At 40.5% G+C, this 131,999-nt stretch overlaps 9 protein-coding genes across 10 annotated transcripts; 5 read left to right on the plus strand and 4 right to left on the minus strand.

Annotated features, from left to right (window-relative positions):
• Window positions 1–3,870: 3,870 nt before the first annotated feature.
• On the minus strand, window positions 3,871–32,821 carry LOC145440478 (uncharacterized). 2 transcript variants are annotated; one of them, XM_080318092.1, is made up of 15 exons: window positions 32,583–32,821; window positions 31,745–31,906; window positions 28,685–29,385; window positions 27,784–28,326; window positions 24,923–25,114; window positions 21,344–21,448; window positions 20,930–21,124; window positions 20,018–20,141; window positions 14,445–14,564; window positions 13,299–13,394; window positions 11,928–12,207; window positions 7,360–7,480; window positions 7,224–7,293; window positions 4,934–5,105; window positions 3,871–4,334 (listed from the first exon to the last, which is right to left on the minus strand). In XM_080318092.1, the coding sequence occupies exons 1-15, from the start codon at window positions 32,611–32,613 to the stop codon at window positions 3,932–3,934; spliced, it is 3,315 nt and encodes a 1,104-aa protein (XP_080174218.1). In that variant the 5' UTR covers window positions 32,614–32,821; the 3' UTR covers window positions 3,871–3,931. The 2 variants fall into 2 exon arrangements, with proteins under 2 accessions (XP_080174218.1, XP_080174217.1); XM_080318091.1 differs by having other exon boundaries at window positions 13,299–13,424; window positions 32,583–32,820.
• A 3,856-nt stretch (window positions 32,822–36,677) lies between these two features.
• On the minus strand, window positions 36,678–39,506 carry LOC145441845 (beta-1,4-glucuronyltransferase 1-like). The gene is made up of 4 exons (XM_080319797.1): window positions 38,601–39,506; window positions 37,964–38,120; window positions 37,509–37,649; window positions 36,678–37,156 (listed from the first exon to the last, which is right to left on the minus strand). The coding sequence occupies exons 1-4, from the start codon at window positions 39,464–39,466 to the stop codon at window positions 37,037–37,039; spliced, it is 1,284 nt and encodes a 427-aa protein (XP_080175923.1). The 5' UTR covers window positions 39,467–39,506; the 3' UTR covers window positions 36,678–37,036.
• Window positions 39,507–41,220: 1,714 nt separating this feature from the next.
• On the plus strand, window positions 41,221–46,631 carry LOC145441846 (uncharacterized). Its single transcript, XM_080319798.1, has one exon. It carries the CDS (start codon window positions 41,341–41,343, stop codon window positions 45,097–45,099), a length of 3,759 nt encoding a protein of 1,252 aa, XP_080175924.1. The 5' UTR covers window positions 41,221–41,340; the 3' UTR covers window positions 45,100–46,631.
• Window positions 46,442–53,859, plus strand: LOC145441847 (methionine aminopeptidase-like). The gene is made up of 3 exons (XM_080319799.1): window positions 46,442–46,675; window positions 46,733–46,885; window positions 47,686–53,859. The coding sequence occupies exons 1-3, from the start codon at window positions 46,442–46,444 to the stop codon at window positions 48,334–48,336; spliced, it is 1,038 nt and encodes a 345-aa protein (XP_080175925.1). The 3' UTR covers window positions 48,337–53,859.
• A 10,575-nt stretch (window positions 53,860–64,434) lies between these two features.
• On the plus strand, window positions 64,435–65,777 carry LOC145440506 (mitochondrial inner membrane protease subunit 2-like). Its single transcript, XM_080318130.1, has one exon. The coding sequence runs from the start codon at window positions 64,943–64,945 to the stop codon at window positions 65,477–65,479; it is 537 nt and encodes a 178-aa protein (XP_080174256.1). The 5' UTR covers window positions 64,435–64,942; the 3' UTR covers window positions 65,480–65,777.
• A 1,333-nt stretch (window positions 65,778–67,110) lies between these two features.
• Window positions 67,111–74,458, minus strand: LOC145440490 (arrestin domain-containing protein 2-like). Its single transcript, XM_080318108.1, has 8 exons — window positions 73,971–74,458; window positions 73,779–73,889; window positions 73,534–73,617; window positions 71,622–71,755; window positions 71,403–71,548; window positions 70,565–70,823; window positions 68,885–69,104; window positions 67,111–67,972 (listed from the first exon to the last, which is right to left on the minus strand). Exons 1-8 carry the CDS (start codon window positions 74,086–74,088, stop codon window positions 67,758–67,760), a joined length of 1,287 nt encoding a protein of 428 aa, XP_080174234.1. The 5' UTR covers window positions 74,089–74,458; the 3' UTR covers window positions 67,111–67,757.
• Window positions 74,459–75,958: 1,500 nt separating this feature from the next.
• LOC145440487 (meiosis-specific with OB domain-containing protein-like) lies at window positions 75,959–78,880 on the plus strand. Its single transcript, XM_080318105.1, has 2 exons — window positions 75,959–76,131; window positions 76,858–78,880. The coding sequence occupies exon 2, from the start codon at window positions 76,873–76,875 to the stop codon at window positions 78,283–78,285; it is 1,413 nt and encodes a 470-aa protein (XP_080174231.1). The 5' UTR covers window positions 75,959–76,131; window positions 76,858–76,872; the 3' UTR covers window positions 78,286–78,880.
• On the minus strand, window positions 78,410–86,924 carry LOC145440485 (sec1 family domain-containing protein 1-like). The gene is made up of 19 exons (XM_080318103.1): window positions 86,727–86,924; window positions 86,446–86,605; window positions 85,787–85,877; window positions 85,634–85,729; window positions 85,185–85,299; window positions 84,376–84,484; window positions 83,752–83,995; window positions 82,883–83,110; window positions 82,030–82,100; window positions 81,589–81,670; window positions 81,149–81,245; window positions 80,923–81,082; window positions 80,787–80,855; window positions 80,542–80,617; window positions 80,419–80,472; window positions 80,161–80,244; window positions 79,974–80,039; window positions 78,886–78,954; window positions 78,410–78,660 (listed from the first exon to the last, which is right to left on the minus strand). The coding sequence occupies exons 1-19, from the start codon at window positions 86,755–86,757 to the stop codon at window positions 78,631–78,633; spliced, it is 1,932 nt and encodes a 643-aa protein (XP_080174229.1). The 5' UTR covers window positions 86,758–86,924; the 3' UTR covers window positions 78,410–78,630.
• Window positions 86,925–109,845: 22,921 nt separating this feature from the next.
• LOC145440482 (uncharacterized) lies at window positions 109,846–118,885 on the plus strand. The gene is made up of 2 exons (XM_080318098.1): window positions 109,846–111,666; window positions 116,764–118,885. The coding sequence occupies exons 1-2, from the start codon at window positions 110,488–110,490 to the stop codon at window positions 118,285–118,287; spliced, it is 2,703 nt and encodes a 900-aa protein (XP_080174224.1). The 5' UTR covers window positions 109,846–110,487; the 3' UTR covers window positions 118,288–118,885.
• The last annotated feature ends 13,114 nt before the right edge of the window (window positions 118,886–131,999 follow it).

A 131,999-nucleotide genomic window follows, 5' to 3' on the forward strand; every position in this document is an offset into this window, starting at 1 on the left:
CATCCATAGCTACGTTAAATTGTGCTATGTGGTGGATCCTTGCATAAGCTAAATTGTCGTTGCTTGTGTCCTTTATGCTGTGTTCGACTGCAATACCTATAACCCCTAATTGTGGTATGTGATAGCTACACTTACATAGCCTGCGTTGTCGTTGTTTGGTCAGTGGTGCCACTCCTAGTGTTTTTACACTAGATCTTGGCCTAGTACATTTTCCTTCAAAATTCGGCAAATAGTGTTTTTTACTGAACAAATGAGCTTCGAATAATTTATACCGGTACTTGAAGAGATAGTAATCACTATCCGTGTAAACTTGCCCATTTAGCAAAATAGCGACCAGTCCTACATGTATTGTAAAATATGGAATTGCAACGGCTATTGGTGTGCACATAAAATGCCATCTATGCCCGCTGTTGTTACGTGCGTACGTGTTAGTGCAGTGGTTCCCAACCGGGGAGGAATTCCCCCCTTGGGGGGAATTTTGCAATTTTTAGGGAGGAATTCCACTTTAGAATTGTAACGGATTTCCCAAATTGTTCATGTTCGAACTGTCATAGTCAACCAGCTATATCCGAACGTATGCTCCTTATGGCTGTTTTTGTTTGCTGAAAGTATGTTCAAATGCTATCTAAAATCTCTTTTTCATATACAAATCCCCCCAACCCTTTTCTTTCTTTCTAACTAGTTCAGATGTGCTGTAGTTCGCAAGACAATTTTGTAGGCCAGCGACGGCTTCTCAATCAAATATATCCTAAGCGAGTAAATGTCGTGCCGAATCTATCACAACAATGCCTCTAGTGAAAGTATTTATCTTTATTTTCAAGTCAACATTTTCAGACAGTGACTAAATATTCCAACGTCATCAATTCAAGTCGAAGAGATCGCTAGCCTTGCTTTATTTTTAGTGAACAGCTACCCGATCGAAAAAAGACATGGTAAACTTGGTGCAATGTTGCCGAAACGTAATGGGTGTCCTAAATTTCAATGCGCTCCAGCATGGAATCTGATCACGTGTATGTTATATATCAGGGCTGTAACCCAGTCATGAGGCTCCGAGTCACAAGTCAATCTCACTTTCATAGTTTTGACTCGAGTCAAGTCGAGTCATTTTCAATTCACCAGCGAGTCAAGTCCGAGTCCAATTCACCGAGCAGACGGTCTAGTCCGAGTCATGGTATTATGACTCGAGTACGAGTCCAAGTCCCACTCAAGTCAACACTGTTTGGTGATATTGAATGATTTGGATTTATGACGTACTAATTTACCTCCCTTTGAGCAGTTTCTTGTCACATTGTCAAGTACCAGGATCAATAGACGATATTCCAACAGGGTGGTCACTTTATTGTTCTTCGAAATTACAATGAAATGTCGGTCTTGGTCGTTTTATAGTCTTGAGTCATATGGCTTGGTTCGAGTCATGCACAATGACTCGAGTCCAAGTCGAGTCAATACCAAGATTGTCTCGAATCGAGTCGTTTCCGTATTTTGAGAAAATGACTCGAGTCAAGTCTAGGTATCAGAAAATGGGGACTCGAGTCAAACTAGAGTCTGGTCAACCCTTCTACATATGAAAGTACCACTATTGCTGGCCAAATGCATACGCAAACTTGAGAAAAAAATCGCGATACCAGTAAATTTATGGATACTGATTTTTCACAGCAGTTACATTAGCGATTGGTGCACGGTAAGCCGAAAACACAAATGGAAGTGTGGGGGTCTGTTGAGCCAAGCCTTCCAGAATTTGTGTGATTGGGACCAAGACCATGGTTTTTGAAGTTCTACAAAGTGTTATTAGAGCACTGCTAGAAACAAACACTCGATACCGCCCGTCTTATTCTCTCAGTCAACAGGTGTTTGCGCGGTAAAAATGACCATTTTTATTCATCGGGCAGATTTATCCTAAGGGGGGAATTTTGGCTAAAATTTCGGCCAAGGGAGGCACTAGATGAAAAAGGTTGGGAACCACTGTGTTAGTGTGTGTGCTTGTATGTTGGAGGGGGCGTGCCTCACCACTCACCAGTCATGAACCTCACCGCACGTCACTGTAGGACACTATGGTGATACTTTCAAAGATTAAGCCTTGTATATCTGAACTGGTATCTGAAAGGGGAACGGCATACGACACACTGATTTTCAATAAACATTGATTGATAGTTTTGATGATACACAGTTCAATTTGTGCGACAGTAATCTATAGTGGTATATTATAGGCCTATGTGTATTGTGATAGATTTTTGTTTTCGAGACTCAGCCAAAATTTGGTGTTCCGCGAAGGCTTGCAGATTGGCATAAGCTTTACGCAGGTTACTAAAGGATAAAAACCACTGTTATATGCCAAGTAGGCTTGATTTACGTGCATCCCATACTCGGCATGGCGACTATTATTCACTTCGTTCATGTCTCGAGGCTTCGAAGCACCAATGCATTGCGGAAAGATTCACGTCATCAAATGTACATTGTACATGTATTCGCTCGAATTAGGTTGAAGTGGCCAACACAGCGATGACTAGCTAGGGCAAGTGTCGCGGTCGTGGCCTATAGGCCTACTGCCGTCTCGGAATGATGACAGCATTAGGTTTTTGTTATTTATTAAGCAAAAAGATTTGGTTCTTATCGCGTGACGGCCTTTTGCACCACGGTCAATAACATTATACAGTAATAATGACGAATAGCGAAATAAAAAACATATTCAATCGACATACATGCCCACTGCCCAGTCGTGCATTGTGCAAGTGTGCATATGTATACAGATATACAGAGGGTTAAATATTACCCAAGAAACTACGGTAGTTTAGCTACGTTATAGATACAACTGATACGCCAACAAGTCATCTACCTGGTAGCATATATTCGATGCAACTCATACCATTATTCTGCCCTTTATGCATCTATATATGCATATCATATCGAGATATTCAGGAAGTTAAAATAAATCCAATGGACGCTATTTTATATGCTAACAAATGACAACAACTCTGGCTAATTTTATCACATAATTTTTCGAATATTACGCTCTAGTAACGTAGCGAACATGGATCACGTGCTTACTCATCGAAGCGGCGAAACGGAACCCATCCTAAATGACAAGGAATGAAAAGTTTCAATTTCTCCAAAACTCTTTCACAGCAGTAGCAGCAACTTCAGTATCAAAATACTCAGCACAAGTCTAGGAGTTACTGTAGTATACTATTGACTAAAAATACACCGCCATCATCTCATCAGGTTCATCAACGACAAATAATAATCAGCAATTTCTATACTTGATAACTTATGATGTCCTAATTCGTAAGATAGTTGCTAGACTTGTACTATGATATTTCGAGGCCGACAATGATTGAAATATTGTCGAGTAAGGAGTGAGTGTAGAGACAGAGTATAAAGTTCAAAGTATAACTATGATGCATATGATCTCGATGTTGCCGGTGAATGCTAATGGAAATCACGAAGTTGAAGACAATCGAGTTGTATGAGGATGAATAATTCCGTTAACACAGGATCACAGACTCTTTTGATGCTTATGGTTCTTTACCATTGCGGATTTCTCATTTCCATAGCTCGGAATCCAAAGATGCAATAGGTAGCATAAATATATTCCTTGTATCTGTATTTTTTATCGGCTTCATTCTTCCAGATTTACTCTGTCTATGCTTGTCTGTTTTAACTTGTTTCGATATTCGACGTCGTATATCGTCGCGGAACATTGAATTTTGTGATCATGTAATCACGTTTTCTCCTTTTTTGCTGAAAACCAATGTGAGCGCATAGCCGTAAACTCGACAGAGTTTCGAACGGATCTATTGTCGAAGACCTCTTATGCGAATTTTATGAAACAGACTATAAGTGTAACATTGTGAAATGAAAAACGCTGTAAGATCCGACAAGCAAGCTATTTTTTATTTCATATTATTCGAGTTAGAGTTTGAGGAGACAGACGCTAAACGATTTCAAGCGCCTGCTGCATGACATGCCAGGAATACGGACGCTTTTCCGATTTCAATTGGATTTCATATGGATATTTCCAAACGTTCTCTTGTCCACCCAGGGCCGGTGCTTTCTCGTCGTGGTCCGATTCGCCTTCGTCGCTTTTCTTCTCAGCCGAATACGGACTAGAAAGACAGCGACGACTGGCTGACAAAGCGGATATGTCTCTTGTGAAGGCGATGGCGTGCCGGATACTGAAGTCCAGATTTACAGTGTAACTTTGAAATTTCAAAATTTTCGAGGCCGTGAAATGCTCTTTCTCAAGGAGCTGTAGGTAACTGAAGAACAAGTCAGGATCACCGTCCAGGCTACGGAGCCAGGCTTCGCCTTCTACGCACTCTTTCTTCACTTTGTTCCTAAATAAATAGCTATTTATTTATCAATCGCTAGAAACTGCTGTGTTGACCCTATCAAAATATTCATGATAAAAAAGAGGCGGTCAACCGATAACTATATGGTAGGTGGCTTATTGCCCACTAATATTCATTGCACTGTTCTATACTAAGGGATAATAAGTAATGATATTCGATGTATTTGAAATCAGGTCCATCTGATAACATAAATACCTGCATACCATTACAAAAATACACATTATTTATATGGGCCCTTTAAAGGTATATTATTGACAACCCTTGTCACCCCAATTAGCAGACTGTTTCGGCTGTATACCCTGGACGTAAAACTGGCGGTCTTGGTAGTACAGTATTAAATGGTGGGAAATAGCCACGGGTTTACAATAGGCTTCCATCTGTCATTGCAGAATATATGGTAAGTGTATGTAGCTAAGTATATAGTTGCTAATTCTATCCTCCTCAGCTATTCCTATATATTCCAAGTTACAGGAAGCGGGAACCAAAGCGTAAATATGCTCATATAGTTTTCTTGTACGGTCGCAGCCAATTAGTAACAGCTGGCAGACAACCATCGTCGAACTTGTAATGAGATTTCGACTTACTCGTATATTTCGAGTATTGTCCAGGTTTCCGGTATCTCTTCTGAACGCAGCCCCGCGTTATACCTTTGTTCCGCGTCATCAATCACTTGCAATATGTAACTGGAGCGGTAAGGCCATTGGTCAGTCAGGATTACCCACATGACTAAATTTTTAGCAAGCTCTGCAGTACGGTCTGAAAAAGGATTTCACTCGTCCAACTAACTTTTCAGTCATTCATACATGCATGCGATATTCTTTGGTCATTTCATAACACCGAAATGACGCGGCAATATGATTTCATAGGCCAATCCCGCAGACTTGGATAACTAGAAAATTTTCAGCTTTTCTGAATTAGATTAGAATTAGAATTAGAGCTACACACTTTTTTTCAAGTTAGATTAGAATTAGAATTAGAGTGACACATAGCTTTTTCCAAATTAGATTAGAATTAGAATTAGAGCTACACAGTTTTTTCCAAATTAAATTAGAATTAGAATTACTGAATTCGCAAAAAACTTGGAAATTGAATGAAATTGTGAATGGTAAATGAATACAACAAAAATCAGCTCATATCAAATCACAGTGCATTCCCATAACCATGAGAATGGTTAACGTCTGTGCACCAAGCTTGGCTCGTTTTTACTATACCAGGGGTCACCGCGATCGCGGCCGGCGATCTCATTTGAGATTTTGGAAATACGCGAAATAAGTCGTTTTGAAATGCTAAAATTGATTTCAGTTTCAAATTATCATTATTATATTTTTTATTCACAGTAAGAAACTGGTCAATACACACATAATCCGGGGAGCAACCTGCACCCAAAGGAAAATGGCGAGATTGGAATAAATTTTTTAAAATTTCAGTAATGCTGTCAAATTGTTATTCCTATGCAATACATGGAGTCTAAGTCAGATTACAGAATTGCAGTAGATGAAGAATTGGCAAGGGTTACAGAGCAGAGGTAGAGATGATTGAAAATGAAGAATCGAAATTACAGAAATGATGCTGTGATTCACTAGTATAATTTTAGTCCAGTGGTGCATTCAACGCCTTCCGAAGAATATGCACAGTGCCCAATAACGTGATCTTTTGGATCATGTCGAATCGAACGTTACCCGGAATCTGTCGGATATGTGTCATGAGTTTTTTGCTTACTTTGCTTATTATTATTATTATTGTCGTTGTTTTAAAATAAGGTATTCGCCTGTGCCCACTGCCCAACAGCACTATTCCACACCAGCTGAAACGGCTTCGGCGATGGCAACAGCATTCCATCGATAGTGAGTCATCTGATATCAATAAGTATAAGAATATAGCCATGACGTGCAATGGCTCGGACACTTCCAAGACACAGACGCTTAGAAAACGGCATATAGGACGTCCGCACTAGACCAATCCTAAGGATGAGACAGTCTTTCAGCTCGTAACATGTCTGGCTATCCCCAATATCGATTCATTAGTCGTTGGAAAGCGTTGTCGGGTATCGTGAGCGTGACGTTTATGATCATTATATTTCTTGTTGTAATTGTACTAGTTTGATAAAATACTACTTCTTTTGTGGTAACCATGAAGATAGCCCATGTCAGTCAGAGCGGCGTTGAACTAACGTAGAGTTTTTAAAACTTTAATGTTGTTCGCAGATACAAGCTACTATGCTAGCAGGCTAAAATTCGTGACAATAACTACTATGACTGCACGGTGTAAGTAAGGCGATGGCGGCTTGGCAATTGATCTCCCTGCGTGAGAGGATTATTCTTGTTAACTCACTGCAAAATGCCTCGGACAAAGAACATTTCACAAATTAGATTCGAATTAGAATTAGAGCATATGGAAACATTTCACAAATTAGATTAGAATTAGATTACTGACATTTCGCTCTAATTTAGTGAAATTAGAATTATCTAGTTGTCCAAGCCTGCAATCCAGTACATCGACACTAGGACTAGGATTCGTATTATTCATGCAATGCAATATGACACTGCTACACGGCATCTGCCCGCAATTCAGTATATGGGACTCTGGTATTCAATGATACAGCTCATTGTCATATATAAAACGCAGATGGTGGGTAGATGATTATACTTGGCGCTGACTTGGTGGTCCAAGTTTATTAGCATTAATAAGTGCATCAGCGATTCTGTGGGATTAGTGGGCTTCGGATGAACATAGGCATAGCTATAGAATATATGGTACTTGGATATTATTGATATCTACCCGGGTATGTTGCAATATTGAAAATATAATTGTCGACAGGATATTCAAATAAACAGTCAGCGTAAGATTGAGAGGTCAAGACATAAAATCCCTTACGTATCTCGTCTGCACAATCGGACTCGTTTCGCCCGTTGGAATGAGATTGGATGAAATGGCGTCGCCGTTGCTGAAAATTAATAAATATATATGAGTTCCCGGTGAAACGGTCCACAACAGGAATCGCGTGTCTTACTTTTTTCAAGAAGCTATTAATAAGACTCGCAGTCAGAGAAATAATATTGAAAAGTCGTTTAATGTTCCTGGCGTTTCCGTGAATGTGCTTGTGGAGGTCTTTGTTCTCGTATATGTAACTCCTGTTCAAGAGAATGGATGAATTGTACCGAATATACATTGTACAATGTACAATGTACTGTGTGCAGCTTAGAGCACTGCCTACTTTATACGGCTGTTGAGTACCGGTATACGATTACGGTCGAGTGACGCTACAGTCGCAGATTTGTCGTCGCTTCATAGCATGAAAAGGCAACGTAATTGCTAATCCCATAGTTGACGACCCGAGCGCTCAAATTTAATAAAGTTGATCTTATTTGAAAGCTACAGTCGCGCTGATTCTGAAAATATACATTAAATTTTCATCAAGGTAATGGAACCACCCGAGATAGCCTTGAAAGTCTGAAAATTGGCATTGTTCTAAACCAGTGGTTCTTAACCTTTTTTCCTCCAGCGCCCCCTTTCAAAAATTATCGTGCTCCAGCGCCCCCCAACCGCATATTGTAAAAATGTGATAAAGATAATGAGTAAGAGGGAGGGCCGTAACTGCACTTCGTCATCCCCCCTAAAAATGATTGCCTTGCGCACCCATAGCGTGATAAACCAAACTTCCGAGGGCTTCGCCCCCAAGAACCCCGTAGCGTGATTTCGATGGTCAGCAAAGTTTGTGTGCCATGGTCGCCCTAGGTAACAAAATTTTATATAATGCATGAATGAATAGGTGGTAATTACATATACAAGTCGCTATAAACTTTTTATCCTCTCAGCCCACGTAATCAGATTTACCAGTAGCGCTGATTGAGCTGTTGTATGGGAAGATGGAGGGCACGTAATTAATAATTAAACATATTCGGGCGTGCCCGTAGGTACAATTAATTCGTTACCAGGGCCGTGACAGCACTTCGTCAGCCCCCCCCCCCAAAACGTTGCCCCCCCCCCCCCCATCGGGTGATAAACCAAACTTCCAGGGGGCTTCGCCCCCAGACCCCCTTTCGGCTATCCACTATTTGCTGATACTAGTCATCTACATTGGGTGTCCGTCTGTTTTGGGGTATTCATGGTGTTTGTCGACTACTATGGTCATTTACACCAGGCCGATATTCTTGTTATTTTCCGTAACTGCCGACTTATAGCACCGCCCACCTCTAGGCTTTTTGTAAGACACCGCTGACGCGGATGAAGTGGCGAGGAGGAACCTAGGTAAACCTCCAACACTTAGATACCGGAATTCGGAAGTCGACCACGGTCGGACTCGAACCCGCACCCATTGGTGTTGCAGCCGCGGATTATACCACTGCGCTATCTTGCCACACTCACATTGGGTGTCCATTTCCTTAGCCAGGTATTCCCGCCTAGACGCGCGAAGCGCGAAAAATTGCAATAATTAATGATAGAATTGGTAAATATGATTGCATGTATATTGATATCAAATTTTATCCTCTTTCTGCTCACGTAAATAAATTTACCGGTAGAGCCGAGTGATGTGTGATTGAAAAGGTAGGACCCCTCAATAATAATTATACATCTTCGGGCTTATACCCGTTGGCAGGAAATCCCCATCATATTGTATACCCCAATCACGTTGTTCGTTTTGCCACGAAATCAGCTGTACTGTTTACCGAGCCAGTGCGAAGTGCGAAAACTTTCGATAATTCATGATAAAATCGGTCAGTAAGATCGGGAATTGCATATATATTGCTATTAATTTCTTGTCCTCTATGCTCACGTTACCAGATTTACCGGTAGAGCTGAGTGAGGTTCAATGTTCCGTCTAAGCTGCTCACGTGCGCAGTGCTGACATGGTATCTGTGCACAGAAAATATACGTTGCGTACAACTAATCCGAAGTTTTGACCCTTTTTTAGTCGTTACGCACTGTTGTCCAAGGGTCTGCGCAGTGAGTTTATTGAGTGTGCGCAGACTCATCAAAACGTAGAGCGAACATTGTTAGGTGTCTTGGAAAGTGTAGGGCCCGTAACTAATAATTGAACATATTCGGGCGGGCTAACCCGTTGGTATGACTTCGTTGCATGATGTTATTTCGTGACCTCCTGTCTGCTATATCAAAAAATATAGAATCGCGCAACAGGGATATCGCCCAACAAGAATATCTAGTTTTAGATATCCCTGTCGCCCAATCGTACTAAACTAAAAGACGAACACGATTTCAAATTGGTATTTCTTCACTGGCATATAATTTTTCCCTGCCGGATGGAATTCGTCTTCTGGGGTTCAGATTGCCAACACAGGAATATTTGGTGCCAGTCATTTAGGCGCCCATGGACAATTCAACCTATATGTCTTTTGTAGGCTATATATAACGAAGTTTTCGGTGTTCATTTTCCCTGAATACTCATTAAGGATATGTCCTACCACCACATCATCTACTGCAAAGCCATTTTTCTCCAGCGCCCCCCATACCGCCCCCCTGAGCCCAGCGCCCCCCATATCGCCCCCTGAGCATTTCCGCCCCCTTTCAAAATCGCCAGCGCCCCCTGGGGGGCGCTGGTGGTAAGGTTAAGAACCACTGTTCTAAACAATCGCAACGACAAAGCACAATGACCATAACAATAGTACTTGCGTCGTTGCGATTGTTCAGAACAATGCCAATTTTCAGACTATGAGGGGTATTTCGAGGAGGTTCCGTTTCCCTGATCAGATTTTGATGTATATTATCAGAATCAGCGCGACTGTAGCTTTCAAATAAGATCAACTTTATTAAATTTGAACACTCGGGTCGTCATCTATGGGATCAGCAATTATGTTGCCTTTTCATGCTATGAATGAAGCGACGACAAATCTGCGACTGTAGCATCACTCGACCGTGAATCACGTGTTGTGCATCTATCCATAGTTTAGTTATCTATAACAGTGGTTCTCAACCGCCGGTCCGCGGACCGGTGCCGGTCCGCGACGACATTCCTGTCGGTCCGCGAGGAATATTACAATTTTATACTTTAATTTCAAGATGCAATGTTGAAGGCTTGTCCTTTGATGAAATAAATAAAACATCTAATTTTAAACTGATTCAAAATTTTGCGAGGTAACATTAGGGCTAGAAACATGTTCGATTTGACTTAAACTCCAAGACGTTTCCTTTGACGACATGCGAGCGACAAATACAGAACAGACACGAGCTCACTCATCGCTAAGCAGCGCAGTTTGATCCTTGGTTTTCGATTCATTTATTTTGTGCAGGACCGTAACTGGGGCACCCCAAATGGCCCAATTGGAGAGGGCCGAGCTTGAGAAGGGCCCAAAATTATTTCGCAAATGAATATAAATCATAGCATTTTATTTGAAAGTTTTTCCAACATTTTTCAATTTCTTTTCGGGCTTTGCACGATTTAGTGTCCCTAAATGTCTTGCTTATTAGGTGCCCTTCTCCGAGAAATACGCATGATTTATAGGCATTTCGGCGTCAGCCATTGCCGCACCACGACGTATCCACACATAATGAAGTTTATGTTAACATATGGGACTCCGAAATTTGGGCCTAAAATTCGACCGCGAGAAAAGCGCTTCAGTCGTGAATGATCGAAAATTGTCGCCATTGTCGCGATATGCTACGTAAACTCTCTGCTTACGCTGAGTAGAATGGATGTGATCACAAGTACATATGAAAACATCCACCCAAGTGTAGGGTCTTGGGCGAAGCCCCCGGAAATTTTGCTTATCGCCCTGTCGGGGCCCCAAGATCAGCGTTTTTGGGGGTGGGCTGACGAAGTGCTTTTTCGGCCCGTATTTGCGGATGGCAAGTATAGCTGCTGCAATGTGTTTTCTTGCGGCACGCACTGTATTCGCAGTTGCCGGAGTAGCCTGCGTCTGGTGGCAGTGGGCAATGAGCAAGGTAGCACGACAAGGTGCTTGGTTCGACTCCGATACGCCTCTACTTGATATTGTCGGTCGGTATTGAGTTGGCGTGGCCGTTTAAACCCACGGCCTTTGGCGCGAAAGACTGTAAACGACTCTCAGCGCGGTAGCACGTTTATCTAGACAAGGCAATTTTACCTCGACTTGGCGGACTCACTACCATAAAATCACATGGATGCCATCATGAATATTATTAAATACGATCAAAACCCTCCAAATGTCACTCTCTAGCATCATATAATTGCCAAAAACGGTTGCATACTTTACATTTTGGCTTCATTTCAATTTTGACAGTTCACCGGTCCGCCAGACATTTTTTGAAATTTTACCGGTCCGCGAGGCGAAAAAGGTTGAGAACCACTGATCTATAACACCTAACACGATAGCCTTCATACACCTAATTACACTTATCTGTCTTGAATAACGAATCAAACATTAACACCTGAGACGGAAGATTTTTGCGTTTGCAAAAACTGATGATCTAAGATAGGAAGACTGCTATTGAAGATGGAAAAATGAACAATTTATGTATATATATAGCATGCGTAGGATTTGCCAGGATAAAGCTAATAAAGCTTCCAATTTTGACGTCACTTTCATTTTTGCATACTGTTTAATCGCTACCATCTAACTAAATCATAATTATAAGACTGCTGACCTGCATTCAAAGAGAAATTCTTTATGATCCAGTTCCGTTTTTTGTGGTTGATGACGTTCTTCCTCCATATTTCGATTGTTTTGTTGGCGCATTTCAGTCGTTGGAGACCAGCTTGAGTAGCTGACAGGAGTCATTTCGATATCTTCATGTCCAGTACAATTCTTAATAACCGAAGGCTTGTAACGCTGAGCCGATTTTGCTGAATCAGTGGAATCATATCTAATTCCCGTCAAGTTCCCGTTGGAATCTGTTTCTTCTCTAACCTTGTGAACATCTGCCTCTGAAATTAGTTTAGCAATTACAACAACAAAAAAGCATAGAGTACATGGAAGAATTAACATAAGTAGGAGAAAGGACTGACAAAAACACCTATGGCTCACATGCAGTAAATCACGTTGAAAATACTGTCGGTTAGTAGTGTATGATGAAAAAGGGGGATGAGTAACGAAATACTTCTACTTTTTCTAAGACTCAAGTAATTTTTTCTACTTTTAGTACTTATTCAAGTAAATCTTATTTTCCGGACCACCTACTTCGTAATATTTTGTGATTTCCTTACTTACTTTTCGCTATTTACAGTTTGTCAAGTAGAAGTATTATAGTGTTCAAATGAGAGAAACGACAGAGAGAGACTGAGGCGGAGAAATTTAGGGGCAGTTTCGTGGAGAATCAACAAGAATTCAATTTTCATAAAAGTTGAGTCCACAATTTCAGTCGACGTGGAGTGAAAAATATGTTTTAATGAAAGAAGCCTCTATTTCGCGGGAATAAAATTCACTGTAAATGATATGTTCCCGATCTACCATATCTTGATTAACGTGCTAATATCACAAGGAGTGCACTATTGTACTCCATCCTTAAGGACCTTATAATACCAGCAGTTCCCGAGTAAAATTATCGTTACTTACATCCCATGACGCTATCAAATTTATATAACTCCTCGGATATAGCAGCAGTTTCAAGCTCTTGACAGTCCATGAGATCGTGTTTATGACTGCCATTACAACTATACTTAGTTACGTGAGTAGATTTAAAGCCATTTAAAGCCATGGTTGCTTTTAAAATCACTACTTCTACTCGTAATTAACTAGATATTTTTTACATTGCTACTTTTACTTCTTCTTGAGTAGCGTTCCTGGCTACTGTGACCACCTCTGATGACGATACAGTTGCACGCAATCAAAGCCTTATTGATTAAGCACAGCAGTCTTTGTATCGCGTTTTGTCTTTCAAGACTTCGGTTGACATACATGAGGATGTTACGTTATAGCATGGCCTATCGTAAGCAATGTTTACACCGGCTGATATCCCGATCGACAACATCATCATCACATGCATACAATTACAGCTGAAAATTTATAATAAGCTCACGTGTTATTTGTAAACCATTTGCAGAAACAGGTGTGTTCGACTGGTCCATCTTGTATCTTCTAGATCCGTCGACTTGGACTTGGGGGAAAATCCCGTCTGTGGTTTTAGCACCGTTCGTGTTTAAGTCTGTTATGGGGTTTAGCAATTACATAAGAAGCAGAACATGCCATACTTGGAGAAATTAACTCATTGCGAAAAGTCTGACAAAAATGCGTTTAGCTCACACAGTATATATCTTTTTGTAAATGTGGACCTTCGTAGCTAAACATACCTTGAGCAGTTTCTGCATCAATCACCAAAATCTCACGATACTGTTCCTTTAAAGACTCCGAGTAAAAAAGGTCATCAGTAGGGCGATTTTTTTCATAAAAATGAAAGATTTTTACTTCAAAAATCAAATTTTTGACATTTTTTTACCTTAAAAAACGTAATTTCTACATAATTTTGTACTCAAGTATGTGTTTGGCACATAATGTTAGAATTGCACTACTTATATTCATTTCTGGTTGGAACTGTCTGTCCTTACGAAGTAGTTTGGCCTGGAAAAACTTTTTTGACTAAAAAACTGTCATATTTTTGCACAAAAAACTTTATTTTAGCGAAATCTTTTCCTATGAAGAATTCCAGTAGTTGCATCATGCATTATGGTAGAAATAATTAATATTAGTTGTAGTAGCCTACAACGGAAGACACTTTCCTACATTCTCGGACCGTAGAAAGTGTCTGTCCTTACTAAGTAGCTTCCCAAGAATATAGAAAGAACGTTCAACCGCAGCAGTTGTTGGCTGGCAACACTGAAGTTGTGCGTACACTGCTAGTGACACACCGTGTTGCTTCATCCTGACAACGTTGTCTACATCTCAATTTTTCACTATGCACTTCTAGATATAAGAATCAATGCTCACGCAGTCATGCTTCAGTTAGGATATTGCGGTACGTTGAACACAACACCATGTCAACCTATTTGTTTCATTTGATCGTTTATGATTCACAATGAACAGATCATTGGCCGTCCGTAACGGGTAGGCCTATAAACTAGACTACAAGATAAAAACTGTCACCTGATTACTGTTAGCGTTTGCATAAGGCACGTTTGTGCATGTGCATTGTGCAGTCAGTGCAAACCCCTCCAAATAATACGCTTACCTGTATCCTCAAAACCATCGTGAGAATCTTCGTCATCCAATTCCTTGGGTATGGTTTCCCTACCACCGTCGACATCTACTATTCCGGTTTCAGCTCTGCTGTTGCTGCCAGGTCTGGCGACTGTTGACGACAGAAAGAAGTTCACGGTCAGATGGCAACTGACCTTGCTCAAATAGCAATCTGGGATTTTTCAAGATTTAGGATGTTTGCAAATTTTTATTATTTTATTCTTTACTCGCAATAAAACTGGTAAATACACACATAATCAGGGAAGCAACCAGCTCCCAAACGAAAATGGCTAGATTGAAGTAAATTTTTAAAATTGCAGTAATGCAGTCAAATTGTTTTTACTGTGCAATCCATGAACAGGTCAGATTAAAGAATTGCGGTAGATGAAAAATTGACATGGGTTGCAGAGGTAGAAATGAAACGAAAAATCGAAATTACAGAAATCATGCCGTGATATATGCGCACAAGTGTAATTTTAGTCCAGTGGTGCATTCCAGGCCTTCCGAAGGATATGCACAGTGCTCAATACCGTGATAACTATAGGGCAAGTTTTTGCAACTTTTGCAACATTTTTACAGCTTCCGACAGCTTCCTATATACTCAAAATCTATGTACTATGATGTTTTAAGCTGTTCGGGGGGATTTTATATATATCAGTGGTTCCCAACGTGGGCGATATCGCCCCCCAGGGGGCGATTTGTCGGTCCAGGGGGGCGAAAATAGCCAAGGGGCGATAGGGGGGCGAAAACGGACGAAGGGGCGATAGGGGGGCGATGACGCGTTGAAATGGCTATATTGGCGTCCATGACCGTAACTGCCACACTCAAACCCCCAATTGGGATGGGGGCCCGAGCTCGAAGATAGCCCACAATTTTTTCGTGAATTAACATTGATAGAGTATTATTTTAGAAATTTAGGCAACTTTTTCAAAAAAAAATCCGCGCTGCGCGCCATTTCGTGGTCTCATTTTTCTTGCTTATTGGATAAAAATTAATTGCCAGAGCAGAAATACCAATTTGAAATCGTGTGCGTCTTTTAGTTTGGTACGTATGGGCGATTTGAATATCTTTTGACATAGCAGACAGGCCACGAAATGTCATTACGCAACGAAGTCATTATACCCACGGGTCCGCCCGAATATGTTCGATTATTATTTACGGGCCCTACATTTTCCAAGACACCTCACTCAGCTTTACCGGTAGATCTGAATACATGAGCAGAGAGAGGATAAAAATTGACAGCAATATATATGCAATTCCCGATCATATTGACCGATTCAATCATGAATGATGGAAATTTTTCGCGCTTTGCGCGAATTAGGCCGACTAACTAAAGAGTCCAACAATTTGTGCTGAGAAGTAGCGGTAAAGAGGTATCGGGGGAGTTTGGTCTGAAGGGTACAGAAGTTTGTTTTATTGCTCTATGGAGGGGGGTCAAGACCAACGTATTGGGGGGGGGCTGGCGAAGTGCTGTTACGGTCTTGTTGGAATAAAGTCGGAGAAATCACCTTTTTGTTAGTCAACTCACCAAAATTTAGCTGGAAAAGTGTAATTTCAAGGTCGAGCGAAAAACTTGACCTTTTTTCTTAGTCAACTCGCTGGTGATTTAAGTATGTATGCCCATTTTTCGGTTCCCAATATTTGGGGGGCGATTATCGGTGTGGAGTTTGAAAAGGGGGCGATGAGTCGAAAAAGGTTGGGAACCACTGAGCTATATGATGGGTTAGCTGCATCTCACTGTTATCTATGACACAATGGCTGGCAAGCAAGAAGTTCAAGTACCCCTCCCATCAAGCACGACCATGCCCGGACAATATGTAAATGGATCGCTTTATTAATTCCGTCATTTAAATTTGAAATGTTTGCCATTTCACGAACGCCCAGGCGAGACCGCCGAAAATTACATTGTCACTGGGTCACCTTCTTCAGGCTATTGATTATGTTAAAGTTGCCAAGAGTGAGTTTTTCTGTAATGCCGTGGGTCAAGTTTGCAGACCTAGGGGGTTTAGGGTGTGTTCGTCGACTTGTTTTACGGGGCGGGGTTATCGCTATGTTGTTTGGCTTTTTGGGGGAAATTATTCCCGCATTGCGTAATTATCTTGCTGTGTGCCGGTAAAAATGTAATTGTAATTTGGCGGTTACGTCAGACCGTTAAATGACGAAGCAACAAATTTGACAGCTCTGCAGGAACTAGGTTGCACAACGGAACCTTTCGAGTTCGAGTATCTCATACCCTAATAATTCAACTTTATTTTAACGAAATCTGGGCCTATGAAGACTTCCGGTAGTAACATCCCGCAATATGGTAGAAATAATCAAAATTTGATGTTGTACAACGAAAGATAGTTTCCTACATACTTTGGTAGAAGGTGTCTGTCCTTACTACGGAGCTTGCTAAGAATGGAGAAATTACGTTCAACAGCAGCAGTTGTTGGCTGGCAACACTGAAGTTGTGCGTACTGCGTATACACTGCTGGTGATTGGTGGCACACAGTGTCGCTTCAGTCTGACAATGTTGTCTTTCTCACAATTTTTCATCATGCGCTTCTTAATATAAGAACCAATGCCCACGCAGTCTTGCTTCAGTTAGGACAGTGGTTCCTAACCTTTTTTCCTCCAGCGCCCCCTTTCAAAAATTATCGTGCTCCAGCGCCCCCCAACCTCATATTGTAAGGAATGTAATAAAGACAATGAGTAAGAGGGAGGGCCGTAGCAGCACTTCGTCAACCCCCCTAAAAACGATTGCCTTGCACACCCATAGCGCGATAAAGCAAACTTTTGAGGGCTTCGTCCCCAAGAACTCCGTAGCGTGATTTCGATGGTTAGCAAAGTTTGTGTGGCCTGGTCGCCCTAGGTACCAAAATTTTCTATAATGCATGAATGAATAGGTGGTAATTGCATATAAGTCGCTATAAACTTTTTATCCTCTCAGCCCACGTAATCAGATTTACCAGTAGCGCTGAGTGAGCTGTCGTATTGGAAAATAAAGGACACGTAATCAATAATTAACATATTCGGGCGTGCCCGTAGGTACAATTAATTAGTTACCAGGGCCGTAACAGCACTTCGTCAGCCCCCTAAAAACGATTGCCTTGCGCACCCATAGCGTGATAAGCCAGACTTCTGTGGGCTTCGCCCCCAAGAACCACGTAACGTGATTTTGATGGTCAGCAAAGTTTGTGTGGCCTGGTCGCACTAGGTATCAAAATTTTTTATAATTCGTGAATGAATAGGTGGTAGTTACATATATAAGCCGCTATAAACTTTTTATCCACCCAGCCCACGAAATCAGATTTACCAGTAGCGCTGAGTAAGATGTTGTATGGCAAAATAAAGGGCACCCTATTATTAATTAAAGATAATCGGGCGTGCCCGTAGGTACAATTGATTCGTTACCAGGGACGTAACAGCACTTCGTCAGACCCCCCCCCCCAAAAAAAAAAAAAAAAAAAACGTTGGTCTTGGGCCCCCATCGGGTGATAAACCAAACTTCTGGGGGCTTCGCTATTTGCTGATAATAGTTATCTACATTGGGTATCCACTGTCCATTTACTGAGCCAGCTATTCTCATGTAGACGCGCGAAGCGCGGAAAGTTTCAATAATTAATGATTGAATTGGTCAATATAATCGGGAATTGCATGTATATTGATATCAATTTTTATGCTCTCTCTCTTCTCACGTTAACGGATTTACCGGTAGAGCTGAGTGATGTGTGATTGTAAAGGTAGGACCCCTCTATAATAATTACACGTCTTCGGGCGTACACCCGTTGGCAGGAACGAAACGGCACTTCGTCAGGCCCGCCGAAAAAACTTGGGTCTTGGGCTCCCATAGAGTGATAAACCCCAATCACGTTGTTCACTTTTGCCACGAAATCAGCTGTACTGTTTAGCGAGCCAGTTCGAAGTGCGAAAACTTTCAATAATTCATGATAAGATCGGTCACTAAGATCAGGAATTGCATAAATATTGCTATCAATTCCTTGACCTCTCTGCTCACGTTACCAGATTTACTGGTAGAGCTAAGTGAGGTGCAATGTTCCCACTAAGCTGCGCAAGTGCGCAGTGCTGACACGATCTCTGCCCACAGAATATTTACGTTGCGCACAACAAATCCGAAGTTATGACCTTTTTTTAGTCGTTACGCACTGTTGTCCAAGGGTCTGCGCAGTGAGTTGTTGTGTGTGCGCAGACTTATCAAAACGTAGAGCGAACATTTTGAGGTGTATTGGAAACTGTAGGGCCCGTAACTGATAATTAAACATATTCGGGCGGGCGAACCCGTTGGTATGACTTCGTTGCATGTTGTGATTTCGTGACCTCCTGTCTGCTACAGGCCTATCTAAAAATATAGAATCGCCCAACAGGAATATCTAATTTTAGATATCCCTGTCGCCCAATCGTACTAAACTAAAAGACGCACACGATTTCAAATTGGTATTTCTTCACTGGCATATAATTTTTCCCCGCCAGGTCGAATTCCTCTTCTGGGGTTCAGTTCAGATTGCCAAGACAGGCACATTCGGTGCCAGTCATTTAGACGCCCATGGGCAATTAAACCTCTATATGTCTTTTGTAGGCTATATATAACGAAGTTTTCGGTGTTAATTTGCTCTGAATACTCATTAAGGATATGTCCAACCACCACATCATCTTCTGCAAAGCCATTTTTCTCCAGCGCCCCCCATACCGCCCCCTGAGCCCAGCGCCCCCCATTTCGCCCCCTGAGCGTTTCCGCCCCCTTCAAATTTGCCAGCGCCCCTCGGGGGGCGCTGGAGGCAAGGTTAAGAACCACTGAGTTAGGATATTGCGGTACGTTGAGCATAACACCATGTCAACCTATCTGGTTCATTTGACCATGAGCAGACAATGGGCCGTTCCGTGTAAGCAGTGTCTAATAAAAGCCTATAGACGGGGGCCGTGCTACAAGTCGGCAGCTATTGAATATATGAAAATTGGCCTGGTGTAAATGACCATAGTATAGGGTTACCATGTTTTGGTGAGGCAAATTCCGGACACTCGTTAGCGCCCACTGACGGATTTTAAAATGAGGTATGACGCATTGTCTGTCAATATGACGTCACACTAGCAAAGCTTTGCCTAATGACCAGCGTTGAAGACGATAATGTTACGTCGGTGCATTTACATGGTTATGTGTTGTAAGTAACCAAGACTAAAACAACATTTTTCAGCCCACCCCCATCCAAATAAACACTGATCTTGAGCCCACCATATGGTAATCCATGTAACTTCTGGGGGGCTTACTGTATACATCTGGTTTCTATATGCATCTGGTCGTTAAATTTTGTGAAAGAAATATGTCTATAATATTGATTCTTCCATATATTACTATAAAATTTTGATCCTCTCTCCGCGCACATGAACATAGTTATCGGTAGAGCTGATGGAGGATTATGACTCCGAAAATGCAGGGAACGTGATTTGTGATGTTGACTTTTTTGACATGTAAAAAATAGCTCTAGTCATGACTTATCAATCCCGTCATATCCACTGTTCAGGCCTAGATGCTGATCCTAGAACTAAGATAGGTCACTTATCACTTACCACCGTTAGCCCTACCGGCATTGCCGGAATGTATCTGTTTTTCTACTTTCGTTCTATATGTGACGACACCATCCGCTTGGTCAATAAGTCCAGCTATGAAACGCTTCTTATTAGAATCGTTGATCTGCAACAAAATTTATGCTCCATTATTTTGCGCCCCGACCAGCTATATACCGGCGTTTCCTTCAATATATTATACAAGCTTTCTATCTGGTTTAATTAACAAATATATATGATATATATATTGGCTAATTATCGTTTCATTTCAAGTTAGCTTGCGAAATCTACGGATGACACGAACGTTCGGTTGACGTTCATATCCGCCTTGGTTCGGTATTCGTACCTTGATAATTCAGAGGTTCGCGTTTGTGAACAAGCCTTAGTGGGTTCGACCCTGTGCACATTTTGCCAAATAGCAGTATTATGCTAGGGTTACCATATTTTGGAAATCTCAAAAGAGTACACTTTTTCAGAATTCTCAGACTTTCAATACCATTTTACTCCATATTTAACTAAGTTTTTCAAAAAAAGAGGACAAATCCTCTTAAAAGACGACGTATGGTAACCCTATTATGCGAAATACCAATATGTTTATATAAGTGTTATTGCGCCGTCACTCACACGGGGCACACGAAAAGTCTTCAAGTTAATAAATGATACTGCAATGAATGCTGAGAACCTTCTATATTTCTGTTCACACGGACCAGAACCATCAGTGGCTCGTCCTATTGACAATCATTGATCAATGGATTGGGACAAGTTTCTACAACACGCTCAAGCGACTGTGCTGCGTATATTGCTTTACTGTCTAAGTGTCGTTATGCCACAGTTCTGCCAAGCCTATAAAAATTGGAAAAGAATGTCATGCTAATGCGCATCAGTAGGCTACTTCAGTGAAACTGAAATCCTCACCTCAGGCAAACATATCGGCAAATTGATGATCTTTTTCAGATACTCGTGGCCCGTTATGTGCGATTCTTTCATTACTTCACCCATACTTTCCTCGATGCATTTCACCACAACACGCGAATCGACTGCCACCAAGCAAATAAACGGCGCTGATATGTCACTGAGAAGGATATGCACTGCTTCCAATACAGATTGCACCTGCACAAAGTGTACATAAATCTTCATTACAGGCCGATTATAGTAAGAGCACTGAGAAAATGAATGGGTAGTTATAGGTATTTTAGGCCTATATTATAAACTCACACGAGCATCATTTGGATTGGATATGGATTTTTTTCTTAATTTACCTTGTTTTCTCCCGAATAAACTATGAGACTGATCGATTTCCGACTCGAAAACATGCTTATCACAGTATACCTGCTTCAACGGAATTCGATCCAGGTCGTCTATAGTGATTACTATTTTGTAATCCTTTTGATGAGTGAATCTGGCACATTGGATAAGTTTCGAAACGACTTCAATCTGGAATAGACAACACCATATGGTTAGGTTACGGGTACCATCGTACAAGTAGGCCTGGGCTACACATATGCTGATGGATATATCAGTTACGACTTCGGAACGCGCACATGCGAGTGATTTGTTTCCGTAGCTCCGAACTTGAGAATCGCTTGCCTGCGTCTAATGAAAATAAGTCGTGAAATGTGGAGCCTGCAGAGACCGTAACTTGTATACATAAAATCAAGTTTAAAAATATGGACGGATGAGTTATCTCCGACCAATAGAGTAATATAACCACCTATAGTTTAGTGGGGGTATTGATATAATGTATATCCAAACAATCGTTGCAGACTCGAATGTTACCAAGGTCCTTATCACAAAAAACCATGCATCAGAAGCGTAGGGACTATTATTATCAACTCGCAGCGCTCAAAATCGTTCGGAGAATATAGCCTTGCATAGCCATCATAGTTTTCGAATTTATGTATATTTTCGAAACTTATGTATAATCTGAATTATATTTATTTTTCGAAAGCAAGTTATTATAAAGTCTCGGAATTTAATCATCTAACGCAGTGCTTTTCAACCTGTGTGACGGTTCGCACTGGTGCGAATGAAAAAAATTGCAGTGCGAATGACGAAGGTGGTGCGAATAGTGCGAATGAAAAATCCGGATGAGTGCGAATGAAAATCGTAAATAATTGTTCATTTTTCTGACGCGGAATAATTCGAATAAAGCTAATAGGAAATTCAAGGGCAGTGTGACTGTTGTAGTTGAGACGCAATTGTAAATAAATGTTTACCTCGACGCACCACTAATCGCAGCTCTCACAAGCCGTATACGGCACTATAGTTAATTAATGTTTCGCACTATAATTATTACGTAATCAAAAGCCAGGTTTTGAAGTTGGTGTAGTTACAGACATACAGTGTATCAGCCCGTCTAAGCCAGCGACAGGCTGAAAAAATGACGCCAAATTGATTTTCTGCGTTCTTTCGCTAAACAATCATCATTTTCGTAATAACCGTTCGATTAGCGCGAGGCCCGAGGAGTAGTAAATACCATCATTACAGAGTCACATTTACAAGTTAATGTAACGCAAGTTTGACCCATTTAAGGGTTATTAAAGTATGGACCGCATGAGTATAATTTTGGGTCGACGCGTTGCAAAAGCTATCTGTTAATGTGTATGTAAAATTTCTTGAATTTACTGCAAAAAATCCTGCGATAGTTTTTACATATCCAAGGTCGTTCTGTTGGTTATACTGTAGTTAATAAGCGAGACACGCATAATTTATGGCTGGATCATCAGAATCAGCCGACCTTTGGTTTGATATAATGATAAGAATGTCCGAATGTTTTTTCTTGAAAACATGGACGAAGACCGTTGGGATGAACTAGTGTAGGTAGGGGTTTGCAACGAGCGAGTTCAGGCCTATGAGACTCATTCATTTCGAGACCAACCCCTTCTGCGTTTTGGGGAACATACCGCTTATAAAATGCGGTGCCGCTGATAAAATACGGGGCCAAAACCATCAGCGGCGACAAAACCTTGGCCAAAATTGACTGACGCTGGATGAACAAACCTTTCAATATGAAAATGCTCCGTTGTCGCCACGGAATAGTCCCGTTCTTGCTATCTGAGTAGACAGTAGTGCAAATGCCACACGCATAGGAATTTACTTAACCCAAATTTGAAATCGCATGCGGCAGACATATTTTATAGAGCTGCGTTGGATAGAATTGTGGTGTGCGCGTTCTGTATGCCATGTGTCCGTAAAATTGTAACATACTACTGTAAACTAAAAATGAATTCCTTTTCATGGGTAAGGCTCGGGTCGCGAGATGCCACAGAAATTCAAATTTTGGTGCTGGTAGTCCAAAATGCTGCTTTAAGGCTGTTAAACTGTAATGAATTTTCAAGTAAGATTGAGCTAAAGAGCCGAACAAACGGTATCCTGACGTTATTTAGTCTTCTCATATACTCGCGCGGCAGAAAATGGGAAATCGAAAACAAAAAACAGAACTCAAGTTGGAGCAACGTATTATAAGGTAGCGAGCTCTTATGTGCCTACTCTGCTTGATGGTATTTGACTTTATTTCCCAAGACATCAGGCACAAGCCTCAACATAAACATGTGGATTTTTCATCCTTTCGGCAAACTGGAGCTTCCGGGACCTTTGTATCATCTCTCAAAAACGATCTCTGCCAGCAAGCGTTTTTCACTCGCAGAAAATACGCTGTATTTTGGATAGGAGTGCAGAACAGTTCTTTAGACCTGGCCATCCAAGCACTATGGCATGCGCAATTGTACAATATCCAACAACTTGTTTGACTGAAATCGTATTATTAGTAAAATAGTTGAAATCAAATCGAGGTATAAGAGTTGCCTTTTTAATGAGACACTTCATGGCCTGAAAACTGTAGTAGCCAATTTGTTACACATCTTAACAGAATATTCTTATGTATCTTCATCTTCTTTCTATAGAGCAATTTTCGGTTGGCTTGTGCGAATGAAATTAATTTTTTTAAAAAGTGCGAATGAAGCTCAAAAAGGTTGAAAAGCACTGATCTAACGTATAATGAATGTTATTTATTTCTCGGAAGCAAGTTATTCAATACATATTGCTAAATACACATGGAAAATCAGTATTGAAATTCACAGAACATTAGAATATCTAGGCGTGGCAATGGACGTGATATGGGCGTGACAATTAGGGTGACGTGGCAATGGGCATCTTGTAGGCGTGGCAATTAGGATGACGTGGCGCTCTCTGATTGGTGGGGCACAAAATTGCTTAACAACACTAGCTGTAGTGTTGTTAAGTAATTTTGTGCCCCGCCAATCACAGAAGGCCACGTCGCCTTAATTGCCACGCCTACAGGACGCCCATTGCCACGTCACCCGCACCTGCCACGTCACCCTAATTGCCACGCCTATATGACGCCCATTGCCACGCTTAGATATTCTAATGTTTTGTGAATTTCAATACCGATTTTCCGTGTGTATTTAGCAATATGTATTGAATAACTTGCTTCTGAGAAATAACTTTATGTGTATTTAGGACAACTTGATAAGTGGCTATATTCGCCAGATAATATTATTATGTGTATTTGGACTCTGCATTTTAGCGGATAACATGTGCTCTCAGATAATACTCATCAACGTTGAACTATAGCCGCGGTTTTATGATGATTACGTTAGATGATTAAATTCCGAAACTTCATAATAACTTGATTTCTGGATATAAATAACATTCATACGTAAACGTAAATCAGACTTGTACAAACTAAACATTTAGCTGGTTGACGGTCAACTAACTAACGGTTTTTCAAGTAGTACTAGTTCTAGTTGCTGATTTTGAAAATTGAGTAGTTCTAGTTCCAGTAGCGCTTTTTGAAAATCCAGTAGTTTGTACAAGTCTGACGTGAATGGATACGTTTTTTATCGTATAATTGTATAGGGTTTGTAAACTCTTCATTCTCATATTCACCTCGTTTTTAACTTTACTCATAAATCCTAGTTGTTCCGCCATCTTAGTTTTGGTTCCATCCAGCGCGGCGTTAATTCGTCTCCTCTGAGAGTGACACATGGCCCAAACGAAATTCACCATGACAGAAGTCACTGCTGCTCCAGCTGGAAGCCAGAGCAAAACTTGCCCGTACAGCGGAACTTCCCGATAGGTCTGAAATGCCAAAATGATAATATGGACAAACGGCTTGGATATGTCGCGGCGAAATTAACTACCAAATGCTGTAGGTATCGCTGCAGTTTATTCCATGTTCTCTATTTGTTGGGGAATTGTGCCATGAAGTAGGCGTATCTCTAGCCCAGTGGATCTTATCTGGTGTTCCATGGAACTCACTAGGAACTGATATGGAACTCACTAGGGGTTTCTTGAGCCAGTCTCAGGCGCTACACCGGAGGTCAAGACACACACCCCACTCATACATATGATTTGATGATAATATATAGCAAGGGTAGGCAATTTTGTAGTAGCTCACTGGCCGCATTCAACATTTGAATCCATGATTTGAGTCTGTGAGCGACGATCTATTCATAAATTCGCTGATTGCACTTTTGGTTCAACTCCAGGACACACGATGCTGACAGCATCATAAACATACTATCTTCAAAAATACACTTCTACAATATAAATATTATAAATTAAAATACTTCTACAAATACAAAGAACGAATCCATCTAATTCTAACGCATTCGCGAATCAGTTTTTCCAAGTACGATACAAAAAGTAATAAACTTGCTCGTGTTTCCAATCTAAAATAACACTCGCGGTCCTAATTAAGTCATTAACGTTTCACTTTCTGTGATGTTTAGCACTTTGTCGCTTGCCTTTGATATTAGCTGCTTTACGTTTCATTCAGTGTGCATGGCTCTTCTCGACTTCGCCAAAGCTGAGGTGGGTGTATGGTTTCATAGACTACTCCCAGTCGTTTCGACACATTCCTATCTTTTCATTGTATCGCAGTTTCGTGGCGTTTTGAAATGATGAAAATATTGATAAACTGATAATGATACTGAAGCCTTTCAAAATGTATGGGCTTCTAGGTCGGGCTATATAGCGCCATCAATGAAAATAAATAAAAATACTATTGTAATAGGAGGGGTCACCAACACGCGGCGCGCGAGGTCATATTTTGCGGCCCGCGACCTGATTTGGATTTTTGAAGGAACGCTTATTAAAGCATTTTGGAATGCTGAAATATATTTCAGTTTAAAGATCGTGTTTTTGTTGTTCTCATGAGTCCAATAGCACTATTCCTCACTAGCTGATACGGCTTCGGCGATGGTAATATCATTCCATGGTGGAAGAATTTGCTGATACGAATGGGCATATTGCCTTGACGTGCAATGGCACACCACTGCCAAGACCGAGACGCTTTAAAAACGACTTCGGGCTCCCCAAAACAACAAGCTTTACGAGGAGATACCTCTCTAGCAAATACCGTGTCTAGCTAACACAATGTAATTAAAAAGAGGTTAGAAATATTCTTAATTTTTTTTCGCGCTATGCGCGGTTAGATACGAGTTGATTTTCGATTTTAATATAGAGGTGTCCTTTGTAATCTGAGCCCCACAGATCACAAAATGATGCGCCCCATCAAGAAATACCAATTTGTAATCGTTTTCTCCTCATCACGAAGGAAATTTGTTTCTACGTTTGGGCGAATCCAATATGTTTTCATCAAACCGCCGTTCCTGATGGGAGGTCAAGAAATAACAGCATGTAGCATAGGGGTCTACTTACTATTGGCCCAGCCAAAGATGCAGTACTTCCCCAAACTTTCGACGACACCCCCTGCATCAACTCTACCGGTGAATCTGATCACATGGGTCAATAAAGGATAAATATTTGATATTAATATGTGAAACTATACTAATAATAATGCCAAAATTCACTCATGAATATGAAAAAAATTTCGCGCTTGGCGCGACAACAAAACGAAACCCTTTGCCTGTTCATAGCATTGCTATACTCACGGTTTCGATGCGCGTAGTACGCCGATATGAGTAAATAGAGACTGACCTCTGACCAGTCGCCAATGATAGAGAGCACAACATCGTAGTGGCGTAGACTTATCAAAACGTGGTTGTTAAACTCCATTGCTTATTTTTATTGCAATATTGAAGTTATGCGGCCCGCTGCCTTCACGAATTTTGAAAAGTGGCCCTCGACCCATTTTGAGTTGGCGACCCTGCTATAACTTATCATTGTCATGTTAATATATATTAAGAAAAAGTATAATCAAGTACCCACAGTAATTTGATTTTAGTTAGCATTTTATAAATATTTTTACGTTTCTTGAGGCTTTCGCGGGTCACGCAATATGGTGGGTGTTGCGGGACGCAAGTGGCCTACGGGCCGTAGTTTGCCACCCCTGATCTAGAGTAATGTATTAGATGTGTATATAGTTCGATGTGTTTTTGGTAGATTTTCGCTTTTATAATTCAGCGAAAATTTGGGGTTCCGCGAGGGTTTGCAAATTAGCGTATGTTTGTTTGTTTGTTGTATTCAGATAATCGGCGCTTTTAACAACTTGGTCATTTGCGTCAATGTATGTGTGGTCTTTTTCTCTTCATCTTCATTCTCATCATGCCATCTTTCCAGAGTTCGGCTCTCTCTTTCCTCTGGGCTTTTCAAGTGTACAGCGGGATCGGCAACGAGGAGCCCAGATAAACCTCCGACTCCGAGCCGAGACTCGAACCAGCAACCATTGGTGTCGTGACTGCAGTGTTTAACCAACTGCGCCACTCGCTTTACCGTCAGCGCTCCGAGGCTTAGTGCTCTAGCCTAACCTAAACGGATCTACTAAAACTTTTTACAGTACTTACTCGGTACACATCCAATCCAAAATATTGTGCGATTGCATAAGCGATAAAGGGAGTCGCTACTGCACACAGAAAAATCAGTATCCACCATACCAAGCGAGGAAGGCATAGAATTTTCGTGGGGTATTTTAAAAAGTGGCAGCAAAATCGAGCGCAGGGAAGTCCCTTTGGCGGTGACGACCATAGGCCGAGTTCTCTGTCGTCGCTGTTGGATGAATCCTTCTTGCGTGAATCATTTTTTGGTATCAAGCGTCTCGTACTTTCTTGAGCGGATCCACTCAAGCCTGAATTCTCGTCTGACGGCTGGTCCTGGGAGATCGGCTTGTCCGTGCAGCATACTCCTTCTATTTCAAGGCATTCCTTTGCACGACGGCATTCCCCATCATTGCAGAATTCAATTTGCCACTTGTTCTTCGATAGTTTCTTACACAGTTTTATAGCCCCATATTGGCACACCATATCCATAACTTCGTTCTTCTGCCCCTCTAATTGAAGATATATTGTCCTAGAATACTTGTTGCGGATACTTGACTTTATCTGTTCGATCTAGAATGTTACGATCAAATAAGTTACAGGAAAAATTGAGAGTTTTTCTGTCGCAATGGCGAATGCTCAATAGGCTAAACTTAAAGTGAAAGCCGTTACATTGTGAGTGCTTTACTCGTTGATTAAAATTGGGCGATTTCAACGATTGTAAAACGATTTGTGGAAACGTAAAAAGTAACGGTCTCTGGTTCAAAAACTGTTTCGTATTAAAGTACTCCAGACTATACAAACAACAACACCTGGGTAAGTATAATGCATATAGAATATACATTCGTTTATTAATACGGTATTTCACTGCGAAAAATTGCTATGTACTCGGATAAACTATCATTGCGTCGCTGCTCTAGAACCTGGTTACCTTTAGCATTCGGAACAGTCGTGCCGTAATCATCCCAAATTCTTGTTCCACTGCGTCAGCGATTTTTGTGACTATTGCCGCCCACAAGGTATCGCTCCCAGCGTATTCCCAGGCTTTGAAATCGACAAATATATATTTCCGTGGGAGATTTGACGCCTCAGAAACCGACATCGCAAGCCTTTTGTCGCCGTGCTTAATGTGTTTAAGCACTGTCGCTGGAGATTCACCCGGATCTTCAACGATGTTAGTGTCAGTGTTTCGTAGAAGCAGTTTGGTGAAAGCCCCGTACGTTAACAACGCACAGCTACCGTAATAGCCCACAGACAGCCAACGCTTACCGAAACAGCCAACGAAAAATACCAGCACAAGCTCAATAGGTACCAGCACAAGTCCAAATATCCTTAATCGCTTCAAGATGAGTAGATTTTCCTCCTCTGGATTCACAGCAGGGGCATTTGGTGCGGTAACATTCGAGTTTTCCACTTTTTCAGGATCTGGTAACTTCATTCCTAGCCATTCCGTGATAAGCCATGGCTTTACAGCAAGCAAAACAGTCACGAACAGCATGGAGAAAATGAATAAAATTGTCAGTCCCCAGCATATAGCTCGGCATACATGTTTCCATCGAAATTCTCTTTCCATTTGGCCTTTCTTTTTCTTGTCATTGATTTCTTGTTGTTTTTGAAATCGCTTGAGGATATCTGAAACACATCATGTGGTTTGAAGTATGATCATATAATTTTATGGCACGCAGGATCGTCTATCAATTAGAGGTCGACCGATTATCGAAATGGCCGATTATCGAGGCCGATATTTAGAGCTTTCCCGATTATCGATATCGGCGTATGAAGGCCGATATTGCGGCCGATATTTTATATTTTAAAAAAATTCAAAACTATTGGAAAATTCAATGCTCCGTCTTCTCAATCTCAAGAAATCGACGACGTAAAGAGTTATATATGACAGATTTACACTTGCAGGACGAATTTAACTGGGTGAGCATGCAGAAAAACTATGCTTCCTGCATTACAATCTACCTTTTCTGTACTGATCTGCAATTCTGCATCATGTTTTGTTTTTTGGGTTATGCCAATTTTCAACGAATGTGCACAATTAAGCAATAATTCTTTTCAATATCAGCTTTCTCGTTTGTTGTTCAACTTTCTGTGGCATGAACAAGTGCCATCTTGCCTAATATGTAATATTTTTGGTGAAATTGTTCTTTGCTCCTGCCATAATAATATCGGCCTATGATATCGGTTATCGGCCTGTGAGTGTGCCGATATATCGGTATCGGTATCGGCCTGTAAAAATCAATATCGGTCGACCTCTACTATCAATGCGAGACGTCGCGTTCCCTCCGTAGCGGTGATTCCCCACCGCTTCTGAAAACAGGGAAAGAGAATTCTTTCAGACTAGCGTCAAACGCATGAATCAATGCCCGTCAGACAAGGATATCTTGAGTTCTGCTGGTCATAGACCTTTATAGATCGTCTCTGGGAAGATTACATTTCGACACAATTTTCCAAACACCAAATCAACGGCTCACAGTCAAGTATAAATTGCAATAACAGCGCATAATTTCCCACAAACTTGTGAATTAAGTGCTGGAATGTATGAAGTGCTATCACATAACGACATAATATTATGTTGTGGGAATGATATGCATTTTCAGGTTATTTCAATGCATAGAACTCGCCAATCCGAGTCTATCAATACTAAAGTAACCGATATAGAATATATAGAATTCTATATGCATGCTTTTGAATTAGATGGATGGTGACATCCAGAGGTAGGCTAGTTCCTTTTTTATATTGTCGTTAAAAGTATCTACTCGAGCGTTTTCATGCGGCTCCATACGTACTATGAAGTTTGAAATGCGGCTCCGACATCCAAAAAGGCTGGGAACCACTTATGGCTGCATTTAAAACGAAAATCAATTTAAAACAAACCTGCTAAAAACAAGGCCCTTGTTCAAAAAATGTTTTTTATTGTTGCTGTTTTTTGTTCGATTTTTAGTCCTAACGTAACGAATATTTAATTGGGACGTCATTGGATTAGCCTTGACACTTGAAAATGTAGGGTAAATATGGATCCTTCGACGAAAAGGACTGTGATAAACAGACTAAAAATATTTTTAACCAGGACTACATCGTTATGCAGCATTTTTACTGTCGTTGTTCATCATCATCAACACCCATTCCGTACCAATGATCTACATCTGCGTGCTAAAACTGTTGAACCGACGACGATTTCGAGGATTCCAGCCACCCCACGTCGCATACGTCGGCTATTATGGGTGCGTCCGTAGGCTCATACGGCATGGTTTTTCGGACGTATTTACACAACTATGGCATAATTATACAGCATTTGAAATACAATTTTGTTTTTTTACAAAATGGCATTTGTTTAATACACCGTTTAAAACATGTTTCAAACAAAGTGTTTTAAAACACCGTTTGTCTTAAATGCAACCCTAGAATCACTGCTCTATAGAGAGTCGTCAATAAGTCGGCCTGGACTTTATTCTTCAACAAAACACATCGACAGCTCTATCGCAAGACAATCTAATCATAAATAGCGTAGCAGCATCAGGCCTTCTTCGGCAAAAGTTTGCGCACATACAGCGCTGCTGGATTGTCGGTTAAAAGGCAGCCCACACCAAACGCTGATCTCCTTGAAATAGGCAGTTGGCGACAGGGTCGCGCACAATCAGCACCGATCATTATTGAGCATGGCCAATGTTCCCTCTAAGCTGCGCGCGTGCGCAAATGCGCAGTGCTGACAAGTCCGAAGTGGTGATCTTTTTTTAGTCGTTACGCACTGTTGTCCAAGGGTCTGCGCGGTAAGTTGGTGAGTGTGCGCAGACTCTGCATAAATTATAGGGAACATTGCGCACACGGCGATTGGCGGTGGATTAGTTTACTGATCCGTCATAATTTACGATATGATGTCAGCGAAAGTTCAACCACTGTATTTTTATCCACCGCGTCATTTCGCCCAGTAGTGGTGGTATTATTGTTGCGTCGAATAGTTGGTGACACAAATAGCAACTCTTACTTTCTATATGCCTTAGGAGAAATGACTTTCCGCTTCCCCATCTCCCGTAGAGACCGATTGTAATTGGCGTCTCGACATGATGGAGACTGTCCGCGATTGCGTCCGCAAACGTCGACTTTCCAAGATGATCAACCCCCGTGTCGTTGTCATTCAATAAAAACCCTTGGAAGCAAAGATACTGTGCAGTGTGCATTGACCATCATTTTTTATTTCTCTCTAGTGTTGAAATCACACATTGTTGAAGTCGAAATATTTTTGCGATTTGAATAGCACTCGATTCACCCTATAATTTGGGTGGCAATGGCAAGATCGAGTACCTGAATGATTCGATTCTGAATCTAGTATTAGGCATCGAGTCGAGTCGATTATAGCCGATTATCACTCACGTCTATGGCAGACAAATATGTATCGTTTGTTCGAACAGAAATTATTTGACAATATATATCAATCAAGCAATCATTTATTTGTCACACCAGCGAAAATCCGTTACGGACCAGGATGACGACGAGGGGCCGTAGTACACATCAGTCGCCACCAACAATATATATTTCATGTAACAATGCTGTAGTCATTCCCACCAACGTGCGTAGCTTTGTACTACATGTCTCGAGTGCCTGCGACACGGCCGATCGAGGTTGCAGCCTTCCACGAGGGAAATAGTATCGTGACTGTAATTCTCGTCGATGAAGTAACTCTTAGGTGACATGGAGCGTAAAATTTCAGTAGGCTACTCTAATCTCTAACTAATTGGCTGAAAACATCAGAATCAACACTCGAATCATTGCGTCCATTCATACCTATCTAATTAAATTTGTCTGTAATATCCGATCCCACTTACCCCGGGGGTCAATATCTTTGTGCGTTGTCATTGTCCTTCAGCTGTCTATTGTACGCCCTTTTCTTGCGACATAGCGAAACCCAGATCCACGTTGTCGTCGAATGAAGTAAAGTGAGTTAAAATAGCAAACTAAAACCAAAAGGCACAGGTAGTCACGAACAGATAGTAGGATAGCCATTGATTACAGGAGTAATTATGAATGGCGTCGGAACTGCACGCAAATAATCCTGAATGATCATATTGATCACGTGTCTGGTCGCTTCTGCGTGTCTTCTATATAATATCCCAGTGCTTTTCAACCTTTCTGAGCTTCATTCGCACTTTTTTTGTAAAAATAAATTTCATTCACACAAACTAACCGAAAATAGTTATACAAAAAGAAGATGAAAATACAACATTTATTTGTTCATATGTGCAACAAATTGGCTCTTAAAGCTATATCAAGTGTCTCATTAAAAAGGCTACTATTTTCGCTCGTTTTGATTTCATCTATTTCACTAAAACCCTTCTCATCCAAACAGGTTGTTGGGTTTTGTACAAGAACGTCTACTAGTGCTTGGATGGTACGGTCTTAAAATCTGTTCTGCACTCCCATCTAAAATGCAACGTATTTTTCGCGAGTGAAAAATGCTTCATGGAAGAAATCGATTTTGAGAGCTGACGAAAAGGTCTAGGAGGCTCCAGCATGTCGAAAGTGAAAAACCCACGTATTTGTGTTGAGGCTTTTGCCTAATGTCTTGGAAAATAACGTCCAAACGATCAAGGAGAGTATAAGCACATTAGAGCTCGCTACCTTATGATACGTTGCTCCTACTTTTTTTTCGATTTCCCATTTTCTGTCTCGCGAGTATGTGGGAAAAGCAAATAAACTCACTATACTGTGTGTTCTGCTCTTCAGCGCAATCTAACTTGATAATTCATACAGTTTAATAACGTAAAAGCAGATTTTTAGACTACGACCAAAATTTTTGTGTTTTGAGTTTTTGTGGCATCTCGCGACCCGAGCCGCACCCATGAAAAGGAATTCATTTTTAATATTTCAGTAGTATATGCTACGATTGTGCGGACATGTATGACATACAGAACGCGCACACCACAATTGTATCCAACACAGCTCTATAAAATATGTCTGACGCACGCGATTTCAAATTTTAAATTAGGGTGAATTAAATTCTTCTACGTGTCGCAGTTGTACTTCTGTCTGCTCAAGATTGCAAGAACGGGTCTATTCCGCGTGCTGACGATGGAGCGTGTCCATATTGAATGGCTTGGCCAGCCAGCATCGGTCATTTTTGGCAAGGTTTTTTCGGCGCTTATGTTTTTGCTTCGCATTTTATCAGCGGTTTGTTGGCCAAAACTTTACGTCTTCATGTGACCCGACGCAGAAGCGGTTGGCCTCCTCGAAATGAATGAGTCTCATAGACCTGAACTCGCTCGTTGCACATTGCTAGTCCCTACACTAGTTCATCCCAACAGCTTCGAACCTGTTTTCCAGAAAAACCAGTCGGACAAATCCTATCATGAATTGTTGTGATAAAGCCATATTTTCTGCGTGTCTCGCTGATTGGCTACAGTTCCCAACACTGTGACCTTGGATTTGTAAAATCGATCGCAGGATTTTTTGTAATAAATTCAACAAATATCACATACATATTAACAGCTAGCTTTGGCCCCGTGTCGACTCAAAATTAAACCCATTGCGGTCCATACTTTAATAAACCTTGATGGGGTAAAAATTTGCGTTACAGTAACTTGCAAATGTGAGTCTGTAATGATGGTATTTACTATTATCCGCGTGCCTCGCACTAATCGAACAGTTATTACGAAAGTATGATGATTGTTTAGCGAAAGAAAGCAGAAAGTCAATTTGACGTCATTTTCCCAGCCTCTCGCAGGCTCAGACGGGCTGATATACTGTATGTCTGCCGCTACCCAAGCTTCCAAACCAGGCTTTTGGTTTCGTAATAATTATAGGGCGAATATATTAATTCACACGGCTTGTGAGAGCTACGATTAGTGGTGCGTCGTAAGTTAAACAAGTTTTTAAATATGCGTCGCAACAACAAAAGTTACACTGCCATTGAATTTAAGTTTATTTGAATAATTCCAGGTCAGAAAAATTAACAATTATTATTCACGATTTTCATTCGCACTCATCCGGGATTTACAGTCACACCATTTGCACCACCTTCGTCATTCGCACTGCAATTCTTTCATTCGCACAGGTGCGAACCGTCACACAGGTTGAAAAGCACTGTAATATCCAAATAGTGGCAATGCGTTTAGTGACCAAAGTGCTCTTCAACCTTATTTGGAGTGGTAGGCTACACCTTTTAAAGTTGCAGCTCTGACTCATTCACCCTTTTCGGCGTTACCGTCAACGTGAGCATGAGCATCATCATCAATCGGGTTTATTAATATTTTCATCGTTTAAAAACATCACAAGACTGCGATACAATGTAAAGATAGGAAGGTGTCGAAACAACTTGGAGTAGCCTTTAAGATCAGTCACCCACCTTCGCCTAGGCGAAGTAAATAAGAGGCATGCACACTGAATGAAAAGTAATGCAGAGAATATATTCAGCATATATTCTCTGCATTACTTTTCATTCAGTGTGCATGCCTCTTATTTAAGACGCAAGCGACAAAATTAGGTGACATGTGGCGGAGGGCGAGGTCGATGTTAGGTCGTGGTCCGGTAATCCTGAAGACTGGCTAATATTGATGTGATGTGATGACTAAATAGAAAAAAGTCATCGCATCGGCCTGACTGCCGAATATCGGTTTGCTGGCTGCTAAATTTTCATTTGCCTACTAATAAAGCGCCTCGCTGGTCCCTGCCCACTACATTAGGGGTGTTTAAAAATGACTTTTTTCCCAAATTGTACTGGCTAAATTCTTAGGTTACTTAATTTAAGCCTACACACTAAATTTGATTCATTTCCAACCAGTAGCCGCATTGCTACAGGAAAAAAAATTCTCTTCATTATATAAAAATTAATAAAAAAAATTCTCAAAATTTTCTGTTCACCCCATCTTGCACACCAGTAAAACAACACTACTATAGACATCAAACACATATAGGAATGCTCACGCACAATTTATTTCTGCTTACGTTATTGAAACTGTGATTCAAATCAGCCTGCATATATACATACAGTGATATAGACCTCGCATCGACTATACGTATTAAAAGAACGCCTGACATATCGGGAATCGTTCTATCCTTGTCGTATCGGATGTTTTCGGCCTTGATATCCAATACTTTTATGAAAATACTTGATACACTTTCTTATACCGCATAATCATAACTGAAGTCCGGGCGGAGTTATTCACATATTATTTTGAAATATACATATGGTTCGGAATTATAAACCTGAGTACCGCCTTCGAAGCTGCGTTGGTCTTGGAGTTTAATAAAGAAAACTACAATGCGCCTTGAATTCACACCCGATAATTTGGATATGAAGACTATGAGAAAGCTCGCTACTGTAAGCCGGAAGCTTATGCCCGCTCTGGATGCCAACGTCAGGCACGAACAGAGGTATCAAAACAGCGTGACGGACGACACACCTGAATGACGAGAAATCAAAAGGTTCAATATCTTGAATAACGCTAGATGATGCTTTTATAACGGCCAGCTAAGGCAACATGATCCCCAACACAAGTCTGGATAGTTGATGTAGTAAAATGAACAATGTAGTGATTGAGTCGCTTACGCACCCATTCTCTGAGGGTGGATCGACAATTGCTCTGTATTATGATTGCGAGCTGATGTAAAGTTCTGTATTCATAGTGCATGCTTGGTCTAATAATACAACATTCAGAGGCCGGTAATGATACAAGTATGCCTATTGTGAATTAGGGAGATATCGGTACGTTCGAAATTAAAGTGAGTTGAAGTGAATATTGGCCTACATATTCCATCTCAACATCACGGTCGAATATAGAAAGGCAACCGCGGAAATACACTGGTTAGCGGGCTGAATTACTCTATCTATAAGTAAAGAGTCGTTTCGCCTAAATACCCCCGAATGCGGCTGCCTATATGAATGTAAGCCTCACGTTGTACGTGTGCATGCGCAATGTCCTCTATTGTGAATATTTCTATGGCTCGTGACACCATGGAACGATATATATTATTGCATATGTAACGCATGAAGCTAAATATGAGCTGTATCATAATGATCAATTGGCCTTTTTACTCAACCATAAGGAACATTGTTACATTCCTTGTGAATTCGCCCTTCAAGATGCCTGGCCGCGCGTCGGTCCCTTAGCAAGTGAGCACTGAGCACTGAGCATGAGCAATCTGAGCGTATGTGAAATGACCACGCGTGGCATATCATGTATAAAAATACTATGAACCAGTTTCTTTCGGCAATCGCCGGAATATTTTGAATTCCACGCTGGTATAACGATGCTATTTCAAACGACAAAATAACCGATCTGATTTATTTTCGTTGATCGAGACGAGGGAGAAACCTTGACTTGGCGTGACCGATTCGCACTCCATAATTTGCGCAAGACCGCGTCGACTCGGGGTACTTCCGTGATAGCTCCGGTATGAACTCCTGCAAACAAACAATTACAATTTTTCAAAAATAATTCAATCACACCACGATATCGATCAGTTTCGTGGACAATTGGACAATGGACATGTTGTTTGGTAGAGACGTGAAAATTAATAATTAGCCTAGGCCTATTGTTGTAGTGGAGGGTATACTGATATACTATTTCAGTTCACGCGCTTCTCAGCGTCACAAGTCGCTATCAATACTATTACAACAGGGAACAGTCCAATAGATTTAAAGATTTTCAGCTTTCCTGACTTGATACAGACAGTGTTGAATTTGTGTCACTCGCGACCTACTGATAAGCAAACCCTGCAACTATTTTATTGTTTATTGTATTTATTGAACTTACTTCCGTGTATATCCTGAGATTCTTTCTGTTTTCAAGATCTTTTGTTGAATGAAAAGTTTTTCGTCTCTTGAACCCATCGTGACAAACGAATGCGTTATTCAAAACATAGAAGCGGTAGCCGGCGACGTGAAGCTCGCAACACTGAAATAGGAGAAAATATTTCAGGAACTTTCATTAAAACTGATCTGATCCACTCTCCAAAGGTATACTGAAAACGCAGAATACTCCTGCGACCAAAAGTGTAGATGGGTGGGCTGTGAAATGGGATCTGCCTTGCTTATACTGCATACTGTATACATACACCATACATACAATCTATCTTGTGTAATCTAGATTATGGTATGACTGTGTGGCCTGCAGGCTACTCAGTTCAAAATACACTTTACAGACCCAACAGCATGCTTATTCATAGTACACTAGTTAATACTACATGCTTTATATTAAACCAGACTGACCTGACTGATGCGGTCAAATCCATACTGCTTGAAGCGTTCATCATAACGTACTACGCCACGTTCGCTGATGAAAAACGGTTCAAAAGATTGTTCCCAGGCAACTTCGTAAGCAACAGCTAATTCTTCACTTTCTGGAATCGATAACCATTCGCCGATACTGTGGAAAAAATCACACTAAAGAAAAGATGCCAAGAGGCTGTTGTCTAATTAGGCTATAATTAGAGCAAAATGTTAATAATTCTAATTTAATTTGATAATTGTTTCTACGCTAATCCAATTTCTGGGTTTCCTGAAATGATGCATGAGAACTGCACAGTGCGAAAGAGTCAAACTCAGTGTACAGACATTTGCCATTCCCATGCTTATGAGCGTGAACTCTGATTCGATATGGACGGTACTGCATTTTCGTTGCATTTCTTCTAATTCTTAATTTAATTCAATTTCAAGTTTTTACCAATTCAGTAATTCTAATTGTTGTAATATTCTTTGGAGAAAATATTAAGCTACAGGCCTATAGCTCTTATACAAATTTGGAAAACATGAAGTTTTCCAGTTGTCCAACACTAGTTAAAGCACCCTACCGCTCATGCTCACGTTTCATCGCCAAATAGGCCTACCCGGAATTCGGTCCACTTACTTTTCCGCTTCGTGGCATTTACGGCATGTCTCGGCATGAAAGGGTCTGACATAACTGCGTTTGAAATACTTGACGAGCTCGGACTTCTTGAGCGGAAGCTGTCGCGGATTTTCTGCTTTCGCTTCAAAAGCTGGGATGATATAAACGTTTCTTGCGCTACTCGGTAGGTTAGCAAAGTGACTTGAAGAGGTAAAGTTAAGAAAATTATCCCGAACGCCATCCGAAGGAAATGTATCCACATCCAATACAATAACATATTTCGTTTCGACCCATTCCAGCGCAATGTTTCTGAGTGTGTTATGTGGATACTCGATCCCATTCAATTCGTAGTTATTTCCACCATGGAATTCCCTCAATACTTTTATGGCGTTGGTACAGAAATTGTTATGTCCTCGAGTAGGATGCTGCAGCAGCTGTAAAGCGGTGAGTGAGGACGAGCGAGTTGGTGTATGATCAAACGGGTATACGAAATGGAAAGACACCTGATCGAATACATCAGGGAAGCATTTCTTCAACCAGTATGACCCTAGCAGGGCTTTGACGCAATCATCTCCTGGCGTTAATACTGCGACTGACACGGGTCCTCTCCATCTTCCTGCCATGTGTATCAAGTAGTGAAGATTGTTCACTGAGCACTGAGTCACTAAAGTTACATCTTCATACGACTCGTCGGCGTTCCGCCGGAACACGTTTTTCGCCACGATATATTCACTATTCCATTGGAAGCTGTCGTGCAGATATTTGTCTAATAGTTTACCTAATCTAGATTCAGATGCGCGCTCCGTTCCGTACCGCCAAACCGACGACCAGGAATTAATCAGCAAAGCCAAGATGACGCAAAAAGCGCTTGATGCAAATTTCCGCATAGCTCCATACCTTTCGCTGAATCTTGTTCACTGGCAAGGTAGCAATAAAACCTTTGCTCGAATATAATATTTAGCCTGAGGCTACATTCTTACGGTGAAGTAAAAGTTATTTCTGTGGACATGTGCTGTTTTCAAGAAAATTGATGTCATATAGGAGCTATTCATTTTTACAGTCACCATTTAGCTATAAAGATTACAACACCCGATAGTTTAAGCGGGAAGTGGGGAATTTAGAACCCACCGTTAAAGAGATTATTCAAGAGGAAGTATCTAAGCAAAAAGTTCAATCTCATTTTTTGATTTTGATAGGCTCCTCTGTATTATTTCGCGGGTCGAATATGTGACACCCCTGTCCTAAACGGAGGTGGGCAAAGTAGTTATTGTCGGTACTCAAGTAAAAGTATCGCTGTAAATGTCTACTCGAGTAGCAATAGCAGTAATATAGTAAAAGTAGCGATTGGTAAGTAAATAAAAAAGTACGTATACGTAGATTTGTCTAAACTGAAAACTGTCAAGTAGAAGTAGTCTAAAATCATAACCCCTTGAAGAAGTGCAAGTAGGAGTACTATCGTTACTGACCACCTCGCTTGTCCTACATAAAGTGATTAGGTACGTGGTCGAGGGTTGGGCGTATGGTTAGGTATGGCATAGGTAAGGATTTAGGATAGTTTATGATAGGGTTAAAGTTACGGGGTCAGACAGACTTGTGTTTCGGTTAAGGAAAAGTTCGTGGTATATATAAGATAGGGTTATGGGTCTGATTATGTTATTTCATGGGGTACCGCATGGGATTAACAGAAAACTAGGACGGTGGTGTGGTTAACTATGGGTATATAGTGGACTGCGATTGAGATTGCCGGACCACGATATGACATGTCGGTTTCGCTTACCAACGTATCCCACGACTTGCCAGCTCTATAATGCAACTTCATTATTATTCGCTTGTCCTTTCTAATTTTTCTTCTGTTACTTACTTTCATTAAATGCGCACGCTAATTATTTGCATGTTTTTATACTTTATTGATGTACATGAGCGTTTGATTGAAATACTATACCATGCCGTTTCGACACCTCCCAAATTTTCGTGCCATTGTAATCTTGTGGTGTTTTGAAATGATAAATTATTAATTAAACTGAACTGAACTGGATTTGATAGTAGATAACCGCCCAAGGTCAGAAAGCGAAGTACACCCTTTTAAAGACTGTGTAAAGGGTTATAAAAAATATGCTATTTTTCATCCTTTTCGCTCCCAAGAACAAGAAGCATCTTGTGATTTCTGAATAATTTCACAGAAAATACAAATAATATGCAGAAAAGATGTATAATCACCGAACCATGTCAAAAGTGCGTGGTTTCGTGAACGTTTCCAAAGTGAATGTATACAAATCGCAGTTTCGCTTTACCGAGTCAAGTCCTGTCAAGTAATTTATTAAGTAATAAGGAATTCGATGGATTACTGATTAGGACCGGGCTATAGTGAGGGTGATGTTTAGTTTACCACAGCCTGATTGGATTTCAGCATGGTAATCATATTTTCAGGTCGAGTCAAACTGGTGCTATTAGTTAACAAATAAATACGGAATATTGTTTTCAAGGCGGAAGGGAAAATGTACTAAAATAAACAATAGAACAGATTAGATATTCGAATTTTTACTCAGTGACTCAGTGAATTGGTCTGAAAGTTTTGTGTTGTGATTTATTTAACTTCCTTAGCCTAGTCAGTCCATTTCAAATACAGTCTTTACCCAAAGCTTTAATCAACGTTACGATGGGATTTGATAATGAAAGAGTTAGCATCTGTATAACTAGAGCTTAAATCATTGTTTTTCTTCTTATTTGACAGTAACTCGAGATACATGAAGTAGTGTACAAGATGGAGAAGTACACTAAAGTGAAAAATATTGGCGAGGGATCCTTCGGAAAGGCCGTTCTTGTAAAGAGGAAAGAAGACGGAGTTCATTATGTTATAAAAGAAATATCGATATCAAAAATGCAGGCAAAGGAGCGACAGGAAGCACGCAAAGAGGTATCTGTGCTCTCTAAAATGCAGCATCCGAACATTGTCCATTATGTGGAGTCATTCGAGGAAAACGGATGTCTTTACATTGTGATGGAATACTGCGAAGCTGGAGATTTGTACGCTCAAATTAATTCTCAAAAAGGGAGTCTGTTTTCTGAAACAACGGTTCTAGAATGGTTTGTCCAAATATGTCTCGCCTTGAAGCACGTTCACGATCGTAAGATCCTTCATAGGGATCTAAAAACATCCAATATATTCTTGACAAAATCAGGAGCCATCAAACTTGGAGATTTTGGAATAGCGCGTGTGCTCAATAATACTTGCGAATTGGCCAGGACTTGTATCGGCACTCCCTACTACTTGAGTCCGGAGATATGTGAAAATAAACCGTACAATAATAAAAGCGATATATGGTCTTTGGGGTGTGTTTTGTATGAAGTTCTCACCTTAAAGCATGCATTTGAAGCTGGAAACATGAAGAATCTTGTGGTGAAGATCATACGCGGCTCATATCCCCCTGTTTCGACACGATACTCTTACGAACTCCGTGGACTGGTGTCGCAGTTATTTCGCAGGAATCCGCGTGATAGACCATCTGTGAACTCTATCTTGCGACAGCCATTTATCAAGAAACATACGATCAAGTTTTTAACACCCGAGCAGCATGAAGAAGAATTTAGCCACACGGTTTTACACAGACACCGTAAACCAAAGCCCGCGTATTCTCGCCCATCATCTGCGGCATCACAAGTAAAACGAGATCAGAGATTGTCCCGCAGTCCGAATGACGCTCGTTCCAAACAAATGGCCGTTGCTTATGGTCGACCTGTTGGGCAACCTCGGCCGTCAAGTGCAGCCGCGCGATACCGTAAATTGGTTGAACAAAAAAAGAAAATGGCTTCCGAGCAGGAAAAAGAGAAAAAAATGAAAGCGAAAGTGGACGAATTAAAAAAAAGAAAAGAAGAACTTGAAAAAAAGAGAAAGGAAGATTTGGTAAAATTGCAAAACTTGCAAGCGGATAAAGCTCGTCAGCAGCAAATGAGACGAGACAGAGACCGTGCTTTGCAGATTAATTTAAAACGTTCCAGTGACTTATTCGAGAAAAAAGAACCTTCGAACCGCCAAGCGAAACAACCGCGACCTTCGTCAGCTCCCAGTCAACCTGCAGCACCCAAGTACGAAAAATACCATCAGTATCTCGCCAAATTGAGGGAGAGAGACGGTTATCAAGTTAAAGGAATCGCGGAAAATCCTCCTGCAAAAAACGAGGCTGTAAAAGAGGCTTGGAATGATAGAAATCAGGCTCAGCGGGCTGCGATGGAGGCTATCGGTCACAAAATTGATGCTAAAATGGCCGCTGATAAAGCGTTAGCTGCTGGTAGATACATCAGCAGAAATGGTGATGGAGACGGCAGAATTATTTTCGGCGACGTACGTCGGCCTGAGAACAAACAAAACCCGGCTTTTCCCGAACCGAAAGGCAGAAACAAAGACGAAGATGATTATTTGAAACGGTTACAACAAATCAGGATTCAAAATTTTAACGAAAGGAGAGCGGTACGAGAGAGACATCGCGGAAATCGCAATCATTCCGTGTTGGAACAGAAGAATGAACGCGACGTGGCGAAGGTCAAGGCGTTGCAGTGGCAGAGAGAAATGTGGAACGGAATCGACAATCATTCCGAAAATGAAGTGGATGTAAAAATGAACAGAGCACGGGTGCAAATCGCAGCTGAAGTGACAGTCGGACCTCCTCCTATTGGAATTACTCAAGCTCTGAACGCTATTGGTGCTCCTAAAGAGCCCAAGCCCACGAGTCCGATTCTGAATAGCGAAACACCCATGGAAAGTCCAGTTAAGCCAAAGCCGGAGGTTCGAAAAAATATTTTGAAACGCTTGAATGAGAAATTTTTGACGGAACAACCGGATGAACAACACCCTGTTGATAAGCCGGTAGTCCGTAACGCTTGGCAAGATATCAAAGAGAAACCCGACTCTTCAATTGAAAAAGCTGAATCTGGCAGAGGTAATATTGAAGCAAGACTAGCTGCGTTGCCATTGCAAAGAATGGAATCACAAGTGGATAAAGTTGACGAAACCGTTGAAGATGATTCAGTAAAAAAATGGGCTGTACCTAGCAATACCGTTGTAAACAAACTCAACTTACTTAGCTTGTGTGATCCGTCCTTGTCACTTGCAAATGTAGATGACAGTATAGATCTTGAAAAACCTGCCAATATCGTGATGCCGCAGATGAAAGAGGTGTCAAAGCCGAAATCTGCACAGCCACGGCCGCTACCAGTGATCGGATCGCCGAAAAAGTCTCAGATGAAACAGGAAGCGTTCGGCAAAAGTGGTGACTCACCTGCGTGTAACGATCAATCATCTACTCCACCGAAAAAAGGCACTGTCATAGTCGGAGATAAGTCTGCTTCGACCAGTAAAAGCACTCCAGAAATTGTGCCGGCCACATCGCCACCCAAGCCTGTCGGACTCGCGGCTAAATTCGCAAACCCGGTGGCTAAAAGCAAAGGAACGTTTGTAATCCGTAACGGAGACAGTCCTGACGATAATGCTAACAAGGAAAGTTTTAAGTTGGAATCGTCGCCTAGTAAAAACAACCAGGATCATGCAAGTCAACCCGTGGTTCAATCGAGTACTCAGTCTGAAAAGAGCACTTCAGACACTTCTGAGAAAGTTAGTGCATCTGATTTAATTCCGCCTGTGCCAAAAGTCGAGGAGTCTAGCGATACCACCGTGTCTAAAGAAAGTCTTGTTTCGGATGCCATGAAATCAAACTCAGTATCAAAGCCCGTTCAAAATACTGAAACTAGCTTACCTGCTTTGCATCGATCCGTATCACCAGAGTTGTCGCGATCGCTCGATCTCAGCGCGAAAAAAACTCCAAAAACCATGTACACCACCGCTAACGACGAGATGTTAATGAAACTAACTCTAGGCCACTTTGATTCCCCTAATCCAAATCTGCTAAGAAGCGTATCGGTGCCAGATTTGACCAAGATTCAGGACTCCAAGGACAAGGTAGCGCGTCCGGTGCAACGTAGAAATTCAGAAGTGCCCGAATTGGATCTGTTTTCTGATGATTCGGAGTCTTCCGATCGTAAAAGCGATACGAATGAACACAAGGGTGGTTCTGGTGAGCCAAAACACAGTCAGATGATCAGAGACGTCACGGAGGAACATAGTTCTGAAGATGATGACTCTACTTTCGAAGATGATGACACTGTGAGTCTAATGGAGAATCTAAAAAGTGCTCTTCTAAACAGCACCACGTCTACCGATGATGAAGAAGATGACGGTTGGGACTCGGACGTGTCTCAATCGGACACGAACACTTCTGACGTGTCCGATACGGAAAGCGTTTTCTCTCGAAACGAAGTGATTCGCGAAGAACTGGAACACGAGTTGGGCACAGAGGATTTTACGGAAGCGTACCGACTGATACAGGTGATGCACGAAGACGAAAACGAAGAGATTAGACATAGCGAAGAGAAGGTGAAGAAAGTCTTGGGGGAGAAATACGACGTGTTGTACGATAAGATATTCAAGTTGGTGCTGGCTGATGGCGCCTACTGTGAAGACAATAATTAGAGAGGGAATTCAGGAAATATCTCTTGGAAGATGTTTCGGTGTGTCGCTGGATACAAGGGTTCTTAACCTGTGGTTTATGGACCCCTCTCATGCTGAGGACTAGTATTAAAGGGGTCTGTGAAAGGTCAATGTTGAAATTACCACTATGAAACTACATTCCCCTTTGTAACATCTGTCCTTATTTTGATTTACGTCCTTATTTTGTGTTGCTTTCAACTCTCGCAACAGGTTATAGCAACGGAGATGGTCATTTTTTTAAGTCATCAGCTTCCCAAATTTAGCGGTTAGTGGGTCCACGCAACCAACCAAATAATTTAGGGGCCCGCACTAGAAAAATGGTGAAGAAACACTACTTGAACATATAACAGATTCAAATGTCTCGGTACAGATGGAAAAGGTTACGCCGTTGCATGCTTCAATAGGCTACATACATTTATATGACATATTTTGCCAGTTGGATATTATCGAAGATAAGACGCTTGAAACTCCAAATCTCGGAAATATGAGATTGTATCATACTTGATTGATTGTGTAAGGTTTTCTTTCCAGATTTTTGTTTCTTCTAAACTTTATTGAAAAATGTTCCGAACCAAGCTGGTCCTAAGAGCTGTCAATATCTGTGATCTTTGTAAATCATTCCATTGATTTTCGTGTGCACTGTACGTTTCGAAAAAATATGGTGGTTGGTTGTTTTCCGTAATTGTGTTGCTTGTGATGGGTCACAGTTAGTACCATGTGCTTGTAATTCAGTATCGTGCTTGGTTGCTGCAAGGAATGATGTCAGATACTATGGTATCCCTTTTGTTTACAAAGATAAAAAGGTTTTGTCATCTGTAGGTGTTCGATTTCATATTATTTGAAATGTATTTCTGTAGTGTCTTATTCATAAATGAATGTGCCATATATTTCTGGGAAATTTAATGACAACGACCAATCTTAAATCACACATTTGTTTGTCGTTCTTCAAGCAGTTTTTTTTTACCTTACGTTTGGTGTGCTTCGATTGGTTATGACCCGGTCACATCATATCACAGTACTTGGGTTTGTATATACACTATGGTTTATCTGTATACAGACCAGGAAATTGACCACGCTTATTTGCCGAAACCACATTCACCCGTACCAATGAAATAATTTATCCTGCGACCAGCAATACTTATTTTTCCCTTGTAAATCTGGATGATAGCGAGCTTTGTCTTGTCAGAATTTATCGTACGTATATCTATCATATGGCTGTATGTAATTTGCAGCCTCTCGTTACCTACTGTCTGTTCTTTATTCTCCACTTGTTGCACGAAGATTTCAGATGTCTGTATGTTAGTACGTACGTCTTACATGCACAATGCACATATACTGTACCAATAACTGTATTTCCACTCTTTTAGAGTTGTCATTGTATCATATTAGAATGTATAGTATAAATCCTACTTGTCAGCTTTGTAAGAGACGTCTGGTTGAAGTATACCTTCCCCAGATAAGTTCATTATTTTTCTACAATAAAAGATCAATTCGTCACATACGATCTTATCAAATTGTCCGTCCTGGCATTGTGTCAAAACGTAAGGAAGTCCCAGAGGTAGGAAGCAGATTGTTGTATTCATGTTTGGAGACTTGTGATTTCTTCAAATTTTAGCACATAGTGAAGCCTGGTTATGTTACCGGAAAGTTGCAAAAACAATCTTCAAGAAGTGCGATTGCGATTCACAGTGAGGATGTTATTGGGAGGATGCGAGCGTCGTGTAGCCTTGCTAGCTATATTCTGCAATTTGCCAAAGGATTGGTTGAGGTATGCAATCAACAGAACATAATTCAATTTGTATTTATGATACTCAACGTTTCGTTTTGGATCCAAGACACTGCCTCCGAGTTACAACTGATGTCAAGTCACTGCAGTTTTTGAGTCGTAGTTGATGAATTTGGCTAGGTTACGAAATTCAATAATTTGGATACAGTTGAAAATGTGAAAACATTATTGCCAGAAGCCATTTTCCTCAAAAAGTCACCGTATTCTAAGAGGAACTAAAAGATTTTTCATAAGTAGCTTGGTCCTATTCCACGCTACCTAGCTATGTGGTATCTACTTCATTATAAGTAGCGTTACCAAGATGCATCAAAACTACTTCAAGTGGGACTAAAATTGAAGGGTCGGTAAATTACCCACACAAGTAATTTCAAGAAGTAAATATTTGGTTGAGGGTTCGGACACTTGGCAATTAGTCTGGGGTGGTTGGTGATATGGCTGTTGATGTACAAAGTTCTTTTGAATTCTCCACTAGTTGGTGACGAGTGGCAGCGGGAAATATTCGGGTTTATTTCAATAAGAATAATCAAAATGACATTATAAATTGGTAGAATAATCTAAAATATAGTTAGTTGCCGTGATACAGGAGCTATTTCACACTATTCGAAATCCGGATGGTAAAAAGTATGTAGTATTTCCAAAGAATAATTGAAAGTAGTAGTCTGATAACAACCACTTGAGCGAGTAGTGCAAGATGTCAAAGCCTACTTCAGTACTCCAAAAAAGTAGAAATGGTTCGTTACTGACCACTCTGTATTCCCCTGGTTAATCTATCCCGTTAATAGCCAGGTATTTCTACTGACGAGATCGATAGCTGCATTCATGACGAGATCGTGCGATGCGGAGCTTATCCGTCGACACTTCTTTACAAAGGCTTCCCAAAGTCTTGCTGCACTTCCGTTAACAACGTTGTATGTCACGGGATACCGGATGACACAATACTGCAATGCGGTGACATAATCAACATTGACGTGACTGTGTACTATATGGGCTGTCACGGAGACACGTCCGATACATTTCCGGTCGGCGAAGTCGACGAGAAGGCCCAACACCTTATTTCTATAACGCAAAGTGCATTGTTGAAGGGTGTACTGGCTTGCAAACCTGGTGCCAGATTTACGGAGATTGCAAGCGCAATAGAACCGTACGCCGTCACAAATGGTTTCAAAATTTGTAGAAGATTTGTCGGTCACGGAATCGGTGAATCGTTTCATATGCCTCCGAACGTATACCATTCTTTTACCGTGCTGGGTGACAGACGAAAAATGGAACCCGGTATGATTTTTACAATTGAGCCGATTTTGATGGAAGGTAAAACTAATGTCGAAATTGCTACGGACGGTTGGACAGCCTTGTCGAAAGACAACCTCCTTTCAGCTCAGGCTGAGCACACTGTTCTTGTTACTGATACGGGCAGAGACATACTTACAAAATGAGACATCTGTAGGCGATCTGGGCATTCTTGATAAGACGGACTCGTTTGGTTCTGCGTATTATGTCTGGGACTGAGTGGTGAATAAGACATGCTTCTTGTCACAATGATAAGAGATTGGATGTACAATGTACATGGCGACGCCAGAATCCACACATGATTTTCTTCTTTCTCTGCTATAACAATTTGTAAATCTAAGGTAAATTTATGGAAATCATTTCGATATCATCTTATAACAGTACCGTATAGCAATCTTGTGCTTTGAACGGCTAAATCTATTGCTGAAACAACAAAACGGTGACTGGACTAATATTAGTGCAGAATATGTGTCACTCTGGGACCGGAAGCGCAGCTTATGTGTAGTTTATTTTGAGTGAGACGAAGGACGAGTGCAAACGGAGACCAGGGATATCTAGAGTTCTAGATATCCCTGACGGAGACGGTGTTTGTGCGTTGACTCTCGAGGCTGGCAGACTGTAATCGTAACTATAGCGGTTCCTAGTGTTATTTTCATTCCCTCAAGACACACAATGTACAATGCGATCTAGTGATGTAGGAGGGTGTCGAAACGACAAAGTAGGGTTTTATCAATCTAATATCGACCTCGGCCGGAAATAGGATGCAACAGTGTGCGGTCATGATCTGTCGGCTGCCTTTCTTCAGGGTTGTAATGACTCAACTCGAGTCACGATTTTCTGATGACTCGAGTCATTTTCTCAAAATACGGAGATGACTCGACTCGAGTCAATCTGTGTATTGACTCGACTTGGACTCGAGTCATTGCGCATGACTCGAACCAAGTCATATGACTCGAGACGCAGACGGCCAAGACCGACATTTCATTATAATTTCGACGAATAAGTAACCACCATATTGGGATTTCATCTATTGGTACTAGTACTTGAAAATTCGACCAGAAACTGCTAAAAGTGAGAAAATTATAGTATATTATAAATGCGAACCACTCAATATCACCAGACAGAGTTATAAAAAGAGGGTTTAAAAAGATTTTAAACTGGAAACTGAGCAGTCAACACATTGACTTAGACTCGGACTCGAGTCATAATACCATGACTCGGACTCGACCCTCTGCTCTATGACTTGGACTCGGGGGTGAGTTGAAAATGAATCGAGTCAAAACTATGAAAGTGAGATTGACTTTGTGACTTGGTTACAACCCTGCCTTTCTTTATACTCTTTCCTCACTATGTTCATTCGCTTCCTTGTATTTTCCATTCTCTGGTCCTTTCTATTGTAAAAACGCCGCCAGAACAGCAACGCACTGGAGCACGAGCCCATCAGATAAACCTTCATCCCTCTCTCCGCCGAGAGAGTGTTCTGTTCACTGTTCAATTTGCAGTGCATGCCTCCTCTTTACGTCGTCTAGGTGAAGGTGGGTGTCTGATTCCAAAGACTATTCCAAGTCGTTTCGCCACCTTCCTATCTTTTCATTGTATCAGAATCTTTGTGTTGTATTGAACAGATAAACATTGCTAATAAACCGAACCGAGTTGACTAGCATTTATGCAGGAGAAAATTACGCGGATTCGCTCCACTGCTTTATTCATACGTATTCGATTTCTACACTTGAACAGTAGGCCTATATTAATCTTGAAATGAACCCGAATATAATCGGCTGACACTGGTCAGCGCACTGAGCTATATGAACAGCGGTCAGCGGTATTCGTCGCTTTCGGAAGTCTACTGGGACAGAGTCCACGCTACACGGCGTTTAAAGGTGCCACACGGCATACGCGTCTGATCGGTGCCACTGCCGGGTTCCAAAGGCGAACTCCTCCAATTCCCCGAAGTCTGTGCAAGCCAGACCAGCACGGGAATCCAAACAGATATTACGCAGTTTACTACACCCGGAAAGACGAGTCAGACATGCCAGACCTCATAAGAAATCTGCCTTGGTCATGCCACAGCATGCAGATGTCCCTCAGCTATTCACTAGCAGATGTGCGCCTAAGTACCTTTTTAATTGCCACTTGTACATATTAGCAGACCAAGGGTATGTGGCTTACCACTTGAGTTGTGCTTAATACCGACACAGAGGTATTTTGTACAATTTTAGCTGGCCACACTTGTACATATTAGTGGCCAGGACTGCTGTTTGAAGTTAGATATCCTCCCTTGGTGGGCTGTTGTGCCACCAATGGGATATATTGTGTTATTTCTAGCATTTTTGGCAAGAAATTGTATTGATTTTGTGTGTGTTAGTGGTAGTTGTTGTGTCATTAGAAATGCTGTAGAAAACCTTGTCCATGCGTTATGCTTTTGTATAATGAATTTTAGGCCTAATTCCTTGTCAAATCGTTTGGATATTCTGTGTAATTTTGTTTAGTCACTACAAGGGTCGTTGAATATTTTGCCTAGACTCTTAAATGTGCCTATTCAAGTGCCTTCTATTAGGGACGGTGGAGATAGCCTACCTGATGTATGACCCTTTCCGTATTCTTATGGGACTCAACATTCTAATTTGATGTTGTGGTTTCATGGCTGTGTAATTGATGACTTTTCCACTTAATTTAACTAACTAAGTTTCCTTTTCAAATGAAGGGACAGTGCCGGCGATCCCTGTTATCGTCCAACCATGAAATATATATCTCGTATATTATAGTGCCGTACTCTGGCAACAGAGAGACAACCTGTCCTACAGTAAATTGCCTCTAGTATAAAACCCTGATTCGAAAGGATCAGCCGGACTCATTTGCTAAACCTACTGGTATCCAGAGGTGGTCAAAATAGTCAAGAAAGCTACCCAAGTAGAAGTAGAAGTAGTGACGAAAAGCACGAGTAGAAGTACTTTTTCCATAAGCAACTTAAAACTACTTGAAGTAGAAGTAGAATTGACCGACTTTAAATCTGCTCAAGTAAGTAAGTAGTTGTGAAAACGATCATAATTCGTTCGCATTGACTGTCAAAAGCTGCAAATGGAGCTACGCGAAAGGTGTAGAGAGCTTGATTCATATTGATGCATCCAAAGGAGGTGTCAATTTTCGCCAGAATGAGCAGTCGTCCAAATCATGGGATGTAAATGATACCATTGATATGTAAATGTGATACTAATTCTTTGTTTACTCAAACACCCCGTTTTAGAGAATATCATGGCATGGCGCCCTCCCCCATATTAGCCTATAATGCCCCTAGTTCAGTCGAAGAGCAATACGGAGAAGTTGTGTCGGATACGGCTTTAACACTTTGCGCGATTAGTATATGTTAATTAAAAATACGGCAGATCGTAAAAATGCCATATAGTGTACAGCTTTATTTTCGGCAAATATAAGGCATTACTACACTTGCTTTTATACTTCAACATGTATGTTTTCCAGACAAAAGAACCGAAACAACAATTAGAACTCGACGTTTAATACTCGTAATTGAAAGAAAAATACAAATACTACTTCTAAAAAGCGGAAAATGTATTTCATGTCTTTTGTCCAGAAAGTTTCAACGGTGGTCTGCTTAAACAGGTCTAACGTTAGAAAAAAAGTCAAACTCCACTTTTCCAGTTAAGACACGTCGTGGGCTGCTAGGTATAATAGGTTATTGCTAGATTGCGAAACGATAGTTTCAAATTTCAAACCCGGTGTGTAAATTATATTCAGCGATACTTTCGTTAATACATATAATATGACTTTTATTAAAATTAGATGTTTGTACTACGTAAAACAGCCCCGAAATTCCTTGAGCTATCTTTATTTTTGAGGGATTAAACTACTTCTACATGACAAACTGAAAATAGCGAAAAGTAAGTAAGTAGTTCACAAAATATTCCGAAGTAGATGTAGAAGTAGCGAAAAAAAGATCTACTTGAATAAGTACCAGAAGTAGAGGAAAACTACTTGAGTACTTCGAAAAAGTAGAAGTACTTCGTTACCGACCACCTCTGCTGGTATCAAAGTCTGAAATATATTCGTATGTCATGTGTAATATCGGCGTTTTAAGAAGATCTCACCAGGATACAGGATTCCAGGTTAAGTAGTCAGCCAGCTAAACCTATCATACTTTGGTTAGCTATACTTCTACACCCAGGACCAAATACCTTGAATCCTTGCAGTACCCAAGAAGTAGCTCTTGGTTGCAAAAAGGTTGGTGACCCCTTACCTACATGTAGTGTATTTCGCTCTTGGCTTTGTGTGATTGCGGGTCAAGCTCACAGCTGAGAGTCACTATTGCAACAAACTTGTGTAACAAAGCAAGTAAAATATTTGAGATTGTCAAGGTACATGTTTGTTTAGTGTTGATTTTTTTTATGCTGTCAGCGCCATGCATAGAGTGACCCGCAGTTGAAACGCAATAAATTTCAACCAACGGTGTTATAATGAAGTGAAAATTGTAATATATGAAAAAGGGTCACTGTGCAGAACCTACCAAGGTTCGTTTCTGAACGTGAACCTCTAAATTTCTGATGCTCTCACACAGAACGCGAACGTGAACTTGAACACGCGAACGTGAACCTCATGTTCACATAATCCCTAGTTGTGACTACATTGGTCATTCTATACACCGGGGTCACATGGCGTGGGGAGCCTATAGATAAACCTCCAACACACACGTACGAATTTAGGAGTCGACGTTGGTCGGGCGCGAACCGCAACCCATTGGTGTTGCAACTGTCGAACATACCACTGCTTTATCTCACCACACGTTTGGAAATGTAGGTATCGTAATATTGAATTACGGGGAGTGTTCGAATCTGGAAAAAGTGCACGGTGACTTTTGAGCATTACATCCTGTTATTGCCAACCACCTTTGAAGCTTTTTTGTCAAAAGACAAGAAATATAGTTGCCGCGTTTTAAACATTATATTGATATTTACTTTTAAACATGATAGAGTTACTTTTACATCGCTTAAGTTCTTTTGTGTTGCCTCTATTATCCTCTAAATTCCATGCAAATGTATTTCTTTCATAATCGTTTCCTTCGCGTGGCGTTGATGGTGTATTCGATACAATTTCGCCGTATCGCTCTTCGCCTTGACTACGGACCTTAATACGGGGAGGGGACCATGCCATGACATTTTCATCTGCCTGGGTAACCGCACAATGCGCTAATATAATATCCGATACAACTTCACCGTATCGCTCATCGCCTTGACTACGGCCCTTACTAATACGGGTAACGGCGGATTACCGGAAATGTTTCTGAAAGGTGGCACCGGGCATGAAAGGTCAAGAACCACTGTTCTATAGTTCAAAATAGCGAGTAGCAATATAGCTAGCGTCATGATAGCAAGTTACACGAAATATTCCAAGCTATATACCCATAACCTCACATATATATACAAGCCAGCCTGACCCTAACCCTAAATCTGATCCCTAACCACAACCCTAACCCGATATAACCTGGCATTATCCTTATCCGTAATCCAAAACAAGTCAAAGAAGAACTCGTAATTTTGAAGATTTTGCTATTATGACACTGGAAAATTTCTGCGGATGCCGACAAAGGTGTGTCCGAATGTCTACTATCGCCAAAAGTGATCCACTTCCGCTGGTAAGGCTAAATCCCCTTGTACCAATGACCCTCCTCCTCGCCCCCTCATCCGCGTCAGCGGTGTCTTACAAAAGCCTAGAGGTGGGCCTTGCTATAAGTCGGCAGTCACGGAAAATATAAAAGAATATCGGCCTGGTGTAAATGACCACAGTAGTCGACAAACACCATGAATAAAACAAACAAACCAATGACCCAATAAATGGCCGTCGATGCTATACGGACAGATGCAGACGTGGACCGATGGCTACATCTATGTAATCTTTTGTGATTCCGATTGCTTTTGAAAAGCGATATTACGATTACGATAACATGAAAAACTAATCAAGACAGCAATTTTCTTCCTTACACTTGGGCCTTGTGCAATGTGCATGTGCATATTCGACACACTCGGAGAAAGTAGCCTACAACAATTGAGATGAGGCTGAATAACGAAAAAACATATCAGCCTATGGTTTTTCCCAAAATTACACTTGGGGATTGTTGTTGCTCTTTAGGGAAGAAATTAACACCCATCGCCCGTGCACTAACAAGAAAAGTAAATTTACCTCGTGGTGACGCGTGCATTGTGACGCTTCATTCGCTTGTAATTTGCCGCCCTTATGTTTACCTAGATTGTACATCTTATAGTTGTATGTTACTTATCCAAATATGCCCGTTCAACCAACAGCCGTGTGTGATCAGCGGCGCACACGCCGAGTGAACCACTGAGAAAGTAGGTGGACTGTTAGGGGGACAACTATGGACGTTGTGAAAACAGGTTGCAATATGAACGAAAGACGAAAAAATGAGTTATTCTGTGACTTCGAAATTAAAACAGCTGAAAAATCATTTCCTGTGCACCGGGTAGTCCTTGACAGTTCCTCAGAGTATTTTCAGGGGTTGCTATCTAAAGGTATGAGAGAGTCGGAACAGGGATATTGCTTGGTGGATGACGATACGAACGCCGTCGAACAGTGCATTGAGTATATGTATACTGGAAAAGTGGACCTAAGATCGCACGGTGATGTGGAAAACATATTAGCGTTGTCGCACAGATGGCTTCTAATCGGAGCAGTCGATTTGTGTGCGGAATTTATGATGGAGAACCTTCAACCCGAAACCTGTGTGGACTGGATCAATCTCGCGACGCTGTACGAGCTGCACCCACTGGAATCAAAATGCCTTTCATATATTCAGAAGGATCTTCTTAACATCGGCAATTTACATAAACTTGGCACTGAAACGCTGAAAGCATTATTGCAGGGCTTAACAAACTCTTCCAAAAAAGCAAAAGTCATGTGGAATATCGTGAAAATTTGGATGACTCATCAAGACAAAGCATTTGTGAATAGCAAGTCTACCTGTGCATGTGCATTGATCCAGGAGTTTCCGGTCGAAACATTTTCTCAATCAGAATTCCAAAAAACTGTATTGACGGACGACCACGTGACATCATGCAGACAGTGTATTTGTCATGTCACCGAAAGGAAAAAGGCACATGCGTATAAAAATAGTGATATTCAACTGGATACTTGTCTCTCCATGAAGGATTTAGCCATCAAACACCGAGCGATGGGAATTGTACAATCTCTAAACAGATACATCATCAAAAACTTTTCGAAAATATCCGAAAGCGACGCATTCCGAAGGTTGGTTACAGGAGATCAACTTATGTACTATATCCAACGTATCGACCGACTTTGCACAATGTCCGAATTTCAACAGATCATCGAATGGATACGACAGTCTAAAGAAAGGGAATCATGCTTTCGAAATATATTTTCGCGTACAAGCTCTACTAGCAAATTCAAAGTCAGTTTGTCAACCATGAAACTACAAACACCTCGTCGTGTTCCAAACGTTTGGGCTATTAATTTGAGGAATTGCTGCTTCATCAGATACCTTGCAGGAAAATACGCGTGCACGAATATTGTGGCCGAAGTAGATAGATATATTTATGAGAATTTCGACACAATCGCGGATAACTCGGATATTGGATATCTAACTGAGGAGACAATGATGGGCTACGTCAGCCAAATCTCTGTCAGCAAATCTGACGGTGGTCTGCTAATCTGGAAAACCGTACAAGCATGGAGTGAAAATAGATTTGAAATGACCCAAAGTGACTTCGCTCGGGTATTTTGCTCTTTGCGTTTTCACGAATTTTCTGTGTTTTGTCTGCAGACCATCAGCCGATATCAGCTTGTGGCCGAGTCCGCCAAGTGTATGGCTAAACTTAATGAGATATTGTTCGGTAAGGTCGAAGATCTGCAAATCACAACCAGCGACCGATTACAACAATTTTTTGGGCATTCGCAAACGAAATTGGCCGAGTTAGAGGAATGGTATCATAACATGAAACGTAATATGAGCGAGTCTTCTAAAAAGCGGAATGCTACTGTTAAGAGCATGGAGGAGAAATGTACAGATTCCAGCCTTCAAATGACGGGAAGATTGGAGGTAATCGAGGAGAATAGCGAACAAAGATATGCAGAGATTAGACATGAGCTGAAATGCCTCAGTGATTTGACGGATCAGATTGATGTTAATGAGGATTTAATTGAAGAAGCAAATAAACAAATTTGCCGACTGCTGGATAACGATCTACGCTGCGATCTGAGATTGGAAGAAATGAACAAAGTCGTCAAAAGTGATCTTGACAAGATGGATGCTAAATTCGAAGAGTACAAAACCAAGTTGACGATGTGCAATAGGGAACTTAAAAAATCGAAAGAACTAATATCCGGACTTGATGACAGCACTCACGTGCAAATACAAGTCCTACGTAATGAACTGTACCAGGTCCGTAGTTGCATGTCCACATTACGGGATGATATTCAAACTGCTCACATGAGTCTTTATGATAATCAGAGCACATTACGGGAGGATATTCAAGCTATTCAGCAACAAGATAATAGATATAAAATAACATTGGGATTGGGGATCGGCCTAATCTGCCTTTATGCAATAATGTAACGTAAAAATTCCGATTTATCGAAAATTGCCGTCCACGTTTGTACATTATAACCGCCGTATAAGTCTGGCATATGGGATGTCGTACAGATTGGTTGTTGAAATTTCAATTTTACAAGACATCGAATTTCCTCATATTATCTCACAATTATCCGCGCAATTGATTACACTGGTCAACACATATTCATAGGCGGACAAAGCAATATTGGCCTGGGGGTTTTGAAGGGCACTGATTCCGAATATGACCTGATTTTTTCAAATTATTGGATCTGGTTTAGGAGATAACCCATAAGCAGCACCGTAACTGCCGCACCCCAAACCCCCCAATTGGGGGGGGCCGAGCTCGAAGGGGGCCCAAAATTATTTCGTGAATTAGCATAAATCATAGAGTATTTTTTGAAAATGTATGCAATTTTTTCATAAATTTTTCGCGCTGCGCGCGAATTCAAGTAGCCATGTATCTTTATTATTGGGTATTGGGCCATTACCGCGCCACGACCCACCAAGACATACAATCAAGTTTTAGGCCATATAACATGCGACTCCAAGAAGTGTGCCAGAACGATCGGCAGCGAGAAAACCTTGGCCGAAAGGGTCTATACCCTTATGCTGACCAAAGACTTCGTTATATATACAAAATACATATAGGTTTAATTGTCCCTAGCTGCCTAAATGACTGGCGCCGAATGTTCCTGTCTTTGCAATCTGAACCTCACAAGACAAATACCTTCCCGCTGGGAAAAATGTTATGCCAGTGAAGAAATACCAATTTGAAATCGTATGCGTCTCTTAGTTTAGAAGCCTACGTTTGGGCGATTCTATATTTTTTGATATAGCAGACTGGAAGTCACAAAATAACATCATGTAACGAAGTCATATAAACGGGTCCGCCCGCCCGAAGATGTTTAATTATTATTTACGGGCCCTCCCGTTTTCAAGACACTTCACTCAGCTCTATACCGGTAAATCTAATTACGTGAGTAGAGAGAACAATAAATTGATAGCATAATATATATGCAATCGCCGATCTGATTGACCGATTTTATCATAAATTATCGAAATTTTTCGTGCTTCGCGCTGGCTCACAATACAGTACAGTTTTAGTACACGATTTTTGGGGTCTGATGAGGTGCTGTTTCGTTCCTACCAACGGGTATACGCCCGAAGATGTTTAATTATTATTGAGTAGTCCTACCTTTTCAAACACACCTCACTCAGCTCTACCGGCAAATCTGATTACGTGAGCAGAGAGAAGATAAAAATTGATAACAATAAATATGCAATTCCCGATCATACTGACCGAATCAGTCATTAATTCTAGAAATTTACCGCGCTTCGCGCGCTTCGGCGACAAAAGCTGATTCACTATACAAACTCCCAACGGATATCATAACTAGTGGTAAACAGGGTATCGCCGTAGGGGGGTCTGGGGGGCGAAGCCCCCCAGAAGTTTGGTCTATAACCCTATGGGGGGCCCACGACCAAAGTTTTTTGGGGGGGCTGGCGAAGTGCTGTTACGGCCCTGCCCATATGGGGCTATTTTAAATAAATTCTCATATTTTCGCTGTATGGGCTAGATAGAAAAAACACGGTTCAGTCGTATTGTAAAGGTCTGAAATTAATTTTTTTATATATACACCGAATACTGTTTTAAATCAAAATAATAAACATCATTTTATTTAGGGGTATTCGATTTAACATCGTTATGGATATTCACGGATATTATGTACATAAATAAACTACAATCATATATATAAGTATCAACCCAAATGCTCAAATAACGTTGCATTGATGTAATCAGTTTTATGTCAACAACCTATTGTAAATTCAAAATAATCAGTTGGAATATAACATAGGGTTGCCATACGTCCGGAATTTCCCGGACATGTCCGGAAAACTGCGTCCGGGAGGAAATTCTAAAATATGCCTAAATGTCCGGAATTTTGAACGCTTGAAGTAGGCTCAAAAGTTTTTTGTAAATTAACATAAACAATATTATTTTCAAGTAGCTTTATGCTATTCGAAATTTTTCTTCGCGCTGCGCGCGAGGTAGTGCTACGTATGTATGTATGTATAGGGGAAAGGGGTGCTTCTCGGCTAACTGAAGCCTTTTGCACCATGCTTGTTCTGTTCATTAATACAACTATAAGTCTCTAGCGCTACGTATATTGATATTAGTATGGGCACCAGGCACCACCATCGCAAAAATGCAATAAAAAATAAATATAAATAACCATCATTTACTGAAATAAGTCTAATTGTAATCGCGATTATAAGCTAACGGTATATTCCTAGAGTTGGTTTGGCCGATTAGATGCTTCAGTCACAGACAGTGGTTCACAATCTTGGAGTCGTTTTCCTTTATCTGGGGATCGCGATGATGTTAGACGTAATCAGCTTCCTAGGCCGTGAATTAGTTTGGGCAAGCTGAATTTTTTTAGTAATCAACTTTTCACGTTTTGAGGTCGCGACCATAAAAGGTAGGAAATCATCAAATGTGCAACCTGCTGGTGAATTTATAGTAGCCTAATATATGGAAAAATCAATATCATTGACAAAATTTATTCATAAAATTTAACAACCAGATGCATATACTAAGTGCCCATGAAGTTACATCGATTGCCCTATATGGTGCAGCCAAGATCAGTGCTTTTTTGGGCGGAAGGGGGCTGAAAAATGTTGTTTCGGACCTGATTAAAGCACACAACCAGATAGCAGCACCGACCTAACAGTAGCCTATAGCAGGGCTGTCAAACACAATACAATCCCGGCAGGCCAGACACGGCCCGCCAGACGATTTCATCCGGCCCATCAAGAAATCTATTGCAGACCCTAGCAAGTATAGCAATCACCAGGGCTCACATTACAGATGGCCCAATTATTGACCTATGTTCCACTCGATTCCAAGTGTATACCATACAGTCGATGGACAATGCTTTGCTACTGTGACGTCATATTGACAGACATTGTGTTACACCTCATTTTACAATCCGCTAGTGGGCGCTAAAGAGTGTCCGGAATTTGCTTCACAAAAATATGGTAACCCTAATGTAACATAAATAATTTTTCCTAAACCAAAATATTGCTTGTACGATTTTCCCTTTTAAGCAATATAGGGCAGTCTCTCGAAAGGTTCAATCTATAGTCTGCCACAATATGTTCCTCTCATCTGCCCTTATATATCTCTTTTGTTGCTTTGATGTCTTGGTGGAACCTTTCCCGTTGCTCTGCACTCTAATCGCCAAAATGATCAGGAAATATATCAAGATGACTGAGCAGGAATTGAGATAGCGAAGTGGTGTGCGTCGCCGCTATGTAGGCGGCCCTGGTTCAAGTCCCGCCGTCGGAGGTTATTCTGGGCTCCTCGACCCACATGTCGCTATTCTTACGGCGACAGAAAAAAGCCCAGTAAAAAGTCCCAATAAAGAACGAAAAAGAGCAAGAAATAGCGACGAAGAAAGCTTAACATCGAAGAAGACTGTGACGTCGGGCACTAGGCCCTGAGGTGGATGCTAGTCTAAAAGACCACAAATGGTCGTTCGGCATCCTCCTATCTGTTCATTATATCGCATTGTGTGTCTTGTAGATCGCATTGTACACTGTGTCTTGTGTGTATGTCTAGTCTTGGACAGATGAAAATAAAATCAGACGAATATTGAATATTGAAATTTAGTGTTCGTGATTGCTCGAAGTTTTCCCTATGCAGATATCAATCTTCGGACCGATACTGTTTGTAGTTGGATGCTTTGTGATCTTCCAAAAAGTTTTATTTAGGCTACTACATCTTAAAAGGAATTCCAAGCAGTGAGTTCATTTCTAAATATCAAATTAGAATCTTTCATCCATATTCGAATCTGAGGTCCATCAAAGTTACCAGCATTAAGTTTGAAAGCTTCTCGTTTGATATGGATACTAGGTATACCCACTTTGTTGGCTCAGTAGAAGATTGTCCATTGTTGTGTCACAATGTCACAATACCAAACTCCGCTACAATGCAATTTCGAGGCTTTTTTGGGGAGGGGGAGGGGGGTATCCAGGGCCAGGAGCAGGATAAAATTTATATTTTCGCAATCAGTACAGCGATAAATTTCGATTGATACCAGTTTTATTAAACTGGTACATATTTTTTCGGATATGAGACCAGAAAATTCGCTCAAAAACTACTCCAAAAACCTGAAACTATAGGCCTACTCATCAAACTTCATCATCACATCACTTCCGGAAGTTACCATGCGGTGTAAAATCCGCTATTACGTCACATTACCTGTTTATGGTGGTGAAACATGGGTCGTTGATTCGGGTTACCATATTTTGGAATCGGGAAAGGAGGACACTTTTTCAAAATTTTCAGACTTACAATACTGGAGAAAAATCCGGGAAAAATGGTAAATTTTCGACGGCACTGTGGTTGTTTGACTAAAAAAAATGTAAACTTTCCGGCTCAACTCCAGAAATGCAGTTTTTCTTTCACTCTGTACGTTGGTTCACTAAAAAAAGGTCGTCACTTTCGTTCGAACCACGGATTTCCAATTTAACGTCATTTATGCCCATTTTCACTCCGTTCTGGCCACTCAGCTCTAAAAGCGGTAAAGGAGCACGAATTGCCAAAAGGGAGGACATTTAGGCGTCCTCTCAGAGGTCATTTTCAAAAACCTGAAAAAGGAGGTCAAATCCTCCTAAAAGAGGACGTATGGTGACCTTACAGTTCAGGATTTGTGACTAAAAATTCTAATCTGGATTTAGGCTTGAAAGCGACCTTCTGTAGTATTACTCGAACTAGGACAGAAAGAGAGATGAAATAAAAATGACTCGAGTTGAGTCGGGTCAAACTTTACATTCAGAGAAGTACTTGTGACTAGGTTCCATACCAATACCGAGAATGCCATTACCGAGAATGGACGTTACCGAGAATAGACAACCCCGAGAATGGTCATAACCGAGAATGGACAATGCCAAAAATCTAACTTACTGGGACGGACGCTGTCGAGAAATTTATACCCAAGAATTGACAGCGAATGTGGCAACGCCGTGATGCACATTGCACATGATCTCTTCATATGCATAACACGCCTTCATTGCATACATTGCATCCTCGGTAATGTCCCACTTTTATCAACTCTGCTCGAGCGATAATGAATATGGCTCACATTCATAATATCGTAATTTTCCTCAGTCTCAACAGTTTTTGACCCTATTTTCCAAGTATCAGGACTGATACACGAAATTCCAATAGTGTGGTGACTTTACTATTGTTCGAAGTCAATGTAATGTCATCATGTTAGTTGAAAAAAAAGTCTGCTTATTGCCGTTTGTCACTAGCTTACAGTAAATATTTGCACAGAAGAACAGATCACGGTCGCAGCTAAATTTGAACTAAAACTTGAGGGTCCATGGCGACAAAAGGGTTGACAACCACTGGACTACGGAGCTTGCCGATACCAGAAGTCTCTTGTTACTCTGTCTGCAGAGTTCCGTTCCCAACCGTTGTTGCCGAAATCTCGAATAGAGAACCTATACCAAATGTTCCCTCAAATTTTTCACGAGTCTCAGCGCCACAGCAACTCACTGCGCGGTCCCTTGGCCAACAGTGAGTAACGACGAAAAAAGGTCACGACTTTAACTGGACTGCCGAATTACCCACTTTTCTCGTTAATTTTGTGGTGTTGACTAAAAAAACGTCATCACTTCGGCTTTTATTGCGCGCTACACATTTTTCTGTGCGTGCAGACTTTAGAACAGTGGTTCCGAACTTTTTCCGACTCATCGCCCCCTTATCAATCTCGAAGCAAATTCTCACCCCCCCCCCTCATATTCAGGGTTGTAGCCAAGTCACATAGCTCCGAGTCACAAGTCAATCTAACTTTTATAGTTTTGACTCGAGTCAAGTCGAGTCATTTTCACTTCACCACCGAGTCAGGTCCGAGTCCAAGTCATCGAGCAGAGGGTCGAGTCCGAGTCATGGTATTATGACTCGAGTCCGAGTCACGGTGTTAACCGCTCAGTTTCCAGTCAAAAGTCTTGTTAAACCCCCTTTTTATAACTCTGTTTGATGATATAGAATACTTCGCATTTATAATATACTAATTTTCCTCAATTTTGGCAGTTTCTGGTCGCATTTTCAAGTAGGCTACCTGTACCAAGACGAAATCCCAAGAGTGTATAGTTACTTTACTTCTCTTAAAAAATTACAATGAAATGTCGGTCTTGGCTGTCTGAGTCAGTCAGTCAGGTTTATTAATATTTTCATCGTTTCAAAACATCACAAGACTGCGATACAATGAAAAGATAGGAGGGTGTCGAAACAACTTGGAGTAGCCATTAAGATCAGACACCCACCTTAGCCTAGGCGAAGTAAATAAGAGGCATGCACACTGAATGAAAAGTAATGCAGAGAAATATAAGACGCAAGCGACAAAATGGGGTGGCATGTGGCGGAGGGCGAGGTCGATGTTAGGTCGTGGTCCGGTAATCCTGAAGACTGGCTAGTGTTGCACAATGACTCGAGTCAATACACAATCGACGGATTGTGCTACTGGTATTGGCCAAAACCTGTACAGTATGCACACATTTCACCTGCAAAAGAGGTCTCGATACAAAACTTTTCACTACGTTAACGCCAGTTCCTGAAGAAAGATTGCTGGCGAACCGTTAGTTTACATCGATTTCGTACCGCTGGTGAAGCATGACTCGCGACGCGCTCAAACGCAGAACTCACTGGAGTTTCCAATCATTGTATATATATCATTGGTTCGGACTGAGTTGACACTCGGACAGCGTGTCTGGGGCGTGTTCGGCCATTCAAACATGGTGTCTGGGTTGTGTTCGGACTGAGTTGACACTCGGATATCGTGTCTGGGGCGTGTTCGGTCTGTGTTGCCATTCAGACATGGTGTCTTGGGCGTGTTAGTCCTGTGTTGACACTCGGACATCATGTCTGGGGTGTGTTCGGCCTGTGCTGCCAATCGGACATCGTGTCTGGGGCGTGTTCGGCCATTCAAACATGGTGTCTGGGTTGTGTTCGGACTGAGTTGACACTCGGATATCGTGTCTGCGGCGTGTTCGGTCTGTGTTGCCATTCAGACATGGTGTCTTGGGCGTGTTAGGCCTGTCTTGACACTCGGACATCGTGTCTGGGGTGTGTTCGCCCTTTGCTGCCAATCGGACATCGTGTCTGGGGCGTGTTCGGACATTATGTCTGGGGTGTGTTAGGAATGTGTTGACACTAGGACATCGTGTCTGGGGCGTGTTCGGACATCATGTCTGAGGTGTGTTCGGCATGTGCTGCCATTAGGACATGGTGTCTGAGATGGGTTTGGCCTGTGTTGTCATTCAGACATGGTGTCTGGGGCGTGTTCGGACATCATGTCTGGGATGTGTTCGGACTGTGTTACCACTCGGAAATCGTGCCTGGTACAGGAACTGACCTTTTAGTGAATATAGCGACTATCCTTATTTCAAACAAGACTATCCTTATTTCTAACATGACTATCCTCATTTCAAACATGAGACTGAGCTCATTTCAAACAAATCTGGCCTTATTTCAAACAAATCGAGCCAACCCTCCTCAACTCCTCAGCTCCAAGCTGATGTTTTTATCTTTTTAATCTCAATGCAGACGGTTGAAGTGTTGTTATCTCGGTGCAGTCTTTTGCTACGTGCGAAACGTATATTGAATAATGGCGGCGTTGAATGCGTAGCGTAGACTTATTTCGGGCGAGATTCAGCGCTTATCGATAGTTCTGACCCACAGGAACCAATAGTAGAAAGAACCGGAACTTGTAAAAGGAGGCAGAGATAGAAAACGGTGCAATAATAAGAATTTACCCGAACAGGGAACAGGACCATACAGCATACACAAATTGGACATATTTATGCTCTGGAAGCCTATATAATCTATGCATATCTATCTATCTTGGTCATATTGCGACTTGTATAATCGACAGCAAAACTATAGTATCTATCATAAAATTTCGATTTTAAACCTAAAATTGTTAGGGAAGCAAGCATTCCACATTGCTAAATGAGTCAATTACATAACCAAGATTCTTCCGAAATCTGCGGCAAATTGATGCTGCTATGCAAGTTGCAATTTAGAATAGTCGCAAACTATTTCTTTGATATTACGATCATATTGCGATACTTTTTGCAGGATTAATATGGCGAGTAAAGTCATTTTATTTGCAGGAACGTCATTCTGTGCTGGTTATTACACCTGGAACAATCTATTCTCCATCCACAGAGTAAAAGGGCAATCAATGTACCCCGTCCTCAATCCAGACAACGCAAGATCCGACTGGGTGGTATTGAATGAACGACTATCGAAAAAACTTTATCGACTGCAAAGAGGAGATGTTGTCGTATTTCGGAGTATGCGGAATCCAACGGAATATCACATCAAGAGGGTTGTTGCTCTCGAAGGAGACACTGTTAAAACTCTTGGATATAAGAATGAATATGTGAAAATTCCTCCCGGGCATTGTTGGGTGGAAGGCGACAATAATAAGATTAGCGAGGACAGTAATCGGACTGGACCGTTACCTCTGGGATTAATATCCGCGCAAGCCACTCATGTCGTATATCCGAGACTTGAAAAAATCAAACCCAAATTTATTCACGATCGAGTTTCTGTAAATCCCGATGTTGAAGGGGAAGTGTTAAGATATTTAAATGAACTTCCATCTGTTCTTTTATGAATAAATCACTTCTATTATTTATATTTAATGAATGTCTGCCAAAATTAGGGGGTATCACTAAGCCCTTCGCATGCTGATGAAATCATATCTTCAGAGTGGTATCATCGTGAATTTTACTGACCCAAGGATTTGCGGATCATGCATTAAGCTGGATAGCAGTATCCAGAGATTGGTCTTGATGTAGATCTCTTTGTTGTGGAATGTGGTGTATACCAGACGTGATGTGTGCCTTTTCATGTGTCACATTTGAGATTTTCTTCTATCGATGACAGCGAATACATTTGATTTGGAGATTCAACCGGCATTATGAATTTTGTGACGTGTTACATAAAACTAGAAAGCATGGTTGGAAATATGCAGTTTCATCATTCTATCTGCTGCAGACAATGCAATACACAATACAAATGTAATGAACAGAAAGGATAATGTCGAAACGTTCAAGTAGGGTCTGTGGATCCACCTTTACCTAATGCCCCATGTAGGTGTTCGATGTTTATCTCTTGGCTGTCTTTTCCTGCTCTTGTCATTTGTCCTTGACTGGGTCTGTCTCTTTAAGCTTTCTCATAGATACGCCTTCCAACAACGCGAAGGAGGAACCCAGTTTAACCCCCGGCTCATTGAAACGTACTGCCACATCTCAAATCAGGCCTCTCCTGTCAAAGTATTTGCAAACTACACCAACGACAACGACCCCCCCATCCACTGTGTTATTGTTCCATATGTGTTAGCAGGGCTGTAAAAGTAAATTTGACTTTTACAGTTTTGACCCGAGTCGTTTTCAATGCACCGAGTCCTAGTCAGCGAGCAACATGTCGAGTACAAGTGTTCACTGTTCAGTATTGAGTTCATCTCATTGCTGTAAGACTCACAGGATTGTAACCAAGTCACCAGTCAATCATACTTTTATGGTTTTCATTCGAGTCATTTTCAATTTACCAAGTCCAATTCAATGAGCAGTGAGTCGAGTCATGGTGTTATTACTCAACTCAAGTCTCAGTCATTGTGTCGACTGCTCAGTTTCCAGTTAAAGTCTTGTTGAACCCACTTTTTATAACTCTTGTTTCGCATTTATAATATACTAATTTTCCTCACTTTTAGCAGTTTCTGATCGCATTTTCAAGTACCTGTACCAATAGACAAAATCCCAATAGTGTGGTTACTTAACTATTCTCTGAAATTACAGTGAAATGTCGGTCTTGTCCGTCAAGTCATCAGAAAATCGTGACTCTAGTCGTAGTCGAGTCATTACAACTCTGGAAGCTCATGGACACTGTGATATCAAAGATTTACAAGAACTCTTTACAATATACTAATCAACATGTTATTCAAACAGTTTCTGGGTATATTTTTCAGTTAGCGGTTACCGATATACGAGACTTGAATAATCCATATAGAATGTGCATGACTCGAGTACAAATTGAGTCAATACACAAGTTGACTATAGTCGAGTCATTTCCAAGTCAACTAAAAATCTTCAGTCGAGTCATTACAACTATGGCTAGAATATTTTATTCATAGCCTACCCCAGTAGTTAAGACCTAGTTATGTCACAGTCATGAGTAGTTACTGGTATTACCACAAGTTTGCTTTTTACTATTCCTTAACCAAAGACACCGAGACAACAATTAGTGTCAGATGATAAATATTCTACAGAGTGATGAATTTATTTGAACAAGACACAATTTACAAATATTGTATACTGATAAATATTTATAAAACAAGAATTACAAAAAGCAAGAATCGCGCATCAGGATAACTTCATATGTTTGTATGTCTGAAAACTACCGACTATTAGAAACAAGCATGATATGAACTGATGCCACCTTTGCGGCCCATTGGCCATGCATAGAAAATGTCACTACAGAAGGTACTGGTACCATGATATCTTGAACAGGTAAGCAGTAGGAAAAGGAATTATGTGTACAGTAACATTAGCCACGCTTCTGTAGGTGCAGAATTGTTCCCCAAAAACAGCGGGACGTCGATGCCACAGGCAGATTGTTTGTTTTCGCACCTTGAGGGCAAACAAGTTCAACATCTACATATAGGAAGCCCGCGAACCACATACAATACAGACATATCTTCAGAGCGATAGTGCGGTGTCACATAACTGAACTCCCGCGCGTGCAAATTCAATCGAAGTTATAAAGTCCTTGTGTAACTTCAAGACATCCCCATGATTGTGAAAGATTAAGAACATTCGTCTATGAAAAGCATACTGGTGGCAGGATGTTAACAAGCTAAAGGTTTTTCTATCGTACAATGCATCGCCATCATACTATAACCCAATTGGCGGAGCAGAGGGTTGAACTACACCACCGCCAGTTTGCGCCTGACTGAAGTCAAAGAACGCATATTGTGGTACAAATTGACCTTCCGGTTGGGTGTCGGTTGAAACGACTGAGATCGCGTCTTCGTTATCAACAGCAGTTAAAGATACGCCACCGGTGACCGCCTCTTGGTAGCTTGGAAGCATAACGTTGCCGAAACCGGCTGAAAATGGTATAGAATAATCAAATATCGTATCTACATGCATTACATTTCAGATCTCAAATATGTATTTTATATTCGGGATACCTTCTAAACCAAGGGTGTCCAACTCAATTTTGATCACGAGATGGATTTACACCTTTTGGTTGCTTGCAGGTTGGACCAGGCAAATCATGTCTAAATGTTAACTTTCAAATCCGTACTGTTGTTTTCAGTGGGATACTCCATTATCGAGCCTGATACTGATACATGGGCTCCTTTCTAGGAACATCTTATTCGCACAATGGAATTGGCAAATATATAATGATTCAACCATTGAATACAGTTACAAGCCACTAAAACAGTGGATCTAACCGACAAGTCACGGCTACAGAAGTTGGCGTCTTTGTATGCTTCCTTTGTTTCAGTAGTGACCCGCGTCAAGCCGTAGTATGACGAGAAGGTTGGTTAAGATGAGCAAGGTTACGACAACGTAAGCTGTAAGCTCCAATCACTGAGTTTGCGATCAATTTATTTGTGATAGATCACAATGGAGGTTCGTTAAAATGCACAACGGTTGAACGATTGGTTAGCGATACGAACTTATACAAGATACAGCGATTTAGTCGACATCGATTACTGGACGACTTGAAATTGAATCGTAAATTTTGCTTCGAGTCACGAGTCAATCTGCATTTCTGATGCGTCAAGTCAAGACATTTTTCAAGAGTGACTCGAGTCATCCCAACACTGCATCTCAGTGCAATATGATAGTAAAAGTCAGGGAGCAGGTTATAACAATGTCATGTGGAAGATGAAAGTTGATAAATTAAATTATCAAATGCTATGACTGGAATGTCGGTGCCCAATTCATGTTAGCCTACGCCTAGTGAGATCAACTTTTGAAGGTAAGGGCCACAGCCAACATTGACTTACAATTTCCAGGATCATACGGCGGTGGAGCATTCAGCTCTGCGGCGAGCTCAGGCGGCATCTCCATAATCGGAGCCGACGCGATAACAGGTTGCGGTTCTTGGTGCATTCGATCTTGCTGTTGCTGCTCCGGTGACATCAGCGGCACGGTACCAATTGTGATGTAGTTGGTTTTGGCATCAATAAGCGAGCTAGCAATGCTACCCGGAATGATAACGGTCACCTGAAAGGTATTGGATTTCATACCATGATGCTTCAATAGTTCAGCATGACACTAGTTGAAACAACAATTGGACGACTAAAAAATTTTCCGCTTTTCAAAAATAGAATTATGGTTACATGTTTTATTACAAAATAGATTACAATTAGAATTATTGAATTTGCAAATACTTGAAAATTGAATTAAATTAACAATTACAAAGAAATACTACAGAAATCAAATTCAGTTCACATCAAACCGGAGCTTATTGTCAGTAGCATGAATATGGCAGATGTCTGTACAATAGGGCTGTTCAAAAAAACTTTTCCTTCAGATTTCACTGGTTACTTGATAAAATTGTTGGGTTGGTTAAAAAAACGCTGCACACCAACTTTGGCTCCATTCCAACCAGTAGAAGCGAGATTCGTGCGGGAGAAAGTTTTGAATTTATCCTTGAAAAACAAAAAAATAAAATTTCAAAATTTTTCTGCATACCCCATAAAATTGTTAGGCTGTCAGTAGAGATGATGCACACCAAATTTGGCTCAATTCCAACCACTAGAAGCGAAGTTATCGCAGTAGAAAAATTTCTAATTGCATGATTTTATAATAAATAATCAAAGAGTTAGTCACCGTAAATACTATTTTATTCAAATCCAAATTTTTCTACCGCAATAACTTCGCTTCCAGCGGTTGGAATGGAGCCAAAGTTGGTGTGCAGCGTTTTTTTAACCAACGTAACAATTTTATCAAGCAGCCAGTGAAATCTGAAGGAAAAGTGTGTTTTTTAACAGCCCTACGTACGGTGTACACCAATCTTGGCTTGTTTCGCAACACACAGTTTTGTAGCGTTTTTAGGAATACCAGTAATTAGAGCAGAATCAAAATCAGAGCATAGAAATAATCCAAAAGTTAGATGAGAATTAGATTACAGGCATTTCTCTCACTAGAATTAATAGTTCTCCATCACAAATCTGGTTGAAGCAATACTTGCTGATCACGAATGGGAAAAACTATTGAACTATGACCATTGAATCGACCACGACAGATTTCTATGAAACAGCAGTAAGCCGGACTTTAATCATGTTGCAATTGAGACGGAACTGACACCAACACGCGATTGGATTTCAAAGTTGAAACAACGTAGCGAAACCAGCGGAGTCCGACTGAAGATCAGCTGCATTCGAAATATACGGTCTACCGATTCCTTCCTCGCAGTATTCAAAGTCATGCAACCAAGCGTTTCAGTCCACAAAGGCCACAGTAGCTATATGTATCATTCATGACCACGGTAACGCTACTGAAGTTAATCAAACTGATTTCTTTGGGAACCACTGGCGATACGAAATAAGAATAGTCACAAATCATGGAATACGATATTATCCCCAAAACTAATTAGCCGTAATGATTGATGATGAATGAAGGATAATCAATGAAATTATTGATGAACAGGATCAAAATTTCATAAGCGAGTAATTACAAACCTTGAAGTAATACTGGATATTAATTATACGGCAATGCCTCAGTCCCGAAGGAACGACGGGCGGTATTTGAAACAGTTGTTTACGCTCCCAATTGGCTGCACTTTCGGCGCTTATGGGATCGTGTCCCAACGTCCATGACGCCACCGCCGAAGACACGTCGTGTTTCAGTACTTCCGATTGTGGAGAGGAATTCTTGACCCTTCCGTGAAAAATCGATTGTTGCCAGAGCTCGATCCTCAAATTCGTTATTGGCTTTGTTCTAAAAAGAGCAATGATAAATCACAATGTACTGCGTCACAAGTGATTCGCGTCATCATATCATTATTACTTTTACGGAGTGATTTGATCCATGATGTATCACAGAGGCTATCAAAATAGTCACAAATGCTACCGAAGTAGAAATAGTAAATGAGTGGTTTGGAAGCTATTAATGGCGTTTCAGCATGACAAACCCAAGATTTTTTGTCAACAACCAACGTCTAATAATAGCTGCTAAATGCCGCTAAACGCTTCATTTACAAAAATCATATTTATAATCGCATCATAATAGGGGAGATCTTGCAGAGGTATAGTCACAAATTTATCCATCAACTACTTTTGCCAACATAGAAAGGATTATGGCTTCGAAAATAATCGCAGTAAGAGAACGGATATGTTGTTACTGACAACTCCGTGTACCAAGGCAAAGCAGTAACTATATATAAAAAGACAGGTTCCGTATTATACTAATTATGTCATTAATGAATAATGAGAAACAAGGGGTGGTTTCATCTGCATGACTTGTGACAACAAACTATAGACACACAATACAGACAAGTATGCTACACACGGTACTCACCGGCCATTCACAATCAGACCGTTCATATATACAAATTCTCCCGGCACATATCCGGATTTTTCTGTAGTCAAGTCAACCGTGACCGCGTTTTTCCTCCACCACAGCATTCCGCTGGCTTGCTTTTCACAATGTACTTGGAGTGGTGTCTATAAGAAATAATTACAGATATAAAATACCGGAAACAGAACAATAGTATTGGATTGTTAATGTAAGACTCACTCTGGCTGTTGGGGCGGTATTTAGATCCACTGCATCCAAGACAGTGAAGGCTGATACGGCTTTTGTCCTCCCACCAAACACACCGGCATATTCGAGATTTGCTTGAATGCTATACCGGACATAACCGAGGCTTCCTGGATTTACAAGAAGCGTTATATTGGAAACCGTAAGTTCAGGCAAAGTATGGGATGGTCTACTGTCAGTTTATCAAAGAAGGTTGATGCCATCTAGCCTTAACTATTGGGATATCGCATTTATATAATTTTACCAGTTTTTACTTGATTTCGGTTGAATCAATACATTGGGACAATCTTTTGTGGAATCAATATCAGACCACTATACCGTGTATAGGCTGTTACTTCTTGGTACATTGATAGCTTACGGACCAAGCAAAAATGAGTAGGTACTCTCAAAATCCAGCTGCTTCATGAATGAGTGGTGATTACCTTGCAAGCTTAATTTACCCATACCATTCTTCTACAACTACTATATATTGACACAGCAGACGAGCATTATTCAATGATAAACTCATTTTGACCCACGGTAATAGGCTATATAGAATGCATGCAGTGACCGATCATTGTGGATCGATAAATACACATTTACACATAGATTAATCAATGCAGAAATCGATGGAATGAAATTTATGAACAAAATGAATTTCTCAATATTTGTTTTAAATAATAAGAGAAGAATTTTTTACTTATTCAGTGGAAATTTCCATGATTTCATGTCATAACATGACACTTTACCAATAACATAACAAAATCTTTAAGTAGCTTACTGAAAGAACATGGACACATTCTACTTTCTAGCTGACATGTTATCCTAGTAGCATTACTTCCGCTTTCAGATATTACCATTCTTGTTAGTGATAACCAGTGTTGAGATCACTCGAGTCACTTTTTCGTATGACTTATCTTGACTCGAGTCACTTTGCTAAAATGACTTGACTTGACTCGGCGTATCAGAAATGTGGATTGACTCGTGACTCGGAGCGAAATTCACGAGCCAATTTCAAGTCATCAAGTAATCGGTGTCGATAAAAATCGTTGCATATGTTTGGATTGCTCGCGCAACGCCGGTGTAACCCGTGAGAGCGGCCAATCATTCAATGATCGTGCGTTTTACTGCGCCTCCATTGTTCTCTCACAAATATATTGATCGCAAACGTCGTGATCGAAGCTTACAGCCTACGTTGTCTTAACTATAGTATAGAAAAGTAATTTAATACCAAAATGTATATTCCTGTTCTGTGTTCTTAACTCAACAACCAAACCTCTTGTTTTATTGAAATTGAATTTAAAAATAGTTTATATACCTAGTCCTCAGCCATTGGCGCGGGCTCGAATTGTATCATATCAATTTTCAAAAGGGTAATGTATAGCATCTTATCAATTCGTTTCTCTATTTTCTATTTTGGCTGGTAACTATAAACTGAGGCTGTGCAGTTACTTACCGGTACGTAGTTTATTAGATCTACTTATATGTGAGCGATACAGCGCCTCACTTGCGTGTATATTTAGCTCTATATCCCTTCATCGGTTCAAAATCAATGACCACTTAATCTGTATTTCAGACAGCTAGCAAAATACAATGACGTAATCACGCCTCATACCTCAAAAGACAATTTCACTTGAATTGTGACTTGACTTGACTCGACTTGACTCGAGTCACCTCCAAAAATCGACTGACTTGACTTGACTCGAGTCACCTTCGAAAATCGATTGACTTGACTTGACTCGAGTCAAAATGGGCAATGACTCGAAATGACTCGTTACTCGAAGGTAGTGACTTGATCCCAACACTGGTGATAACCACCAATTGCACTGAGAATATTTTCACAGTTGCAGCAGACTGCCGAAAGGTAGCAATGCATAAATAGCTATTCGAAAAAGCAAACATTAATTACCTTCGAAAGATGTGGGTAATGCCGGCTTTAATGAAACTTGAAACGGGAATGTGTGTTTGCCTGAATTCAACTCACTGTCTCCACCTGAAGATATTACAATAAGCAATCAATGATAAGATAATCTTGAATTATAGATATATCCCTTTTGAGCATTTTATAGGTAGCCTACATTGTACAGTACAGTGGTGCGGAATCCAGAGTACATATTTCTTCTGAACAATAAAATACACATGAACATATATCACCTGTATAAACATCAAACGTGTAGTGAAAATATTTCTCCGCGTTTCGTAGCTGCTTGCCATCTGTCATTTTCAATTTGACAATAGATTCTCCAACTGCATTTACTTTTATCTCTAGAAGGATACAGTAGTTATTATTAATTCATCAAATCATTTGTAATTTGTATAGCTGAAAAATTATCGAGTATGTCTTACTTTTAACTTTCTTTGGTTTCTTCAATTCAAGTGAGACTGCCCCATGCACTACATCCCCAGGTGCATAGACCACTCGATTATTCTGATAAGTTATAGAAATCTCTTTAGCTTTACCCATGACCTAAAAACTAACAAATTTCACGTTATTTTCATGATTGATGGATTATACGACATTAGACATAACACAGTACTATAACAGTCGTCATGTTCATGTTATCTCTCGTGAGTTGAATTTCTTGATTTGATTGATTAGAATTGAAGGCAATGAGCCAGTACCTCAGGTCAGAAGTGTACAACCTGCAGCCCTGAAAAGAATTGTGCAGCAAGCAGCATGGGCCATGTGAAGTTCGGTTTTGGTTTTATTAGCAATTTTTATCAGTTCAATACACCACAAAAATTGCGACACAATGAAAAGATAGGAAGGTTTCAAAACAACTTGAAGTTTGAAATCAGACACCCACCTTGACCTAGGCGATGTAAAGAGGAGGCATGCCCTCTGACTGAAAATTAGAAGATAATAATATAAAAAAGCGACAAAATGAGGTGACATGTCAGGAAGGCGAGATTGAAAGAGTCTCAATTTGAAAATGTATGCTTTTTGCAAAATGAGTTTTCAGTCTAGTTTAGTTAGTTATGTGTAATTGATTACAATCATTTGAGTTGCAAAATGCTACATACAGATGCATACAGATGCTCTGACAAAGAAGTCGCAAACCTCAGGCACAAGAGCTACACGAAGCTCATTAAAAGACTGTTTAATGGGTTAAGTTCTGCACACTAACAAATTGACTTGAGATTTATAATAAAGTTCAGTACCGTGCTTGTCCTTAGGTGTTAGATTATTTCGCTACTACACACTCTAGGACCACATGTCACATAAAATCTACTCCATTCCATCATAATTTTAATTTACAATACCCAAATTATTGAATTATTGACTGCTGCATGCATTAAGGGTCATCATGGGATAAATTGGGGTCTGAAAATCCTAAAGTTACAAGATTGTGACTTGGTACACGAATAATAGTTACGACAGAACGCATCCAATAACTACAGAAAACTTTTTTGCAGTAAGCAGACCTGACCTATGATGACTTCATTATCGTTAGAATAGATATGATGAGTTGAATATAAATGCGACTCATTCCCCAACTCTTAACCTAATCGTAGTCATCTGTATCTGCCCTATATCCGGAAAAGGATGCACACCTGCCTTGGCATATCAGGTACACTACTCTCTACTTCTCACATTCACCGCATATTCATCAACTCATTAACGACTTTCTAATTGAAAAAATTCTGCTTATCAACCAACAAAATTACTGTTTTTAAACTAAGTCTTTGCTGGGGGTTAGCCTGCACTCTCCGCACCACTCGTATTATAAAGCTCCCGCTGTCCTTCGCTAATTCACGATTGTAAACAATTCGATCTTTCCGCTCCCACCGCAAAAGGCAAAACAATAGCGAGAGGCAAGGAAGTCACATCGTTGTTTGAGTAATCACAACATGACGTGAATAAGTCACATGAATAAACATTAAACACGAGTGAAATATTACCAATACGGCGACATCTCATATTCTATCTCCGTACGAAAAAGCTTTCTAAACGTTGGAGTCGATGTATACGGCATACGCAATGTCATTTTCTAACGCAATTACGGTGCGTCGCAGAATAACCACCTTTATTTACAAGGAAAAGATACGATGAAACTTGCGAATGGTCACATCACATGCATCTGAAGTTCTCGACTCATCACATGATATCTACGAACTACTATATATAGGATGACCTTGAGTCATTGAATAATATGCGCACGGTCGTCGATTTTGGGGGTATACGGTTAAAAAATACAGCAACACAAAATAGACGTCAAGAATTTCCGAAAATAACTCCGAGGAAAGCCCGTAACGTTACCTGTTGTTTTATCATATGACGTAACAGATGATGATTATGACGCCAAATACCTGTGCTATTCTTGCTACGGTACAGTAATCTTATATCTGCCTAATGGTTGATTCGCTTTTATTCTGTCAAAGAAGGCACGGTATTTTCCGCATGAAACTCCAGTTGAAGTACCATAGATTCACAACTTGGACGCAAGTAGGCTCTTCGCTCGAAAAGAGAAATTCCTATTCACCCCACTTGAGCCTATAGCATTTGGTAAGTTGCGCTTTCTTGACAATGAACCGTTATTGTATCTCCGCAGGGAAGTATACGATATTTGCGATCGCACCACAACTTGCAATTACCGCTTACTGTCTGTCCTCCCTGTATTTTTGCAATAATATAATTTATTCCAAGCCCTTGATCTTCCATCGTAACTTGTTAGGCTTTCATACGCTTCAATCTTGTTCACGTTCATACAAGTATCACGCGGTCATACGTAATTGCCATGACAAGATACCTGGTTCTAGTGTCGAGCTATTTTTGCTCCAGGCCCTCTCCACAGTGACGGGTATTTTGATGGGTAATTGTTCATAGTCTTGGCATGGTATCTTCCCTCACGGGGATGGAAAGTAATGCTTTATTATTCGGCAAATCTTAAGACTATCTACATTTTTGGGACACAACAGTGTTTTCACACCTCTTGGAATTCTGATGCCCTATCCTATTCATATGACGACCATAAACGATCTCATGGTTGTTAACCAACCAACCCTGCAAGTCTCAGAGAAATATCTCCTCAATGATATATCATGCAGGCCTTCACCATGACATAGGAAACAAAATTTTGTTAGGACATGTTTGACACTTTGGCCATAGTTACGCAAAACTGTTATTTGTAACGATACTTACCACAGCATACTGATTACTGCTAAGATAAATTATAGGATAAAGTTGTGAACTGCAGTCACATAATCCTGTGCGTATTAAAATTGTTAAAAGGTGCACAGTATCTTCATGGATGAAGAATATCCAGTCACTTTGGTGAAAGACTTGTTGCCGGACTCCGGTGGAGTTAATATCCTTGGGATTGTGATATGCAAGCATACACCCAGGACTTTCAAAGATTCTCGGAGTCAAAATTCAACTAGATGTGTTTCCACTCTGACACTACGAGACAAATCTGGGTATGTGAACTGTAACATTTGGGGTGGAGAGGAATATGTCAAGGAATTGTGCCGTGGATATGTGCTCGGCGATGTTGTTATCATCACTAATGCTCAAGTTAGCTTCAAAAGTACGTCGGATGAAAACTTCAATCCATCTAATCAAAGCCAGTATACTGTTGCAATCGGAGAAAAACAAGGCGGTAAAATCGCAGCCTGTGAAGGCGAATTCAACGATTTGAAATATTTGCTTCACGCACCTGTGAGGCCACATAATGACTACTACAACTTGTCAGAAATACTCGAACACGGCGAATCTATGGAGGGGCAATTCGTGAACATACTAGGAGTCGTAAAAAACATGACTACCGTGCAGCAAGTGCGGTCAAAGAACGGCAGAGATTTGGAAAAGATCGAAATTACATTTTTTGATGACAAATCCGATTCGTTTACGGTCGTGGTGTGGGAACCCGAATATTTCAACTATGTACAACAATGGTCAGAAAAGCGAACTGTCGTGTTTGCCGTAGACATAAGACTGAACTACAACAAATTCAAGAAGCGCATGCAAGGATCGTTTACAAGTAAAACTTTATGCGTTCAAGATCCAGACACAAACGAAGCTCATCAGCTGTACGATTACGCATTGGAGTATGCAGATCAATTGAAAAATTTTTTCGGAGACGATGATGATGCCGATTTATGCCAAATCGATGAAGTGAAATGCTACACGATCGAAGGCATTCGCTCGCGCATTGATAAATACGCACATGAAAACTGCAACGACAGTCCCTTGTTCCGTGGTCTCGCTTATGTTGCCATCACAAATTTCAATATTGATGATAACGTTCGAAAACCGTGGAATATTCGGTGCGAGTCTTGCAAATTTCGACTATCATCTGCGAGTGACCAGGAATGTCGAAATGAGAGTTGTGTAACAAGAAACGAGCCAGAGAAATTCCTCGCTGAACAGTTTTACGACATGCAGCTTTCATTATCAGACCATACAGGGACGTTAGACCAATGTCGCATCAGCCATACTGCTTTGGAAAGCATGTTGGGTATGCCAGTGGAAGCATTTCAGAGTCTGAACTCTGAGGATATCACCGAAATCAAATGGTCTTGGCTGATGGAACGGTGTAAAGTACGCCTCAAGTTGAGTCTTGACAAAGATCCGGTACGACCGTGGATCGAACTTTGTGAGAAGCCGTCTTTTGAGGAGGCCATGACTTTGATCAATAGTTCCACAACGGCAAGGACATAGCAAAATCAAATTTGAATACAATGACCTCCGATGGAAAGTTTTTTGGAATGCAACCACAGGGCTTGAAAAGATTTTTTTCGTCACTAAAGTAACAAAATCATACATCTGCCACACGGTAGTGAAATTTGCGTTCCAGAATGATCTATTCACGTTGAGCTCTGCAGGCTCAATAGGACACCCCAAACAAATTTGAAAAATATCTTATTACACATAACCTATACAATATATGTATGCGGGCGAAACTTTACAAGTCCCAATTTCCGTACTCATCGAACAAAGCTGTGTGCTTCCTCAAACCAAGCATTTCATCAAATTCCCTGACAGTGAAGACCAAGATGTTGCTTTTCAAGATATTTCCGATCCCAGATGAGAAAGCTGAAACACAGGAGAAAGACAATATCAAAACCTGCACAGGTTCACTTTATTCCGAAATTGAAAATACATTCTTTGTTCTGGCCATTTTGTATTGTAAATTTTTTTCGAAATGTTTTGCAAGTTCTACTGAATTGAGTTCTGCTATTCTGAGTTCTAATGAATTGAGTTCTGCTATTTTAAAGAAGCAAATTTATCTATTTAATAAACTCAACCGAAATAACTTGCCTGTTTCAGAAACTGGGTGGCGTTGAACAACTCGCTGCAGCCATATGATATCTTTTTTCCTTGCTTACCCTGAAAATGAAAATGAAGAAGGTAAACAAACCATATAGATTCCAGTGTTTGGATGACTCGAGTCAGATTCAAGTCAACTTTTTCGTATGACTTGACTTGGAGCTTCAAAAATGTGCATTGACTCGTGACTCGGAGCAAAATTTACGAGTCAATTTCAAGACGTTAAGTAAGCTGTGTCGAATCAATCACTGTATCTTGTGTATGTTCGGATTGTTTGAGATACGTCGGTGTCACTTGTGAGAGCAACCAGTCATTCACTGATTGTACGTTACACGGTTCCTCCATTGTTATATCACAAATAAATTGACGGCAAAGTAGAAAATTAATCTAAATAGCAACATGTCTGTTTCTTAGACGACTCAATGCTTACGTTGCCCAGTGCTCACATTTACCAATCCTCTTGTATGATTTAAATCGAACGAATATATTGTGCGCGTTTATATTCTCACGGATGTGTAGTGTAGGCTATTGTACTATATCAATTTGTTTCAACATCTCGAAGCTTCGTATTAGGTCCCATATTTTGGCTGATAAGAACTGACTGTAGTATGTAGCTGTACAGTTACTCACATACTTTATTAGCAGTTCTACGTGGGCGTGAGGGATGCTGCGTCTTTTTGCATGTATATTTAACTAGATATTTGTCATTTGATTAAGATAAATGATTCATTAATCCGTCTTTCACACAGCTAGCAAAATGTAATGACTTTGAATCATCACTCCTACTTCGAAAATTTAATGTGACTTGAATTATGACTTGACTCGAGTCACCTCCAAAAACAAGTGACTTGACTCGAGTCACCTTTGAAAATCGATTGACTTGACTTGACTCGAGTCAAAATCTGCACTGACTCGTGACTCGAAAGTAGTGACTTGATCGCAACAATTGCTGCTAAAGGTACAAAAATAACATCGTGATATATTTGGAATAAACCAGTCCGAAAGAAATTCCCATGGAAATATCTCGAAATTAAATGATTAAGTCGGATATCGGTATCTATCTTACTAGATGCACTTACTTTAACATAATCCATTAAATTCTGATATTCGATGTAGTTCCCACCACCAACGACAAAAACGATGGCCTGAAGAAAGACAGTAACGAAGTTATGTCAATGACAAAGCCAAATATGAACCGCCAGAGCGGGGCAAAGTAATCCCGACTCATTTCCTTCTACCAATGCAGCTATACGACTTGAAACTTACCTCAGAGTAAGGTACTTTATTTCTGGCGGCATTGTCGACAGATCTGGCAAGCTTTGGATCGAAATATCTGAAACTGTCAACCTCCTGAAAATAAATAATCGGAGTGGCTAGATTGAAATAAGGAGCGTTCACTTGCCCTCAAACATCCAAGAATAGGGAGGTTTTGAGATAGAGATAAAATATATCATGACAAATCACAACAAATTCATTTACACGTGATTACACGATTTTCCTCACAAGCTACGTTCTTTAACTTACGGCAGATGACTTCATTTCCATCAGAGCATCCATGATTCTTGTAACAGGGAGATTCTAAAAGATACAAATTAAATCGAAAATAATCATACTCCATCACAGCACAACAAATCTGCTTCGACTCACGTGCTTCTTCACGACTAAATTCTTCACTCCTTCCATAACAAATTGTGAGCCAGTACTGACCAGATGAGAGAACATTCTAATGAAAGACGAAAGATTGCATATTCATCCAGGTCACGCCAACACATACACAACAATAAAACCAACCAATGAAACAATTTTTTTATGCACTTGGATAAGTGCAATCAGCGCATTCATTGAACCATCACAGCTATGCAACTGACAGTATACCAGTGAAAACTACGTACCCTATTGTCTTTGTACCACCGCCACGGTATTGTTGTTGTGGAGCACTTGAATTCATCATAACATATTGCCTGTATGAAAAAACACAGTTGTATTGTATATCACAAGTAAATTTGCACGAACGCATTAGAAACAAACCTCCATCTTTTAATGTATTTCAACGGCTCCAACCGGCAATTAGCGGCCTCCAAAGCTTGCGCGTACTGATCCACTTCTTGGTCCGTGATGGGTTGCGTCGATTGAGATTGGCAGATGTAATAGATCAGAAACAGCCGAAGTTTATCGTCTGGTGTACCGGCTTTGGTGATCAGAAACACAAAACATTAAGAACAGTTACGATACCGAACCAGATCTATTTTGTTACCGTCTGGATCGGAAATAAAATCCATCAGTGATTTATCGATGCTGGCTTTACTCATCAACTTCTCTTCCATTTCAAAGTATTCATCAAGTTTCCTCGCCTGTTTTCAAAGCACAAAATCAGCGAAAAACTGCCTCTGTGGCAGTGTGCAATTCATGTTAAAATCACCCAAAAACATTTAATCAAGTCGGATCTCATGTTGGCATCCACAATCACATCCACACACCCAAGCAAGGGAACTGTGATATCGGGTTGGCCTTATTTTCAAGTCAATAATAATCTACTTTGTATTCGGATATAACATGACTGACTATGACTATGTTCCTTGACGCAAGTGTTAGCTGTATTATTTATTCTTACTAATAATATAAGCCTTACAAGTTTGAAGTTTGTATATATCGTTTATATTGTGACAACGACCTAAAATGAATGCTCATTCTTACCTTGATGTAATCGAGAATAGTTGTTGCGATAGTTGTGTGCATGTCAATGAGACGCTTCTTTTCCAAAAGTTCCGGAAGGGTGCTATTAAATGAAATTTATATGCAAATTGACATTGATCGACCTTATTACTGAAATAAAATTGCATCATTAAGACAAAAAGAGCTCGAGGTCACTCTTCTGTGATTAAAACATCTTATGTGGATATTGGCTAAGGCCCCTAAAGAAACTGGACATGCTTTTCAAAAGATTTTGGTGTTCTAAACATACAAGATATGAGGAATCTACAAATTGCTAACTTTATATGGATTAGTTCCATTGTAGTGGTCACTCTCAGGCAAAATTCAACAACTCATGAAAAAGTGAAAATACTTTGTAACTGATCCCCTCGGATAATTGCATTTCATTACATATTATTTGCAAAAAATATACACTTCACTTACTTTACCGCAGACGTCAGCTTAGCAGTGTTGTCGGATATATCAACCGGACCTTCATCTCCCCCGGCCAAGCCCTATAAAAAATAGTGCAAATTTTCGACTAAAGATTTACCGTAGTTTCAAATACCGGTTAGCAAAAGTAACCGCATAAAGGACACGGTTTTGTCAAAAAACGGTTTGTAACCATAAACATCATTCACACAACTCGAGTCCATATGAAATGTGTGGCTTATACAAAGGCAAATAAAAATCATCTCAAATTAAAATGTGGCTTTGCCACAAGTCAATCTCACTTTTATAGATTTTGATCGAGCCAAGTCGAGTCATTTTCAATTTACCACCGAATCAAGTCAGCTAGTAGAGGTTCGAGTCCGATTCAGTGTTTTGACTCGAGTCCAAGTCATTATGTTCACTGTTCAGTTTTAAGTTCAAACCAGTTTACAACCAACGTTTTTGAACTCTGCTCGAGTGATATAGAATGGCTCGCATTCATAATATAGTAATTTTCATCAGTCTTAACAGTTTCTGGTCATATTTTTTGAGTACCAGGACTGATAGACGAAATACCAATATTGTGGTAACTCAACTATATTTTGAAGTTACGATGAAATGTTTGTCTTGGCCGCCCTAATCTCGAGTCATATGACTTGGTTCGAGTCGTGCACAATGACTCGAGTACAAGTCGAGTCAATACAAAGATTGACTCGAGTCGAGTCATTACAACCCAGTATGAAATGTCTTATAAATCACTGTCAACTTGTAATTGAGAGAAATTTGCTTCTACTTGAATAATAAATACCGATTCTGCCTACTTTGACCACCATTAATAGTACGAAAAACAGAAAGAGTACCATACCATAGCAGCTTTTAAACGTTGCACTTCCTCTTCGTGGCCCTTGTACTCGACAATTTCGCTTTGTACCGCTTCGGCCACTTCCGGAAACGGGTTGCCTTTATATTTCTGCCAGAACTTATCCACGGGAGCAAGATTGAAGGTCTGGGCCTTCTTTCTTTTTGGTCGTGCCCCGCCGACCGCATCCTCCGCCGGCGTCTCCGTCACGGTAACGCTGTTCAAGTTCAGGTCCTGAAAAAAGTTGATACAATTGAAGTATCTGTTACAGGTTTAACAATGCATCATTAAAAAAATTTTAATACACTAAAATTACTTTCTACTGAACAAATCAAGTCTAAGAAGTAAGCAGTTTTGCCTAAAAAACTGTCAGTAAACAAAGTCACATAAATACGTTACATACAGCTGAGCTATGGCTATCTATTTTGAAATTAATGATTCATATGTTGTCATCCCAGCACAGCAATAGATTGACCTAGTATATACAAAGAAATCTGCAATATGAATCGTTGCCACATAAATAAACTCATTACACTACAAATGGTGCAATATTCGAAAAGTGTTACCATGCTACATGGTCCATTTTTCCCAGTTGTAACGAAAACAAAAGTTATGCCCACCAATCCGAAATCAACTTTCTACACAAAAGCGGAATTGCTAAAGTAAGCAGTCTTAAACCATAAGTCGTAGTTGAGCAGTAGACCTAGTGGTCTGTAAGAATAACCTTCTAGTAAGTACTGAAAGCAGACAGAATATACTTGAGTACTTCCGTAAAGTATAAGTACTTCGTTACTGACCACCTCTGACATGAAAATACTAGGTAAGTACTGTACCGTACTCAAAATCACGGCAAAATTCCCCACACTCACACTCACCAAAACATCGTGGATAAGCGCCTGGTAAGTCCACGTGTGATGCAGAGGAGTGGCCAAGTCGACATTCCTATCTAAAATAACCAGCAGTGGCCTTTGAAAGGAAAACTGTCCGCCGGGCGATTGCCCCATCGCGGAACTCGAGGGGGTTGCGGAAAAAAAACTGTTTCGAGCGTCGCGAATGTTTTCCCTCAATTTTTTCTCGAGTTTTTCGGCGACCATCTCTGCTGCATTTCCGCGCGGACATCTGCAACAAATAATCTGTTAAGCTATTTGAGAAGAACTATGGTTAGTTAATTTGCGAACTGAGAGAACATTTATAAATTCACGTGCATTACGTTGTACGTACGAGTGTTCTTTAGACCGCACATGGGTGATTAATGCAAATACGGGGACAGAATGAACATGAACAAATTTGTCATCAATAAAAGTATAGCTGATGGTTATATGATATACTGTAAACTGCACCTACTTGAAATATGATCATCCAGAAATTCCATATCACGTTAAACATGAGACTAATAATAACAAGTGGTATTAAACCCCCTAGCAAGTAACACTGAACTAAATTATAGTAACAGGGATGTTTATGATGTGTAATGTTGATCAAGTAACAATTCTCCATACCTGATAATCGGGATAGCTCCAAGACAAACGAAAACACAATATAATCCATCGGCAATTGTATCTATAATTGACATCATGTCCGTGTCTTTTACCCCTGTTCTGTTTATGCCTGTAACATGAACATTTTTTTATAATATGCAACTATAAATATAAAGATGAGACGAATTGACACCAATTTAGGTTGTGAAATGCAATATACCACGTCAAGTTGGTGACCATTACTCAATAGACCAGGGTTGTAATGACTCGAGTCACGATTTTCTGACGACTCGACTTGACTCGAGTCATTTTCTCAAAATACGGAAATGACTCGACTCGACTCAATCTGTGTATTGACTCGACTTGGACTCGAGTCATTGCGCATGACTCGAGACACTGACGGCCAAGACCGATATTTCATCGTAATTTCGAAGAATAGTAAAGTAACCATCCTATTGGGATTTCGTCTATTGGTTCTAGTACTTGGAAATGCGATCAGAAACTGCTGAAAGTGAGGAAAAGTAGTATATTATAAATGCGAACCATTCAATATCACCAATCAGAGTTATAAAAAGTCAGTTTAACAAGATTGTAACTGGAAACTGAGCAGTCAACACATTGACTTGGACTGGGACTCGAGTCATAATACCGTGACTTGGACTCGACCCTCTGTTCGGTGACTTGGACTCGGACTTGACTCGGTGGTGAGTTGAAAATGACTCGACTTGACTCGAGTCAAAACTATAAAAGTGAAAATGACTTGTGACCCGGAGCCTTGTGACTTGGTTACAACCCTGCATTAGACTATTTTGCAAAAAACACACACTTACTGTAGTATGAAACAGCTTCTCTATTTTGATTTTGCAACAAGAACATATTTTCTTCTAAACTGATGAAATTCAAATATTGGTCGAATACTTTTGTGACGTACATTTCCGAGTTTGCCTGTAAAATATGATACATGTTTAGCAACTTGTCAATCAAAAACTGCGTAGCAACGCATCCTGCAATGAAACTACTAGTGAGATCTATTTCTACAGTCAACACTAGATAGAGATCTAAAAATACATATATATAGCACTCCAGCTTACTTGACATAAGCAAAATCTTATTGCAAAATGCATGATTAGGCGATATACTAGGATCAAATTTCATGTGTGCTACTATGAGTCAAACTGATATCTTCAAATCAACAATTCTTTTAGAAGAAACGAACAGACTTCGCAGGAAATAATTGGTTGATATCTTAAAATCTTGGTAAATATAAAAATATACGTACCAACACAGCCGCACTTGCCAAATCTTCTAATTTATTTCTCGGAATGGCAGAGATAAAATTGAAGTAGTAGCCATCATACAATTCATTTTGCATGTCCTACAAAATCAACAATATGAGTCCTGCAATACATGCAAAATGAAAAGTCAACCCCACCCGGCACATTCGAGAAATATTCTCATCCGTTGGTAAAATGAAGTAGATTGCGGAAACGTCAGGAACGGAATCACGGTCGCTATGAAGAGGCCTGGGAAGAATGGAACGGCATTTGCGCACTTGTGATGTAGATAACAAATATCACATCCAAACACGGTTGAACTATGCTAGATTATTCATATCTATATTTTAATTGCATAACCTATCATGGTGGTTCCCAGCCTGTGGGTCACGGACTTTTTGTGGGGATGAAATTTTTTCAGGAATGGGCTAATTTTTTCATCTTGGGTTTACTTGCTGCTCTTCAGCAGCAAACAGCAATTAAGACATTGTAAAAGCAAAAGCAAGCTTGACCTTCCTATTCCCATTAACTGAATATGAAATAATTTAATGAATGTACTTATCATGTTTATTGTTTATTCATTATTGCAACTACAGCTTACTATGCAAACCAGTTTTTAAATGAAATAAAAACAGGTCTTAATTCTTTCAAAACGCTGAGGAAACAAGGGCTATTGATCTTTCCAAAATTCCCAAGAGACGCTGTAAGAAAAGGTTGGGAACCATAAATTTAGGAACTAATACATCTTATCACAAAAAAATCTACACACTTTTATCTCAAGTATGAAATTGAGTGAATAAAAGAGTGGTTTACTTACAGATACAAAGTAACTCCCAGTTCCCGAAGCTCGCTAACGGACAAGAGCGGTGAAATTATATCTTGCCCAAATCTGTCATATATCAAAACCTTCCAGTCCGGTTCCATAGTCGATAGTTTTGTAATCGGATTGCCGAAATGTAGCATTCTCTTTACGGCAACTGAAATGTTGAAACAATATCTGCATAAATTGTACTTACAGCGTGCAAGAGAATAATATCAAAAGTTATCAAGTCGCATAGCTTAATCAAGCACATATATCCAAATCTTACCCGGACGTACCTGATTGCCGTTCTCTTATCGACATAGCCATGATTCTGTCTCAAGCATACAAATGTCGCTATAAATATTCAAACTAGTGTCATATATGCTACCTACAATGAAAAGTGGGTTCGCACTTCGCAGTATCAATATTGTATTTTGAGACCGACTGCGTTATTATTTACACACATCAGCGAGTTCCACGCAGCAATGCTCCCCTATGAATCCAACATTTCCATATTACCAGTTATTTCTTCCATTCCACAAGATAAAATTAGATATTTGCATTATAACACGAATTTAAAATTTCCCAATCTTTTAATTGCGGAAAATGCGAGAATTAACACAGAAACTGTAAAACCTGATGACCAGTGGTATCATTAATTTTACACGGTCATTGATCACGATCGACTCATGGATACAGTATCTGGATACGGTTGGATAGATTTAGTCACAGCATCGAGCTCTGTACGCTGAAGTACGATATAATCACCGTTGTTGTTTGTTTTTACATCGTTGTCACATATTGATTGCAATGGTCTACGGATTCGTTATTTTTGGGCACAGATAAGACGACAGTACAGCCACGGCTATTCATCGACTCAATTCCGTACCTTACAACAACATCGTATTGAGCTTGTATTGAGAGAGGTTAGTCGAACCTTACCTGACATCCTGATATAAATTACTGTGAATGAGAAATATTGAGATTGAGAAGGAGTCTGCAAGGTGTGGTATTAGATGTATAATTCATGATTTGTGAAAAGTTTGGAATGTAGACGTCGAGTAAAAAGATCCGTATAGCACCACTGTTCTGAGTCAAGTGTACCTGTTTGATGCTGGTGTGATCAGACTAGATGACCTTCACGGTCTTATCGATCATTCCTATCTAATACCGAATACTGTGCACGCATATTTTCTGTACCACCATCACTGCCGTTTGTTATGTATTTTGGTTCGATGAAAATAAAGACTCTCTCTCTCTCTCTCTCTCTCTCTCTCCCATAAGTACCATAACATTTGCTGCATCTGATAGAAAAGCTACAGATACAATGCACATAGCTTGTCAAAGCATAATCTTCTCGTCTACCAATAACAATAGCATAACAATAACCAATACCAGTAACGACGTACGATTGTTGAAGTATGAAAAATATAACTCAACGATGTTATGTTATGTTATGCAGAGCAAGGGAAAACGATTTAAGTATTGTCGCAAGGTTGAGCTAACGAGTTCGAAGTCGTCACTATCGCGAGATGTGAGATAACGCGGTACACTCATTATCGCCATCACCATCATATCTTCATTCTCTAACTGCGCCGTCATTTTACGAGCAGAGTATATTAATTAGGTCATGGTCCAACTCGTGATACTCGAATATCCCATCATGACCCTGGTTGTATTGTACTTGTATTATTGTATGGTGTATGCTTATTGGAATTGACCAGCGCTGGCGTAGCAATTCCTCCGAATTTCCGACTTGAGCATTATGTGTTTATGAAATCAATCATTTTTCATTACGTCACAATGAATATTCGTGAATAGTAGTCATTAGTTAAAAAATTATCGCCCCCACAAATTTCATCCTGGCTCCCCCTATGATACAAATCGTTTCAACCACGTCTTACCTGTTCATAGTATGGCAATCGCGAGGTGTTCTGTATTGTTCCATTTGGTTTTGAATCTAACTCCGTATTACGTCCTTTATCGAGCTGGTTGCTCTTGATAAAAGGTACGCGAAATGCTATTCGAGTAAATAAACGTAAATATGAATGTACTGTTCAAAGCTGTGTTTTGAATTAACACTGCTCTGCGTTTTCGTTATTATTGCTGTTGTTGTTTTTATTGTCTTTATTCACTGTAACACTGGTAAATAGCCTACACATACAGTCCGGGGCAACCTTGTTCCTAAGGAAAATGTCGAGATTAGAGTAAACTTACAATTTCAGTATTAAAGTCAAATTGATAGTTTCATAGTAGAAGAATTGTTACGTGAAAATGAAGAATCGAAATTAGAGAAGTTATGCTATGATTTGTGAGTCTAAACGTAAATCAATCCAGTGGTGCATTTAAGGTCTTCTGAACATTATGCATACTGCATAGTTCCCAGTAAAGTGATTTTTCTTTATTTGATTTTTTATAAATTTGACTTTTCCGTGGACATGTGGATGTAGGCCCATATTTATATATGTTTTGTATGACCGTTAATTTGGCATCGCTGGCGCGGAAGTTTAAAGACAATACCTTTGAGTGATTATATGTCACTTCCCTATGAACATGTGACGACCGTTATGCTTAGTCAACAAATTTAAGAGTTGAGTGGCTTGTTGATCTAATGACGAAGACCACCAAGAAGAGCGTCGTGTGCCCTTATACAGTGAACACTACAGAATACTGCGAAGCGATGAAAGGGTAGGATGGAGTGGATATGACTTGGTAACGTCTAGGAATCAAACATCAACCTGGACTTACGTATAGTAATAAATAAGAACATGTCAAAATGAGGCACACACTGGCGTAAATGAATATACAGTCCTTGATATGAGCTGTTACCTTCGTAATGAAATGGCATAGCAATCCGATAAGAGACTGAGGATGTCCAACTTTCCTCGCTACACATTCAAAAAACAGACTCACCAACGATTTCTCATTTAGCCTATACTGAGTATCCATGAATGGGTCATAAGCCGTTTGCTGTAAACCTGTCATTTATTGTTTCCTTGTGATCATAAAACTAAGACGGACATTATTTTTCCCCGAAGAGTATTCCTTCGTGTACAGATCCATTGAAATTAATTAGACGCCACACAAAGCACGTATATGTGGTTCTTAGGAAGTTTCGAAACACTGTGTCGCAGTCTTGTGGTGCATTGAAATGACGAAATTGTTAAAAATAAATCGGAAAGAATACGAAGTGTCGCTGATATTCTATTCGGTAACGAGCCAAAATAGAAACGAAGCTAACTGTGTCTGTCAGAGACCTGCGATAATTTCTGAAGATTGGGAGTAAAAGTGGGCCATGCGCTGATGTTTGAATTATAAAAATTTCTATTTTTTTTTTAAATCGTCACGTTAAATTTTGACGACAATCAAATAAGTTTTCTGATTCAAATAATTGGAAATCGTATATATTACTGCTTAAATTGTATTTTTATTGTAAATTATTGATCAAGTCCTTGCAAAATCGAAAGGTTTCCTGCGCATGGATGGAAGGCAAAATAATGGATATTGAGGTGTCTTTGTAATTTTGACTTGTCTCAATAGGCTTTGTATAGCACAGAGGATCAAATTCGATTTTAAGATTCTTGAGAGGAAGAATCTGTTCACGAGAGCCGATAATCCGTTCTAATCCAAGATCCGTCGGAAATCCATATCGTATCCGGATTTGGGTTATCGCTTTTGGCATCCGAGCCGGTTCACCTTTGGCACGTGTGATACTAATATTTCAAGCGAGATCTAATGTTCAATATCGGTTGTTGAGAGATGTTGACCCGAGGTCGAAACGTGATCATGATTACAAATGGGATAATGTCCTCAGCGTATAGTAGCGTTTCCATTGCGGGCCTGGAAAATGCCTTTGTGGAAGCAGAGGAGCCATGTTAATTGCGCAGTGTCTAGCAAGCCAGATTTCCATAAGGCCGTTATGTATCATGCCCAGCAATCTCGCCTTTCGCGTGGATGGGTTGTTTGCTGTGATATCTCCGTAGGATCGCCGTGTCAATATCCGGCCGATATCATTCTTATGAATGCTGACGAAGTATACGGTCATAAAATGTGGGGGGCGCTGCTGTAAGATACGGGCAGCGTGCTTTCAAGTTTGTCTGATTGACTTTGTTTAGCTGTTAGTAAAAGTAATAGTTTATGGTAGTGTCAGAAAGTTTCAGCCTATCAGTGACGAAACGGCTAATAGTCGTGGTGCGTTTCACGAACAGAGTGAGCACTTTACATACTTGCCATAATAGAAGGGAAGATAGTTCCCAGATTCGCTGTCTCTTTTCAAATACCATTTTCATCTTGCAAGATTTTGATTATGATCGGGCCATAATTTAATGGTTTTCTTCCGTCAGCGTTATGATCTATCAAGATTTTCGCACAATTGGCAATACCTAATGGACGTTGATCCTGTATCAGCAGTGTACAGAAAGTCGTGTCACATCAATATATGCGCTTATTCCTAACGTCATAAAATCTTGGATGTATCAGTTTTATTGCTGATATATCTTCGTTACAGCAAAACACAAAGATACCGCATATGTTACATGCGCATTTAAATGAGTCACAGGCTCACAGCAGTCGATGGGGAAATCGGTGTGTAATTCTTCGTAACGTAAGAGGGACAAATTCAGCTATCACTTGATGTGGACGTGAGATTGAAGACAGTGTGAATGACATTCATGATTTAGATTTAAACATTGGTTTGCCGCTCGATTTCAGAGCTCTATTTGGATTTGAAAATATCTTATTTGCCCCCACATCTTCCACCAGAAATTTGTCTGAATGTGTTGAAAACTCGATCTACTCTAACTTTTACTCATGTGGAAATGGCAAAGAAATCTTGAATCTAATCTATTCGATTGTACAATAATCTGGTCACTATCATCGACCCTAATGGTGAAAATGTAACGACATTTCGAATTCGCGTGATTTACGCATATATCTTGGCGGGAAATGATGATACAATTATTCTTAAACCTTAATAACAACACTGACAATATGTCATCAGATACCCCTGACTAATTACTTGCCCCTAGCGTCATATTATTGCACCCTGAATGCCTTTGTGTGAGACATCATCCCTTGCCTTTGTTCTATTGAAAAGGAGGTATAGACAATTAATATAGATAATATCAACGCTATAAGCAGAGAGGCTAAAGGTAAGTCCATTGATTTATGGGGATATGGTGTCAGTATTGGCATAAGGAAGAGATGAATAATGGCATATTCGGGTTAACAACGCGCACAGTAAATACAGGTGTAGAAAATAGGTGTATTTAGCAGATTTCTACCATAGACTAGGGTGCATATCAAGTTGGGGGCGTGAAAATTCACCGAATTAAACATGATGTATATGTAATGTTGCAATCGTTAAACTGCTGAAATGTTACTCGCTGCCTCTAACGAACATACATAATTGGTCAATGGTCATGGCAATACGTATATGGTATATCGTAAATAATCTGACGGCGTCTCAGTACAATGTATTCCAGATAAGCGCCAGAGTACATTCTACATTGGCTTATCAACTGTGGTAAAGTAGGCGGAGTATAGTCACGACGGAAACTGTGATCGTACAACCTATGATCTGGAGTTTAATTACGATACCACCTATATGGGGAATGTCCTGTTTGTTTGGAAATATGACAACGTTGATTTTGCTATGGTCTTTTGGCACCATGCAGATTACACATTTGCCTTCCCACTTCTGTTCTTCAATGCTGAATATAGGAACGCACGAACCTAACGTTGTGGCACACCTGTAACCACTAACCAGATCATGATATAACTTCAGTTTGGGTTCTATAATCTCAGTCACCGCCAATTCAAATACATGCTCATTGCTCAATTGCTCATTTACTCATCTCGGCAATTTGCAGCAAGTGTCGGTTCGCGGTATTCGTGCGATTCTGTCATGTGATAGTTTACGACACATAACTAATCATTGGATTATAATTGCTTATTGAAGTTATTGCATGTTAACAGCTACGTCGATAACCATAAAACACGTTTACTATTAAATCGTTAATCGGCAATACGAACAATTTGTTGTCTTCGGGCATAGCGAGAGAGTTGGTTGTTCCGTACGAGCCGATTCGCGACTATAGGGTACTAGCAAGATAAACAACTCTCTGAATATCTCATCAATATTTATTTTCGTTTTTTGATTCTATCATATAGGGTTGGCGTTACGTCTCCTTGATAGTTTATGAATTTTTATATTAGTATAGGCTATATTGCGTTGAATCTCTCGATAAAGATTTAGTAATTTTCAATTAGTCTGTCTATAAGTACACGGTGAACATATGTCTTTCCCGTCTATTCTTTACTGAAGTATGGTACTTTATGTAAGTTGTTTATCGGTAATCCTTTGTCGAAATCGTCGCCAAGCTCGAAAGGTCGGCAGATTTGCGTGTCATAGTTTCAGGCCGCTTTCCGTAACACGTTAGTGACGTTTATATTCCTGGACAAGTCCTTCTCCGAGTTGTTTGCGTTAACAGCGATACAGAATTGCGCCAAGGAGACGTCGGTCGAGGAAAAACATTATTTGAAACCAGGCGATGCAGCCCATTTATCAAGATAGCGAGTGGTGTTTTCCTCGAGTTTTCGTGAGGGTGTAGTACTTGTGTTTGAATCATTTGTTTATTTTTAAGACATTGTCCAAGTAACGGGACGTCATCAGACATTATCGATTGCTAACGAGCATTATTCACTTGTCTTGTATTGTTTTGTACGTACGTACGTCAATCGGGTGCACGCTTCTGATAAATTCCTGGCTTAGATAGCGAGCGGTCTTTGTAAGGCGCCTATGGTTCGAATGTATTTGGAGCGATTATAGTGTGAAATTGATGTAAGCGTTATTAGAGTGAGCGTTCATTCGGAGGCAGTCGCGTTGAAACTGTTCAGAGTTCAGTTCATGTACCTGCACCTGCATGTGAGTAAAATGACCTAAAAAAATACAATGAAATTTCGCAGAAAAATTCAAGATTATAGGGCAATATGATTGAACCTATGCGATCCAAAAGTGAAACAATATCTTCGCATAAAAATCCAACATTGTGAAACAGCGTGATGAGCTAGTGAAACCGCTGCGATCCGAATGTCCGGTGCATTCATTACCTTAACTCTTAACATCATTCAAAGGATGCCCGATTGTCAAAATATTGTACTCATAGTCAATCAAGTCATAGGCCTACTCGTATAATGCAGCCTGTAAACTCCGTACTTAGTTTATTTACTCCCGAGATTATGTCTATGTCTGTGGAAATGATCGATTGTTTTACCGTACATGCGATATTAACCGTGGTGAATCTGAAATGGCCGTCGAGGTAGCAACAAACATAATTTTATGTGTAATAGCCATGTAGTAATTATCACGCCTCCTTTATAAACAAACTGCGCCTTAACGATTGTCGTGTCCTGTATAGGGTCATATTGCGGTAAACTCGTTGTGATGACGCATTAAACTGCGACGGAGAAGATGTGTAATTGGGTTCCAGAAAAAATGACGATTGCCTTGCACACTTTTAAAATGGCGGGATTTGCGTTTATTGGTCGTAAATTTTAAGGCCGCACCTGTAGGGATTCAACCCTGACAATCAAAATATTTTAATATTTTTTTAATTCCCGTTTTTTTATGCCTGATTTCGTCGTAAGTTGCCGTAACTACTATATCACGGCTCTTGAGCTAGTTGAACATAATCAACATATCTGTATCTGTGACAGGAATCTACTGATTAGGCGACAGGATTGATTTTTCATTATCAAGCGTGTCAATCAATGTTTCCGATATATCTCCAAACTATGGCCAGCATCGAAACGTCTACCTTGTTGTGGCTGTTTATGGTATTCACGCTGACAATAATATGTGACAATGGTGATTTACAGCAGGCCGTAGCTGTCTACTTGAAACACGGTCTACTTACAGGGTTTTCAAGAAACCTGTTACGTGTATCACATGGCGAGGAGGAGCCTAGACGAGCCTCATACGCATGTCATGTAATCAGGCTGAAGCTAACTTGAAAATAATTAAATCGACCAACAACGTGTAACCCTTCTCGCCCAATTCCATGTCCGCAATTTAGTCATCTTAGACTACTCATTTCGCAACGTCCGGCGCATTGAAACAGCGATGCCTAATCGAATTAGTTTCCGATATCGTCACTGTATCATTAGGCAAAACGTGTCTATATGTCAGTGTTCTTATGTTGTCAAGTGTTCGCTATCACTGTTTTTGCCGTTTTATTTTCGTGTAAACTCACGTGAAATGTAATTGCTAATTGCCATTATTACGAGGTAACATCTTTGATCAAATCAGCACAGGAAGGCGAATTTCAATTGCAAAGAATTGCATACATTTTCTTTTCAAGTTCAGTTCAATATTTGGGGCATTCTTTGAGAAAGCTATTCTCGCAATTCCTTATTTTGGATTGTACCACGGGAGTTCCATTCTTCATTGTTTCTGGCTTGGCGCTCATTCTGTTGGATTGCATCGTATGTAATATCATGTTTGTTGGGATCTTATTGGATTAGCTTCAGGGGTCATCTACAATTAGCAATCGGCGCTGCTATTGTCGCTAGGAGATGAACCGGTCACGGGGTCGCAATCTTGTTTTGATTAGAATGTTTTTGCATGTGCTAAATTAGGCTACACTAGTAAGATGAGCGCCTGCGCACTTCAATCGTGAGTATTTCTCCGGAATGATAGTGGAAGTAACTGTTTGATTCATACGATTCGTTACACTTCATTGTATACCTGATTGTAGCAATTGTAGAATGACAGTGAAACCAGATAACTTGGATTGTGCGGCTTCTTGTTGATGTATGTTTGCTGATAGTTGTCTTGGTAGCTATAATATATCTTTTCACGATTTCTACGCAGGTATTCATTCGAAACCTTTTTCAGAAAACATAACTGTAACATCACGATGAGGCTATGGCGTAAATTCAACTTCGCATTCGGACCTTAAACGTGTCTTCGACATTTAAGTTACAGATATTGCCTAAATCAGTGGTTCTTAACCTTGCCTCCAGCGCCCCCCAAGGGGCGCTGGCGATTTTGAAGGGGGCGGAAACGCTCAGGGGCGATATGGGGGGGCGCTGGGCTCAGGTGGGCGATATGGGGGGCGCTGGAGAAAAATGGCATCGCAGTAGATGATGTGGTGGTAGGACATATCCAATGAGTATTCAGATCAAATTAACACCGAAAACTTCGTTATATATAGCCTACAAAAGACATATAGGTTTAATTGTCCATGGGCGCCTACATGACTGGCACCGAATGTTCCTGTCTTGGCAATCTGAGCCTCAGATGACGAATTCCATCTGGCAGGGAAAAATTATATGCCAGTGAAGAAATACCAATTGATATCCCTGTTGGGCGATATCCCTGTTGGGCGATTCTCTATTTTTTGATATAGCAGACAGGAGGTCACGAAATAACATCATGCAACGAAGTCATACCAACGGGTCCGCCCGCCCGAATATGTTTAAATATTAGTTACGGGCTCTACAGTTTCCAAGACACCTCGCAATGTTTGCTCTACGTTTTGACGAGTCTGCGCACACTCAACAACTCACTGCGCAGACCCTTGGACAACGCAGTGCGTAACGACTAAAAAAAGGTCATAACTTCGGATTTGTTGTGCGCAACGTAGATTTTCTGTGCGCAGAGATCGTGTCAGCACTGCGCACGTGCGCAGCTTAGAGGAAACATTGCACCTCACTCAGCTCTACCGATAAATCTGGTAACGTGAGCAGAGAGGACAAAAAATTGATAGCAATATATATACAATTCCCGATCTTATTGACCGATTTTATCATGAGTTATCGAAAATTTTCGCGCTTCGCACTGGCTCGCTAAACAGTACAGCTGATTTCGTGGCAAAAGCGAACACCGTGATGGGGGGCGGTCGGTTTATCACCCTATTGGAGCCCAAGACCCAAGTTTTTTCGGGGGGCCTGACGAAGTGCCGTTTTGTTCCTGCCAACGGGTATACGCCCGATGATGTATAATTATTATTGAGGGGTCCTACCTTCTCAATCACACATCACTCAGCTCTACCGGTAAATCTGTTTACGTGAGTAGAGAGAGGATAAAAATTGATATCAATATACATGCAATTCTCGATCATATTGGCCAATTCAATCATTAATTATTGAGATTTTTCGCACTTCGCGCGTCTAGGCGAGAATAGTTGGCTCAGTAAATGAACACCCAATATAGATGACTAGTATCAGCAAATAGCGGATAGCCGAAGGGGGGTCGGGGGAAAAAGCCCCCCGGAAGTTAGGTTTATCACCCGATGGGGGGCCCAAGACCAACGTTTTTTTTTTTGGGGGGGGCTGACGAAGTGCTGTTACGGCCCTGGTAACTAATTAATTGTACCTACGGGCACGCCCGAATATGTTTAATTATTAATTACGTGTCCTTTATTTTCCAATACGACAGCTCACTCAGCGCTACTGGTAAATCTGATTACGTGGGCTGAGAGGATAAAAAGTTTATAGCGACTTATATGTAATTACCACCTATTCATTCATGCATTATAGAAAATTTTTGTACCTAGGGCGACCATAGGCCACACAAACTTTGCTAACCATCGAAATCACGCTACGGAGTTCTTGGGGACGAAGCCCTCAAAAGTTTGCTTTATCGCGTTATGGGTGTGCAAGGCAATCGTTTTTAGGGGGGTTGACGAAGTGCTGCTACGGCCCTCCCTCTTACTCATTGTCTTTATTACATTCCTTACAATATGAGGTTGGGGGGCGCTGGAGCACGATAATTTTTGAAAGGGGGCGCTGGAGAAAAAAAGGTTAAGAACCACTGGCCTAAATGATTGCTGTATTAAGGTAGGCAGTGGGTGCATGCCAGATGAATAGACTAGAGTTACCATAGGTCCTCGTTTAAGAGGATTTGTCCTCTTTCTTGACTTTTTTGAAAGTGTCCTCGGAGGACGCCCAAATGTCCTCTTTTTGAGAATTTTGGTTTAATATAGGGCAAAATTTGACTGAAATACAGTAAATTAGCACCCGAAGTAACGCTCCGGCGGCGAAAAACCGTAATTCGTGGTTCGAGCCGGAAAGTTGACCTTTTTTTTAGTCAACCAACCGATAATGTGAAAGAAAAACCGTTAATTCGGGGTTCGAGCCAGAAAGTTGACCTCTTTTTCTTCAGTCAGCCGACCACGATGTGGGAAAAATTTACCATTTATATCAGTATCTTCCTTCGGTATTGCAAATCTGAAAATTTGGAAAAGGTGTCTTCTTTTCAGATTTCCAAAATATGGTAACCCTAGAAGAGACCATACATGGTCAAGGTCATTTGGCGATTTTGTTCCTTGATATGCTCATAACATCGCCTCGCGTCTTGCGCATACAAAATAGTACCGGCGATGATGATTATTGCGATGGGCCCACATTGTTTTGGTCTTTCACTGCCGTAGTTTGCTTCGTCTGTGTCCTTGTAGGATTACCATACCTGCGTAGCAGGAAGTTGGATTTAGTATGGTTGTCCATTAGGGCTGTTCAAAAAAAACTTTTTTTCCTGAATCTTGCTGGTTACGTGATTAAATCGTTAGGTTGCCTTAAAAAACGACGCACACCAAATTTTAACTCATTCCAACCAATAATCGCTGATTTCGTACAGTTTGAAAATTTTGAATTTACCCAAAGATGCAAAAAAAAATTTTTGTCAGATTTTTCTGTTAACCCCATGAAATCGTTGCGCTGTCTTCAAAGACGATGCAAAACAAATTTGACTCAATTCCAACCAGTAGAAGCGAAGCTATTTGAGTTTTTCTTCGATATTTCGGGGATCATCATAGATCGGTGGATAATCCAAGAATTATCATCGAAAAACTCAAATAACTCCGCTTCTACTGGTTGGAATTGAGTCAAATTTGTTTTGCATCGTCTTTGAAGACAGCGCAACAATTTCATGGGGTTGACAAAAAAATTTGACAAAAAATTTTTTTTGCATCCTTTGGTAAATTCAAAATTTTCAAACTGTACGAAATCAGCGATTATTGGTTGGAATGAATTAAAATTTGGTGTGCGTCGTTTTTTAAGGCAACCTAACGATTTAATCACGTAACCCTCAAGATTCAGGAAAAAAAGCTATTTTTGAACAGCCCTATTGTCCATGTTTTCGCGGTGTGATAAATCGATATCGCCACTAAGTCAGTCAAATGTAATACACTGGAGATCAGATATTTATATGTTCTAGTGCCCAAAGTAAGCATCATACATGAAAAAGCTGTGCTACCCAATGCAGTGAACCCTGAACACGCTGATTCCACGTAGGAATTTGTGGTTGCCTGCCTAAATCCCAGTGCAATTGGTACTTCACCATGATCGTGATCGTGTGCAATAGCAGGATGTTATTTGGCGTCTACGAGATGGATAATCCCACGCAATTGATGTTTGTACCACAAGAACTTGTGAATAGATTCCTTGTATATTTCCTTGAGTTGACGGCATCGCTAACCAAGTACCAATATTTAGCGTGTCGACAACCTGACGACAACTTTGCAGGTTGCAGAGATGATCTGAAAGATAATTGTCGGCTTATCGCGTAGTGCATTTGCAACACGTGAGCAAGTCGCCTTTGGGCCATTTTTGGAATAAAGTGGGATTACGGTCAGGTTATTGAACTCGCTGTTGTGAAGATGTAAATAGCCTTTTACGATCCATACGGCTGCAAGGTGACTGCGACGAAAAGACCTGTCGAATCATTTGATTGCGAATGGTCATCATATTACGACTTCCATGTAATCGATGGGTTATTGAACCGGCACATGACAATTTTGCATGCGTTCCTTACATAACTTGCTAGCGAGGCATGTAACGTGATACATCGAAGCACCCTTATGTCGACGACAATGTGTAACGCCTTATGCTAGAATAAATTCGTAGCCGGAGTAGCATAAAGCGTCAAATTTGTCGTATTGGTGGAATTTTCGGAATCGCATTCTTATAATATATAATGATATGTGGAGATATCGTACGTCAGAGTGGTCCACTTTGACGTCATACAATTGATTTTCACGCAATCGCGGTATAGTTGTGACGGTTTCAAATAATTTCTCATTATTCTATTTTGAGTAACTATTATTAGGTATTTAACGAAAATTCGTGACGGCGTAAATACGAACTACCTATTCTATACAGCGGTGCAATTATTGAACGTGATTGCAAAGATCATGGACTGGTCTATCCTGTGGTACACGCGTTCGCTTGAATGTCGCATATGAATTATGGTATAGTTTTATAAACTCCAATGTAGACTCTGGCCCAGGCGGTTCAGTCCATTCTTCTATAAGACCACCTTATTTGCGTCTGGGCTTTTCATACAGTTATACATCAATTGTCGAACCATTGCCGTGAGTCAAAGAATGGATTACGATAATAATTTTGTCGTTGTTATGTGACAATTCATCGCACAAACTCTACGAAGCACATGAATATATTTATCGAACACTATTGCTTTATTCATCTAATTGAGTGCAAGCAATGAATAATAGTGAATTCAATATTTGACAACGCTATGATACGGTTATTGTTCCCGCAAACTCGGTTATTTCAAAATATCTCTATCCTGGATACTTATCACGCGGAGATAAATTTGATTATCCACTCATGAATTACTAACCACAATACGTTTGGTAGGATTTTCAACATATAACTGCCTATTAATGAATTATAATATGAGTAGCATTACAGCATAGTGTCCTATATGGTCTGGACACAAGCAAATCTCACGGCTCAGGGAAATTGGTCTATGTCACACTTTCCATTTGGTCAAATGCAATTTGACGGTAATTTTTTACCGGCTTGTCGAGCATTAAATTTGATAAAACGGGTATCAATCGAAAGCTACCGCGGTACTGATTGCGAAAATATAAATTTTATTCTGCTCGTGGTCCCGGAACCCCCTAAAATCAGCCTCAAATGTTGCATTGTAACGGAGTTTGATATTGTGAGTCGACCATATGCCGTCTGAGCAGCTCAGGAGCAAGCGCGCACGAGAGTGAGAGTGTGAATGCTCAATCGGCTGCGCAACAAGGGCCAATACGCTCTCGGTTTGCTCTGCTCCTCACCTGCTCCCAGACGGCATGGTTGCGTCACAATACCAAACTCCGTTACAATGCAATATTCGAGGCTGATTTTGGAGGGTTTCAGGACCATGAGCAGAATAAAATTTATATTTTCGCAATCAGTACCGCGGTAGCTTTCGATCGATACCCGTTTCATCAAATTTAATGCTTGATAAGCCGGTCAAAATTTACCGTTAAATTGCCTTTGACCAAATGGAAAGTGTGGCGAAAAGACCAATTTCACTGAGCCGTACGATTTGCTTTGTGTCCGCACTATATAGGACACTATGATTACAGCATAGAGTCACTACTGGCAAATTAGATTAGACTTGAAAAGAAAGTGCAAAATGATTTTGCCTGTCAGCAGGGCAAATCATACTTCATACAGTTTATCTTTGTACCCCCTTTTAGCGTAGATGCGTAATCATGATCAATATATTCCCGTTACAGCTCAGCATAGCTACCTATTTCTGGAACGGAAATTGAGTTCGCTAAATGAGTCATAAGCCTCGATAAACATGAGCGGTGAGAGCGAGCGTGGTGCTTAGCATATCTAATTGGTTTCTATGATTTCGACCGAAGAATATCGTACTCGAGATACGCCGCATTCGTATTTTAAACAAAACATATAATAGCGGCCAAAAGGTTAGAATTCCATTTAAATGACTTACCAGCATTGGCGGTAATTGAACATTCAAACTGGAACCACTGATAGATTATTCATATTTGAATATTAAATTACACGTTGCTTGTATAAACATGAATTAAACTCTAATAAATAGGACGTAGCGTATATGAGTTTGCGGTGGACTAGATATAGGTCATATGTAAATGATTTAATAAGATCACATCCTAATTTTGCATACAGTCATACTCAGAATACCGTGCCTCTGAAGATACGGTTGTGATTATCTTGTGGTATCGAAGATCCGTGAATGAATGAATGCATGCATTATACAAGTATACTTATTGCCTGGATAGGACATGGTGAGGCCAAAATGAAGTCCCACGCAACCAATTCCTTCAGTTCAGTAGTCACATAAGATTACTACGATTAAACCTCTGAGATAGTATGGGAAGAATTTCAATGAGTAACACAGTGTTTAATAAACAGCGCGTAATGGATCTTCGTGATCTACCGGTGTGTAAGAGATTGTGTCCGTCGCGTATTGAGCAATCGTTAGCACGAATTTTTATGAGTACATGTACATTATTTATCAAAATTATCTGATATTTCCGATAACGGCCTATTATTGACCAATTGCGGCGTTGGTTCGTTCCGTACGTGAGGATCAGTGTTTGTTTGGGATTTATAGCATGCTGTCGATGCTGGTCAGTTGGGCTGGGCAAAATCGAGTACCTGAGTGATTCGATTCTGAATCACGTAATATGCTTGATCGAGTCGAGTAATCGAGTATCACTCATTATGAAGTCACAACAAAATGTAATATTTCAAAGTTCCGATATGTGCCTTTCGTGCTACCACAAAGGATATAATGCCTGTTATCTAGCAATTTGAAGATACTTTTGGTATTTTTGTGACCCTACCGATTTCATTGCACTTTGTGACATGTTGTAGGAGGGTCATGACTTCAGAAATGTTTTTTCCAGTAACGGTCGTAGCTTTGTAATATATGTTTCGTATGCTGCGATACGCCCGATCAAGGTTGCAAGGCTCCCACAGTGGAAAATAGCATCCAAACAATATCCCTCGTTGATGAAATAACTTTCAGTTGTGAGGAGAGTATAATTTCATTACTCGAAAAAATCGTCTTTTGTTACTCGACTCGAATCATTAAAATGATTACTCGATTCAGATTCGAGTACTCGAATCATTGTGCCCAGCCCTACTGGTCAGTTGATTGCATTGTTTGCTTTTTAGCTTGTAGTGCTGAAATATTGATTTCTCTAGCTCTAGCATAACACGAGTGAATAACTTGGGATTTCATTGACCCTTCTATTGCAACGTAAATTGTGTCATTAAGTGTACCACTAGTAATATGCACGGTATTTTATTAGGTTTCCGGCACGGTACGTTTCTGTAATCCCTAAAACCCACTATGTTACTATCTTGCAAATACATACTTCCAGAAATGTGGTTTTTCATCATCTAACAGTTTAAATTCCCTAACTAACCCAAATACATTATAGGAAGAATGCTCAAGAAGAATGCTCTGGTTCCTTAGATTTTAAGTGAGTTTTGTCAACATTTTGAATAGCAGCTTTAATCAATCTGCTAATACATATAATCTCAGATATTCCAATTTTAACCATGCTTCATGTAGATAAAATATATGGCATGGATTTCCGCGCGTGTGAGGTCATACTAATGGTTTACGATTGACGCCGTAAATGCATGCTTACTCAAAATTATTCGTGATGTATCAAAACATCCAGTTATTTCTCGACCTCGGCGCTTTATTGGGATTTGACAATTAGGTCCCTATTTAAGACAACTCTTTCATATAACCTTGAAAATTCCTGAAATAAGTATACCGTGCTTCGCCAGAATCGCCGCGGGTTATTGCTCGCATTCAGCGAATAGTCTCCGTTGTGTCCGGATATATAGGGTTAATTCACTAGATGTTCTTTTATCGCATAGGGTATTGGAAAGTAGCATTGCTAATTTCGCTAATTACAGCGAAACAAGGCAGAGAATGGTAGATGTGGCTGGTGCGGTTGATGCGTCGTTAGTATATGTATCCGCCGGTGTAGGGAGCTATGTAAACTTTACCTTTTACCTCCTATACTTACATGCTGCCAATCAGCTATGTGGAATCAGGTGTCGGGTCGAGATTATTCGTAGGGGGAGTGGATGTGATGTGGGTGGTCGTTACTTTGCTGAGTAATACAAGAGAGGACAATGCAAGTATGCAGGTTTCTTTCGTATTTACAACCTGGCAGCTGAAGTACAGCGTGGCTGTACTGCCGGATAAATGGGCCGCTTTCTTTTCAATATTTCATTGAGAATTTTTTGCCAGCGATCGGTCGCCTGTCGTTTAGTTAGTGCAAGTTAGCCAGAAATTATGGTGTATTTCGACTCGACAAGACTCCATGTTGTGCATATGTATGTACGGTGCTGCATAAAGTGTGATATACTAATTATATCGGCTGATGTTAAAATTCGATGCCGAAGATTCATTAGTTACAAATTTTTAGGCAGTGGGAAAGGAGTGGTGAATAACGAATACAGTACAAATTTACATTTAATATATCAAATTATTCAGTCGCAACAGTATATGGTTGCATCAATATTCTCTTATGTGTCAAAAATGATATTTATGAAAACGAGCTCACGGAGCACTAATTTCATGCTGGAATCGAATCGGTACATGACATCATCCTTTACTTCGCAACTCGTCCAATACCAATCCTTTTCAGAACACAGCCGTGCTTTCTATTAGCATATCACTGACATAAATTGATCCGTACAAGACTGCAACTTTTGATTTTCAATTAGGAAATCATGTAGTAGTCGAAATGATCGACCGGCTCACCCGGTCATCGATCTTATAGCGCACCCGCGACAGGTTGTTGTTGTTGTTGTTGCTGTTGTCGTTGTCGTACAAGTATTTATGGTGTTTCAACATCTATGGTCATTTTATATCTCAAGGATGATAATAATATTATCATGATTCTTGGGCTGTTGAATTTAAGCACGGCCCACTTTCATTCGAGGCCGTGAAGGGGCAATACGGCATCAATAAACATATTCTCATTTGAGAACGAAATTGTGACTGGGACTGTGACTATGCCTTGTCTAGTCATTGGTTATCTTGTTTTCGCCATGGAAGAGGTTGTGACCTTCCAGTCATCCGCTTCTGAAATTTTTGGGGTACACGCAACCGCCCACAAAACATGAAAGGGCCCGCAATCCCCCCAAAAATAAGATGCTGCACTAATGGAACATACCGCCATGCCATTACCGCCACTACAACCCCGCGACAGGTAAATAATAATCAAACACAATTTATCACTAATTGAACATTCAAAATTCGATCATTCCTGCACTCAATTAACGAATTAAAACACAAATTCAATAATATTCGGAACAATAAATCCGGTTTACAGTATACAATACAGTTACAGCTATACTCGGTGTATGTCAGGCGCCTAAATATTGATAAATAGTATATATTTATAAGATTACTGATCCGTTTGATTTCTCACAGACTCTGCTCATAAACATTTACGTTAGTCCGCATACGGTAGCACTCTTATGAGCCGCGGTCGATGATCTTAAGGTCAGGCTATGATAGGGTTGCCATATCTTGGAATCGGGAAAGAAGGACACTTTTTCAAAAGTTTTCAAACTCAGAATACCGGTGGCAAATCCTGAAAAAGTGGTAAATTTCTACCACTTCGTAGTCGGTTGACTAAAAAAAAGGTCATCTTTCTCGCTCGGTGCCCAAAATACAGTTTTTTTCCTTCACATCGTCGGGTGGTTGACTAAAAAAAAGGTCAGCTGTCGCTCAGCTCCCGAAATACCCGTCGGAGCGTCACTTCGGTGCTGATTTACGGCATCTCAGTCGAATTTTGCTATAAGACCAAAATTCCTGAAAAAAGAGGACAAAATCTCAAAAACGAGGACGTATGGTAACCCTAGGCTATGATATCAACGGTTTTGCCGGTTACTGCCGACTTCAAATGAAACGGTCGTTTCGGGCCCGTGTGTCACTTGCATCATGTCGACGTGACCAAGCGTGGTATTATAGATCGACAAGACAGGTTGAAAAATAATCGGTGTGCAACGCACCAGTTTATATCATAATCAGCGACCAGTCGTTCTGTAGTATTTTCGACCGCTCACGACACACGATGGAACTGGACTGTGGTCTAGTCTTACTAGTGGTCATGGTCAACGTAGTCTGCTTTCTTCTCAAGCAGAAGTAGTGCTGTAAATTTTCACTCAATTACACGTGGAAGTAGCAATTTACAAGACACGTCAAATTTGTTTAAATGCATGTGGAAAACGAAAAAAGCATGGCAGGACTCCAGTAAGTAGTCTTAAGAAGTAGATAAGGTCGCGGGTTTCATACTTTTAGCAGTTAAGCAGAGACGGCCACCATCCAATTGCGTCTTCACGATTACCGCAAAAGGGCTAATGACACTACTAATAGCTACAATTTTCGAAAATATATACAGCAGTTACCGTGATGTCTATTTCACTCTGTTCCTATTAGACAACCAATCTCTCTCTACAGATCCTAGTCATTGTTTGATATGCTTAAAGCTTAATATATAAAGGTAAACATAGATGTTTGTTTACCTATGACGATTTCACACATACAAGTTCCAATACTACTTTCTACTTTTCAGAATTCAAATCGTAAAAAGTATAAGTATCCTCGCTTAAAAAAGGGTCAAGCAGAATTGAGAGCAGACAAAACGTACTTGAGTACTTCAGAAAAAGTCGTTACTGACCACTGACCAGCTCTATTTACAGTGCGATACACATCACAAAATGCGCTGCCATAAACTGATAGCGGGAGGCCGAAACGACCATGTGTGGTCTATCAATCAAATATCAACCTTAATCCACTCGTATTATCAGTATTATTGACCGACGTAACAGTGAAGTTGACAGCGTTCATGATCAATGCGTTTTTCGACGCTTGTATGCGCCCTAAGACACCGTATGACTAGTAATGTAGGCGAGCAGGATCCTAGGTAAACCTCTGACACTTTGAAGCGTGCTGGAGCTGAGACTCGCGTCCGCGACCATTCGTGCCTTGGCTGTGGCATTGGCCAACCGCGAGAACTCGCAAGTTGTGTTGATCTGCACAGGTTTAAAGTGCAGCAAGGCGTCCTTATCCCGTTAAGTGCGTTTCAAAGATAACCACCCAAACATATATTTAGGATCGGTTTCGTACTGATAAATATGTCCGCGAGAGAGCATGCGGCTGAGCCTTTGTGGCGCGCCGTAACATTCCTGCTAAGTGCTAACTTTCGAATGAATGGGAGACAAGCGCGGTTTGGTTATTTTTTCGTCAAGTATTTTTTCTCGCGAAGGTTTATTTGGAATGGCACTCCACAACACTCGCACAATACGCTCACGCACACGACGTGGCTTCGTCTGCTCGTTTGGCGTAATATTATCCGAGTTTATCCCGGATGCAATCCATACATCAGACCGGTCGCAATGCAACGTGAAGCTGGTGCAGTCACGCTTTGTAGGTTTAGCGCGTATAGTCATCGATCCGCGATCCTCTGATATTGAGTGAATATTAGCGAGTGGTTCGGTCTCATTTATCTGCATGAAGATATATAGAGAACTCTGTAAAATTGCGTCACCGTTTAGTGTTTCATAAAGGACTCTCTGCGTGATGATAGTCAGTGTCGCAGTTTATTCGACTTCATATTACGAGACGCTCAAAGGATCGTCATCTCTGCTTAGTGCGTGATTTGCGAAAGACTTCAATACCTGTCGCGGCTGTCCCAATGGTCCGCGCCGGCGTGTACAACATGCGCTAATCCGACATTTCCCAAGGGTGCCCGGCGCAAATGTTTCGGCTGTTAAATGAGTTTGCTCAGCTCGCGTACATGCTAATTACGTTGTTTTGTCTTAAGGATGGAGCCAATTATGGGAAGGTTGTAGGTTAGCGATGAGGCCGGGGCTAGGAACTTTTTGCTGAGGTTCAGTCGGAAGCATTTACGCCTCGCGGAGTGAGACAGACGATAACAGGGGGCTTGCGATACTTAATTATCGTGGGTAACTCTATTATCTCAAGCCCAATCACCAATTTTGAAATATTTCGTCGATAGTAAGTAATGTGCTGTTTGCTGATTTGCAATCAGAAAGGCTAGGGCATTGCGCGTTTTGAAATACGGCTCTTACCAATTCGAGATCTTATCACGAGTGTAAATCTTTGCGGGCAAAGGCCTCTTTCATGCTTGTCAGTCTCGGTGTCCCGGTCGTTTGCGTTATTTTAAGGTCTGTTTACACGAGAGTTTTTGTAAAATCTATCACATCTGTAGCTTGGGGTGTCGCGCGGCGGTACTTCATGGCATAGTAACTCCTCTGGTGACTCATGAATCCGATTGATTGGATTATAAGACCTGTTCAGATATGGTGGCGTTTTTCTCGGCGGTTATATCGGGAAGATCTGTATGACTATTGACCCTAAGATTATGGTCGTACAGCAGGCGGTGGTGGGTGATACAATGAATCAAAAGCTCACGATTTCACCGAAGTTATCACTCCTTCTTGCGTATTTACAAGGTGTTTCAATTCAACCCCGTGAGGCAAAGACTGTTTGTAATGGTCGATTATGTATCTTTGTTTATATAACAGCATAACGCAGCACGTACGGTACAGACAATTCACGTGCCAGTTTCATCAACTCAAATTATATCAACGATGCAGAATACATACTCCCTAATCATTCATTTCCTACTGTGTAATGTGCGTTGCTTATTTAATTATAATGCACTACTATTCTCAAAATACAACAAGCGGTCGTCTGGTATAACAGCATACGTCATCTGGTAGAATTGGAATTGACTCTTGAGATATTCCTGAGATATTATTGCGATACAATCTCTTTATATCTATATTGCTTTCTCAATCATGACGACATCCTGCTGCTTATGCTGTTGAAAAACAGCAAACCAGATCGTTGTCTGGACGTGTCTACCTAACACTGCGGATTTATCACTTTTTGGGTTGATATTGCCGATTTAGGAAGGAAGTTGTTTGTGTCATAAACAACCATACCAATCTCTGCAACAGGCATGTAGTCGACTATAAAACCGGTTTTGATTTCAAACCAATGGTTTTGGGTGCTGTGTGCGGATGCGCACTGCGATCCCTATTGCTAGAAACTAAATTGGCATTGATTGATGTGCAAATTGTGCATTGTGCAAGCTAGTATTTCGAGCATTCTTATATGTTAAGGGAGTGATAGCGTATATCAAGGCATAGGCCACACGTCTGCAGTCTGCTCGGCTTATAGCTACCGGAAACGTTCGTAATTATCTTGTTTACGCCCGATTTTTCCAGTCGGCATATTTTTCTTTGCACCCTACGTGAAATAACAAAACTGCACGCTTCGAATCGTTCGATCTAGCTGATTTTGCTCGCGTTACGGACATCGTCCTACGAGACCGACTTTTGGGCGATCAAGCTACCGATGTTTATGGTGATAAACGAAATATTTAGCCTATATTCAACCCGGTCTTAGTAAAGCAGCATAATCACTTCACGGAGATATTAGAGTTCAGATGCGAAGCTATTTCACCGTACAGTTCACGGTGGTTGGTATATGTGTTTTCGTTTATGACTGGTTATCGGGAGAAGTGACGTGTCTTCAATGTGCAAATTGTGCATTGTGCAACTACCTCTACCTGTCAACAACAATTTATTTCCGTTGTAATGCGTGTTGCGGTCGTCCGCGTGCTCACCGTCGTCTCTCGCAGCGCTCTTGCTGGCGGCACTACGAGTTTACGGCGCGTCAATGAGGTTCATGCTTCCGGGGATATATAAAGCTCAGTTCGTGAAACTCAGCGCGGGAGTTGTGTTTAGACGGTACAGTGGCGACCTGTTTGGTAATATCAATACGAATAGTGGTCAATGGTCATCGTAGTCTTACTACTGTTATCAGTCAAGTTTCGGATTACCCAAAACCACATATATCCCAAGTTATTCTTGTTACTCGCGGCCAGGCGCTGAGTATATTTACGCAAAGATGAACGAAATTCCTGAGAGTCTGAATTGGCGTTTTCTTCAAGGCCTAAATTTTAGTCTGTTCATCGTAAGCTATAGGAATGTCGTAATGTATGTTAAGAATCTATCGGCAGGACGACATTGAATGATAGTGTAGGTCTGGTGTACGCTGCATCACCATAGCGATCGAAATATAGAGTTAATTTGGAGAAAAAGTGATCAACAGCGAATGATAGAGGACAAAAATATCTTTGAAGTTATTGCAGGGTTACGAATCAGCTATTAGCATATAGTGGGCTGAGTTTAATAAATTCCGGTATCCAACCCAACAGGTGAAAAATCTATAAAACAAAGATATTAAAATTAGGAGTGAAGGAAGGAGGCCGTGGACAAATTCCACAATGTTCGCCATGGTCCGCCGCTACCCTTGACCAGCGCGACTCGTAAATCTCGGCGTGGCACGAACATATTCCCTCGTTTTACAAGAGACTCCATGCCATTTTTAGTTAACATTTTTTTTTCGATAACCGGTATACCCGCTTGGAATGTTTTTGAACCGCGTAACTTTCCAGGACACAAGAGCCTTTAAATCTGGCCCCAGATTTGTGATAGATCGGACAGCACAATGTTTGCATGATGTCATCTGGTCTCTATGAAGCCACTGCACAACGTGCACGACTGCACGTGTATTAGGTCACTTTTAGTTTCAGAGCTTGGACTGCGGTTACAGATCAGGCAGTGCGTGCGAGCCAGATGCGCGTTTTGAACCGCATATATATGACAATATAAGTCAGCGTATTCCATGTTTCATTGTTTCACTTTCGGCTCCAAGCGATCCTGCGAAACTTCCGTACTAGGACTCACGTCAAAGTACGACGGTATCTCCGCCGCCACATGATAGATGAGATTACGAGCTTTCATGTCACTCAAGCGTACACATCTCGGATTCCAAAACCGGGTTTATTCACCCATGGCGGCGTTAGATCCACCATGTCAGTTACTATTGAGCTTTGACGGGGCATGAGTGACGGAAGGCTTATCTGTATTATGCAGTGTTAGTGTGCTGATATGTTTACTGTTTTGTGTTCATGCCACAAGTGTGTTACAAGTGCGTCGTTTCACACATAGGTGGCATCGATATTCGAAGACGAACGCATGTACTCATACCTCTACACTACAGCAGTTTATATGTTACAATCTATGTATCGATAAAATGCTGATAGTGTATTCATTTCCAGGAAATATACCTATCAATATATATATATAACGAGAAAATGATGACCTGACGATTTCCGCACTACCTAAATGGCGACCTGCTTCTGGATGATGATGAAAGCGTTGTTCAACGCTATCGGAGATGCGACGATATTGCTCACGCAATGGTGCGCGCTTCAAGCCTTCGTCGAGGCGACAATGTGGCATAACACAGAGCCGCAAACTCTAGGCATATCCATATGGGCCACCTCCTTATTCGCAAGTGCCTGTTTTCAAGGGATCGTGTGCTCTTTTATCTACACAGTGTGCAATATTTTGAAACTTTCCAAGTCGAGGGAAAGCGTACTGACTGCAATCTTGACCGTGTGCGGGCGTACCGTACCTGCTCTAAGCCTTTTCCTTTCATCACTGCCTTTCATGGACGATAAACCAGCAGGTCGAACACTCATTTTATATATCGCGATGTTCGCCACCCAACTACATTTAATGCTGCGTTTACACGCGCGTGATTCAAAACGAAGGGAATCCCCCGCTGGATGTGGAACATCTCCAAGAGTAGTGGCATTAAATTCCAAAGGAATCACCGGGTGTGATGTCATAGCGGCCGCTCTCGTAACGATGGGTTTACGATGGTGTTATTATGGTGTTAACATTTTCTATGAATATTGGACATCGTCGCTGATATGCGCGGTGGTTGTTTCAATATATTCCTGCGTACGAGCCCTTGATCACAGAAACTATTCACTGAAACAAACTATCATTTTATCGGTGTTGAAGACGCTAAAAAGGTCGAGATGCGATTCGTATCAAGATGCCGACAGTAAAGGCGATACAAATCATTCGTTAAAAGTGAGGCCATCCTCGAACAGCGGCGATCCAGCGGGGGAGCAGAAAATTTATGACAGCACCTCTCAATTTGAGGACGATGTCAAGGGCGACTATGCACCTTACAACGACGAAACGAAGATCAAAGATGAAGACACCGCGTCTGCTGATATTCGCGGACCATGCTGTTCAAAGGCGTCATGTCTTAACGGACTGTACTGCTACGCACTCACAGCCCCGGCGATCGGGTCTCTGTGCTACCTGTTCCTGTGGACTTTTACGTCCCCGGTTGTTCTTAGCCTGTGGGGCGGATTCGACGATGACCTGTGCGGTTTTGTGGTGTTTATTTCGTTCGCGGTCGGCTGCTGTTTGGCGGTTTTACTGAATCTGGAAGGTCTGATCAGAGTCCGGACCGCTTACGTGAACAACAACTCCAACGCTGATGTAAGTGATTCTCCGTGTATTCTGTGTGTTTACTATAGGCTTACCATATTCTCAAAAATCGGTGAATTTTTCCCACTTTGTGATCGGTTGACTAAAAAAAAAAAAGGTCATCTTTCCGCCCAGAGCTAAAACCACCGTTTTTCACTCCGAAATAATACCCACCGGAGCGTCACTTCTGTGCTAATTTACGGCATATCACTCGCAATTCGCTCTAAATCTGACCTAAATTTTCAAAAAAGAGACAAAATTTCAAAAAAGAGGACAAAAGGGCGTCCTCCGAGGACACTTTCAAAAAAGTCAAAAAAGAGGACAAATCCTCTTAAAAGAGGACGTATGGTAATCTAATTTACTAGCTCTCGGAACGTATAATTGCTTGCGTTCGCGTCGCACGTCCATCGGAGAGTGTCGTGGTTTTTGAGGCTATGAATGAGACGAATATGAGATGTGCGCGTGTCCGCCTCTTCCGTGCAAATGACTAGAAATAGGTCTTCATCCAATCCGAACTGTTATTAATACCAGAGGTGGTAAAGTCATGAACTACTTCTTTCTTGGAGTTCTCAAGCTGGTTTTGCCTACCTGCGCTACATACTCATGCGGTTACTACGTTCACTTTTACTCAACAGTTATCTAAGCGAAAGAGAAGAAGAAAGTAGTTTTGGAATATGTTTGGATCTTTTTCGTGAGTGAAATTGTCATAACAACCGGGTTATTTAGTTCCTGTACCCCACTAGCTAAATGTATTTTCCAAAATTGCTCCCATCTGTGAATATCAATCATTTTGCGTTAGTCGCGAAGATTCACCCCGAAATTCCGAACGCAGTCACCTCCGATTGACTGATACGACCCCTCGACCAATTTTGCTTTGTGCAAACACTTACTTGAGTGCTTTTCAAACCTTCGTTTTATAATTCCGCTTGTAACCGTTGTAACAAGTTTTGTAAATCGCTACTTTTACTTCGAATTGAGTAGAAATCAACTGCGAAGCTTCTACTTCTACTTTCAGTAGCAACGCCGGCTATTTTGACCACCTAGGTTGAATATTAAGTATAGAACAAAGTAATAATCGAATTTACATGCCGCGGCCGACCATATAGGTTCTTTGGTTAGGTTGATAGGTCGAATGCGTCGTTCTCTTTTATATTGTCGGGATTTTTCCTGTCTTTCTCTTACCTTGCTTGTCTTAGAGGTATTTGGCCGCCTTTGTATTGTCTAGCTGGAAGCCGGTTTTAAATCATCCGGAACCGTATTAATTGGATGTGCCGTCACTGTCTTTCAAAGAGTTGCGGCGCGCGACTGACTTTAATCTCGCCATGAATCAGCCCGATTCGTCTGAAAGTGTACTTGTACAATGTACAGGCGCTTGCGAAAATCTCGCGACGGCGGTGCGATCGATGGCTGACTCTAGCGTCACTTGTTTTTCATGTGTAGCTGGGTAATCTACGTTGGCTACTGCACTTGGCGTTACGAAATTAAGTGGCGTATCTCGAAATTTATACATGTATATAGAATCTCAAATGTTGAATAGATCGAATTTCCCGAGAATGTGTCACCCACCCACTAAGAATGCATAGCATCCACTTCCATTGTGCGACTCAGATCGTACATTCCCGCTATTCTTAGCGATTACAACGAACACACAAGACTAGCGTGGCTATAACACCTGAGTCCGTGTTATCATATTCGGAAGCATATTACCAAGGCCCAGCAATAAACGATAGTGTGACAACCGAATGGATCGTATTACAATGTCGCTCGTTGAATCATCGACATCATTTACAGAGATTCAATCTGTAGATTATGACCGTGATCGTATCACTTTACCCGTATCATGGGCGATAGGTTTTCGATACCGGCCATCATCTTTGACTTACGCTAAATTTACCGATCGCGGCTAAACGCAAAACTAGCGGGTCGATTAAGTACGTGGTATACTGTACGGAATCATTTCACTGGTTTATTGATAACGATCATGCGAAGTCCAAATTGAACGTTTTACGCTGATGATCGCTCAATTACCGACAGCGTTTCTACGGAGTATAGATGGATACCAACGATGGTCGCGTTGATTTCTGTACAAGTTTCATAAGTGGCTATAAATTCCTACGCCGAAATTTGAAACCAAGGCAGCGTTGAGGGTCGATTTCGAAGAGAAGGCCAATTGCGCTACTGTTTCAAATATCAATATCAAATTGAAAATCTTCCCTCGCCAATTATATTAGCGTGGTATGAATACGAGGCAGGACAAAGCACATTTGCACATACTTTATGACATCACCAGTTCACCACCATATGTTAGATACAGGACGCGTTGGTTAGTAAATTTAGAATATATAAGAATAATCGGCGCGCCCCAAAGACATGCATGAGTTGGTGTATTATTCGTTGCGACCTCACCCGTAGTGCGATCTGATCTGTTGATAAGCAGTGAACATTGCGATCGTTTTCCACTTTCAAAATCCCATTTAAAACTCTCAATTTGACAATCTCTCCCTGTGGACTATCGCTGAAAGACCATAATATCTGTGTAATGTGTATGCTCTGATCTCACATTCTGACAGATATATTTCTGAGAGACGTGATCAAGTCCAATTGGACAAGAAGTCATTTTGTGCGTAACGCTAATACCTTTCGTGATCTTTCTTCAGATCTTATACTTTGAATAACATGTGCATATAATCCGGATTTACTTATTTCTTTTAACTTGATCTGGATTTCAATTTGTGGTCTTTGCAGCCATTCGTGTTGTTGCACCGTTAGAAACATCATACTTGTGCGAAGCCGTCCTTGTGCTGTAACAGAAACCGAGCGACAGATGCGTTCGTGTTCCAATATCAAACCTTATACACTGAGGTTCGCTAAATTGTGCATGAACAACAAGAACATTTTTTACATGAAATTATTCCACTTTTTAAGGTAACTTTGAATTTACATTCATGATGGTGTCGCCAGTCTTTATAAGTAAGGCTGGGCATTGGGCAATATGGAGCAGCTGAGTGATTCAATTGGCACTGCAGAATTAGGCTACAAGTATCTGAGTATCACTCATTATGACATCACAAAAGCGTAAAGTTTAAATATTTATCTTTTAGAGACCACAAAGAAATAATCAAGAAATAATCCCAGTTACACACCACATTCGAGAAAATTTGATATTTTTTAGACCGCACCTATATTTCGTTGCACTTTGTGTGAAGGTTGCGGATTGATTACTGATTCGCAGAAATGTCTCCACCAACGCGCATTGCTTTGTGCTACATGTTTAGGATGCTGCGTTACAAGTAAATCCCGACGGAATTATCTGTTCGCCGATAATATCGAGTCGATATCACACATACAAATATATTCATTAGAAGTAAAAAAATATCGGCAATTTTCGTGACTTCGCAACACGGTAGTAGTCAGAGAACTACAATCTGCGATTTCTAGACTGGTGAATCGGTGATATTGATATATTTCGTGTAGGTTGCATGCGTCCAAACACACCCGATTTAGATTATTACACTCCAAGCATATAGCAGTGGCTGTAAAGCTGTTCAAATAGATGCTATGTGCGGTTTTGGAAATGCTCCTTTCAGCTAGGTTCCTTATCTTTTGAATATCGGTAGAATACGTTGGCGTTATCGGTGAAGGTGCAGAGTTCGTTATGTCGCGCGGTAAATATTTGTAAATTTGTACTAGTCTGCATATTACATGAATAGTTTGTGTTGTTTGGCCTGGTAAATGCGTTTGAACTTATTTTGTAAAAGTAATTGTCCCTAATTTCGTATTACGACCGGATTTTCAAGACCGTTACGCAGCACGTGGTCTTATTGGCGTTATGCGTCACTGTTTTCTTAACAAAAATAATATTAAAACCGATACAGATTTCACGACTACCGCCGAAAAATGAAGGTATCGAAACTAAAATTATTATCGTTGACAATAAAACTCATGTTGGCCGCATATTTTCAGTATAGGCTACTCGAAAAATTAATCTCTCACTGCTCGACCCGAATCATGTATCATGTGCGACCAGCAGATGTGGTCAAAGTAGTCATCGAAGTCAGTATTTTAGGTCTAGTTTTGGCAGCTTTGCCTAAAAAACAGAAACCTGTTAATTAGAAGTAGTGTAAAACATCACCACTTGAGTAAATAGGCAAAACTTACTCAAGTACTCCGAAACAGCATAAGTGCAACGTTACTGAACAGTAGGGCTGAGCACAACGATTCAAGTGCTCGAATCTGGATCGAGTATTATTCTAATGATTCAAGTCGATTTGTGAGACATGATTATTTTTTCAAGTACTAAAATCGTACGCCACTAAGAGATGATTTTTCAAAGAAAATCATAGGTCGATGGTATTTTCCACTGTGGAAGCCTTGAAACCTCGATTGGTCGTATTACAGCATATTATAAAGTTTGTTTTGTTTTATTCGCACAACTTTGGCGCTTATCGCCTATAAGGTCATTTGCGCCCAGTACATCAATTTCATTAATTTCAACGGTCTTTTACGGTCTTTTTCGTCAGATTACGGACGACTTCCATGCACGCGCTCTTCCACCATCAGTCTCTCTCGATTTTCATGCGCCCGCAACTTAGTCTTTTGATGCCATCTTTCGGGAGTTCGGCTCTCTCTTTCTCTGGGCTTTTCAAGACGCTGTATATACAGCGGGATCGGCGATGAGGAGCCCAGATAAACCTCCGACACATAGAAACATGGCAGAGCCGAGACTCGAACCAGTAACCATTGGTGTCGTGACTGCAGTGTTTAACCAACTGCGCCACTCGCTTCCCCAGATATTATAAAGTGATATCACAGTATATTCTTTGTGGTAGGTAAGATTACATGTTTGAACTTTCCACATCCTTCATATTGTTATGCCGTCACAATGATTGATACAATGACATAGGTCAGTCGATTCAGAATCGAATGACTCAGCTACTCTATATTGCCCAGCCCTGGACACTTCTGGAAATATGTAACATACAGCTGAGCTAGTGCTATCTGTTCTGAATTTAATGACCCATATGTTGGCATCACAGCTATGCAGATTAGGCTGTATGTGCGAAACGGACCTGTGATACACGATGTAGTAATTGTTTCTGTCTCTTACAGTCGCAGATCTTAAAATGCCCGGGATGCTTCATCATGGCGTCTGTTCCCATCATAGCGTTGACCGGCGGTACCCTGGTTCTCCTCGCGAGTCCAAAGTGGATTTGCGTCGGAGCCGGACTTCTGAGCGTCTCCGCTCCAGTTCTCGTCCGCGTGCTTGTGGTCATGTCGCAACAACTTCTCGCCAGCATGAACCGCGCGACCACCGGCACCGTTTCGGAGTGTTGGAGGATATCATGTTTTCTTCTAATCGCATGCCTGGTTTTCGCCATCCATCATATCATCGGAATTATGTTCATCAATCCTCAGGTGGTTACGATGTTTCACGGAAACATGACGTTGGTTCTGTTACTAATGTTGATACCTTCCGTGATGCCTTTGATTTTAAGTCCTTTGCTGTTCCCAAATTCGAGCTTTGTTGACTGTGAAATGTCGTCAACAGCCAGTCCTTTGATCGAGTCGCCGGGTGCAAAGAAATCTACTGCAACACGCGCGTCGAAACCTACATGGACAGACGGCTTTGATACCGCTTCCAAAACGCAGTACTCGAAAATATCGTTTTTACTACTCATTTCATTATTCGCCACTCTTTTATCGTTAGGAAAAGCAGGGTGTTTTAATCCGCACACTAACTGCTGTGTTGCTGGGCGGGACAATTTGCGCGGGAATATTTCTGAGTACGATATAAGGGTGTTATCGTGGAATATTTTGTTGGGCCACACTTATACCGGTCGAGACAACTTAGACGCGGTTTCCAACGTAACCGCCGCGTACAACCCTGATTTTCTGGCTTTGCAAGAAGCTACCGGGCATACTCCCTATTGGGGTGGGAAAGACGTGTTTGGTTTTCTGCAATCGAAAAGCTGTCGTAAAAGCAGCGCACGAGTAAACCCGAAGAAAGGATCGTTGGAAGTCGGAATCTTATCTGCTTTTCCGATCTATTCTACCGAGGCGTTAACTTTACCTAACCGAGATGTGAAATCTCTGCCGACTTACACCATGGCTAAAATAACAACCTTCACACCCGACCAATTCGGAGTCAACACTTCAGTCAAACTTCACCTGTACACGGTACACGCTGTTTACAAAAACTGGACTTGCAGCCGAGAAACGCAGCTTTCCTGCGAGCAAATGCAGTTCATACGCCGCGATATAGAGACGCTGCCTAAAAGCGAACCCGTGATATTGATGGGCGACTTCAACATCAACCCGTCCGAACCGGAACTTGATATCTGGTTTCGGGGCGAGCTCGAGTTCAAAAGTGCGCTGTGGCCGAAACGTCCGCCCGCGAGACGGTTTTTTAATTACACTTGCGATAATATGCCGCGGTGGGATGACGAGATATGCGATTGTGATTGCAGAGATGCCAGTTCCGATCCTCCCAAAACGACTCTGCTCAATAGGAAAGCCGCCGTCGATCATATTTTTTACAGGGGTTTGGTTTTGAGGAACGCGTCAATTCTGGATACAGTCGGGAACGTCTCGGATCACTATCCTGTTATGGCAGATTTTTCGCTGAAAAGCTGACGAATGGTATAGATTTTCAGGTAGGCAGCACGCTGCCAAGCAAGTCTAGCGCTGTTGGATCACAACTACCTATTTTATCAAGCAACGGAAGTACGGCTGTGATGTCATAATGGCTACGCTGGTATGCTGTCCAGAGGAGTTCACCAAGCATATCGTGCTTGATTTCAAAGCAGCGAGTACACGCTGGTCAAAGTATAGATAACTAACCTACGTAAGGTAGTTATCTATGGTCAAAGCCTGCAATGCGTTGCAAGGATTCATATCTCTTGCCAAATTACACGTTCTTGCGGGCACTGTGACAAGTCCGCAAAATACTGTTTTCTAAATTTTGAGCAAGTTTCTCAGGCGTTTCAACTGTGAATATGCCAACGCTCACTCTCCTTCATTCCGCGTTATAGCGAATCTCAGGCATTCGAGACCTGCTATGCTGACGATTTGACAAAATGGGGTAATCTTTTGTAACTTGCCGGCAGTTTTGTTTCGAGATGCTATTTCATGTCTTTTTGCATGTTTACAATTTATACGGCACTATATCGAGAGCATGTATCGTCTGTTCCAACCTATGCCAAAATCAAAATAAAGGCTATTTTTTTGTTTATTTCGTGCAGCCTATTAGGCCAACCCCTTGTGCAGGCGGTTGCGGTAGTTATACGTCTGTTCAGCTAGAAACTTTACCCACGACCGAAAGCTGATTACAGGGCAGGTTCAAGCAGGAATCTATGCGAAACTCAATACCACGTACGCTATTGGAGCTCCCTTCAAAGATCGCGCGACGGTACTCGGTAGACTAACTAATATCGTTGTCTTGCTCAGAGCCTATTCGGGGCACATCACAATAGCATCGCCATAATAGATCTAGGGAAAATGCGAAAGTTCGTATTCGACATCACAACCAATGATCAGTCATAGTTTCGCGTTCGCAAATGAACCCTGGTATGTTGTATCCTGTGAACGTTTTTTTGAGAAATCTTGACATTTTTAGCCAAAGTTCCACAAATTTGAACTTCGTATCACCCATTGCAACATGGGGGTTAGTAAGAAAGGAGACTTAACAGAGAACTACAAGATATCTTGTATCGCCTAACTTTATACCGGCCCTCGAAAATTTCTCTTAAAATATTCGTTAAGTAGTTTAGTTTCGACACTTGATAATAATATATGTTCGTATATTAGTGTGTGTGTGTGGGTGCGCGAACCCGAACCTTTGTGGCGTTCGAATCATCCCGATAGTAATTCCTCCACCAGCTATATTTGCAGTTGCAGTTATTTAATAATAATTCGGAAGATGAGTTACGACAATACCCACAGGAAGATAGTTTTCATCTTACTCTGTGAAAAACGCAGGACTATACGCTTGTTATTTCCGGCCACGATAGTAAATAATGGAAGTGCAATCGAAAACGATGTCACATGAAATTATGCTCACGTGTAATCGAGGACCATCATCCCATGTTTAGTAGCGACACAGGTTGGTAAGCGCTGCTTGGCATGGCTTTGGTCAATGGTCAGTTATCGCGCTGTTGATCATACGCTATGTCCCGTGGTGATCTCACGAACAAATGAAATGTTGCGGTTTTCCGAGTTTTACCCCCAAGATATTGGTTCTGCATGCAGTATGTTCCCATTTTAACTTGACCAATTTTCCCATACGGCTGTTCTACGTAGGGTATATTATGCACAATTGTACAAGGCCATAGTGGGCCATATTATGTATAAGACTGAAGACTGAACTTGATTAGAATAATGACTGCGATTTTTGGTAAATATGATATCGATTCCGATGAATTCAAGAGTTCCAAAAATTTTAGAATATCATGTTACGCCAGCCGAATCGTAACTCCTTCATTCGCATGCAACGAGCAGCACGCAATGACTAAAATATTCGGCGAATGGGGCTCTCGAGTTGCGATGACATGCATCTGTTAACACAGTTTTATGTGTCATAACTCAGGGATAATCCCAACAAACCGTCACCTTTCGCATAAATTCGGCATTCACGCAAACCTTATGAGAACGAAAACGCCCATTTTAGGTGTGCAGTGAGAATTTGTTTCCTTGGGCGGGCAGAACGACTATAATATTCTCTGCGCCGCTTGTCAATTTGTTGCATGCCATTATCATGATGAATTCTACATCAAAAATGAAATAACAAAATAATGTTTGCTCGAAATTTGATGTGAACAATGTGCTTATTTTGCGCACTCATAAAACCGCGGCTCAATCTTCGATATTGCAATACACATCTTGTGATGTCTATATATATATATATATATTACATATATATATAATATATAATATAATATATATATAATATATTACATATATTATATATTACAATATTGCAGTATTTCCGATTTATTGCTGTACAGATACAAGTAACAATTAGTATAGTAACAAGCCCACGCAGCTCACAGGTTGAAATTCAGATTGCGCCTTGACGTTAAATGAATTGAGTAAATTAGAATACTGGTGTATGCCTATATACGTCTGCTTTCAAAAAATAGACGAAGAAAGAAAACGAAGGGCTGGAGTTCAATTGATTGTCCGAATTTTGTAAAAATAGGGCAGAGATAAACGTAGGGGAGAGTGGGTAGGTATGGGCCACCAAATCTTACTAAGCTATAACTTGGCCAAACTTGGTCTAATATTCCTAAATTTCGGTATGGACGATCATTAGTTATATGGCTAACTAATACTAGTAGAATTAAGCTAAAATACCCATGTATTTGGAAGTGACATCAAATTTCGTAACAATACATCATTTTTGTAAATAAAAAATAGGCCTCGAGGTATGGGCCGGGGGGTGGTGAGGTATGGGCCGCTGTATGTATTGAATCAATAAATGCCATTCATATCCTACAAACCGCAACTCTTGTCACAGTTACCGACAGTTTGTATATACTGATATAAAGCTGAGCTGGAAGTAGACAATTCATATATTTCAATTCCCGTATTGATCGTAAGCCATAACGCGTAACGAAACAAGATAACTAAAAATATGTAACATGAAAATCACTATCAAATCATGCTTCTTTTGCCTCAACTACCCCATCAAATCCAAATGTCACAGCTCTATCTCTTATTTAAGTGGGAGTGACAAACCATAATACATATTTGAGCATATGATGACATACTGTGCTAACAAACTTTTCTCCTCTTCATGAAAGATAGTATTGGAAAACGATTTTGAAATCCTTTTCATGTGAGACTCATCCCCTGTTTTTCCAAATACCTATTTAATGTAGCTCTACCAATTTTGTACTGACGGCATGGTTATCTTTTTGATACCTCCCATGCTTTAACGTTTCATATTGCCAAGCTCAGCTGATTCTGAAAACTGGCCTTTTTATTGGTTTCATGATTTACTTTCAGGTGATTGTATATGAGAGGGATTAAACCAACACCTTCTGTATTCTAGAGATAAATATATTTAATAGGATCAATCAAATATTGATTCCAGGTATATGTTATGCTGTTAGGGTGGAGTGAAAAATGAAAAATTTTGAATTTCAAAACGGACACTTGATATGTGGTGCCAAATTGAAAAAAAATAATTTCTATAATAATTTTGCGCTCGCGCACCCTCTAGTGGTCGTGCAATTGCACCGAACGAGCCAAAAATAGCTAATTTCGCTATATATTGATGACCGCTTATGCTAGAAAGCTGGTTTTGGGCTTAAAAGATGCGGAAGTAACAAGTTTCTATCTCACTTCCACAGAACTTTGTCTTGAAAATGAACAGAAAAAAAGTTACAAGCAAATTTTTGATTTTTAGGCTGTTTTTAGGTAAAATTAGGCACTGAAGCAGGGGCTATGATCCCAAAAGCTTGTAGTGATTGATCTTATGACTGACAACTCCTTATTAAAAGCACATAAATTGCAAATCCATATTGAAGACACAAAAACATCAATACTATATTAAAAAAAAAGATATATTTCAAATATGGTTTCACTACCAGAGTATTAGGCTAGTATGCACAAACTTTAAAATTTTGTTTCGTAATAAAGGATTTCATCTGCTTTCGAGATTTCAGTTTTTGTGTGATGAGGCCATCTCTACGTTCAAATCCCGACTCATGGGCAATGGGCATATGCTTCGGTCACCACTTTAACGTCTCTTTCCACTGCCTGATTGATCCTTAATGGTGATGACCTTTGATTTTCCAGTTCGAAATATGAAAAGTTTTTGATTGCTGGTGGCTGTTCCGCATCTTTTAGATGCAAGTTGACAATTTGGTGGTATGATTTGGCCTCGATATTTATAATTGGGATTTTGAACAATCTGATTCATGTGTCAACGTTGTTTTTAGGTTTCGGTTCATTAACATATCCTCCTTCTAAGTCGTCAATTGGAATCTGATATTCTGTTTGATCTGCTCATAGTTGTAGTCTTGCAAGTCTTCTGAGGCCTTCATCATCATCACTGAGCATTCCCAGATGTGCAAAACATGCATTTTGTTGTAGCAAAGATAGTGCAAGGTTACGAATTGTGTATTAGAAAGCATTTGTAACATGGGAAGCTATGTTGCAGAAGTTTTTAGCACCATCAACAACGGAATTGTGCCTTTTTATTTCAAACCATGACGGAAAATAAACCTCAATGCAGAAATGTAGTAAGATAGTTCAGATTGCCTGATGGATGACTCTGTCCCACATAGAACATGACAAATTTTGAGGTCCTATACATAGCATACATGTGCGACAGAGTCATCCATCAAGCAATCTGAACTATCTTGCTTAATTCTCCATGGAGTTTTATTTTTCGTCATGGTTTGAAATAAAAAGTCACAATTCCATTGTTGATGGTGCTAAAAACTTGTGCAACATAGTTTCCCATGTTACAAAGCCGTGTGATACACGAATTCGCAACCTTTCACTACCTTTGCTACAACGAAAAGCATACTTCGCACATCCGGATAATGTTTTTTGTGAATGCTCGGTGATGATGATGAAGGCCTCGGAAGACTTGCAAGATTGCAACTATGAGCAGATCAAATAGAATACCAGATTCCAATTAGCGACTTTGAATGAGGATATGTCAATGAAACGAAACCAGCAACCACCAGCGATCAAAAACTCGCCATGTCTCAAGATGGAAAATCTAAGGTCATCTCCTCAATCATCCTTGGCACAACCAGGCAGTGGAAAGAGGCGTTAAAGTGGTGACCAAAGCATCTGCCCATGTGTCGAGATTTAACCGTAGAGATGGCTTAATCAGAGAAAAACTGAAATCCCAAAAACAGATGAAATCCTTTAATACGAAACAAGATTTCAAAGTATGTGCAGACTAGTACTCTGGTAGTGAAACCATCTTCGAAATATATCTTTTTTCAATATAGAATTGATGGTTTTGTGTTTTCAATATGAATTAGCAATTTATGTGTTTCCAATATGGAGTTGTCAGTCATAAGATCGATCACTAAACGCTTTTGGCCTTGTACACTCCTTCAGTGCGTAATTTTACCGAAAAATGGTATAAAAATCAATAATTTGCTTGTAACTTTTTTTCTGTTCATTTTTAAGACAAAGTTCTGTGGAAGTGAGATAGAAACTTGTTGCTTCCGCATCTTTTGAGCCCAAAATCAGCTTTCTAGCGGAAGCGGTCATCAATATATAGCGAAATTAGCTATTTTTGGCTCGTTCGGTGCAATTGCACGACCACTAGAGGGTGCACGAGCGCAAAATTATTATAGAAATTATTTTTTTTCAATTTGGCACCACATATCAAGTGTCCGTTTTGAAATTCAAAATTTTCCATTTTTCACTCCACCCTATTATGCTGTCCCATACCCCAGCCTATTGAGGTGTGGGCCGGCCCATACCCTAACCTGCTAAAAGGCCCATACCTCAAACTCTCCATCTTGGGGATTCTTACCATCATTTCAAGATCCGAGAGATTGACAAAGCAATAAAACTATACTCTATAGATAGCATATTTCTATAGCTTTCACACCATAAATAAGTCTAATCCAAACATGCACATATGTGGACTCAAACCCAAATTCCCTATTTTCAAATAAATTTACTTTAGACCTCAAAAATTATATATCTTTAGCTGAGTCAAAAACTCTGCTGGCCTCACGGCTGTGAGTAACATGGGTGAGTCTGGAGCCTTTTTCTAACAATCACACAGCTTGACAAGCATATGTGATGTCCCAGTCACCAGATATGGCAGTGGCCCACACCTCAACAGTGGCCCATACCTACCCACTCTCCCCTACATGGAAAATACATACTAGAGAGGTATTTATTTACGACATACATGTGTATTTTATCGGCAATTGTTGCATTAGTGGGGTTCTATTACTCAATAAAAGGAAATCTCTAGGCCTACACCTTAGAGGCGCAAAAAGACTTGATCAATGTTGAGTGAATCTGACGCGATTGCGCTCCCGATACAATACGCAAGGGAGAACTACGAAAAATGCAGCTACTTCAAATGTCTTCTCTGGGCCCCTGCCAAAGTCTCGCGATGCCCAGTTAGCCAACTGCTTGGCATAACTGTTATGTTCTTGATCTTGTTTGAACAATAACTCATACGACGAGGTTGCAATACGAAATCAGTATATTATCAGCAGAATAACCTTAAGACAGGCGACACGATCCAGAGGGCAGTTAAACGAAAGACCAGTAAATGACAGAACATAGGGTATAAATACAACGCAAGGCACACGAGGAAATAATGATTGGCGCTAATTACTAGTCCTATACAAAATAAAGTGAAACGCTACCAACGTAAATACACGAACATAACAATAACAATTGAAGATATGTGATTCATAACATAACATATTATGGTTGGGTTATATTTTTGATCTGAACAAGTCACACACAATGTACAATGCGATAAGACACAATGCGATGTCATGAACAGATAGGAGGATGTCGAACGACACGCATCAGTAGCGATCCTTTACTCCAGAGGTCTCAAACACGCCGGCCGCATGCGGCCCTCGAGAACATTTTGTGCGGCCCGCGAAGGCATTTTTCAATTTCAAGTATTCGACAATATATTCTAGTGTCATATATCTTTTTTTAGATGTAGGAACTTAAAGTTCCCTCTAAAACTACTACAAAAACCTGAAATCTAAACAAACTTTACTATCACATCGCTTCCAAAATCTACCATGCAGTGGAAGATCGCTATTACGTCACATTTCAGGTTCATGATGACAAAACATGAACCGTTGATGATTCGTGACTGAAAATTGTGATTTTGTTTGGTGCGACCTTTCGTCAAATTACTCGATTTTGGATTGACTGAGTGATAAACTAAAAATGACTCGAGTTGAGTAGGGTCGAACGTTAAAACCAGAGAAGGACTTGCCTCTCGGAATAGTGACTTGGAAATCCTACGGACGCAAAAATCTAGGAATCTGTCGTGGGGAATAGTAATATATCAAAAGCCCGTAGCTTGTGTTGCGTAGGGTATATAGAATATAGAATTCTAATCAGGTTTGTATGGAAACCATTGGCATTCTGTGGCCCCCCTGACGTATATTTGGTTACATCCTGGATGTTGTTTGTTCTCTCTGTCCATGTTATTATCGGTGGCGTGAAAGGTAGTGGTACGCTCCACAACTGTAACACCAATGGATTCTTCCCCGATTAGTCATTTTTATTCCAGGGGTTCTTAACCAGGGGTCCGTATTCCCTTCGTGGTACAAAGCACCATAGGGGGTACCAGATGCATTGTGGAAATTGGCCTATATGCTGTGGAATATTTTCTGGGCTAATTTATTCAACTGAAAAATATTCTTCGCACTACGCGCGGTTTTATGTGAATGGGCTTTCTGATTTTTATAGGTCCCATCAGAAATTGTGTTGAAAATCGACAGGGGTCACTGGAAATCTAATTGAAAGTACAAGGGGTACGATCGCTAAAACGGTTAAAAAGCAATGCTATTACTATGGAACGATAATGATTATATTTAAGTTGTTATTGATCTGTTCCAATATTAAACGAAGAAAACCTAACGCTGGTTTAATTTGACTTTGGCAAGATCAATCTTTAGTGAATTCCAGAATATTCTACATAAAATTGTGGCATTTCAAAAGTCCAATAGCTGCAATATTACAACCCGACAGGGCCTAGTTGGATATTATAGATTGAATACCCCTATTTATTGATGCTGCGGCCCGCGTGTCATCACAAATTAGGAAATTGGCCCGCGAGCACATTTGAGTTTGAGACCTCTGCTTTATAACGTCCACCTCGGCCTAGATTGCCCGATGTCGCAGTTCTTTTTCGATGTTGATTTCTTTGAAGCCGCGGCCCTTTCTACTAGTTCTTTCCATTCATTGAGAGCGCTTTCTTTCGTCGGGTCTTTGTCTGGGCTTTTTTTGTCGCCGTAAGAACGGCAACGGGGAAGAGGAGCCCAGATAAACCTCCGACGGGAATCGAACCCGGTGCGTCTGCGTGCTGGGCGCTTATCGTAACCACTACACTATCTCCCCCCTCTACTTTTGCACAGCGGAAATATACATATTCTCCTGTATTAATTGGTCATTCTACAAAGATTAAATAGAGGTATAAAACTATGAAATTTGTCCTTGAAAAGCTCAACTATACAATACTCATATGCGTCTCATTTCTTTTGACTGGTATATGGATAATTTTCCGCTGAGTCAAAAAAGTGGGTATAGCTAGTAACCTTATCAAACGAGAAGCTTAAATATGGTATCTGATATATTCGAATACCGATGAAAGATTCCAATTTGACATTGGGAAGGAGTTCACTGCATGTAATTTATACTAAGATGTAGTAAATAAAACTTTTAGATTATCACGAATCATCCAACTAAACAGTTGGTCCCAAAATTCGTATGTGCATATCGAAAACTTGAGCACAAACATGAGCATAAAAAAAAGTTCACTTCCGGCTCAGTCATCTTGATATATTTCCTGATCATCTTGTTGATTAGCAAGGCGAGAGGTTCTACCAAGAATTCAGAACAATAAAATAAAGATATCAGGGCAGATGAGATGAACATTGAACATATTATGGCAGACCATTTCCGGAACCTTTCGAGTAACTGCATTAAATAGCTTACAGGCGAAAATCGTACAAAAACAATTGTGCTTTAAAATAAATTAATAATATTATATTCAAACTGATTATTTCAAACTTACAAATTACAATAGGTGGTTGACGTAAAACTGATTGAATTAATACCACGTTATTTGAGTATCTATGTAAATACTTATATACATGACTGCAGTTTATTTATGTATATGATATCCGTGAAAGTCTGTAACTATATTATAAATCTATTACCCCTAAATATAGTGCTGTTGCTGTATTTTGATTTAAAAGAGTCGTCTGTGTGTAAAAATAACAAGTAGATTGAATTTCTAAACTTTATAGTACTACTCAGCCAATATCATATCTAGTCATTACCGCGAAAATGGGAGATTTTGGTCAAAATAGCCCCATGGGTTATCTTCACAACAAGAGCGAATTTGAAAAAACTAAGGTCATATTCGGAATCAGTGCCCTTCAGAACCCCCAAAACCACTCTTACTTTGTCTGCCTAAAAATATGTGTTGACCAGTGAATGACAGCAACATAGTTTTAGCCACACTCCCAGCGTTCACTTGAGAAAATTGATTCCGCATCAATTCTTTTCGCTTATATTCCGGACTAATCTTTATTGGTGTATATATAAAGGCGCCGAATTAGTCATTTCATTTGCAGAAATGTAGTCCCCCGATCTATCTTCACAATTGAACATATCCCGAAAACGATGCTAAACGTTTGTTATCGAGTAAACATTATTCACAGTTAGACACACAGCTTAGAGTGACAGCTATTTTGTGGGCGGATAAATTTTGTTTACCCCACAAATCTAAACATAAACATTCAGTTTCCACGGATGATCGTCCAGAAAAGTCCAGGTGAGGAAGAAATCGACTCTGACGCAGTGCATATTTGCTCGGATGTATCAATCGTCACGGGCGAATACTATGAATAAGTTGTGATTCAATAAAACATTTTCGAGGAACTCAAGTGAACCGCATTTGACCCTGACATCTTCAAATACTTAGCTATACATTTTCGTCAAAAATCACTATGTGAGGATTATTGGATCATATCCACTTATCCAGTAACCCTTCGGAGAGTACGCGCAAATGTTACTCATATCGAATAATAAAGTGCAGATAGAGCGCTTGTGAAATCAAAACATCTATTTGCTGGGCGTGTTCCAAGACGATGGATCTTCTGACAAATGGACAGTAATCCATCCTTCTTCTTGTGTATCTATACAAATGGTTCTTCAATCCTATCGTAGTATGGATAATATGCCTGAGAACTTTGACTATTTCATCCATATGTCGCCAATGCTATTGTGTAAAAGCCTGGGACCATATACTATTTCATCCATAAGGTTAGCAGACTATCACCTATACACTTTCGATGCATAATAATGTTTATTGTTTATATCCCATAATTCCACGACATAATATAAAATCGTGCCGGTCGTTAAAGGAGTTTATGTTGGAGTTGTTTGCATAACGATATTGCGTAATCCATGCTTAAGACCGATTATCTTCACTATATATATCTTCTTATGCTATAACAGCAGGATACCGGAACGGTATAAGTGCCAGAAATGCACGGTGTAGTATTAAACCCGAATGACTCCTGATTGACACATTCGAATTTCATAAATTATATATTATGTGTCCTGTTCGGCATCCGTCACGTCTATTTCTGTTTCCGGGAAATTTGCGCGATCCATGTCGCGCTGGAATTCAGATTCCAGATCACATACATCCTACCTAATAGGTTGCGAATGAACAAAGGGTTTTCGCACATCCAAGTGTCAAAGTTGAATGTGAATGACCAATCAGGTAGGGTCACTTTATTTTGAGATCCGAAAAAGAGGACATTTTTTAAATTCTTAAAGCTCCAGTACCGGAAAAGAAATAACTGGCGATTTTGAAAATTTTTCGACCAATAGTACTGTGTTGACTAACAAAAAAGTTAATCACTATTCGACTGCCGATTTACCCGCTTTTACCTCACTTCAGCGGTCTTGACTAAAAAAATGGTCATATTTCCCATATCTTTTCCCGAAGTACCCGTCGCGCCGTATTTTCCGTTGCTTGTCTTGCCAACTCCGGCGTTTGCTGCGTCGGAGTCCATTTTTTGTTCGCATTTTAACACTTTGTCTAAAAAAAAAGAGGATAAATTTCCAAATTGCCCAAATTGGACATTTAGCCGTCCTCCGAGGACACTTTAAATTTAATGAAAAAAGAGGACAAATCCTCTTAAAATAGGACACATGGTACTCCCCACCACCCCTACTAGGATTACCATATTTCGGAATCTCGATAGGAGGACACTTTTTACACATCATAAAATAATAATAATGTCATTATTCCAGTCCTATACTCCCGAATGACCCACTCGAACGAGCGCATTGCAGATTTCGCGTCATTTATGTCCAATTGTCCGTTATCTTGACTGTCAAAGCTATAAAGGAGGACGAATTTCCAAAAAGGAGGGCGTTTAGGCGTACTCGGAGGACATTTTCGATTTCCTGAAAACGGAGGACAAATCCTCCTGAAAAAGGACATATGTTGGGGTTGCCATACGTCCGGAATTTCACTGTTCAAACCGCGTCCGGAAGGAATTTCCAAAATATGTCTAAATGTTCGGAATTTTGAAGGTTTGAAAAATGATTAAAATGTTTTCGTAAATCAACAGAAACGATATTATTTTTAAGCAGATTTAGACCACCTGAATTTTTTCTTCGCGCTGTGCGCGATTTAGTGTCACAATCATGGATATTAATATGTGAACCACGACCCTCGCAAAACATGCAATCAAAAATTATTAAAAAATAACCCTCCTTTACTGAAATAAGTCTAATTGTAATCGCAGTTATAGGAGAACGCTGTATTACTAGGGTCGGGTAAGGCCATTTAGATGCTTTAGTCAAAGATATTGATTGGCACTAAACCTGGGGATCGTTTGTCTTTATTCTGGGGTTCGCGAAGATGTTGAACGTAACCAGCTTCCAAAATAGGCCGTGATTAAGTCTGGTAAATGTGCTGACCGTTTTCCAGTGATCAGCTTATCAAAACATTTTCAATTAGAAATGGAGTCGCGACCATTAATAGTTGAAAATGACCGGATGTGCAACCAGATCTGCATTTAGTTTAGACTCATAAATAGTCTTATCGGTGTGACATGACATGACTTTACGATGTATAATTCCTAGGGACGGTGTGAACCTCTCAAAGGTTCAGGTTCGTGGTAACGTCACGTGACGTCATATTGCTAATTCCAACCCTACATATCAGTGAAGTGATATATTATTGTGCACGATACGTAGCGACGACTCGGGCCATATAATGCAGGGTTACCATACGTCTTCTTTTAAGAGGATTTGTCCTCTTTTTAGAATTTTTTGAAAGTGTCCTCGGAGGACGCCCATGCACATGTCTTCTTTTTTTTGAGGAGTTTGGTTAAATACAGGGCAAAATTCGACTGAGATATAGCAAAGCAGCACTGAAGTAACGCTCCGTTGGGTATTTCGGGAGCTGAACCTGAGAATTGACCTTTTTTCTTAGTCAACCGACGGATAATGTGAAAGAAAAACTGTATTTCGGGAGTCGAGCCGGAAAGTTGACCCCTTTTTTTAGTCAACCGACCACGAAGTGGGAAAATTTACCAATTTTTCAGGATTTTCTTCCGGTTTTGCAAGTCTGAAAGTTTTGAAAAAGTATCCTCTTTTCAGATTTCCAAAATATGGTAACCCTAATATAATGCCACAATGCTGAAGTACATACTGACTTTTTAAACGTCGCAAAATGTATCAACTGGGGCAATCAAACGATATATTAATTCCATAAAATCAATATCTTTCGTCGCTTTGCAGATAATTTTGACGCGGACTTGAAAGGGAATATAAGCTTACACCTTAACGGTCTAGGCCAGACTGGACATTCGGACAATGTATTTGGCGTCCGAGTACAGCTACGTTGATATTGAGCAGAGTGTAAAACGGGTTTCTGTACTTGCTACCGATATTACCACATTGACAAGTTATACAGCACTCAGCAGTAGCCAACACCCCAATCGCACGGATTTGATTTTTATGATACAATAAACATGAAATCGAGATGGTCTTCGTACGCTTGCTAGATTTTTTTCATCAGCAAACGATATCAATTTCATTGATTGTTTGAAATATACATCATTCGGTGACTATACCTACAAGTAGCGTATTTCGCTCTTGATGTTTTGTGATTGCGGGTCACGGTGACAGCAGGGAGTCACTAAATATTCACAGACGGAAAGCTGGATATTTCAAGCAAACTGTTGTAACAAAGCATGCTCGTTTTGTGTTGATTTTTATGCTGCCAGCGTCATGCATAGAGTGGCCCGCAGTTGAAATGCAGTAAATTCCAATCAAAGATGTTTTAATTGCGTGAAAATTGTGACATATGAGAAAGGTTCATAGTGCAGAACCTACCAAGATTCGTTTGTGAACGTGAACCTCCGAATTTCTGAGGTTCACACAGAGAACGCGAACGTGAACCTCACGTTCACACCATCCCTAATAATTCCGTTTCCTTTTCGAAGTCATCATACTCCACCAACTCCACCGCTAACTATATGATCGTTGAACGTGTATGGGCGGAGAAAGGATCAAAATTTTATAGCAATACATGGAAGAAGCAATTTTTGACGAGTCTG

This window comes from Botryllus schlosseri, chromosome 6 (assembly GCF_051294905.1).
Source record: "Botryllus schlosseri isolate E-star chromosome 6, Bs_hap1, whole genome shotgun sequence".
Lineage (NCBI taxonomy): Eukaryota > Metazoa > Chordata > Ascidiacea > Stolidobranchia > Styelidae > Botryllus > Botryllus schlosseri.

Bases quoted from the DNA above. Each gene is read 5' to 3' on its own strand.
- LOC145440478 (XM_080318091.1), bottom strand. From the start codon at position 32,613: ATGACAACGCACAAAGATATTGACCCCCGGG. The intron at 29,386-31,744 runs GTAAGAGTTGCT...GATGTGTTTCAG, and splicing joins TCTCCTAAGGCATATAGAAA to ATATCCTCAAGCGATTTCAA. The intron at 28,327-28,684 runs GTAACCAGGTTC...GTAACATTCTAG, and splicing joins GACTGTTCCGAATGCTAAAG to ATCGAACAGATAAAGTCAAG.
- LOC145441845 (XM_080319797.1), bottom strand. From the start codon at position 39,466: ATGCGGAAATTTGCATCAAGCGCTTTTTGCGTCATCTTGGCTTTGCTG. The intron at 38,121-38,600 runs GTAAGTGGACCG...TTTTTTCCACAG, and splicing joins AAATGCCACGAAGCGGAAAA to TATCGGCGAATGGTTATCGA. The intron at 37,650-37,963 runs GTCAGTCTGGTT...CTCCTATTTCAG, and splicing joins GATTTGACCGCATCAGTCAG to TGTTGCGAGCTTCACGTCGC.
- LOC145441846 (XM_080319798.1), top strand. From the start codon at position 41,341: ATGGAGAAGTACACTAAAGTGAAAAATATTGGCGAGGGATCCTTCGGA.
- LOC145441847 (XM_080319799.1), top strand. From the start codon at position 46,442: ATGCACATATACTGTACCAATAACTGTATTTCCACTCTTTTAGAGTTG. The intron at 46,676-46,732 runs GTAGGAAGCAGA...TTCAAATTTTAG, and splicing joins AACGTAAGGAAGTCCCAGAG to CACATAGTGAAGCCTGGTTA. The intron at 46,886-47,685 runs GTATGCAATCAA...TCCCGTTAATAG, and splicing joins TTGCCAAAGGATTGGTTGAG to CCAGGTATTTCTACTGACGA.
- LOC145440506 (XM_080318130.1), top strand. From the start codon at position 64,943: ATGGCGAGTAAAGTCATTTTATTTGCAGGAACGTCATTCTGTGCTGGT.
- LOC145440490 (XM_080318108.1), bottom strand. From the start codon at position 74,088: ATGGGTAAAGCTAAAGAGATTTCTATAACTTATCAGAATAATCGAGTG. The intron at 73,890-73,970 runs GTAAGACATACT...GTATCCTTCTAG, and splicing joins GAAACCAAAGAAAGTTAAAA to AGATAAAAGTAAATGCAGTT. The intron at 71,549-71,621 runs GTGAGTCTTACA...TATTTCTTATAG, and splicing joins ATACCGCCCCAACAGCCAGA to ACACCACTCCAAGTACATTG.
- LOC145440487 (XM_080318105.1), top strand. From the start codon at position 76,873: ATGGATGAAGAATATCCAGTCACTTTGGTGAAAGACTTGTTGCCGGAC.
- LOC145440485 (XM_080318103.1), bottom strand. From the start codon at position 86,757: ATGGCTATGTCGATAAGAGAACGGCAATCAG. The intron at 81,246-81,588 runs GTAAGAATGAGC...CTTTGAAAACAG, and splicing joins CTATTCTCGATTACATCAAG to GCGAGGAAACTTGATGAATA. The intron at 80,473-80,541 runs GTGAGTCGAAGC...TGTATCTTTTAG, and splicing joins ATTTAGTCGTGAAGAAGCAC to AATCTCCCTGTTACAAGAAT.
- LOC145440482 (XM_080318098.1), top strand. From the start codon at position 110,488: ATGGCGACCTGCTTCTGGATGATGATGAAAGCGTTGTTCAACGCTATC. The intron at 111,667-116,763 runs GTAAGTGATTCT...TGTCTCTTACAG, and splicing joins ACAACAACTCCAACGCTGAT to TCGCAGATCTTAAAATGCCC.